This window comes from Lithobates pipiens, unplaced genomic scaffold (genome assembly GCF_037356315.1).
Source record: "Lithobates pipiens isolate NorthernLeopardFrog02 unplaced genomic scaffold, aLitPip1_a1.2 Scaffold_16, whole genome shotgun sequence".
Classification (NCBI taxonomy): domain Eukaryota; kingdom Metazoa; phylum Chordata; class Amphibia; order Anura; family Ranidae; genus Lithobates; species Lithobates pipiens.
Genome location: NW_027507748.1, coordinates 48,361,350 through 48,505,528, shown reverse-complemented (window position 1 = coordinate 48,505,528; position 144,179 = coordinate 48,361,350). Strand labels below are relative to the sequence as shown.

The 144,179-nt window shown below is 43.8% G+C and overlaps 2 protein-coding genes across 5 annotated transcripts; one reads left to right on the top strand and one right to left on the bottom strand.

Moving 5' to 3' along the window:
* Positions 1–40,122: 40,122 nt before the first annotated feature.
* On the bottom strand, positions 40,123–121,822 carry GET1 (guided entry of tail-anchored proteins factor 1). Its single transcript, XM_077479866.1, has 5 exons — positions 121,588–121,822; positions 119,668–119,833; positions 78,883–78,950; positions 49,751–49,865; positions 40,123–40,443 (listed from the first exon to the last, which is right to left on the bottom strand). Exons 1-5 carry the CDS (start codon positions 121,675–121,677, stop codon positions 40,370–40,372), a joined length of 513 nt encoding a protein of 170 aa, XP_077335992.1. The 5' UTR covers positions 121,678–121,822; the 3' UTR covers positions 40,123–40,369.
* A 629-nt stretch (positions 121,823–122,451) lies between these two features.
* HMGN1 (high mobility group nucleosome binding domain 1) lies at positions 122,452–132,725 on the top strand. Of its 4 annotated transcripts, none has more exons than XM_077479868.1 (7): positions 122,452–122,694; positions 123,435–123,470; positions 124,862–124,891; positions 126,898–126,933; positions 128,267–128,323; positions 130,112–130,240; positions 131,640–132,725. In XM_077479868.1, the coding sequence occupies exons 1-7, from the start codon at positions 122,680–122,682 to the stop codon at positions 131,682–131,684; spliced, it is 348 nt and encodes a 115-aa protein (XP_077335994.1). In that variant the 5' UTR covers positions 122,452–122,679; the 3' UTR covers positions 131,685–132,725. The 4 variants fall into 4 exon arrangements, with proteins under 4 accessions (XP_077335994.1, XP_077335993.1, XP_077335997.1 ...); XM_077479867.1 differs by having other exon boundaries at positions 122,455–122,694; positions 130,109–130,240; XM_077479871.1 differs by lacking the exon at positions 126,898–126,933 and having other exon boundaries at positions 122,455–122,694.
* The last annotated feature ends 11,454 nt before the right edge of the window (positions 132,726–144,179 follow it).

Genomic DNA, 144,179 nt, shown 5'->3' with positions numbered 1-144,179 from the left:
AATGTTCTTAACCTGAAAATATATTTTTGCTTGGGTTTGGATACCTTTTAAAGAGATATTGTCACTTTGTCGATTCAGGGCAAAGTGACAGCATCCACAGCTAGCCCACCCAGTAAATTGTACTCACCAATGCTTCTGTGCTGCAGATTAGGTCTTCTAGGTATGTGGGAGCATTTGACCTCCGCTATGTGACAATGCTTGGGATAACTGACAGGCCAGAACATTGTCACATATGAAATACTGGAGCAGGGAGATGGTGAGAGAGCATGGATCAGTTGCCTGAATAGGTACACAGTGAGGTTTAGGGGGAGTATTATCATGTGGTATTATCAGTCACTGATCACATTTAAAGTGGTTCTCCACCCTAAAGGGGAAGTTCCACTCATCTGATCCCTCCCCCCCTCCGGTGCAACAATCGGCACCTTTCAAGGGGGAGGGGGGTGCAGTTACCTGGATAATCCAGGTATGTGCACCCACTTCCGGGACAGACCGCTGCAGACGCCCCCCCCCCCGTTGTGTTCTGGGAAATACACAGTTCCCAGGACACAGCGGGGACCAGCAGAGATGCGCAGTGCGACTTGCACATGCGCAGTAGGGAACCGGGCAGTGAAGCCGCAACTTCACTTCCCGATTCCCTGACAGAGGATGGCGGCGGAGGCAGCAGCTCGTCATCTGCCGCCGACATCGCTGGACCCTGGGACATGTAAGTGTCAATTTATTAAAAGTCAGCAGCTGCAATATTTGTAGCTGCTGGCTTTTAATATTTTTAATAAGGTGCAGAACCACTTTAAGCCTACTTTGGCAGTTAGAATCTGACTGGCAATACGCTAAGCAGAGAGATGGCAAGTTAATAAGTACTTACTTCAAGAAAAAGACCGTTACACCTATACAAGCTTGTTGGACCATTCTAAAACCATGGAAATAACTTGGAAAAATCACTCCCTCCTTCCCCTTAAATCAGCCAAAAGAGCGTTTGTGAGGTCAGGTAGTGATTACCAGATGACAAGAAGACCTAGCTTGCAATTGGCTTTTCAGTTCATCTCAAAGAATCACGAAGGTGTTCAGTGGGGTTGTAGTCAGGATTCTATCTAGGCCAACTGAGTTTCTTCACACGAAACCCATCAAACCATGTCTAGCTTCATGCACGGGGAGGGGGCATCATAGTCATGCTGGAACAGAAAGTGGCCTTCCCCAAACTGTTTGTCACAAGGTTGGAAAGCAGAATTTTGAAATATCTTTGTATACTGTAGCATTAACAGTACCCTTTCCTAAAAACACCTGAACTCAATCCTTTAGATGGGTATCCAGATACTTTTGGCCACATAGTGTAAGCTAATTGGCTCAACTGGCCCCAGTGTCTATGTATCTTTATTAGCAAAAGTGATTTGGTCTTTGTATGAAAGTGTCAGAATCTGAAAATTAAACCAGAAAAATGGAGCTTGAGGTTTGAGGTACATTAGTGAATGCAAAAGTGAATTACTAAGGTCCCAAGTTCATGCCATTCATCTTTTGCTTTCAACAGACAAAATAGAGCACATACAAACCCTTGGGTACATTGCCACTGGGACTGAATATGAAGAAACATCCCAAATTTCATGTCATTGGAATATAAATTGAAGTGTTTTTTAGCGAGGACACTTGATGTCACTTTAAGAGGTTTTTCAAAAGCTTTCACTATTGAGAGCTTTAGATACAGATGGTAAAAATTCCATATATACCCTATGTACAGTAGGGAAAATAATTTAATCCCCTGCAGATTTTGTAAATTTGCCCACTTACAAAGAAATGAAGGATCTATATTTTTTTTTATCATAGGTGTATTTTAAATGATATAAACAGAATATCAACCAAACATTCAGAAAAAAACATATGATGCAAATGTGTAAATTGAGTTGCAGTTCAGTGAGTAAAAAGTATTTGATCCCCTGCCAACCAAAATTAATTCTGGCTCCTACAGACTGGCTACAGTATGCGCTCAGGTGGTACACAGATACGTCCTGTCAATTTAAGAAGTTGCTCCTAACGACAACTTGTTATATGTATAAAAGCCATGTCCACAGAATCTCTTTGTTTTATTCAAACCTCACCTTAATGGGCAAGACCAAAGAGCTGTCAAAGGATGTCAGGGACAACATTGTAGACCTGCAGAAGGCTGGAATGGGCTACAAGACCATCAGCAACAAGTTGGTGAGAAGGAAACAACTTTTGGAGTGTTAATTTGCAAATGGAGGAAATACAAACTAACCATCAATCGCCCTCGGTCTGGAGCTCCATGCAAGATATCGCCTCATGGGTTAATAATGATCATAAGAAAAGTGAGGGATCAGCCCAGAATTATACAGGAGGAGCTTGCGAATGATCTCAAGGCAGTTGGGACCACAGTCACCAAACAAACCTTTGGTAACACAATACGCTGCATTGAAATTCTGCAGCACCAGCAAGGTCCCCTTCCTCAAGAAGGCACATGTACAGGGCCATCTGAAGTTTGCCATTGAACATCTAAATGATTCAGAGAAGGTTTGGGAGAAAGTGCAGTGGTTAGATAAGACCAAAACTGAGCTTTTTGGCATTAACTCGACTCGCCATATTTGGAGGAATAAAAAATGCTGACTATAACCCTGAGAACACCATTCCTACAGCCAAGTCAAGCATGGAGGTGGAAACATTATGCTTTGGAGCTGTTTCTCTGCTGAAGGTACAGGCCGACTTTGCCACGTTAGGGGCCAATGAACGGACCCTGTATACTAAAATCTTGGATGAGAACCTTCTTCCCTCAGCCAGAACACTGAAGATGGGCTGTGGATGGATCTTTCGGTATGACAATGACCTAAAACATACCACCAAAGCAACAAAGGAGTGGCTCAAGATGAAGCACATTAAGGTCATGGAGTGGCCTAGCCAGTCTCCAGGCCTTAATCCTATAGAAAATGTATGGAAGGAGCTGAAACTTAGTTGAGTTGCCAAGAGACAGTCAAGAAACCTTAAAGTGGATGTAAACCCACTCTCATCCTTTCTAAACTACTGCCATAGTGGTTATCTATAAGGATATACATGTCTCCTGCATGTAACCTTACCTGACAAATGTCTCCTTTCTGTCTCTTATGAGACCCGAAAAACTGCAGATTCTGTGGATGGGTCCGTTGTCCAGAGCTCAGTGGGTGGAGTCGTGATGTTAGTAGACTCTCCACCCACCTCTACACTCCCCTTGTCAAGATACATTTTCTCCTGTGTATTTCGTACACTGAACTTCTGCTATGATCACTAACATCCAGTCAAAACCCAGAAAAGTCACCACATGACTTCAGCATGCCCAATCATGCTGAGGTGTGGAGCAGCCAATCCTGGGAGACCTAGAGCAGAAAGGAGGAGGGGATCTGAAGTACACTGAATGCCTCTCTCAGGCTAGTGCATGAGATATGTAAATCACCTGTCACTCACAGCAAGGGGGAAGAACTGACTCCTATTTCTCTGTGTGTCAGTTTTTATCTCACTGAAAAAAAGATAAGAGGACTGCTCAGAGCTGGATTAACTCTTTGTGGCAAGACTGGGCACAGATAACATGAAATCCTATACTGTACAAGGTGCAAATCTTAATTTTAAAAAAAAAATGTTTTCCAGTTTATGTCCACTTTAAGGATTTAGAGAAGATCTGTAAAGAAGAGTTAACCAAAATCTTATTATGTAATCCTGGCCACTTTGTTGTCAAACAAAAAGATGGGAAGTCCAGCACTGACACGTGGGACATGTATGTAAAAAAAAACAGTAACAGCTCTGCTGAATAGCCCCAACACACACTGACAATATGGCTGATGTAAGTAAGCCTATCCTATTATGGAAGGGGGCTGGGTTATGCATTATTTCAGATTATTTATCTCCTGACCAGGCGCAAAGGCTATGCACTGCACTTCATCCCAGGTGACAGTAGACAGTCCTTACTTGTCTACAAAGAGATGGAATCACACCTAACCGCGGACGTGTAGTGAGGTAGGCACGCACCTCGGAAACCCAGAAATCGGACCTGTGCCTTTTTAGACAGCACACTGCAATGCACATTAGTACACTGCTGCCCCTCCATCCACAAGGTGCATCAGGGTGCCATTCATCTCTACTTGCAATATGATGTCCTTCAGAATGCAGGGCACAACATCACACAATCACAAGTAGCATGCGGTGCCTCACATTGCAGTAACGCAAACGGGAACGTTCCCACAATGCAATAATGTGAACAAGGTCTTAATGATCTATGAGCACCATTTTGTACAGGTGCACTTTGAACCCGGGCCGGTATGCTGATGCACCCCCAAACTGAGTATCCATGATGGCCTAAGCTCCTAGGAAGTAGGTTAAATGTGACTTGGTGTTGTTAAACTTGGAAGAGATGCAGCACCTAGTTGAGGAACAGAGAGTGTCTGCGAGGGACAGCACTGGATTGAAAGTGAGCACTGCTGTGAAATCTGTCTTTTTTCATTTAAATCGATCTGGGTATTTTTTGGAGCTGGATTTTAAAAAGCAAATACTCTCCTTTTTTTACATATTTTCAGCCCTCCTATGTAGTTTGGCTCTAGGCAATGTAATTTCCCCCAATGTATGTGTCAAGAGTATCATGGGTCAATCTTGTTCAGTTTACATTTGGTTATGTATCCATTTGCAGTAGTGTCCTGACCACACAAAAACAGATTCATGTTGGTCTTAAAAACATATTCCAATAAACATGCTTTTTTTTTTCTTGTGTACGTTGATCCTTAAAATGGTAGTAAAGTCTGTATTTTGATTTTGTATTTTAACCTACAGGTATGCTTATAATAAAGCTTACATTGCATTGAAAAAGCATTCATACCCCTTGAACTGTTACACATCTTGTCATGTTACAACCAAAAATGAAATTTTTTTTGGGGGGATTTTAAGCAATAGACCAACACAAAGTGGCAGATAATTGTGAAGTGGAAAGAGAATGATAAATAGTTTTCCAAACTTTTTACAAATAAATATCTGAAAAGTGTGGCGTGCATTTGTATTTAACCCCCTTTATCCTGATACCCCTAACAAAAATCTAGTGGAACCAACTGCCTTCAGAAGTCTCCTAATTAGTAAATAGAGGCCACTTGTGCTTAATTTAATCTAAATACTGCTGTTCTGTGAAGCCCTCAGAGGTTTGTTAGAGAACCTTAGTGAACAGAGAGGATCATGAAGGCCAAGGAACACACCAGACAGGTCAGGGATAGAGTTGTGGAGAAGTTTAAAGCAGGGTTAGGTGATAAAAAAAATATCCCAAGCTTTGAACATCGCATGCACAACTCCAAACCTACCAAGACATGGCCGTCCACCTAAACTGACAGGCCGGGCAAGGAGAGCATTAATCAAAGAAGCAGCCAAGAGGCCCATGGTAGAGGAGCTGCAGAGATCCACAGCTCAGGTGGGAGAATCTGTCCACAGGAAACTATTATGCCTGTACACATGGTCGCACTTTCCAACGAAAAAAGTTTTTCCGTCTGAATTTCTGACACACAAAGTTTGAGAGCTGGATCTAAAATTTTCTGACAACAAAATCCGATCGTTTAAATTCCAATCGTGTGTAGACAACTCCGAGAGACAAAGTGCCATGCATGCTCAGAATAAATTACGAGACGAAAGCTATTGGCTACTGCCCTCTTTATAGTCTCATCGTACATGGCTTACGTCACCTCGTTCTCAACGATCAAGTTTTCCGAAAACTTTGTGTTTGGAAGGTCCGACCGTGTGTACAGGGCTTTAGTCGTGCACTCCACAAATCTGGTCTTTATGGAAGAGTGACAAGAAGAAAGGCATTATTGAAAGAAAGCCATAAGAAGTCCCTTTGCAGTTTGCGGGAAGCCATGTGGGGGACACAGCAAACATGTGGAAGAAGGTGCTCTGGTCAGATGAGACCAAAATTTAACTTTTTTGCCAAAGAAAAAAGTATGTGTGGCGGAAAACTAACACTGCACATCACCCTGAACACGCGATCCCCACCGTGAAACATGGTGGTGGCAGCATCATGTTGTGGGATGCTTTTCTTAAGCGGGGCCAGGGAAGCTGGTCAGAGTTGATGGGAAGATGGATGGAGCCAAATACAGAGCAATCTTAGAAAAAAACCTGTTATGCCGCATACACATGACCAGACTTTCCGTCAGACTAGGTCCAACGGTCTTCCCAACGGACTTTCGGCGGAGTTCCGACTTTCTGAACGAACGGACTTGGCCATACATGAACGGACTAAGTCTGTTTGTAAGTCCGTTCAATTTGAATGTGATGACATAAACGGGACTAAACAAGGAAGTTCAATAGCCAGTAGCCAATAGCTTCCCTTGCGTCGTATTTGGTCCGTCGGACTAGCACACAGATGAGCGATTCTCGCGATTTTAGTCCGTCGGAATTGAGTCCGCCGGATAGATTTGAAATTTGTTCTATTTCTAGGTCCGTTGGATTTATTTTTTGAAAAACGATCAGACTAGGCCACACATGATCGGATTGTCCAAGGATTAGTCCAATCCCTTCGGACCTAGTCTGCCAGAAAGTCCGGTCGTGTGTATGCGGCATTAGACTTTGCAAAAGGCTTGAGACTGAGGGGAGGGTTCACCTTCCAGCAGGACAACGACCCTAAACATACAGCCAGAGCTACAATGAAATGGTTTAGATCAAAGCATATTCATGTGTTAGAATGGCCCAGTCAAAGTCCAGACCTTAATCCAATTGAGAATCTGTGGCAAGACATGACAATTGCTGTTCACAGACGCTCTCCATCAAATCTGACAGAGCTTGAGATATTTTGAAGAAGAATGGGCAAAAATTTCACTCACTAGATGTGCAAAGCTGGTAGAGACATCCCCAAAAAGACTTGCAGCTGTAATTGCAGGGAAAAGTGGTTCTACAAAGTAATGACTCAGGGGCGCTGAATACAAATGCATGCCACACTTTTCACATATTTATTTGTAAAAAAAATTTGAACAGCATTTATAATTTTCCTTCCACTTCACAATTATGTGCCACTTTGTGTTGGTCTATCACATAAAATGCCAATAAAATACATTTACGTTTTGGTTGTAACATGACAAAATGTGGAAAATTTCAAGGGGTATGAATACTTTTTTCAAGGCACTGTACCTGTAGGTTGAATGAATATCTCCTAAAAGTGCACTATTTTAGGAGATATTCTAGGGAGCAGCAGCCGGTGACGTCACCGGCGCATGCACCCTGAAGGAATGACATACCTATGCGATGTCATCATGGCTCGGCCATTCAAGCGGACACAGCCCACGAACTGTGAAGGAAGACCAGGTGAAGATGGAAGTCTGCAGCAGTGACAGCCGCTGGGGGGGCTTCACTTCAAAGTAAGGAAAGGGATGGTCGGCCCTCAGGCACAAAGGGGTAACAGGTGTGTAGGTGCTACAACCTTGCCACATATCAGCTCCACCCTGTGTTCACACCTCCGACATAACAGAATAAAGCCGGGTATACACAGGCTGAATGTCAGGCGACAACGGCTGGTTCAAAAATATGTCCGACATTCGGTCCTTGTATATGTCGGACTGTCCGACAGAAGCTGGCTGTTCGGATGGTTTCTGTCAGACGTGCATATTGGAAAACCAGCAGCCAATTGACTCCAGATCAGCAATCTCAGCCAATGTCTGAAAGCTTTGATCGGAGTGTTCTGGCAGGGGGGCCATCCCCATCAGAACACAGCTCAGCGGGGGAGGTTGGTGAACTAACATTGCATGGTTAGTACGGCGGCTCCGACCTGAGCTGTCAGTTTTTTGCATCCAACACGCTGGGCTGCACGGAAAAAAACTGTTATGCCGTGCACACACAGTCGGATTTTCCAACGTAAAATGTTTGATGGGAGCTTTTTGTCGGAAATTCTGACCGTGTGTGGGCTCCATCGGACATTTTCCCATCGGAATTTCCCACACAAAATTTGAGATCTGGATCTGGATCTGGATCTCAAATTTTCCGACAACAAAATTAGTTGTCGGAAATTCCGATCGTGTGCACACAATTCCGAAGCACAAAGTTCTACGCATGCTCGGAATCAAGCAGAAGAGCCACATTGGCTATTGAAGTTCAATTTTCTCGGCTCGTCGTACGTCACCGCGTTCTTGATGTTTGGAATTTCCGAAAAACACTGTGTGAGCGTGTGTATGCAAGACAAGGTTGAGCCAACATCCGTCTGAAAAAATCCAATGGATTATGTTGTCGGAATGTCCGATCGCGTGTACGCTGCATTAGTGTGTACCCGGCTTTAGGAAAGGGATGCTCGGCACTCAGGATAACATCCAAAAAAAAAGTATTACTTTATTGAAAAGACATGTACAGCACCGTAAAAACAGTCTACGCGTTTCAGACGTTAGTCCTTACAGCATTGTACATGTCTTTTCAATAAAGGAATACTATTTTTTGGATGTTATCCTGAGTGCCACCGATCCCTTTCCTTATTCTGGTATGTTTAAAGTGTGTGGGCACCCTTGAGGTCTGAGCACCGGGTGGAGCTGTTATGTGGGTTCAGGTTATAGCACTTACACACCTGTTTTCCCTTCGTTTCAAGGTAAGTCTTTTATAATGTGCTAGTATGCAATGCATTTTACCACATTATGCCTTTACCTTGCATGTTTTCTTTTTTTAATCTTTATTACTACTCCAAAAAGAAATTAGAAAAGCGCTGAAATGCGTAGAAAGCCACATACCGACAGCTGTGGTGTGCATCTATCCTTACATAGATCATGAATTACATTCTTCTGCATTCCCGCTGACAATGCCTCTACCCTTTCCTCGGTTTTACAACCAACCATTTTGCTTTGCGGAAAATCAAGCTTTTTCACAAAAAGGCAATCCATTGCACATCCCCTTTTAGAATACATGTACTTCTTTACTTCTGTCACTGCCTCCATTACTGGACTTGGAAGCAGTTAGCAGCAGTTCACAATTAGGTGCAATAACATGGAAAAAAAAACACGGGTTGGCGTAAATTTTAGTGACGCTAATTATACCCCCCCCCCCCCCCCCATTTTAGTACAGAGTAATTTACAGCACTCTTTCTTTTATCCACTTCGTGAAAAAAAACTGTCAACGGACTTCATGAAAATTCCTGATGGCTGATCGCGCACACTCCCAGATAAAATATGGGTCAGTTCGTCAACTGAGAACAACCGATTGGCACTGTCTATTGTTCTGGATCATTCCCCCTCGTTGTCTTCCATGAAGCAGAGGGCAGCAGCTGCCGACATGATGCAAAATGAAATTTTCATTCACCGGCCTGTTTTTTTTTTTTTCCTGTGTTTTATCCACTACAGATGTTCTGCTCTTCAAGCCATACAAGATGAAAGTAAGGGAGTAAAATACAACATAAAAAAAAAAAAAAGAGCAGACTGTAAAAAAAAAAAAAAAAACACATGGACAAACATGAGTACATTGTTCTTGTACATGGCACTTTTTTTTTTTTTTTTACAGTTTGCCAAAAATGATCTTTCCCAGGGACAAAAGCCATGCTGGATTAGAATTAAGTCAAACATTTTCCCTGCAACAGATAAATATTTTACACCAAAGAAAGATGCAGTATTTTGAATAGCATTACACACAGTTACAGTGCTCTTATTTCTTCATTGTTTCAATAAAAAAAAAAACATTTAAATAACATGTAAAAAAAAAGTATAGTACATAACTTTATTTCAATTAAATTTAACGTGTAAAATTTAAAATGTTTGAAATTTACAACATAAAAGGAAAATAGTTGGGTTAACCATGGAGTTGCTAACCTAACATTTCTGCAAATATTATAATATAATAATAATTTCCATTAATATACTTACATGTCCTATTTTCTGACTAACATTATACACAGTCACATTCTTTTTATTTTAATTGAATGCAACATTTCAAAGAAAAAAAATTTCTAAATAAAAAGTTAAAAGGCGCAATTGTGCCTAGTATCTGCATTGATTTCATTTGAACCTAGCCTTTCCACAAATATATTACACTAGCTAAAAAAATAAATATATTACATATATGCAATTACATTATATATTATATTACATACATACGTATATTATTAATGTAAATTATTATTAATGTAAATATACATATTTTACAGTTTTCATTTAATGTAATATTTAAATAGAAATTATAACAAAAAACATCGGTTTAAAGGGCACAGATTTGCCAATCCAACATGTACACAAAGACATGTAATTTGTAATGAATTAATTACTAATGAATGAATTAATCAAAATGTTAAGATGTTGTCTTTTTTCTGTTTTCTTCTTATTTATTTTTATTGTTCATTTTTTTTATATATTTTTTTAAAGCCTAAAATATATATATATATATATATATATATATATATATATATATATATATATATATATATATATATATATATATATATATATATACACACACATAAACACAAACATATGTGTGTGCCTGCCGGCCATGTGTTCACATACCCTCCCTGAGAGGCTCTCAAGCGAGCAGTAAGGGAGGGTACATGTATTTATCTGCACAACTGCTGAACAATTTAGTCTGACAGGCTGAGCACTGCACACCAATCCTCTTTGTGCAGAAGACTCAAATGCTAAAAATAAATAAATAATTTTTTATTTTTTTTTAAATGCGCAAATATTTGCTGGGCTACATTCAAGCATGTCTGTGTTCTCTCTGTGTGTGTGTGTGTCGGTGTGTCTTCCTGAAAGCTCACTTATGAAAGTGTTGAGCGTCTGCCTCCTCCTTCCTGATTGGAGGATCCATTCTGTGTCTATGACAAGAGCGTGGAGCAGGGTTTTTTGGCTCTGAGCCATCTCTGCCTTAAAATGGACGTTTGGAAAAAGAATGAGAGCAGGATGATGATGAGAAATGTCCAGCCAGGCTTGTACGCAACGAAACCAAGCCTGTTCTTGGCAAATTTTATTAAAAAAATAAAAATAAAAACGTAGGAAATTGCAGACTTATTTTTGGTGGAAGGGCTGTCTATTACAGCGATAGGGCGGCTAGGACAGAAATATTTGTGTTGTCTAAATCTACAACCTTAAAGGCACACTCCATTCGAAATTGTAAATAAAGTGGGTGTAAAACCTAATACATAATATTTACTTTAAATAATTATTGTATAGCATGCACAATTGTAATTTTTTTTTTAATGAATATTATTTTTACATCCTTTGCTACAAGTTGGTGTTGCTTTATTTAGTTTACTAAATTATTGTATATCATACACAATTGTAAGTTTTTATTTTTTATTTTAATGAATATTATCTTCACCTGTTTAAATCCTTTGTTACGAGTTGGTGTTGCTTTATTTAGTTTACTAAATGATTGTGTATCATACACAATTGTAGTTTTTGTTATATTTTAATTAATATTATTTACACCTGTTTAAAGCCTTTGTTACAAGTTGGTGTTGTTTTTTTTAGTTTACTAAATTATTGTGTATCATACACAATTGTATTTTTTATTTTCTTTAATGAAATATTATTTTCACCTGTTTAAAGTGATTGTAAACCTAGTTACACCACTTTTCCCTACAGGTAAGCCTATAATTAAGCTTACCTGTAGGTACTGGAAATATCTCCTAAACCTGAACAGTTTAGGAGATATTTACCATATACGCTTGCGCCGACGTCATCGGCGTATGCACACTGAAGAAAGGGCACCAATGTGCAGTTTCTAAAGGGCCCGTGCTGGGATCGGCGGCTCCCGCACACATGCGTGGGAATGACGCCAAGCAACTCTGACCAGTCACAGAGCCGAAGTCCACGACCCCAGAAGGAAGAGGGGTGAAGATGAATGCGGCCACCAGCGGGGACATTGCGGGCTTCGTTTGTAGGTAAGTGTCACATAATGGGCTAGTATTCATTGCATACTATGCCCATTATGCTTTTACTTTGCAGGGAACAAAAGAGGAAGTAAAACCCATCAGAGTTGACTTTCTAGTTAAATCCTTTGTTGCTTCTTGGTGCTGTTTTATTTAGTTTACTTAATTATTGTGTATCATACACAATTATAATTTTTTTTCTAAACAAAATATTATTTTCACTCTTTTTAATTCTTTGTTACAAATCCGTAAAAAAAAAAAAGCCACTTCCTCTTTATATGTAATCCATTCATGGCTGCATCGTATTATTTGGCACAGGTTTCCTGGTGACAATTGTGGATCATGCCTACGTAATGTGTTTTGTAATGACCACTTGTAGCCTCCTTTAACCAGTTGCCGACCGCCGCACGCCGATGTACGTCGGTACAATGGCACGGGCAGGCATAAGGACATACATGTACGTCCCTTGCCTCCCGCGGGTCGGGGGCCCGATCGGGCCCCCGCCCGGTGCCTGCGGCGGTCGGTTTTCGTACGGGAGCGATCCCGGACGAGGGGACGGCCATTCATTCATGGCCACCCCCTCGCGATCGCTCCCGACGAATAGAAATCCCCGGTGACATCACTTCCTCTCCTGTAATGTAAACACAGGAGAGGAAGTGATGTATTCTCTCCTCCGTGTCGGTATTTTTCGTTCCGACACGGAGGAGAGCGGATCAGTAAGTTGCACCAACACTCTACACACACAGTAGAACATGCCAGGCACACTCACACCCCCCCTTTACCCCCCGATCACCCCCCCAATTACCCCTGCCCCCCAGTCACAGTGACACCAATGTCATTTTTTTTTTTTTTTTTTTTTTTTTTGCATTGGTGTCATTTGTGACTGTAATAACTGTTAGGGCAGTTAGAGTTAGCCCCCTTTAGTTCTAATGTACCCCCCTAACCCCCCCAATAAAGGTTTAACCCCGTGATCACCCCCCGTCGCCAGTGTCACTAAGGCTGGGTTCACATTGCAGCGGTTTATGAGAACGAATGTGATTCGCACCGCACTGCAGTGCAAATCACATCCGATCTCTGTGCGATTCGAGTTCAGCCATTCGCCGCACCCGCCGCACCCGCCACACCCGCCGCACCCGCCGCAAATTCGCACGGGACCCTTTTTTTGGCCCGCAGCAGAATCGGATCGCATGGGTGTTCACACCATGCGATCCGAGTTTGCAGATCGCACTGCGATATGCGAACTGATCTGGGGGTGTCAGTAACATTTCACTGACACTCCCAGCAGTTCGCATAGGGCAGTGTGAACTGCCGCCGGGAGGCATGCGATGCGGGAACCCGCCGCAGATTCGCGGCGTTTCCGCATCGCTCCAGTGTGAACCCAGCCTAATAAGCGATCATTTTTCTGATCGCTGTATTAGTGTCACAGGTGACGCTAGTTAGGCAGGTAGGTATTTAGGTTCGCCGCAGCTTTTTATAGCGCCAGGGACCCCCATATACTACCGCATAAAGCCCCCTGATTGCCCCCTAGTTAACCCTTTCACCAGTGATCACCATATAACTGTTACAGGTGACGCTGGTTGGTTAGTTATTTTTTTATAGTTTCAGGGCACCCGCCATTTATTACCTAATAAAGGTTTAACCCCCTGATCACCCGGCGGGTGTCATTTGTGACTAATAACTGTTAGGGCAGTTAGGGTTAGCCCCCTTTAGTTCTAAGGTACCCCCCTAACCCCCCCAATAAAGGTTTAACCCCGTGATCACCCCCCGTCGCCAGTGTCACTAAGGCTGGGTTCACATTGCAGCGGTTTATGAGAACGGATGTGATTCGCACCGCACTGCAGTGCAAATCACATCCGATCTCTGTGCGATTCGAGTTCAGCCATTCGCCGCACCCGCCGCACCCGCCGCAAATTCGCACGGGACCCTTTTTTTGGCCCGCAGCAGAATCGGATCGCATGGGTGTTCACACCATGCGATCCGAGTTTGCAGATCGCACTGCGATATGCGAACTGATCTGGGGGTGTCAGTAACATTTCACTGACACTCCCAGCAGTTCGCATAGGGCAGTGTGAACTGCCGCCGGGAGGCATGCGATGCGGGAACCCGCCGCGCATTCGTGGCGTTCCCTCATCGCTCCAGTGTGAACCCAGCCTAATAAGCGATCGTTTTTCTGATCGCTGTATTAGTGTCACAGGTGACGCTAGTTAGGCAGGTAGGTATTTAGGTTCGCTGCAGCTTTTTATAGCGCCAGGGACCCCCATATACTACCGCATAAAGCCCCCCGATTGCCCCCTAGTTAACCCTTTCACCAGTGATCACCATATAACTGTTACAGGTGACGCTGGTTGGTTAGTTATTTTTTTATAGTTTCAGGGCACCCGCCATTTATTACCTAGTCTCACTAGTGTACCCCTAAATTTAGGGGTGTCTACTTTCCAAAATGGGGTCATTTGGGGGGGGTTTGTGCCATCTTGGCATTTTATGGCCTTCAAAACTGTAACGCCCTTAGAAAGCCTGAAGGCGGTGCTTGGTTTTCGGGGCCCCGTACGCGGCTAGGCTCCCAAAAAGTCCCACATATGTGGTATCCCCATACTCAGGAGAAGCAGCAGAATTTATTTTGGGGTGTCATTTCACATATGCCCATGGCATGCGTGAGCAATATATCATTTAGTGACAACTTTGTGAAAAAAAAAAAAAAAAAAAAAAAGTTTGTAATTTTCCCGCAACTTGTGGCAAAATATAAAATATTCCATGGACTCAACATGCCTCTCAGCAAATATCTTGGGGTGTCTACTTTCTAAAATGGGGTCATTTGTGGGGGTTTTGTGCCATCTTGGCATTTTATGGCCTTCAAAACTGTAATAGGTAGTGAGAAGTGAACTCAAAAATTTACGCCCTTAGAAAGCCTGAAGGCGGTGCTTGGTTTTCGGGGCCCCGTACGCGGCTAGGCTCCCAAAAAGTCCCACATATGTGGTATCCTCGTACTCAGGAGAAGCAGCAGAATTTATTTTGGGGTGTCATTTCACATATGCCCATGGCATGCATGAGCAATATATCATTTAGTGACAACTTTGTTAAAAAAAAAAAAAAAAAAGTTTGTAATTTTCCCGCAACTTGTGGCAAAATATAAAATATTCCATGAACTCAACATGCCTCTCAGCAAATAGCTTGGGGTGTCTACTTTCTAAAATGGGGTCATTTGTGGGGGTTTTGTGCCATCTTGGCATTTTATGGCCTTCAAAACTGTAATAGGTAGTGAGAAGTGAACTCAAAAATTTACGCCCTTAGAAAGCCTGAAGGCGGTGCTTGGTTTTCGGGGCCCCGTACGCGGCTAGGCTCCCAAAAAGTCCCACATATGTGGTATCCCCGTACTCAGGAGAAGCAGCAGAATTTATTTTGGGGTGTCATTTCACATACGCCCATAGCATGTGTGAGCAATATATCATTTAGTGACAACTTTGTGTAAAAAAAAAAAAAATTTTTTTTTTTGTCATTATTCAATCGCTTGAGGCAAAAAAATAAAATATTCAATGGGCTCAACATGCCTCTTATCAATTTCCTTAGGGGGTCTACTTTCCAAAATGGGGTCATTTGGGGGGGTTTTGTACTGCCCTGCCATTTTAGCACCTCAAGAAATGAGATAGGCAGTCGTAAACTAAAAGCTGCGTAAATTCCAGAAAACGTACCTTAGTTTGTAGATGTGACAACTTTTGCGCAAACCAATAAATATACAATTATTGACTTTTTTTTTACCAAAGACATGTGGCTGAATACATTTTGGCCTAAATGTATGACTAAAATTGAGTTTATTGGATTTTTCTAATAACAAAAAGTAGAAAATATCATTTTTTTTCAAAATTTGCGGTCTTTTTACGTTTATATCGCAAAAAATAAAAATCGCAGAGGCAATCAAATACCATCAAAAGAAAGCTCTATTTGTGGGAAGAAAAGGACGCAAATTTTGTTTGGGTACAACATTGCATGACCGCGTAATTACCAGTTAAAGCAGCGCAGTGCCAAAGTGTAAAAAGACCTCTGGTCATTTACCAGCAAAATGGTCCGGTCTGAAAGTGGTTAAAAAGTGTGACAATTCAGTATTAAACTAGACTAGACCCTAAATATTTAATTTTATTATTATTATTATTATACAGGATTTATATAGCAGCAACAGTTTACGCAGTGCTTTACAATAAAAAGGGGACAGTACAATTAAAATATAGTTTAAAACAAAAGGAATAGGAGGGCCCTGCTCATGGAGCTTACAATCTAAATACAATCTAAAGGGAGAGAGAGGTGGTACAACAGGTAATGGCTGCAGGGGATGATCTGATGAGAGGGACTCAAGTACAGTTCTTAGGTAGTGGTGGGGTAGGCTTCCCTGAATAACTGAGTTTTCAAGGATTGCTTAAAGGTGGAAAGGGTAGGAGCTGACTGGACATACTGGGTTAGGGAGTTCCAGAGAATGGGAGAGGCTCTGGAGAAATCCTGTAGGCGAACATGGGAGCAGGTAACAAGGGAGCTAGAGAGCAGGAGGTCCTGGGAGGAGCGGAGAGGACGATTCGGGTGCTATCTCCAGATGAGATTGGTGATGTAGCTGGGGGAAATGTTGTGGATGGCCTTGTATGTTGTGGTTAATATTTTGAATTATATACGGTGGGGTCAGGGAAGCCAGTGGAGAGATTGGCAGAGAGGAGCAGCAGTCATGAATGGGTTAGTGAGGTGTATTAGTCTGGCAGCAGCATTCATAATAGACTGTAGGGGGATAGCCTGTGTAAAGGTAGGCCAGTGAGGAGGAAGCTGAGTAGTCAAGGCGGGAAATAACCAGGAGTGAATAAGTTGTTTTGTGGTGTCATTAGTTAGGAAGGGGAAAATTCTGGATATATTGTGGAAGTTAAAGTGGAGGGCCACCCTGAAAAAAAAATACATTAAAAATTAGAAAAAAATCAGAAAAAAAAATAAATATATATTTTTTTGAACTTACCAGAAATGCCTGTTGCTAGGCACATCGTCCAAATCTGCCTCTTCCTCCTCCGCGGAGATCTTCTATCTTCTCTCCTCCGTGCGGCGTCTTCTGGGTAATGGGTCGCGCTGGGTTCCGGGAACTGTGTGTCCCAGAACACAGCGCGCCCCATTCACAAAGCGCTGCGCGACTCGCGCATGCGCAGTAGGAAACAGGCAGTGAAGCCGCAAGGCTCCACTGCCTGTTTCCCTTAGCCAAAATGGAGGCGCCGGGACCCGAGAGCCGAGGGACGGGTCAGCCTCGGGCGGCCGACATCGCGGGCGCCCTGGACAGGTAAGTGTGCTTATTAAAAGTCAGCAGCTACAGTGTTAGCAGCTGCTGACTTTAAAAAAAAAAATTTTTAAACCGGCCCTCCTCTTTAAGGTGGCAAGATTTAGCCAGTGATTGGATGTGGGGGCTGAAGAAGGGGTCAGAGTTTAGGATTACACCCAGCATCCTGGCATGTGTGGAGGGACCAATGGTTGTGCCATTGCTCTTAATGGTAAAGTCATGGGGAGGGGATAGGAGAGGAGGAAATATTACAAGCTCAGTTTTAGAGAGATTGAGTTGAGGAAGTGGTGTGACATCCATACTGATATGTCGCTTAATAGGTTTGTGATAAGTAAGGAGATTGAAGTGATGAGTTGAGGAGTTAAAAGAAAGATCTGGGTGTCTTCAGCATAGAGATGGTATTTGAAGTCATGGGAAGTTATCAACTGGCAGAGGGAAGAAGTAAAGAGAGAGAATAGAAGAGGCCCAAGGACAGAGTCTTGGGGTACCCCAACAAAGTGGAAGAGGAACGGAGGAGGTGTTGTATGTGACACTGAAAATGCGCTGAGATAGGTAGGAGGAGAACCAGGAGACAGTAGAGTCACGGAGGCCAGGGAAGTGGAGTTTAATGAGGAGGAGTGGGTGGTCAACTGTGTCAAAGGCAGCAGAAAGGTCTAAGAGTATGAGTATGGAGTACTGGCCATTGGTTTGGGCAGTTGGAAGGCCGTTGGTGAGTTTTAGTAGGGCAGTTTCAGTGGAATGTTGTAGGCAGAAGCTGGACTGTAGGGGATCAAGAAGGGGATCAAGAAGGGGATCGAGAAGGTTGTCAGTGAGGTAGCAACTCATGCTGTTGTGGACAAGGCGTTCAAGAAGCTTGGAGGCAAACAGGAGCAGGGAAATGGGTCTTAAGTTAAGTAACCAGTACATGTTTGAGTGGAGTGGGAAAGGTGCCGAAAGAGAGGGAGAGGTTGAAGATGTGGGTTAGAGAGTTTAGTATAGAGCAGGAAGGTGGTCACAGTAGTTGCGAGGGGACAGGGTCCAAGGGACAGGTGCTGAGATGGGCTGTGGAAAGGAGTTTGGCAACTTCCTCAGTGCTAACAGGGCGGAAGGAGGAAAGTGTTGAGTGTTGTTTTGGACTTGGTGTGTTGGTTGGTGGAGGAAGTTGGACGATGGATATCTTATCACAAATTGTCTTGATTTTGTTTTTGAAGTGATTGGCAATCTCCTGGGCAGTAATCTCCTGGGCAGTAATCTCCTGGGCAGTAGGGGGTGAAGTAACGAATTAAGCATAGAAAAGAGTTGATGAGGTTTGGATGAGAGGGTTTTGATGAGAGTGGTGTAAAAGGTTTGTTTAGTGGAATGGAGGCAGGAGTTGTATTTGAGAAGGGCATATTTGTAGAGGGTGATGTCTTGTAGGGACTTTAGTTTTACATCACACTTGCTCAAGAGCATAGCTGCGTTTATTGAGACTTCCGGTGTCATGTTTGCCAGGGTTGTAGCAGACAAGGCCTGGTTCTGCGCATAGAAAGAGGAGCAAGTGCGTCCAGGGAGGATTACTGTGTGTTGTTGTAGACAGAAGTGGCCAGGTCTGGGCAGGACAGGGGTGAGATTTTATCATAAAGGCAATCAGTATCAGAATGAAGAAGGGAGGGGTTGAGGTGGTGAAGGTTCCTGCAGGTAACTGTTTGCAGGTTGGCGGCATGGGAGGTAGGGGACAGGGAGAGTATAAAACTGATGAGGTTGTGATCGGAGAGAGTAGAGGGTGTTAGATAGGTTGCAGGATGTGCAGAGGTAGGAGAAAACAAGGTCAGGAGTGTTTCCATTTTATAAAGCAATGAGTATCATAAATATGTGCAATGTTATCTTTTTTAGTAATCTAAACTATTGACACACAGAGCATGACTCTGCCCCGTTCCCGTTCCCTCCTCGCTGGCTGTGATTCACAGCAGAAGGAACCAGTGACTTCCGCTAATGCCTCTCTGTCCAATGAGAAGAGAGAGAACCCAGAGAGCCACTGCTCTCATGCACATTGCTGGATCAAGATTGGGCTCAGGTAAGTATAGGGGGGTAGAGCTTCATGCAGAAAGTTTTTCACCTTAATGCATAGAATGCATTAAGGTAAAAAGAACTCATACCTTTAGAGCCACTTTAAGCCACTTTAAGTGCTTGCTAATCTTCTCCAGCCTCCTTGCAGCTATGCTCTGTCTACATGCAGGGCAGACATCCTGATGGCCATAACAGTTGTACTTGCCTGTGTTAATGAATTTTGGCATGGCTGCTTATGGTCTCAATTGGTTGTGCATGAGATAGGGTGACAAAGCAGAAGAGCAATTAGAAGCCAGAGACAGAGTGTTGTCACCCAAGAACTGCTTGAACAAGGACCTTTATGTCAGAATTTTCAAGCATTTTTTAATTAAAGCTATAGATAAAAAATGAAAATATGAAGAAATGTCATATGTTAAAGTGGTAGTAAACCACTGATTTTATGTTTTGTTTTTTAAATCCTGCAAGGCATTGCCATAAAGTGCTAGTATACATTGCAACTTAAAACCTTAAAACAAAGCCCTCCAGCAACGCGCTGTCACCGCTGAAGGCGCTTTCATCTTCACGCGGTCTTCCTTCCGGGTTCGCGGACTCCGTCTGTGTGAGTGGCCGGAGCCATGATGACGTCACCGCAGAGGACTCTGAAGGAACGGCACAGTATGCCGTTCCTTCAGAGTGCATGCGAAGGTGCCGTCACCAACTGCATCAAAAGTAAATATCTCCTAAACGGTGCAGGTTTAGGAGATATTTACTGTACCTATAGATAAACCTTACTATAGGCTTACCTATAGATAAAAGTCATGCGTGGAAGTTTACTCCCACTTTAAAGGTCCTATGACATTTTAGTGATTGGTTTTACAAAAGGAGCAAAATGTGTGCAAAAATTCAGTAAGTGTAGCAAAATGTATTAAAAAAAAAACATTAAAGCAGACTCTGCAGTCAAATTAACTGCCCCTCCCCCCTTTTTACAAATCATCTACTGTAAGTAGGTGAAAAATAAACCCATAAAAACCAAAAACTTCATTTTACTTTACCCCGTCTTCCGCATCACTAGATGTAACATCATCCCCTTTCCACAAAGATTCCTCAGGAATGCAGAGCAGGAAAAATCTTCAGCCCATTTCAAGAGCATCTTTTCGAGGGTCTTTGCTGTTCTGTTTTCCCCAGCATCAAACTGGAAGGAGTGTGACTTTTATAACTTTTATAACAGTTATATGACATTTAACATTTTATAACACCACAATATAATTCCATCTTAATGCCACTTTTCAGTTTTTACCTCAATTTAATGAAGGAAAGCTAGAGAAGGAATGTTGTTTCCAACTTAAGAACATTTGCAGACTTTTACCACTTGGTCATCGTGTTTTGTACAATCCATCACAGTCACATTTCCCATTTTGTGCATTATAAACAACTGGAAAGAGCCTTGGAAAAAATAATGTAAGCGAGAGGCACAGGGCGAAGAGGAAAAATATAGGAATTATGACTTAATGTAAAATCCTTTTTTGGAACACATTAAAGGATACAGAATGAAGTTTTCAGGTACATTGGGTTATGCTACTGCCTCTTGGAGATTGGGTACTGGCAAATAAAAGAATGGGAGGGACTGGTGTCCCTTAGTATACTCCAAGAAAAGGATTTTATGGTAAACCAAAAATCCTGTTTTCTTAATCGTACATTAACGGATGAAGTATTAAGGTACATTGGGACATCCAAAAGCAGCCCAACTGAAGGGTGGGCAATACAGCAATGAAAGGCCACAATGACCAACAGGTTAACAGAGAAGGCTCAACAAACCACTTGACAGAAGCAGGCATCAACTGAGGCCCGAACATTCACTTGGTGAAATTTAACAAATGTGAACAAATGACTAGGTGGCAGCCTTCCATATCGAGAAACAGATGCCTAATGTTGAAAAGGGATAACCAAATCTCCCAGAATCTAGATTAAAATCTCCAGAATGTTGATTGAAAAACTATCTTCCTCCTATGACCAAGTCCCTTGAACCATGAGGGCATACAGAACTCTTCCTGAGCCCAATAGGCTAGCATCCATTGTGAGAACTTTCCAAACCATTGGAAAGAAGGATTTTCTAATTCCAGCACCAAACCAGTGGCCCACCATGCCAGGGCTAGCCTGGTTCTGATGGTCAGGCATATTGCATGATCCAGAGACTGTATCCTCCTGACCTACCCAGCCAGAATTTGAAGTTGTAACAATTTCGAATGATACTGGGCATACGGGTCTGCCTGGAAGGGCCACTATAAGACCCGAAACCCAATGCAAAAGTAGAGGGTTGGTTGCGGAAAGACTGGAGTTTCTCCAGAAGAAGGTTGTCTATATATCCCACAATGGGGATGCCCTGAGAATGAAACAGAGTATAACAGGGCATAGCACCTTGTTGAAAACCCGAGGTACAGTGGTCAGGCCACAGAGAGGGGCAAAAAATTGGTTTGATGTTTTATGTTGAGCACCCACAGCAAAATGCAGGTAACGTTGATGCGCCAGGAAGATGGGGACATGTAATTAGGCATACTTGATGTCCACAAAGGCCAGAAGGTCTCCCAAATGGATGGAAGCAAAGACTGACCTGGTGTATACAATACTGAATTTTTGTACCCAGAAGAACATTTTTGAAGGCCTTCAGCTCTAGCATGTTGTGGTTCCCCCCTTTGGCTTTAGAGACAGTGAACAAGTTTTGAAAAGAAACCTTGAAACCTTTCCTTTTACTTGGCAGTGTCTTGGAAGAAGAGTTGTGCCAGAGACAACAGTCTTTGCAGATATATTGGCAGGCCAGCCAACATGAATGCGGGTGGAGGTACAGACCAAAATTCCAGTTTCTATCCACTGAATACAGCGTTCTGAATCCAAATGTCTGAAATGCCCTGGGACTAGATGGCCACAAAGGCCACCAGACATGTTCCATCTTTGTGAAGTTGGGGCGCCCCTCATTTCAAGAAGGACTTGTTCATCGACTTAGAGGACTTGAGTGTCTACAACCTACGACAGAACGGAGTTGCCAGCTTTGCCTTGGAGGCTTATGAGGAATTAAAAGGACTCTTTGTAGCCTCTGACATAGAAGGTTTACCAGTCTGAGGCATAGCCTTCTTTAGTGGGGCAAAAGGATTCTCTTTCCCCAGTGGCTTTCCTGATAAATCTGTTCAGGCATCTGACAAAGAAGAGTTCCCCTTCCAGGGGCATACAAAAAAAGGTGTTTCTTGCACTGATGCTTCGCAGACCAACATTTGAACCAAAAGGTCCTCTGCCTGTGCACTGAAAGGAGACTCATTCTGAATTATTAACTGAAAAATATCCATCAATCCATCAATACAGTAGAGTAGGGCCACAGGATGAGCTCCAGTTGTTGGTGGACAGAAGACTCAGTGAGGATAGACCCGGGATCCTGAGATATATCCTTGGACTCAAGGTCTGGTAGACAGACATGGCCACAATGACAGGCTGTAGGACAGGGCCTGTGAGGGAATATTAGATCTTGGAAAATACTTCAAGATCTTTACAAAACTGGTAGGAACAGCCAGTGAGCAGGAAACATTTTAAAGGCTTGTGACTTTTAAGAGCTCAGGCAAGTAATCTAAGGTGTGGCTGCCACAGGTCAGGGTCAAGGCACAGCCCTCAGGAGGGGTGAGCAACAAACTGACAAATGTGTTGAGGCACTCCATAGGAGTGTCTGTGACACAATTTAAAGTGTTGAACCACACAACATAACCCCTGAAGGGGGAGAGGGAATACAAAAGGGTGTTCTGGAAAATACAAAGGCAGGGAAATGATGGTGACCATGTGGGCCATCAAACCCATACCAGCCAGACTTCACCCCTCTGGTGGGCATAACCCACAAATTTTCAGGGGCAGGAAGTTGCTGCATGAATCTGGACCTGTAAAGCACTCTGCAGCTAACTCACATGTTGCACCTAGAGTGTCTAGAAGACCACATAATGCAGAGCCCAGTGCTCAGAGACACAATAGAGGCCAGCCATGTGTCTTCTTCTCAGTAGGGTCTGGGTATTGCCTCCAAGGTTATGCCAAATATCAGCTTATCCAGAAAGCTGCAAAATGAGCCCAAGTGGCTTTGCAACACCCGAAGAATCTATATATGTCATAGTAGAAAAAAAATGACTGTATCTTGCAAAAAAAAGTAAGACGTAGCTGGCTTCCCCCAGAGGAGAGATGTCTGTTCTCCTAGGACACTTGTAAAAACTGAGGCAGACTGGAAGTGGGAGGGGTCATGCTGGGCTGTCCTTACAGCTTTGTGTCCAATCACCTGAAGGCAGCAGCATATCCCAACGTACCTGAAAACGTCATCCTGTGTCCTTTCATGTGAGATTAAGAAATTATCTGTTTTATATACACAAATACACCTTTTGTAACATTCAAGACCGTATGTCTGTTCTTAAACAGGATCTAAACATGAACTGGATGTCATATAGTTTGCCAAAGAAGTATGTGTCATAAACAATTGGCATGTCTTTTTTGCTGTTTAAAAGGAATGACAATCCCTTTAAAATCTTACCCCACCCAACAAAGTGACTGCCACCTTGAAAAATACTTGCCTTCAGCACCACTAATAAGTTCCTGTGTGGCCCTGCCCCAGTGCTGCATAGTCTTTGCAGAAAAAAGTCCAATTCCTCCTGCACACATATGGTTTCCAATGACTGGTCCTTACATGTGATGACCCTCAGCCATCTAGGGAAGTATGTAGAATGAATGGAGCAAGCAGGTTGGATGCAAAAAAGGAGATGGATACCACCTGGACCTCTTACTGAAAAGAGTGTTATGCCCCATACACACGGTCGGACATTCCGATCACAAAATCCATCAGATTTTTTTTCCAAAGGATTTTGACCAAAACTTGTCTTGCATACACACGGTCGCACAAAGTTGTCGGAAAATCCGATCGTTTGGAAGGAGGTGAAGTACAAAACGTACGACGGGACTACGTAGAGGCCAGTAGCCAATAGCTTTCGTCTCCAGATTTTTTCTGAGCATGCATGGCACTTTGTGCGTCTGAATTCTCTACACACAATCGGAAAAAGTCAGATCGGATTTTGTTGTCGGAAAACTTTAGATCCAGCTCTCAAACAAGGCTCTAAGGCATGAGAGGGTGAGGGGGAAGCTAGTGGAAGAGTTTTTCTTTTTACCTTAATGCAGGTAATGCATCAATTTAAAAGTGCTGAAAATTACAGGTTACATTTGGACATTTTAGTGATTGGCTTTGCATTTATCTTAAGAAACATTTGAAAAACCGTACAAACCATGTTGCCTTGTTCTTTTCTGGCTGGCAGCTGTCTAAGATTCTTAAAGGAAAGCATGCTGTTAATTACACCCATCTCTCTCCTCCATGTGTTCTGGTCTTTAATTGTGACCCTATAACCCTCCCCTCTTTGCTTATCTGATTTGGATATTCTGGATATTCGTTAGACAATCTAATTATATGACTATTCCTCTTTCTGTGGGCCTTGCATGAAGAATCTGCTCTGTACATTTACAGTTTATAAACCATCAGTACGGAGGTTGCAGATCGTAACTCAGTTACATCATAAAGTCTTTTGTTTGCGCCGATGCTAAACCGTGGATTTTTATGTAAGCAAAGAATTCATATCCTTAATAAAGAAAACTAAGCAAGATTTATACTCCTGACTTGGGCAACAGGGCTTTTGGGGACTATTATGATACAAAACAGATGTCATCACTGACGGTATCCTAAAAAAAAAAAAACCTTGACATTAATGATTTCTCTGATGTCTTCAGTCTTTTTAAAATAAATATTCTAAGAAAAATCTAGACAGCCATTAATGATCTTTTAAAAATGCATGTGTGGTATCCTTAACAGTGTATTCCAGGTTAATATTCGTGATGCTCCTAAACCTTGTCTTCTGGGTGTCTTGGACTATCTTCAAGTGGAATGTGCATCTAAACAAGCAATAAACAGTGCCCTCTTTTAGGTTCGTAAATTGATTCTAATGCCCTGTACACACGGTCGGACATTCCAGCCACAAAATCCGTTGGATTTTTCAGATGGATTTTGCCCGTTATTTTGTATACACACGGTCGCACAAAGTTGTTGGAAAATCCGATCGTTCTGAACGAGGTTACATCAAACACGTACGTCGGGGACTATGAACAGGCCAGTAGCCAATCGCTTTCTTGTCTTAGTTTATTCTGTGCATGCGTGGCACTTTGTCCATCGGAATTGTATACACATGATCAGAATTTATGCGATCGGATTTTGTTGTCGGAAAATTTTAGATCATGCTCTCAAACTTTGTGCGTCGGAAAATCCGACAGAAAAAGTCCGATAGAGCCCACACACGATCTGATTTTCCGGCAACATAATCCGATCTGACTTTTTCCATCGGAATTTCTTTACCGTGTGTACAGGGCATTAGACATTGGAAATCCACCCTCGTGGAAGGAGTGGATTACTTAAATGGGTGATACCCTACACCTTGAAAAAGACATCTTCCAATATAGAGGGTGCCCAAGCAAATATAAATTGTGGTTCCCCTGGCTGAAACAACTTATGCCTCGTACACGCAATCGGACTTTCCGCCAACAAAACCATGGAATTTTGTCCAAAGGGCGCTGGCTCAAACTTGTCTTGCATACACACGGTCACACAAATGTTGACCAACAATTACGAACGTAGTGACGTACTAGACGTACTACTTGTTTTTTCAGATCATTTGCACCACCCTTTGGGCTCCTTCTGCTAATTTTGTGTTAGTAGAAGTTTAGTGAGTGTTGATTTGCGCTTTTCTTTTCGTGTTTTTCATTGGCCTTGGAGTTATTGCTTTGACATAATTTTTTTGGTTGAATAATTATTTGATTTGGTATATTTTCTATATTTTTGGATGCATAGAATGCACTTTTTGATTAAGTTCTATTGGCAGATAGCTTGTCTAATTTCATTTTTTAATTAAAAAAATTGTGGAGAATAATACTTGGCTAGGTGTTTTACTTCAGATGACAGTTTGGAGTAGGCAGTTACATTTAAAAAATACAATGTAAAATTGACAAGGGACACCAACATAGTTGTATCTTTGTTCTTAAAAACTACGGGATAATGGTGTTGTGGTAACTTGCACAAATAAAAAATAAAAAAACATAATAATATTATTCTTGATATCACTAGAAAAAAAAAGCCTTTGAAAATTAATTTGCAAAAACTCCATCAGTATCACCAGCAAAGCAGCTTCATTATTATCCCATAAAGAAGAAGAGAATTGTACGCTGTATTTGGAAATGTCATAATTTGCCGCGTCACGAATGTTAATTCTCCATTACGAACGCTAGTTTACAAGCCCGGCCGCTTCTGCTTCCGAGCATGCGTGTTTTTACTTCGGACTTTTGTCCGATGGAATTGTGTACAAGACTTGTGTCCGACAACACACATTTGTTGGCGGAAAATTTGAAAACATGCTAGTCAACATTTGTTGGCGGAAAGTCCGACAACAATTGTCTGAAAGTCTGACAACAATTGTCCGATGGAGCATACACACGGTCGGACTGACTGCCAACAGCCTGACATCCAACATTTCTCATCATAAAGTCCGATTGTGTGTACGGGGCTTTACCCTGTGTATGTTGGTGTGGTTATATTGACTTGGGTTTCCATTACAGATTTGGGCTACATCATCAGAATGATACATCTACTATTGTATGTTGCTATGACATTGTTGGGATATCAATCAAATCAATGACCTGCTACAAGTATGCAGATCAGGGGCTGTGGCTTCACTTCTGTGATTAAGTTACTCATGCCAAAAAGACAGCCTGGTAACTAGTTTGTTTCATAAATTGTGCACAATGGCAGCCCACAAAAAACCTTGAGGTGACAGAACCTACCCACAACAATCCTGCCCCACCCTGTTGAAATGCCGATCTGATTAGAAAAAGCTTCCACCCTTTCCGATACTGTCAAAGCTTGCTCAGTGATAAATGTGAAAGGGGAAGAAATCCAACTCGTATAGAAAGTGTTAGAACTTTGCCCAATCAGAACAGCCTTGCATTTTTTTTAAGTGCAGGAACTGAAATGTGTAGGCACCACTAGGTGCCAGACTGATATTTTTCAAAAGATTTATTCTAGCTTGGGCTTGTCTACATTGGCTGCCAAACCAAGACTTTTCTTTCAATATATTCTTATTTAAAACGTTTCACTTTAACATGACATTTGTCTTGGAAACATTGCAGAATACAGAAAAAAAAGCAAATGATAGAGGAAGAGGTCGACATCCCAAGTGTTCTCTAATAGGCAAATTATCAATGCTGTGCAATGGCAGAGTGGTGTATAACATGGGTATAAACAGACACACAAAGCTAAGGTGATTTATAACAGGGGTTTTCATGCTTTCTAAGCAAGGGGCCAGTTTACTGTTCTTCAGAATTTAGGGGTGCCAGGCTGTGGCCATTGGTAGTAGAAAAGGTCCCGACATTAGCAGGAAAAAAAATTGACCCATTTTTGGTGTCAGTGTGAGAAATTGTCCCCATCATTTGTGTCATTAGGACAATTCATGCCCCATTGTTGGTGTCATTGGGAAGAATTGTGCCCCATTGTTGGTATCAGTGGGAGGAATTTTTCCCCATCGTTGGTATCAGTGGGAGGAATTTTGCCCCATCGTTGGTATCATGGGAGGAACTGTGCTCCATTAGGCTGGGGAGGGGGGGGGAACCTAATGCCTTATGCACACTGGACATTTCTACAGCAGCTGTTTTTGGCCTCAGATGTTTTCTTCTGCAGTCAAACTCCCCAGCATGTTATCCTATGTGTCCATGCACACGTAGGCTGTTATCAGCAGTTTTTGGCATGGGCGTTTTCTAGCTGCAAAGAAACCCCAGAACTAGTGGGTTCAAGAGGAGTTTTTCCAACTTAAAAATGCCAAAAAACTTGGCTATTCAGAGTTTATCAGCATTTTTTGAACCATAAGCTTTTATGGGAGTATAGTTTTGCTTAAAAAAGCTGAAAAACGCTACAGCTAAAAAATGCCAAAAAATGCTTACTGCCTTTTTTAATAATGTCCAGTGTGCATGAGGCCTTATAGTTAAACAGCATGTTCATCCTAAATAAATAGTGAGTCATGGTTGAAACAGAGAAGCAGATATTTATCCAAGGAGTGAAAATTTGGTAAAACATCTTTTTGGGGTAAGGTAAGCTTTTCAAAGAATAGTTTGAGAAACTCTATTCTGTAACTCTGTGTAAGACAATGTTGGTGCTTTCCATGCATTTGCAATTGTCCTCAGATTGTAGAAAACCAAAGTAGACATGGGCTTATCAAGGAACCACATATAGATTTCTAGCTGGGATTTGCCTACATTCAGAATATTGGTGCCAAAGTGGGATGAGATTGCATAATAAATAATAAAAGACATTTTTATGGCTAATAGCAGAAGAAGCCTTTAACCACTTCAGCCCCGGAAGGATTTATCCCCTTAAAGGAGTTGTAAAAGCAGGTTTTTTTTTTTATCTTAATGCATTCTATACATTAAGATAAAAAAAACATTCTGTATGTAGCAGCTCCCCCCAATTACCTACCTGACCTCCTTCTCTCTCCAGCGATGTCCACAATCCCCTCAGCCACCCAGTACACACCTCCTGATTGGCTGACACAGAGCAGCGGTGCTATTGACTCCCATGGCTGTCAATCAAAGTCAGTCAGCCAATTAGGGGAGATAGGGGGTGGGGCCAGGTCGGGACTCTGTGTCTGAATGGATACACTGAGTTCTGACTCGGCTTAGGTGACCCCTGTAGCAAGCTGCTGGCTGAGAGGCACTCAAAGGAGGGAGGGGCTAGGAGAAGCAAAGAGGGACCCGAGAAGAGGAGGATGCAGACTGCTCTGTGCAAAACCAACTGCACAGAGGAGGTAAGTATAACATGTTTGTTATTTAAAAAAAAAAAAAAAAAAAAAACGAGCCTTTGCAATCACTTTAACGACCAGGCCATTTTTTGTGATACAACACTGTGTCGCTTTAACTGATAATTGCGCGGTCGTGTGACACCGTACCCAGACAAAATCAACGTCCTTTTTTTCCACAAATATAGCTTTCTTTTGGTGGTGACAACTTTGAAAAAAAAAAATATTTTTTTTTACTTTTTGCTATAATAAATATCCAAATAAAATAAATAAAAAAACTAATTTATTCACCAGTTCATATATATTCTTCTACATATTTTTGGTTAAAAAAAAAAAAAAAAATCACAATAGGCATATATTGATTGGTTTGCGCAAAAGTTATTGCGTCTACAAACTATGGGATAGATTTAGGAACTTTTATTTATTTTTTATTGTTTTTACTAGTAATGGCGATTTTTAGTGGGACTGCAAATTACACTTTTTGGGGACCACGGACATAATTACATTGAAAAATGCACTGATCAATGTAAAAATTACACTGGCAGGGAAGAGGTTAACATTAGGAAGTGATCAAGGGGTTAACTGTGTTCCCTAGGTGTGTTCTAACTGTAGGGGGGATGGGCTGCCAGGGACATGACAGAGATTGCTGTTCCTGATGACTGGGAACAGAAGATCTCTGAGATGTCATCTGTCAGAACGGGGATCCTCCTTGTTTTTAATGGCAGATCTATAAAAGCACCTTTGTAATAGGCGATCATGAGTCGCCAGCAGACATCGAGTCCGCTCGACCCATGGGCACGCTCCCGCAGTTATGACTAAGCAGTGCTAAGTGTGAAACGCCTCAGCTCGTTTGTCACATTTTTTGCTGTGACTTGTATCTGTTGGATTTTTTTACAAATAAAGGCAATATTCCGGAGTGCGGCTGTCCACAACTTCCTTTTTGCCTCAGCGTGCCGCCGCGCAGCAACGGCATTTCGCGCAGGAAAGCCAACCTGCTGCCATATAACGATGGCGTCTGATCGGCAAGCAGTTAATGCCTTAAAGGAGTTGAAAGACCCTCAGGCAGGAACCAGCCAACTTTCGGTCCCTGTCTGTTCAAAAGACATCGGTTTAACCACTTTCCTACCGGGCACCTTCACACGCTTCCAGCCCAGGCCAATTTTCAGCTTTCAGTGCTGTCACACTTTGAATGACAATTGCGTGGTCATGCTAGCACCCATATAAAATGTTTATCATTTGAGAAATTCTGCCAGCAAAAGTCGGATGTGAGCTTTTGGTCAGAAAATCCGACCGTGTGTACGCTCCATCGGACTTTTGCTGGCAGAATTCCAGCCAGCAAAAGATCGAGGGCAGGTTCTCTATTTTTCAGTCAGAAAAAGTTCCGATTGTCTGTTCAAATTTTCCGACGTGCAAAATTCCTACGCATGCTCGGAAACAATTCGACGTATGCTCGGAATCACTGAACTTCATTTTTTCGGCTCATCGTAGTATTGTACGTCACCACGTTCATGATGGTCGAAAGTTCAGAGAACTTTTGTGTGACCGTGTGTATGCAAGCCAAGCTTGAGCAGAATCCGCTCGTGTGTACGGGGCATAACACTCCCATTGGTTGTGCTCTCAACCAAACTGTCAAACCATCCAATGGCTGGTGTCATAACTGATCACATGTGCAGCATCATGGCATTTGTAGATTAAACAGAGGCAAAGATGGCAGCTTCCTTGGCTGAAAACAATGTGGGGGGGGGGGGGGGTTACTTACACTTTAATAACCCACTGGGTTTTTGATTTTTTTCTCCCCAAACAAATGAAAAAAAAAAACTTTTCCTAATTTCTGTTATTAAATTTTGCAAACAAGTAATTTTTCTCCTTCACTGATGTGCGCTGATTGGCAGTACTGATGAGCACTGTTGGGGGCTGCACTGATCATCAGGACGATAATGATCAATGTAGATGTCCCCTTTCACACTATACGTTTACCGGCCCTCTCCTCTGTTCACGCTGTGACAGCGTGAGGAAAGGAATGCCGATAACTGGCAAGTGTGCTTACATCATGATTGGACACCGCTGATCACGTGGTAAAGAGCTGCTGATTGGCTCTTTACCCCCCGATCTGTGAGCTCAGCGATCATGGGAGGATGTTATACGACGCCCTCCCAGAACTGGGCGACCACGCTATGGCGCGGCTGGCAAGTGGTTAACACCAGCGTTTGGTCAGCCCTTGCACCCAATGAAGGAAGGAAGTCCCCCTGCCAGAATACAATCAAAAAGGGATTACCACTGCAGCCTCTCAGACACACCACCAACGTATATCCCTAATGAGACACTTAGGTGCTGGCTCTGCGCAGTGTAGAAAATAAAAAGAAGTTCCTGGATGGCCGCACGTCAGGGAAATGGTATCTTTATTGGTCGATAAAATCCAAATGCAGTCACATATCAAATATGGAAAAACAGGATAGAAAATCTGACGTGTTTCACGCCTTGTTCTGGCGCTTATTCATAGCTCAGGCTGGTTGAACAGAAAAAAAAAAACTGTGTGTATACCCAGATCCGCCATCCACACTGCATCATTGAGGTAAATGGGAATCTGCTGACCTGTAGTGGAAGTACGTTTTAACAATGTCCATGTACACAAGACTTTAAGGCGGGCCGTCTTTAATATGGTTTGGGCCCTGGACAAACATGTTCCCCCCGTGCAATTTTGCTCTTCACCCCAACATCTTTTCTCAAAACAGGCACACACGGAATTACTGTATCTAAAAAAAAAAAAACTTTACAGACCCCCTTCACATCGGTCCCGCAATGTCCTCAGTTCCCTTTCACGTCACAGCACTCCATTACATTGCAGACATTTTCACTTTATAGTGCCCCTTTATACATCACAGTGCCCCCATTACATTAGAGTCCCCTTCGTGTCATAGTGTCCCTTTACGCATCACAGTGCCCCCATTACATTAGAATCCCCTTCATGTCACAGTGCCCCTATTACATTAGAATCCCCTTCATGTCATAGTGTCCCTTTACGCATCACAGTGCCCCATTACATTAGAATCCCCTTCATGTCACAGTGCCCCTATTACATTAGAATCCCCTTCATGTCATAGTGTCCCTTTACGCATCACAGTGCCCCCATTACATTAGAATCCCCTTCATGTCACAGTGCCCCTATTACATTAGAATCCCCTTCATGTCATAGTGCCCCATTACTTTAGAATCCCCTTCATGTCACAGTGCCCCTATTACATTAGAATCCCCTTCATGTCATAGTGTCCCTTTACGCATCACAGTGCACCCATTACATTGGAGTCCCCTTCGTGTCATAGTGTCCCTTTATACAACACAGTGCCCCCATTATATTAGAATCCCCTTCATGTCATAGTGTCCCTTTACACATCACAGTGCCCCCATTACATTAGAGTCCCCTTCATGTCATAGTGCCCCTTTACACATCACAGTGCCCCCATTACATTGCAGCCATTGTACATCACACATTCACATGTATGTGTTTTGGCGGCCCACATTTGTGCAGGCACAGCAGTTCATTAATTTGATTGGGCTGCCATGCCTGCATTTCCTGCAGAAAAAAAACATGCATGCAGCATTTATAAAATTGCAGTGGCCTTGAAATCCATTCTGCCAGAATTACATTGGGCAGACAGGTCAGTTAGGGGTCAGACTTTAATGGAGGGTGGAATGGGGATAGATGGGGGGTGGGATATGGCAGGTGACAAGAAATTTCCCATGTTGCAAACAGCCATTGAAAACTATAGGGCAATTTGTACTACTAAAAATAATATGAAAAACACCAGAGTAAAATGTAATAATGCATTAAAGTGTTTGTACACCAATGCCAGAAGTCTGCCAAGCAAAATAGGTGAGTTGGAAGCTGTGGTGCATGAGGAGAGCTATGATGTAATCGGTATTGCTGAAACTTGGCTTCAATCCTCACATGACTGGGCTATTAATATTCCTGGCTATGCACTCTTTCGGAGAGACAGGGTAAAAAGGAAAGGTGGCGGGGTCTGTCTCTATGTGAGAAGTGATCTCAAAGCAAGTGTAAAAGAGGACCTGGTGGATGGAGAATGTGATGAGTCTGAAGCATTATGGGTGGAACTGCATTTAGATGGGTGTAGTTCAAAGTCAATCGTTGGAGTTTGTTATAGACCACCCAATGTTAATGAGGAGGTGGAGACTCAGCTCCTTGCACAGATGGAAAGGGCTGCAAGGGCTGGGACAGTGATAATAATGGGGGATTTTAACTACCCAGAAATTGACTGGAATAATGGCACTGCTGGGACAGTTAAAGGGCAAAAAATGATAAACCTATTACAGGACAATTTTATGGTCCAGTTTATTGAGGCCCCAACTAGGAATGAAGCTCTGTTGGACCTGGTAATCTCAAACCATGCAGAGCTTATTACTAATGTCCAGATAAAGGAACGCCTGGGTAGCAGTGATCATAACATGATTTCCTTTGATGTTAGCGCTAAACAAGAAATACATACGGGTAAGATAAAAACACTTAACTTCAAGAGAGCAAATTTTCCAAGGATGAGGGCTGCTCTCCAGGACTTAGACTGGGAGAGAATATTTGCTTCAATGGGCACAGAACAGAAATGGGAATTCTTCAAAAAGACTGTTTCGGACCTCACTGCAAAGTATATTCCCATGGGCAATAAGTTTAAAAGGCTAAAAACAAAACCTATGTGGCTCACAGCCAAAGTTAAAAAAAGCTATAAACTATAAGAGAAGAGCTTTTAAAAAATATAAAAATGAAGGATCACTAGTGTCATTTAAATGTTACAAAGAATTTAACAGAATATGTAAAAAGGAAATCAAGAATGCAAAAATTCTAAACGAACGACAGATTGCAAAAGATAGTAGGACAAACCCCAAAAAATTCTTCAAATATATTAATAGTAAAAAGGTCAAGTCTGAGCATGTAGGCCCTTTACAAAATAATCTAGAGTGGGTGACTGGGGACAAAGAGAAGGCTAATTTATTAAATACTTTCTTCAGCTCTGTGTACACAAAAGAGCATGGGGAAGCTCATGTCCATAATGGGGGTGATAGTGACACAGCCCCAAATGATCCACAATGGCTCAGTAGTGATATGGTCCAGAAATAATAATAATAAAGGTGGATAAAGCACCTGGCCCTGATGGCATCCACCCACGGATCCTAAAAGAATTGAGCTCTGTAATTTCAGAGCCATTGTATCTAATTTTTAGGGACTCATTAATGACGGGAATAGTCCCACTGGATTGGCGCAGGGCGAATGTGGTGCCTATATTTAAAAAGGGATCAAAGTCTTTACCAAGTAACTATAGACCTGTTAGCTTAACTTCTATAGCTGGGAAGATACTGGAACGTTTAATAAAAGACCACATCGACGAGTTCTTGCTGAACAAAAACACTTTAAGCAACAGACAAAATGGATTCATGAAAGACAGAAGTTGTCAGACAAATCTGATTTCTTTTTATGAGGAGGTAAGTAAAACCTTGGACAGAGGGGTGGCGGTGGACGTGGTATACTTGGATTTTGCAAAAGCGTTCGATACAGTTCCGCACACACGGCTCATGTGTAAGGTAAAGTCTACAGGTTTGGAAATATCAATTTGTAAATGGATAGAAAATTGGCTAGAAGACAGAATTCAGAGAGTAGTGGTTAATGACTCTTACTCTGAATGGTCTAAGGTTATCAGTGGTGTACCCCAAGGTTCAGTGCTGGGACCCTTACTTTTTAACATCTTTAGAAATGATATTGGGTCTGGGATCAAAAGTAACATTTCTGTCTTTGCAGATGACACCAAGATATGCAGTGGAATAACCAAGATATGCAGTGGAATAACCTCCTTACACGATGTCTCCGATTTACAAGCCGACCTCAATACACTGTCTAATTGGGCGACTATGTGGCAAATGAGGTTTAATGTTGATAAAGTTATGCACTTGGGGGCTAAGAATATGCATGCATCATACATGCTAGGGGGAGTACAACTGGGGGGATCCATAGTGGAGAAGGATCTGGGGGTTTTGGTAGATCATAAGCTCAATAATAGCATGCAATGCCAAGCTGTGGTTTCCAAAGCAAGCAAAGTCCTTTCTTGTATTAAGAGAGGTATGGACTCCAGAGAGAGGGAGATATCATTTTGCCCCTGTTTAAATCATTAGTAAGACCTCACCTGGAATATGCAGTTCAGTTTTGGGCACCAGTTCTCAAAAAGGGTTTGGAATCATGTGTCTGGGTTTCAAACTGCCTGAAACCCGGACACGTTATTCAGACAGGTCTATGGCCTCCCAGCAGGGTTGCTGGCTGCAGTTGTCTAAGCTGAGAGTGTCTGTTAGACTCTCTTTCACACTGCCCAAAGCCAGCACTAACAATCCCTTCCACAAACAGATGGGAGAGGAAGAGAGGGGTCGATCTGCTCTTCTTCCTCCCGCCCCTACCCCTCTGTATCTGCCCACACTCCTATCCCCAGGGACTTGCCTCAGAAAAGGGAAGTGGGGGCCAGAAATTTGAAGCCCAGCAGCCTCAGATACATCTGGATGAGAGGTGCTGACTGCCAAGGGGTGAGTGAGCTCACCATCCATCCCTGTCTGTAACTGAAGTCTCCCCCCTGCTCTCTCCTGCTTCTGCGTGAGTACACTAAGGCAAATCAGGGTTCTCAGAGCACCCCTTATATCACAGTTCCCCTTTACACCAGAGGCCACAGTGTTCTCCCTACATCAGAGTTTTCACTGTGCATCAGAGTACTCAGTGTACCCCCTTAAATCAGGGTTCCCAGAGCATCCCTTATGTTAGAGTTCCCAGAGTTCTCCCTTACATCAGAGTCTGCAGAGTCCTGCCTTACAGTGAAAGGGAATTCTGCAGATTCATTTGTAAAAGGGCAACTCTGCGGATTCAGATGTAAAAGGGCAACTCTGCGGATTCAGATGTAAAAGGGCAACTCTGCGGATTCAGATGTAAAAGGGCAACTCTGCGGATTCAGATGTAAAAGGGCAACTCTGCGGATTCAGATGTAAAAGGGCAACTCTGCGGATTCAGATGTAAAAGGGGAACTCTGCGGATTCAGATGTAAAAGGGGAACTCTGCGGATTCAGATGTAAAAGGGGAACTCTGTGGACTCAGATGTAAAAGGGGACTCTTGTTATTAACTTCATATTAGAAATGTTATTGAATTGCAAAATATATGTATAATTTATACTATAAAAAAAAATTCTGTGCACCGCTAAAGTGTTCGGGTTTGATTTGAAGAAAAGGTGGCAACCCTACTGCAGCCTCACTCAGCCTGGACTGCAGGTCAGCGTTTTTAAACTTTCTACTATTTTACACATGGCGCGAGAAGCGGGAGCCAGGGGAGGAGAAAGAAGACCTACCTTGTCCTGGCAAGCTCAGCTCGGATCAATTCTCCACACTGCTAGTTTCACTTGACCAGGCACCACTCCACTCAGCGCCGCGGTCTGACACCTCCTACCGAGGGAACTCTCCTCTGATCAGGGACAGGCAGCAGTGACTGTGCATGCATAGCAAGGGGTGGGGCCAGAGTGTCAGTGGAACTCAAGGCCCCGCCCACCTGTAGCCCACTGCTCAATCAAGAAAACGCAGCTGCCCCATTTGCCCTGCGGTAAAGATGGCCCGGCTTTAAGGGGTAGATTTACTAAAGGCAAATACAGACACACCCCACTTTTTAGTACACAATGGGGTTTATTTACTAAAGCTCAAACGTGCAAAATCAGGCTCACTTCTGCATAGAAACCAATGAGCTTCTAACCCCAACGTGTTCAATTAAGCTTTGGTAATAAAACCTGGAAGCTCATTGGTTTCTATGCAGAAGTGAGCCTGATTTTGCACTTTCCAGCTTTAGTACATAAACCCCATTGTGTACTTAAAAGTGGGGTATGCCTGTAGACTGTGCACTTTGCAAGTGCAGAGCTTAGTAAATGAGATTAAGTGTTACTTTGCAAAGAATACCCAATCACAGGACAGGAAATAAAAACAGCATTTTTGCTTGCACATGATTGGATGATGGATGTCAGCAGAGCTTCCCCTCATTTTCTAAGCTCTGGGGCAACTGCAATTGCAAAATGCACATTCTATTTGCCTTTAGGAAATCCATCTCTTAATTGGAAAATTCACTTTTTTCAATCCCAAAGGTGACTGTCCACCATGAATTATTAATATTATAAGGAGGACGGCATTATTGTAAATCTCCTTCACACCACACCCTTTTATTCAGCCACACTAGGCAGTCTGTGCCAATCGTCAGAGATCTCTAATTGTCACATTTAAATAAAACAAGTTACAACTAATCATGCAATTTAGGAAATAGAAATAAATAAAACATTAAAAAAATTATGTTATAAAATAGCATAAGATTCTAAGGGTCCCTTTGTACTTGTAAGGGTCCCCTACGTAATTATTTGTATTTCATACAGTTACAAAAATATGTGTACACTATATTAGCAAAAGTATTGTGATGCCTGTCTTTACACACACATGAACTTTAATGGCATCCCAGTCGTAGTCTGTAGGGTTCAATATTGAGTTGGCCCCCCCTTTATAACAGCTTCAACTCTTCTGGGAAGGCCGTCCACAAGGTTTAGGAGTGTGTCTATGGGAATGTTTGACCATTCTTCCAGAAGCGCATTTGTGAGGTCAGGCACTTATGTTGGATGAGAAGGCCTGGATCACAGTCTCCACTCTTAATTCATCTCAAAGGGGTTCTATCGGGTTGCGTTCAGGACTCTGTGCAGGCCATTCAAGTTCCTCCACCCCAAACTCGCTCATCCATGTCTTTAAGGACCTTGCTTTGTATACTGGTGTGCAGTCATGTTAGAACAGGAAGGGGCCATCCCCAAACTGTTCCCACAAAGTTGGGAGCATGAAATTGTCCAAAATGTCTTGGTATGCTGACGCCTTCGCTTGAACTAAGGGGCCGAGCCCAACCCCTTAGAAACAACCCCTCACCGAAACCCCCCATCCACTAGGGATGAGCTCAGGCGTGTTCGTATGGTTCACGTGCAGAGCCTCCCAGGAATTTGGCGCAGCACTGCGCTAATCACAGGCAGTGAGACATTGCCCCGATGGGCTCAGCACGTGGCCCATGCGAACACGCCTGAGCTCATCCCTACCCTCCACCAAATGATTTGGACCAGTGCACAAAGCAAGGACCAGGCATGTGGGTTGATCACGATCATATGGTAGCGATCTTTCCCAAGCCTGGATCAGCTCTGTGACATCAGCCGACAGCGGGCTTCAATGGGTGGCGGAACAAACTGTACTCCTGTGAGCCACAGGAGAAGTATAGCCAAAATGAGCTTTGGCTGTACTTTTCCTTTAATGAGAAATGTCCCTTTGTGCTGGTGCCAAATGTCGAATGTCCTAGTTGAAATCATCTGTCCTCTGAACCCCCCACCACACTGACCAGCCTGTCCCTCATTCATTGAATGCTTTTCATTCATGGAAGTTACAGTATAGTACAGCATTTATGAATGGAGGAAGAGCGGAAAGAATGAGAAGTCCAGTCGTTTTTTTTTTAACCCCCACAGCACCAGAAGATTACTGCTGTGGGGGGTGTATGTGTGTGTCTGTTGGGGGGCACTCAGAGGATGGAAGTTTTCAACTAGGACAGCTGGCACCAGCACAAGGGACACTTCCCATCATTTATTAAGTATTACAGAGCGCCATCAATTTACACAGCGCTGTACATATATATATTGTACATTCGCATCAGTCCCCGCCCCCGAGGAGCTTACAATCTAAGGTCCCTAACTGACATTCATACACACACATACTAGGGCCAATTAACCTACCAGCATGTCTTTGGGAGCAAATCGGATAACCTGGAGGAATTCCACACAGGCACAGGGAGAACATGCAAACTCCAGGCAGGTAGTGCTGTGGTTGGGATTCAAACTGACGACCCTAGTGCTGCCAGGTGGAAGTGCTAACCACTTAGCCACTGTGCTGTCCATGCAAGTCCCTTGTGCTGTTTTTTAAAAAATAACAAAGCTTAGGCTTGATTTTTATTTTTCAGGCTTTATTTGATTTTTCTTCTTCTTTAGGGAGGTCCCAGATAAGTGTATCTTGCTTTTTGAGAAGATGCGAGCAAGGAAATGGCATCTCCTGCTCACTTGCTGTGGCAGCAGATGGTTCTCCATCCAGCATAAGCCTCCTTTTCTGGTTTATTTCCATGTAATGGACTGGCCCATACCCACACCACTGGCAGGCTGAGGGAATAAACCCTGGCACAGGAGTGATTCAGCGTGCCTATGAGATAAACAAGGGGCAAGAGTAATTCTAATCATTGACAACAACGTACAAGATACTGAGAAAAACATTGCTGCTGGTAGCATGTCCCAATGATTCAGGATCCCAATGATTTTTTTTTCAGGTTTTTCCCTGTCAAGACTTCCAGAACAACACTGGTCAGTGTAGGGCCGCGTACACACGGGCGGATTGTCTGCCCAACTAAGTTCGTCAGACAATCCGACAGACAGTCCGTTCAAAATTTGAATGAACGGACTTGACCACACACGATGAGCAGACAGTCCGCTGAAAGCTTGCGTGATGACGTGTACAGCACGTACGACGGGACTAGAAAAACGATGTCCTATACACTGCAATGCAACCTTCGGCCGTGTAAATCCTTTCTGAGCATGCGCCATACTTAGTCCGTCCAACTTGCCTACACACGAGCGGACTGTCCGCTGAAACCAAGTTTGGACGGACAAAACCAAGTTTGAACGGACAAAATTACGGAAATTCCGTAAGACTTTGTTCGTCAGACAGTCCGCTGAAAAAGTCAGCTGAAGCCCACACATGAGCGGATTGTCCGCTGAAACACGGTTCAGCGGACTAAGTTGGACAGACAATCCGCCCGTGTGTACGCGGCCTAGGTCTTCAAAATGAGTAAACCAAAAAGGTACATAACGGCATGTGACTATGGAAGCTGTTGGTGGACCTCCATTGATCTCTATGGTGATCACAGGTCCACTGAGAGTTGCAATAGTCTCTGGAAGATGTGGGCTTGAAGATCTCACCCTTATTGTAACAACCAACAAACTTGCGTGGTAAGTGCGCAATATTGAAATTAGTAGAATTTTTAAAAAAAATCAGTCTGGGGAATTATCAGGCATTGCTTTATTCCAGATGCTTAATACGCAATTGTATGTCAAAAAATAACATAAAGTGACCTCATGGCATGACTTGACAGGCATGGATTTACCTGTCAGTAAATGAAACACAGACACATGAATACATCACATTTTGAAGGTACAAATGAATAAATAGATTGTAGACTGGAAGCTGCAGACAATACATCGCTTTCAGTGCACATGACTGGGAAGTCGCTTCTCTGCATTCTCACCTTCTCAGCTGATAGGGTGCAGCAAAATGGCCACCACTTTGTTGCACACCACCAGCCAACATGTAATGCCAACTCCACCTGAAACACAGAGAGTTTATAATTAATAGAAGTCATGTCAAACCCCAGGCAAAATAATAGCCCCCGCCCCCCCCCCAACCATCCTCACCTCCTACCATGGACTCTGTCCTCCACCCCCATTTACCCAACCTCATCCATATTGACTAACTCATAATAAAGGACTCTGGTCTAGTCCCGACTACTACCTCAATCTCACTTTTTTCCTTTCCCCCACTTAACAACCCATGGAGATCGAACCTTTGGATCTGGCATGACAAGACCTTATGCTTAAAGTAGTTGTAAACCTCAGAAATATGAAAAAAGTACATGCCTCGGTAGTGTGCACTTGTCTCAATTAAAAGCACTAATGCCGCGTACACACGACCGGACTTTTTGACAGCAAAGGTCCGACGAAACGAGTCCGTCGGATAATTCGATCGTGTGTGGGCTTCATCGGACCTTTGCTTGCCAAAAATCTGGCGGACTTTAGAAATAGAACATGTTTTACATTTTTCCACCGGAACTCCGCTGGACTGAGAAATCCGTTCGTGTGTATGTTAGTCCAACGGACAAAAACCGACGCTAGGGCAGTATTGGCTACTGGCTATGAACTTCCTTATTCTAGTCCAGTCGTACGTCATCACATTCGAATCCGTCGGTCTTTGGTGTGATTGTGTGTGGCCAAGTCCGTTCATTCGGAAAGTCCGTTGGAACTCCACCGAAACTCAGTCGGAAAGACCGCCAGACCTAGTCCCTCGAAAAGTCCGGTCGTGTGTATGCGGCACAAGTGTCAGTTCTGTCTGCTGCTTTGTTCCTCTGCTATCAGAATGAGTCAAGTTTGACAAGTTTTCCTGACACCATGAGAAAAAAATGTGACAGGGGAGGGAGCTCCAGCACATAGCCTGTGATTGACAGCCTCAGTTCTGTTCTGGGGGGATGTATCCCTCCTCTCCAATCAGCTCTCAGAGCTCTCCAGTGTGTAATTTCAGCTCTCCAACCCCTGTTTTTTTTGAAAGCTCAGACAGGCTTTGTAAATTCTGGGCTTTGAACTGATGCAAAGAAGAGACAACTGCAGATAAACAGGGACACAACTTATGTAGGAGGATTTGTTTGATCTTTGTGTATCACCTGAAGTCAGTCACATCATTGGGTATATGTACAGTGCCTTGAAAAAGTATTTATACCCCTTGAAATTTTCCACATTTTGTCATGTTACAACCAAAAACATAAATGTATTTTATTGGGATTTTATGTGATAGACCAACACAAAGTGGCACATAATTGTGAAGTGGAAAGAAAATCATAAATGGTTTTCAACATTTTTACAAAATTAAAATCTGAAAAGTGTGGGGTACATTTGTATGGCGCCCCCCCTGAGTCAATACTTTGTAGAACCTCCTTTCACTGCAATTACAGCAGTCTTTTTGGGGATGTCTCTACCATCTTTGCACATCTAGAGAGGGACATTTTTGCCCATTCTTTGTAAAATATCTCAAGCTCTGTCAGGTTGGATGAAGAGCGTCTGTGAACAGCAATTTTCAAGTCTTGACACAGATTCTCAATTAGATGATGAGTTTACTTCCTCTTTCATTCCCTGCAAAGGTAAAGCATAATGGACTACTGTGCATCGCATAGTAGCCCATTATGTGTCACTTACCTGACACAGGAGCCAGCAAAGTCACCGCTGTCCCCTGTAGTCCGGCGCATCCATCTTCTCGGTGGGGTCTCGCTGCTCCGCCGCTGTCATTCGGCGAAGCCGCTTCTCCCGCGCAGGGAGCCGCCACGCGTGGCATATCACCGTTGACGGGTGCCGCGCTCAGTGCGCCTGCGCGCCGCTGTCTACGGCGCATGCGCCGTAGACAGCGGTGCCTGTCTTTCAGCAAATATCTCCTAAACCGTGTAGGCTTAGGAGATATTTCTTGGACCTACAGGTGAGCCTTAATCTAGGCGTACATGTAGGTCAAAGTGGTTTGTAAGGGTTTACAACCACTTTAATGGCAGTATCTATGCCCGGGGTGCCAATCCTGTTTACTATACAAAAAAATAAAATAAAAATTTAAATGAAAAACTATTTACAAGAAAAACAAGTTTTATTTTTTTTATATCTGCCTGGCATTCGGCTTTATCTACTTTAAAAACCTGTAACGTTTGAAAATGTAACTACCCTGTTTCTCCAAAAATAAGACCTAGCGTGATTGTCGGTGGTGGCTGCAATATAAAGCCTACCCTGTTTCCCCGAAAATAAGCCCTAGTTAAAGTCCTTGTAGGTCTTATTTGGGGGGTAGGGCTTATATTGCAGCCATCACCGATATGAGAAAATAAAAAATGACTCAGCTTAAACACAGCAGTCTGTTTTTCTCCCTTGAAAACGGCTTTATTTCCTGTTGATCCTGCACCTAGATACCGGATTTTCCTACTTCTTGCTAAAAAACCGAGCTGTCCAGCAAAAGTGGCAGTTATAGGGATTGGAACAAACCTTATAACACTGGCAAGAGAGTATTTATAACAGTCAGCTTGTTATGATTGGTTTAAACCTTTTTTTCTTAAATCAAAAAGGGAACAGAAGATGTAATTGCATAAAAAGTGTTTGATTTTGCTTTCGAGCATGTGCCTCATAGGGCTCAATGTACCATATTTGGGGGTGTTGGCCAGGGGTTTGGGGTTTCTGGAATAAGATTTTATCCATGCCCTGGTGAATTACTGACCTACAAATTCCACAGAAACCTCAAACAGCTCTACTCAACGAACCCATTGACGGTATTCTGCGATGCTCATTATTTTCCTAGTGGGCAAAATGACTATTGCAGGAGCATGGAGGAGACTGTGGGTTTGCTCCATGCTCCTGCAATAGTAATTTTGCCCACTAGGAAAATAAAAAATAACAGTCTTTGTGTGCATCACAGAATACCCTCAATGGGTTAGATATGTGGATAATGATCCATGCAAAAATTGCTGGAATTATTAACTACACATCCAAAAAATTTGACTACACTAAAATACACTATACTACCAAAAGTATTGGGATGCCTGCCTTTACATGACCTTTAATGGCATCCCAGTCTTATGCCCTGTACACACGGTCGGACTTTCCGATGGAAAATGTGCGATTGGACTGTGTTGTCGGAAATTCCGGTCGTGTGTGGGCTCCACTGGAATTTTTCCATCAGAATTTCCGACACGCAAAGTTTGAGATCTTGTTCTAAAATTTTCCGACAACCAAAATCCGATCGTTTAAATTCCGATCGTGTGTAGACAATTCCGACGCACAAAGTGCCACGCATGCTCAGAATAAATTACGAGACGAAAGCTATTGGCTACTGCCCTCTTTATAGTCCTGTCGATCGTGTTGTACGTTACCTCGTTCTGAACAATTGGATTTTACGACAACTTTGTGCGACCGTGTGTATGCAAGACAAATTTGGGCCAAAATCTGTCGGCAAAAATCAGACAGATTTTGTCGTTGGAATGTCCGACTGTATGTACAAGGCATTAGCCCGTAGGGTTCAATATGGAGTTGGCCCACCCTCTGGGAAGTCTGTCCACAAGGTTTAGGAGGGTGTCTATGGGAATGCTTGACCATTCTCCCAGAAGAGCATTTGTGAGGTCAGGCACTGATGTTGGATGAGAAGACCTGGCTCGCAGTCTCCGCTCTAATTCATCCCAAAGGTGCGCTATTGGGTTGAGGACTGTGCAGGCCAGTCAAATTCCTCCACCTCAAACTTGCTCATCCATGTCTTTATGGACCTTGCTTTGTGCACTGCTCCAAATCATTTGGTGGAGGGGGGATTATGGTGTTGGGGTTGTTTTTCAGGGGTTGGCCCCTTAGTTCCAGTGAAGGGAACTCTTAAGGCATCAGCATACCAAGACATTTTGGACAATTTCATGCTCCCAACTTTGTGGGAACAGTTTGGGGATGGCCCCTTCCTGTTCCAACATGACTGCGCACCAGTGCACAAAGCAAGGTCCATAAAGACATGGATGAGTGAGTTTGAGGTGGAGGAACTTGACTGGCTTGCACAGAGTCCTGACCTCAACCCGATAGAACACCTTTGGGATGAAATAGAGCAGTGACTGCGAGCCAGGCCTCCTCGCCCAATGTCAGTGCCTGACCTCACAAATATATACGCTTCTGGAAGAATGGTCAAACCTTCCCATAGACACATTCCTAAACCTTGTGGACAGCCTTCCCAGAAGAGTTGAAGCTGTTATAGCTGCAAAGGGTGGACCAACTCAATATTGAGCCCTAAGGGACTAAAGACTGAGATGCAATAAAAGTTCATGTGTGTGTAAAGGCAGGCGTCCAAATACATTTGGTAATACATTTCTGTAAAATTGAGCACATCCTCCAACTCGATCTGGCTTAAGGCCAGGTGAAAATACTCAGACTAAGCACTAAATGTCTTTTGCGTTGGTTGGGAATGGGAGTTAAGTGCTGGAGTTCGGATTTATTGGGATTGGGATGGGATTCATCCTGTTTATTGATTACCTAAAAGATCATATAAAACTAGAAGCCCATCCTGTCCACAGAGTGACACCATTGGTTACATTCATCTTCTATATCCCTCTAGCGTTCTCTAGAACTGTTACATTGAATCTTTTGATACAAAGACGTAAATGTATGTATAGCTCCTCAGCTCCACCAAGTGGCCATTATGTGGTATTTTACTACTGCCTATAATAACAGAACATTTGTTTAGAGGGGAAAATAGCCTAAAGAACATTGGTTTTCGCCCAATTCGCATTGAACAAAAGTACATTCAAATTTACTGGACAAAATCGCTATGTCAATTTTTTTTTTTTTTAACTAGATCACAAACTGTGACACATGAGAACCCTGAATACTGTCTGGTAAGTACATATAGCATGCAAATTGTTGAAACACCTGGCAAAAGAATAACTGGGTGGGACATTGAACTGCAATGGTTCTGGTAGCTTAAGTACTGATCTGGAAGAAATCAAAAAGCTGGTTGACTAATTTGTGGTTGGAAGTTATTTTTTTTACTGCAGCCACAAGCCATTACAGAACAATATCCAGAGCCAGAAAAAACCCGCAAGAACTGTTTTATGATCACAGAGAAAGCTAGAAGGATAAATGCCATAAAAGCCAGTAAATATTAACATGTATTGTAACACAAAAGAGCAGATCATTTAATATGACACCAACCTCTGGTTTAAAAAAAAATCTATTCACGTTTATATTTCTAAATAAGAAAGTACCTTCTTATTCTTCTCAGCCTCCTCTAAATCTCTACATTTCTTTTTTTATTTGATCTCCTGCTGGTTTTGTACACATTTGCCAACTGACAAAGAAATGACCAGTCTATAATTTTAATGGTAGGTTTATTTTAACATTGAGAGACAGAATATCAACAAAAATATCCAGAAAAACACATTTAAAAAAAAATTATAAATTGATTTGCATTTTAATGAGTGAAATAATAGGATTTTTATAACAGCTTACCTGTAAAATCCTTTTCTTGGAGTACATCATGGGACACAGAGCCTTAAAGGGATTGTAAAGTAATTATTTTTTTTTAAATAACAAACATGTTATACTTACCTCCACTGTGCAGCTCGTTTTGCACAGAGTGGCCCCGAACCTGCTCTTCTGGGGTCCCTCGGCGGCTGTCTCTGCTTCTTCCCGCAGGTACTTCTCACGTTGATGCGAGCTCCCTCACATGGTGAGAAGCACCTGCGGGCGCGCTCCCGTTATACAGCCGGCGGCTATAGCCGCTCGCTGTATCACGCGGCCCCGCCCCCGGCGCGCCACGTCATTGGATGTGACTGACAGCAGCGTGAGCCAATAGCTGCGCTGCCTTCAATCCATCCACTCCAGCCAATCAGCGGCCAGGCTGAGCGGCGAAGAGGACGGCGGGGACGAGCGCGGGACTTTCGAGGGGTGAGGTAAGTAAAACGGGGGGCTGGGGGTGCCAGCACTGTGAGATGTTTTTTCACCTTAATGCATAGAATGAAACATTTACCTTTACAACCATTTTAAGTAATTACTTAACCACTTGACTACTTGGCACTTAAACCCCCTTCCTAACCAGACCAATTTTCAGCTTTCGGTGCTCTCACATTTTGAATGACAATTACTCAGTCATGCAACACTGTACCCATATGACATTTTTGTCTTTTTTTTTATACAAATAAAGCTTTCTTTTGGTGGTCTCTTTTTTTAATCACCGCTGTTTTTTTTATTTTTTGCGATATAAATCAAAAAATATACGGAAAATTCTGTAAAAAAAAAAATCTTTGTTTCTGCTAAAATTTATGCAGACGCCGACAACCAACGGCCCGGGTTGTCGGGAAGAGGCCCTTGTCCTCATCAACATGGTTATATTGAGGGCACGCGACCTGGTATGGCTCAGGGGGGGGGGGCGCTCGCTCGTCCCCAACCCATTTCCTGACCGGCCGGGTAGCGTGCTCAGATAAGGTTCTGATATGGACCTGGAGGGGAACCCCATGCCGTTTTTTTGCGGCGTAGGGCTTCCCCTTTAAGTCCATACCAGGTGACAGGGCCAGCGACGTGTCAATCTCGCCGTGTCAATCTTCGATGGTCCCGGCTACCTGGAGCTGCGCTCAAAATGAATGGACTTTTCTCCGTGCGGGAAAAGTCCATTCATTTCAAAAGTACGGCGGACTAGCACACACACGGCTGGATTGTCCGGCGGACAAATTTTGATGCAAAACTACTTTCTAAGTCCGCCGGACTTTTGGGTAAAAAAAAAGTCCTCCGGAGCCCACACACAAGGGGATTGTCCGGCGGACTCAAGTCCAGAGAATTGTCTTTCTTTCCTGATCACCTAAGGGTAACCCTTCATCCTCTACCCACTGTTCCCTTGATAAGGGATCTAGGTGGGAGAGGGGGATCTAACACGCTTCCTATCCTTGGATAGCGGATGCGGTTAAAGTTGCTAATTTTCCTTCTAGGCCCTGCAGGACTGAGGGAAGGAGGTTCTCATCCAAGATTTGACAGTACATGGCCTCGTCCATCGTCCCTTTGATGCGGCAAAGTTTTCCTGTCCCCTTAGCAGAAAACACCCACAAAGCATAATGTTTCCTCTCCATTTTTGATGGTGGGGATGGTGTTCTTGGGGGTCATAGGCAGCATTCCTCTTCCTCCAAACACGACGAGTTGAGTTGATGCCAAAGAGCTTGATTTTGGTCCCATCTGACCACAACACTTTCACCCAGTTCTCCTCTGAATCATTCAAATGTTCATTAGCAAACTTCAGACGGGCCTGTACATGTGCTTTCTTGAGCCGGGGGACCTTGCGAGCACTGCAGGATTTCAGTCCTTCACGGTGTAGTGTGTTACCAATTGTTTTCTTGGTGACTATGGTCCCAGCTGCCTTGAGATCATTGAGAAGATTCCCCTGTGTAGTTCTGGGCTGATTCCTCACCATTCTCATGACCGTTGAAACTCCATGAGGTGAGATCTTGCATGGAGCCTCAGACAGGGAGATTGACAGTTATTTTGTGTTTGTTCCATTTGTGAATAATCGCACCAACTGCTGTCACCTTCTCACCAAGCTGCTTGGCGATGTTCTTGTAGTCCATTCCAGCCTAGTGTAGGTCAACAATCTTGTCTCTGACATCCTTGGACAGCTCTTTGGTCTTGGCCATGGTGGAGAGATTGGAATCTGATTGATTGCTTCTGTGGACAGGTGTCTTTTATACAGGTAACAAGCTGAGATTAGGAGCACTCCCTTGCTCCTAATTTCAGATCATTACCTGAATAGAAGACACCAGGGAGCCAGAAATCTTGCTGATTCATAGGGGATCAAATACTTATTTCACTCATTAAAATGCAAATCAATTTATAACTTTTTTGAAATGTGTTTTTTTTCTGGATATTTTTGTTGTTATTCTGTCTCTCACTGTTAAAATAAACCTGTCATTAAAATGATAGACTGATTATTTCTATCAGAGGGGAAATGTACAAAATCACCAGGGGATCAAATACTTTTTTCTCTTACTGTATGTAGGAACATAACCACATTCTCTTGCTCCCTGCTTATGCATTCATGTGGACTTAAAGTGCAAGTAAAGGCAAAACACTTTTTATAACCCCTATCAGGTTTTTTTTTTCGTCCCATTGGGGGAGATTTTCCTTCACATCATGTCCCATATCCATAACAGGAAATGAGAGGAAATCCCTCCAGAGTGAGATAATTCCTGATTGTCACCATAACTAGTGTTCCCATTGGAAGATATACCCTCTATTACTGTTCCTGAGACAACCCAAAATACAGGTACTTATATAGCACCGTCAATTTACACAGCGCTTTTACATAAACACTCACCGCCTACTTTATTAGGTACACCGGTTCAATTGCTTCATAACACAAATTGATATTTAGCCAATCACATGGAAGCAACTCAATGCATTTGGGCATCTAGACGTGTTGAAGACGATTTGCTGAAGTTCAAACTGAGCATCAGAATGGGGAAGAAAAGGGATTTAAGTGACGTTGAACGTGGTATGTTTGTTGGTGCCAGACGAGCTGGTCTGTGTATTTGAAAAAGCTGATCTACTGGGATTTTCACGCACAACCATCTCTACCGTTTACAGAGAATGGTCCAAAAAAGAAAAAATATCCAGCGAGTGGCAGTTGTCTGGACGAAAATGCCTTTTTGATGTCAGAGGACAGAGGAGAATGGGCAGACTCATTCAAGATGATAGAAAGGCAACAGTAACTCAAAAAAACACTCGTTACAACCAAGGTATGCAGAATACCATCTCTGCACACACAACACATCGAACCTTGAAGCAGATGGGCTACAGCAGCAGAAGAGCACATCGGATAACACTCCTGTCAGCTAAGAACAGGACACTGAGGCTACAATTCACACAGGCTCACCAAAATTGGACAATAGAAGATTGGAAAAAAAACTTTTCCTGGTCTGATCAGTCTTCAGCTTCAGATTTCAGCTGCGACATTCAGATGGGTAGGATGAGTATTTGACTTAAACAACATGAAAGCATGGATCCATTCTGCCTTGTATCAATGGTTCAGGCTGGTGGTGGTGGTGTAATGGTGTGGGGGGATATTTTCTTGGCACACTTTGGGCCCCTTGGTACCAATTGAGCATCGTTTAAACGCCACGGCCTACCTGAGTATTGTTGCTGACCATGTCCATCCCTTTATGACTACAGTGTCCCCATCTTCTGATGGCTGCTTCCAGCAGGATAATATGCCATGTCATAAAGCTTAAATTATCTCCACCTAAAATTCCTGCTCTCATCCCACCCTAGCACACCAGGGGAAAAAAAACAAAAAACGAAATGTAATTCTAGTTTCAAAGTTGGTGTTATTGTTACCTGCAATTCCTGTGGGAAAGGCAACCAGGCGTTCCAGAGGTGCAATCCATTTACTGGGAAGCACAGTGACAGGTTCAGAGTAATACTTCCATATAAGACAGATCATCAGAGCAGCCTGGGGGAAAAAAAGGACAAAGGCCAACATGTTATAAAAACAAAACAGGATTTACATTATAGGAACACATATTGTTTTTTTGGTGAGTAGAAGTTTAAAGTAGGCCAATCTCAAGCAGGGTTCCATGGAACTCCAAGCCCTTGTACACACGGTCGGAGATTCTGACAACCAAATCCGTCGGAGTAATGCCGACGGATTAATTCCGGAAGAGGTCCGGAAGTGATGTTGCATACACACGGTTGGACTAAGTTGTCGGAAAATCAGATTATACATAACGTGATGACGTTATTTCGTTAGGATGGGACTACGTTCAGGCTAGTAGCCAATAGCTTTGGCCTATGAATTTGATCTGAGCATGCGTGGCACTTTCTCCGTCGGAGTAGGCTACACATGATCGGAGTATGTCCGATAGGAGCATTTTGTCGGAAAATGTTACCGGCAGGTTGGAAAAGTTGGTCCATCGGATATTCCGACGGAAACAGTCCGATGCAGACCACACACAGTCGGAATATCCGACAAAACGGTCCGATAGGACACATTCCGTCGGAATATCCGACCGTGTGTACAAGGGCTCAGGTTCCTCCAGAGATTACTAGGAGTTCCTTTGAGCTGTAGACGATTGACCTTCCATTTGATGGTCTGTGTTTTAGTTCCATGGCCAACACCACTTGGCAGAGTTAGCTGCACGGCATCAATGATCTTTTTAGCTGTTTGTAATGGTGGCATTCTGCCCACAATAGTACCCTGTTTCCCCTAAAATAAGACCTAGCGTGATTGTCGGTGTTGGCTGCAATATAAGCCCTACCACCCAAATAAGCCCTACTCTGTTTCCTCAAAAATAAGCCCTACCCTGAAAAGAAGACCTACAAGGACTTTAACTAGGGCTTATTTGGGGGGTAGGGCTTTTATTGCAGCTATCACCGACAATCACACTAGGTCTTATTTTAGGGGAAACAGGGTACTAAGGACATATGTTTTCTTACTGGCCATCAATGTAAGCAGCTTTTTCTCAAGGTAACATTATAAGACCCCTTGAACAGGGGTGCCTGAGTTAAACATAAATTCTGTTACTTCCCCCCAACCTGGAAAAGCCCCTCACAGATGAATGTCTGTACACAGATATACTCTAGAGCACTGGTCATCAACCCTGTCCTCAGGGCCCACTAACAGGCCAGGTTTGCAGGATAACTGAAATACATCACAGGTGATATCATTTGCTGCTCAGTGATTGCAGTATTCTAGTCTGCATCTCCCCAAGGTAATACATAAAACCTGGCCTGTTAGTGGGCCCTGAGGACGGGGTTGATGACCACTGCTCTATAGGACAATACTCACGTAAACACAAGCATAGAGTATGGGTGTACGCAAAAAATAAAACATTTTCTACTTTTTTCTTATGCCTGTACACTATACTCATGTTTAGGAAAGCGTCGCCGTATACCTGGAGTACATCCACGCACAGTCATTCGTGTCTATGGGAGGTTGCATGCATCACCTGGGCTTTCTGGTTTGGGGGAAAAAAAAATAACAATGAATGTTCAATGGGCTCAAGCAGCTGTATGCAAGAGGCATATGGCCAAGAATGGTAGGTGTCACAGATTCAAATGTTATTTGTTTGTTGTAATTTCCAGTATTTTACTTTATCTTGGAATGTATCTGCCTCTACAGGCACTAATCTTGTCCCCGCTGGGATGCTCCTGGCTCCTCTCCCCTGCCAAGTTCTCCCCATAGGAATCCGCTTCCTATGAGTTCCCTCGTAAGCGCTCGATCTCGCAAGTCAACAGACGCACACAAGGCGTGCCTCAACCCTGCCCCCGCTCCCTCCTCACTGGCTGTGATTGACAGCAGCAGGAGCCAATGGCTGCCTCTCAGCCCAGTGAGGAGAGAGAGCGCTGCTGCTCTTGTGTACAGCGCTGGATCAAGTTTGGGTTCAGGTAAGTATTTAGGGGGGCTAGGAGGGAACTGCATACAGAGAGTTTAAAAAGGTAAAAATCTTTCAGCCTTTAGAACCACTTTAACAGTTTGACACGGCGCAACCCTGATCTCTGGAAAGAGCCGTGTCCGCGGATCTTTAACCATGTGATTGGCTGTGTCCAATCACAGCCGGTCACATGTAAACAAGGAACTGCTGGTAATCGGCGCTTCTCGTCTGACAGAGTGTTTGGCGAGGAGAGCCGATCAGTGGCATCTCCTCACAGGGGGACAGCTAGGAATGTAATCAGGGCACTGATCATCAGTGCCCTGATTACAATATTGCAAAATAGTGTCACAAATCAGTGCCCACCAATGTCAGCTATCAGTGTCCACCAGTAAAAGCAATCAGTGCCCACCACTGCCCACAAGTGCCACCAATCAGTGTCCATTAGCGATGCCAGTCAGTGCCGCCTATCAGTGCTGACCATCAATGCCCATCACTGCTGTCTATCAATGCCCACCAGTGCCGACTAACAGTGCCCACCAGAGCCGCCTAACAGTGCCCATCAGTGCCACATATCAGTGCAACCTCCCAGTGCCTCCTCATCAGTGCCACCTAATCAGTGCCCATAAGTGCCGCCTCATCAGTGCCACCTCATCAATACCCACCGTTCATCCTATCAGTGTTGCCTCATCAGCGCACATCAGTGAAGGCGAATAATTACTTAGTTACAACATGTACTGACAGAAAAAAAGCAAAAAACTTTTTTGTAAAAAATAAAAAACCCAGCAGATTAAATACCACCAAAAGAAAGCTCTATTTGAGTGAAGAAAATGATAACACATATGTTTGGTTACAGTGAAGCACGACCGCGCAATTGTCATTCAAAGTGTAACAGTGCTGAAAGCTGAAAAATGGCCTGGGCAGGAAGGGGGTGTAAGTGCCAAGTAGGCAAGTGGTTAACCACTTGAGCTCTGGAAGATTTTACCCCTCTTCATGACCAAGCCATTGTTTACTACTTAGCACTGGATTAATTTAACTGATATTTGCACAGTCATGCAACTATGTACCCAAATGAAATTTAGATTTTTTGTTCACACAAATAGAGATTTCTTTTGGTGGTATTTGACCGCCATTGGGTTTTTTGTTTTTTTACGATATAAATGAAAAAAGACCAAAAACTTGGGGGGGAGTTTTTTTATTTTCTACTATAAAACAAGAAATTGAAACTTATTCATAAATTATGACCAAAATGTGGTCTGCTACATGTCTTTGTTGGAAAAAATCGCAATAAGTGTAGATTTATTGGTTTCCGTGAAAGTTAAAGTGTCTACAAACTATGGTATATATCAGTGGTCTCCAAACTGCAGCCCTTTGCTTTCCTTTATCCGGCCCTTGGGGCATTATTCCCCCCACTGTCAGCAATCAATGATGGGGCACTATTCCTCTCACTGACACCAACAATGGGGCATACAGTGACCTAAAAAAAGTATTCATACCCCTTGAAATTTTCCACATTTTGTAATGTTACAACCAAAAACGTAATGTATCTTATTGGGATTTTATGAGATAGACCAACACAAAGTGCCACGTAATTGTAAAGTGGAAGGAAAATGATAAATGGTTTTCCCAAATATTTTACAAATAAATACGTAAACCACAAAATGCATGAAAACTGCATGCAAAAATGCATAAAAAACGCTTGTTTAAAAAACACAGAATGCACTGCAAAAACATGCCTGAAAGTATTGTCGGTCCCCCAAAAAGTGTCAAAAGTGTCAGTTAGGTGTCCGATTTGTCCGCTGCAATATCGAAGTCAAGCTATAAGTCGCTGCTTGCCGCCATTACTAGTGAAAAACAATATATATATATATATATATATATATATATATATATATATATATATATATATATATATATATATATATATATATATATATATCTCCCATAGTTTGTAGACACTATAACATTTGAGCAAACCAATCAACATACGCTTATTGGGATTTTTTGTTTTACCAAAAAGATGTAGCAGAATACATATTGGCCTAAATTGATAAAGAAATTAGATTTTTTACATTTTTGTTTATTGGATGTGGAAGTAAAAAATAATAGGATTTTTTGTACTCACCGTAAAATCCTTTGCTCTGTAGTTCACCGACTGACACAGCTCCTCTCTTAGACCATTGGGTTGTTACGCCACCTTCAGGAGAAGACTAGGCATAACATGTAATATAAAAACTAGAACTTTCTAGTTCCGCCCAAGGGGCGGTCCCTTAGGTAACAACCCCCCAGCCTGCCTTGCAGCTTCAGCGTCAACAATCAGTATAACGTAGAGAAAAATAGGAGGGGCGGGTGCTGTGTGAACTACAGAGAAAAGGATTTTACGGTGAGTACAAAAAATCCTAATTTCTCTTACATTCACCGACTGACCCAGCTCCTCTCTTAGACCATTAGGACGTCCCCAAGCAGTGCCACAACGAGGGGTGGGAAAACAGCATAAAAACTTCACCCACAATGGCATGTGGGAACTAGTATAAAAACTTTACCTACAAAAACATGTGTGTGGAAATAACCAAAACTTTTTTACCCACAAAAAAAACAGGGTGCTCCTCAACTGAGAGGCACTACCTCCAAACCGCACCTGAACTGCGATAACAAATACAACAGTGCATTACTTAAAGGTACTGCGTTTTTTACCAAAAAAAAAAACAGGAAAAATGTAAGTGCAATTGCAATTATACAGTCGCCTGCAAAACATTGCGGCCAAAAAAAAAATCCACGGACCGATGGGCCCACAGAGTTCCTAGGTCCTTCTTCACTAGGCAGAAAAAAACTGAGGCTGCAGTAGCAGGCTGTGGGGTTGTTACCTAAGGGACCACCCCTTGGGCAGAACTAGAAAGTTCTAGTTTTTATATTACATATCAACATGTTATGCCTAGTCCTCTTCTGAAGGTGGCGTAACAACCCAATAGTCTAAGTTCTTGTACACACGGTCGGAGAATCCGTCGGAATGTGTCCGATCGGAGCGGTTTGTCGGATATTCCGACTGTGTGTGGTCTGCATCGGACTGTTTCCGTCGGAGTATCCGACGGACCAACTTTTCCAACTTGCCGGTAAAATTTTCCGACAAAATGCTCCGATCGGACATACTCCGATCATGTGTAGAGAATTCCGATCGGACAAAGTGCCACGCATGCTCAGATCAAATTCCTACACCAAAGCTATTGGCTACTAGCGTTAACGTAGTCCCGTCGTAACAAAATAACGTAATCACGTCGGATTTTCCGACAACTTTGTCCGACCGTGTGTATGCAACAGTTTCGGACAAAATCCGACGGATTTGGTTGTCAGAATCTCCGACCGTGTGTACAGGGGCTTATAGAGGAGCTGTGTCAGTCAGTGAACGTAAGAGAAATATATGTATTTTTCCATATTGTCGGTTAAGCGTTTTTTCTGTTTATAGCGCAAAGAAAAAAAACGCAGAGGTAATCAAATACAACCAAAAGAAAGCTCTATTTGTGGGGGGGGGGGGGGGGGAGGACATAAATCTTATTTGAGTACAGTGTCGCACGACTGCGCAATTGTCTGTTAAAGTAACGCAGTGAACATCGCAAAAAATGGCCCGGTCACAGAGGGGGGGGGGGGAGTAAATCATCCAGAGCTGAAGTGGTTAAAAAAAAAAAAAACACACAAAAAAAAAACAAAAAAAAAACAAACACATTTATCGTTTCATGAATACAAAGCTGCATTCATTTGTGTCCTTTATATCCCCCTGGAGTTCTTACCATACCATAAAAAAAAAAAGGCTGCGAATGAAAGTTACATAACCAGCAAACATTTCAGCTTCAGGACAGGTAGGGGCACATTTATTTAGGATTATTATTAGCAGCTTTTTGTGTAATGTAACCTTTTTTTTTTTGTGTTTGGGCTTACTTGTCCTATCCATGGAAAGGGGTGTAAGGAGCAGAAAACAGGTGTGCGCGCTTCCCCCCAGGAATGTATGGTGATGTGCACAAGCCACCAATAACGAGCCAGCTAGTAGCAGAATTATCATTTGAAATGCTGTTTTGTAAGTCAGATCTTGCCAAGGGCAAAAAAAAAAAAAAATAAAAAAAAAAAAAACATTTCACCCGCCTCAATGCCTTTTATGCTTGAATTCTTTAACATTAGGGAGGGGCAGCTGGCCTGGGCATGAGCTGTGTGCAGCAGAGGGGAATCCATGGCTAGATGTCATTTTCCTAAACTGTGCTCTAGGTGTGGCAGGCTGTACGGAACCCGGGCAGAAATGACACACGTTTATATACTGGCAATGTGTCACTTTTCACTCCAGGGAGCTCATAAATACAGTATATACACAGCCAACACAGACCAAGATAAGAGCCTGTAAAATGTTTACTTATCTTGCTGCTGGAAGGGGTAAAACAAGATAAAAATTCACTTTGCAAAGATAGAAGTCATAAGCAAGGAAAAAAAAAAAAAGGAAAAAAATCCTTGCACATGGCTGGATGATTGAAGTCAACACAGCTTCACCTTATTCACTATGCTAAGTGAAAATTCACTTTGCAAAGGAAAAAAAAAAAATCCACAATACAGTTGAGGCACGGTCCTATCTTTTCTACCATTATTATTATTATTATACAGAATTTATATAGCGCCAACAGTTTGTGCAGCGCTTTACAACCATTACATTCACTTTAACCACCTAAAGTGGTGTTGCCACCAAAAAATAAAAAAGTGATAAAAAATCTGTAAAAAAAAAAAATATTTTTTTACTCTAAATACCTGTTGCTAGGGGGTCGCTCGTAGTCTGCCTTCTTCCTTGCCCGGGCTGGTGACATCACTTCCCCTCGCACCGCACAGTCATCTGGGACCTGTCACATGTCCCAGATGACTGAGCGGCGTATCACCGCGCCCTGCGCCGCTCGCGCATTCGCAGTGGGTGCCTGGCTGTGACCCACAGTACGAATGACGGCGCCGCAAGCGGAGCGGGGAACGGGGGGGGGCTCGTTCCCCCGCATCGCTGGACCCTGGGACAGGTAAGTGTCCAATTATTAAAAGTCAGCAGCTGCAGTATTTGTAGCTGCTGACTTTTATTTTATTTTTTTTAGGGGCACCCCACTTTAAGGACCAGTAGGATTTAATGACTAGGCCATTTTTTGCGATACGGCACTGCGTCGCTTTAACTGGCAATTGCGCGGTCGTGCGACGTTGTACCCAAACAAAATTTATATCTTTTTTTTTTCGCCACACAAATAGAGCTTTCTTTTGGTTGGTATTTGATCACCTTTGCGTTTTTTATTGTTTGCGCTATAAACAAAAAAAGAGCGACAATTTTGGGAAAAAAACTATATTTTTATACTTTTTGCTATGTAGCGCCGGCTCCTGAAGAGCACGCGCTATAAGTTTTGAAAGTTAATGTTACACCTGAACTGCAGTTTGGTTTGGGTATAACTGTTCTAAATTTGGACCTCAGCATCAGTCTGTCTGGACTACAGGGTATTCAGCCTGGCCATAGGGGGCACTGTCTCTTCCGGCAAGCATGGAACCACAGTCTGGTTGGGTGCTTTAAGGTTATTTTCTCTCGGAGCCAGCCCAGTGGAGGGTCACTCTTGCTGTGCTTTCTGGGAGAGGGTACTTAAGATGCGGATGTCACGTGGTTTGGGGTTCCGGTCCAAAAGTATGTTCTGACTCCATGGACCTGGTCCTCCTGACCAGCCTCCAGGAAGGCTATGGCCTGGGGTGCGGATCCACCCGACTTATTATCTCTGGGCTGGCTAGCCCGAGGCAAGGAAACTAAAGAAGGATTCCGAGGTGGTCCGGTGCCATCTCTGGTAGTTGGAGAGGCCCAATAACTTCGTAGCTATCCAGGGGAGGACTCTACAGAAGAAGGCCACGCACTGGTTGGCTTCTTAGCAAGAACCTGGTGGGGCTGAAGTACCTAAGTGAATCCAGGCTCGTGGGTATCGCCAAACTGGCTGAAAGATCCAGGTATCACACGAGTGTTCTACAAGTTTTAGTTTCCAGCATGTTCTACAATGTCTGTGGCAGAGACTTATTCCTGTATGTTCTACAACAACGTCTGTGGCAGAGACTTGTTTCTGAGTTAAGCACCTTGTTGGTTGCTAGGCCTTGTGAGAGAGGGACTATCCAACTTGAGTGAAAATTCGATTGTGAATGGCTATTCTCTGGATTTAGTCAAAGTAAGCGAGTCCTTTATTATTGACTTTGACACTAAGATTACCTGAACTTTATTCCTAACCCTCTGATCCTATTTTAAGAGTCTGTTCGTTGACTACCGTATTTATTGGGGTATAACACGCACCAGCGTATAACACGCACCCCAAGTTTAGGAGGGCATTTTAAGGAAACATTTTTAGGAGGGAAGTTTAAGGGGAAAAAAAATTACATTTAAATGCCCGTCAATGCAGCCTTATCAGTGTGCATCTGCAGCCTTGTCCATCTTTGCAGAATGATCAGTGTCATTTTCAGCTTGCCCAGCGCTGTTTGCAGCCTTGCCCATATTTAAATATCCCGCCGCCGAAACAGACCGAGCGAGCGCCGCCGAAAAAGACCGAGCCGTCTGCTCGGCTCCGCTCGTAGTCCCACCTCCCTGCTGTTTATGGAGCAAGCGCTGCCGAAAAAGACCGAGCCGACTCTACTGTGTATTCGGCTTGGCTCGGCTCGCAGTCCCGCCCAGTATGGGAGGCGGGACTACGAGCGGAGTCGAGCAGACGGCTCTGTCTTTTTCGGCAGCGCTCTGTCTTTTTCGGCGGCGCTCGGTCTTTTAGACTCACAGACAGTGGGGATCGGCGTATATAACATGCACCCACGACTTTCCCCCGATTTTAAGGGGGAAAAAGTGCGTGTTATACGCCGATAAATACGGTACTTTTTTTTGCAAATAAAAATCCCTTTATGCAGATCAGTCGTCAGTCTCTAAATTTAATGGGCATCTACCACGGGACACCTCTAGACATAAATCAAGGAGAAGAAGGTAACGGTAAGCCCAAATAAAACCAGCAGCTCCTTCGGGGGTTAGTGCTACAGCTATAATACATATCACAAATGACATCCCAAAACACATTCTACTACTCTTCCTGAGTATGGCGATACTACATGTGTGAGACTTTTACACAGCGTGGCCACATAGAGAGGCCGAACATGCAGGGAGCACCATCAGGTGTTCTAGGAGCATACATTAAACATATAATTTCTTGACTACCTCTTGCACTTTTGAAGGCCCTGGAGCACCAGGACAATGGCAATGGCCCAAAAATGACCCAATGTTGGAAAGAAAACATCCCAACGTATAATCTATGAGGCAAAATTCGTTTTTTGAACATGTCATTTTTTCTACAGGTTTTTGGAAAATGTGGAAAGAAAATAAAAACGCTTTTTTTTTTTTACACAAAGTTGTCAATTTATACAATATTTCTAACACATAGCTTGTACATATCAAAAATGACACCCCGAAATAGATTTTCCTACTCCTCCTGAGAATGGCGATACCACATGTGTGAGACTTTTCCTCAGCCTGGCCACATACAGAGGCCCAACGTGCAAGGAGCACCATCAGGTGTTCTAGGGGCATAAATGTCAAATCTAATTTGACTATCTATTTTATTTTTATACTTTTGTGAGACACTGATGGGCACTGTAGTGGCATGGATGTGGCATGAATGGGGATGGCTGGGCAAGGCTGAGCATGGCTGAGCATTGCTGGGTATAATAGAAAGGAAGTCACGGGCGAGACAAGCTGCTTATTCAAACTAATTTTAATTGCACAGTTAGTAATAACAAAAATACAAAAAGTAGGTACCCACCACCAACACCTAGACTAATATTAAAATGAGACAACAACGTCTATTTTAAAGCAGCTGTGTCACGTCATACATCAAGCACACACCATATACACCCAAATGAATCTAAATATAGGGTACAAAAAATGACAGTCAAATAGGTACGTTAATTCTGGTGACAAACACCTTCAGAAAACATATATATTCCGCCACTATTGACCATCAAGCCCCCATCCAGAGGATAGACGGGTGTAAAGTTGAAAAATTCACACACTTGGGACTAGCTCTATGAGGCCGGTACCACTGGGGTAACTGAGTTTAACTAATAACCTGCTGGTGATATACACTATAAAATGCGGCTTATAGCCACTGGCAGTCAATGATTCAGATCTGCAGATCAGGCAGCATTAACAGGGATAACCTAATAGGTGAATTACTTGAATAGGACAGTGGGTGAAGGTTTTCTGCAGGTTACGACAGAAAGTACTTGAGCAGTAGTTTAGACAGACAAAGGACCAATGGTCAGATCACCCAACCGTATAGGCAAGAGTCTTTGATGTCTGACAGGTGCCCCAGATGTCTCTGTGAGAGTACGTCTATAGGGGAATCTTGTACTGTACAGATCCAGTCATCCAAAATCCTCAATTGCCACATGGAAATCCAGAGAGCATTACAGTATGAAACCACTAACAGCGCTGTAGCATTGAAAAAGCCATCTAGGCACACTGTCCTGATGCCTCACATAAAGATGGCTCCCACTGTCCTCACGGTCTGTAGTGAGATTGCACTGATATAACGCAGTGCGTCATCCGTGACATATAAAACGTCACTGCCATGGTGTCGTTGACAACATGTTTCACCCAATCCAGTGAGTTTTATCAAGGATCAAGTATGGCTGGGTAATTCTAGGTATGGCTGAGTATTGCTGAGTATGGCGCTGGGTATGGCTGAATATTGCTGATTATGGCTGGGCATGGCTGAGTATGTATGGAATGGCTGAGTATGGATGGATGGCTGAGTATGCATGGATGGATGGCTGAGCATGGATGGATGAGTATGGATGGATGGCATGGCTGAGCATGGATGGCATGGCTGAGCATGGATGAGCATGGATGAGCATGGATGAGTATGGATGGCATGGCTGAGTATGGATGGCTGTGAGTATGGATGGGCCTGAGCATGGATGGATGGGACGAGGCTGCAATGGGCACAGAGCAGTGCTTTGGGCACTACAGATCCAGTCTACAGCGCTTCTGCACATAATCTCTCCCCTCTCCGCTCACACTGTACCAATCGATACAGAGAGGGGAGAGAGGAACCGGACATGACGCCAGTTTGTTTACAAGTGATCGCTCCATCATTTCACATAAGCTCTAATAGCCTTCAAAAAAGGGTGGGCTCGGGGCCCACCCTTTTTTGAATTCTATTCTACCTCCTTCCAGCACACTTCTAGTTTAGAAATGATCCATAACTGACCCGATTTGAATGTGTGGATGGAGGAATCCTCCCAACTGCATCTTTGTATTTCAACAATGGGGAGCCTTCCCCACTGTCATAATACACTAAATCAGTGCTGAAGACTGCAACTCTGATGGGGAAGAAAATTGTCCAGCAGGGTGATTGTACAAAAGCCAATCAGTAGATTAACTTCTGTACAACCACAGTGCCCATACATGGACTGAGATTTAGCCGGTTGCTGCTGAACCGGCCGCATTTTGATCCATCTATGGGCAACTTTAGGTTATCTTGCATGTTTTGCACCTAACTAGAAATATTCAGGAAAAGATAATTACGTTTTGCAAATATACAGGTCCATTGGGGTCCGAAAACATTCCAAGTGCACCCCTGCATATTATGTGAGCTATCTGGCAAATTTTATCATAAATGCAATAAGAATATACACCTGGAAAAGTAACAATGATATAAAAGGTACAGGTGGCCACATACTGCCGCCTGGGCACCTCCTGATCCAGACGGTGCAGACCGGGTTGTTATATTTCAGATGAATGCTTAGATAATGGATGAGTAAACACATCAAAAGCAAATATTTACTTTGCTTATTAAACGATACCGAAAGGAGAGAAAGCGTGACTGGTTATAAATACTGTCACATGGGTCAACAGCAAATAGTGACTGTTTCTTATTGTCACTCCAGGAACGCACCAGGCATGCAGCATGAGGACATTAACAAGGAACAAAGGGCATGCATAAATACAACAATAAATTATCCGTGAGTGAGTCAATCATTTCAAAGTGCCTTCACGTTAAACTGATTTTAAATGTATTTTTTTTTTCTTTCAAATAACAAATGTCCTACTTATCTGTGGGGCCCCAGGCAATCCAGGCTCCTCCCCCCAGGGCTTTCTTTAAGCATGGGCACCCTTGGACCCTGTCCAGGGGCCCCAGGATAATTTTGCATTACATTATACTTGCCAACTGTCCCAGATTTTCCGGGACAGTCCCATTTTTTACAAAACTGTTCTGGGATGGCTGTGCCCTGGTCAGCATCCCGGAAGCCTGTACTGTGCCCTCCTGATCCCGGTATTGTGCCCTACTGACTCCCCCTGTACTGTGCCCTTCTGACCCACCCTCCCCCCATTCTTTGCCCTTTGTGTTGATTAGACTTCAATTTATGGCATGTTTTCTTATTGTTTAAAATTGATTTTATTGAAAGTACTAATTATATATATGTTTAATACTATCAACTATTAATACAGTACTTTAATTCTTGAGAGTAGGGGCATCAATTGGGACAGGCTGGTAGGGGCCCCAGTGCATTACTTTGCCCAGAGGTCCATAGTGACCCTGCTCCCCCCACCTAGTGTCCACATAGCAAACCACTTGCTATGAGGGCCAATGGTTCCCGCTGCTGTCTCTGAATCAGTGAGGAGAGAGAGAGCTGAGAGAGCCTCTGCTCTCGGGCACATCACTGGATCGAGATTGGGCTAATAGGGCTCTAGGAGCACGATCGCGTGCACAAGAGAAGGAACAGGGATTTCCCTGTTCTTACAGGGGAGGAGAAACACACTGTCTGTTCCTACTAAGTAGGAACAACGATCTGTCTCCTCCCCCAGTCAGTCCCATCCCCTCACAGAACACACACTTAACCCCTTGATCGCCCCCTAGTGTTAACCCTATCCCTGCCAGAGACATTTATACAGTAACCAGTGGCTATTTTTAGCACTGATCACTGTATAAATGTCAATGGTCCCAAAAGAGTGTCAAAAGTGTCCAATCTGTCCGATTGCCACCAATACTAGTAAAAAAAAAAAATAGGATTTTTTGTACTCACCATAAAATCCTTTTCTCTGTAATTCACCGACCGACACAGCTCCTCTCTTAGCCATTGGGTTGTCTTGCACATTACTTGTTATGCAACACACAGAACTCTTTAGTTCCGCCCCCTGGGCAATAACCCTCCAGCCTACCATGCAGTGATCAGTACGTCAACAAGCAGTATAACGTAAAGAGAAAAAGGAGGGGTGGGTGCTGTGTCGGTCGGTGAATTACAGAGAAAAGGATTTTACGGTGAGTACAAAAAAATCCTATTTTCTCTTATATTCACTGACCGACACAGCTCCTCTCTTAGCCATTGGGACGTCCCCAAGCAGTGCAAAATGAGGGCTGGGAAAATAGCATAGAAAACTTCATCCACCATGGCAAGTGGGAACTAGTGAAACTTTACCCACAAAAAAAGCGCGTGGAGAAATCCACCACAAAACCAGGGTACCCTCAACAGGAGTGACTACCCACAACCGCACCAAAAACTGCAGAATGTAATGCAACAGCGCATTAACTTAACGGTACTGCGTTTTTATCAAAAAAACAGGAAAAAATAAAATATATTGCTTATTCAATTGCATCTATACGGCCACCTGCAAAACTTTGCGGCCAAAACAGGCATCAGCCGATGCACTGACGTCTACCTTGTAGAACTTGGTAAACGTGTGGACAGATGACTAGGTCCCTGCTTTACACACCTGAGCGACAGACGCTTGGTGTCGGAAGGCCCAAGACATTCCGATTGCCCTTGTGGAGTGGGCTGTGACCAGAAAGGGGGGCACCTGCCCCTTCAAGGTGTAGGCATGCACTACAATCTGTCTGATCCACCTGGAAATGGTGGCCGACGAGACCGCCATGCCTTTGTTTGGACCAGCCACCGAAACAAACAGTGAGTCTGACATCCGAAAGGAAGCAGTGGCAGACAAATACACCTTCAGAGCCCGAACCACATCCAGAGGGCGAAGGGCCACTTCCTTAGGGTGTTTCGGCTTAGGACACAGAGATGGTAACACAATGTCCTCATTGATATGAAAGGCCGAGACCACCTTCGGTAGAAAAGATGGTTGCGGACGCAACACCACCTTATCCTTGTGGATAACCAGATAAGGCGACTTGCAGGACAAGGCCGCCAGTTCCGAAACCCTCCTGGCCGATGTGATGGCCACTAGAAATACCACTTTCTGGGAAAGAGTCAACAGGGGAATCTCCCTGATATTTTCAAACGGCGGTTTTTGAAGCGCCGATAACACCAGGTTCAAATCCCACGGGGGTAACGGTGGACGCACCGGAGGGACTACATGTCGCACCCCCTGAACAAAGGTACTCACTAATGAGTGAGACACCAGGGGTCACTGAAAAAAGACAGCCAAGGCTGATATTTGCCCCTTAATGGTGCTTAACGACAATTTCTGGTCTACTCCTTGCTGAAGAAACAGCAGGATCCTGGATATAGAAAAGGAGCGCGGATGCCATCCTTTCTCCTCACACATCCAGGTACGATGATATATCTTCCGAGAAGATTTCCGTGCCTTCAACATAATTGGGATCACCGAGTCCTACAGACCCCGTTTCCTCAACACCTGGCTCTCAATAGCCATGCTGTTAAAGCCAGCGATGGTAAAGCAGGGTGGGGAATTGGACCTTGAGAAAGAAGGTCCTCTCGTAACGGCAGTCGTCATGGGGCATCGGCCACCAGGTGCACTAGGTCTGCGTACCAAGGACGCTGAGGCCAATCTGGGGCAACCAGAATCACTGGCATCCCCCCCTGAATTTCCACTCTACGGAGCAGACATGGTAACAGTTTCAGTGGAGGAAAGGCATAGATCAGCTGGTACTGATCCCACGGAGCCACCAGCGTGTCTGACGTGCCTGCCCATGGATCTCTTGTCCTGGACACGAATCTCGGCACCTTCCGATTGAGACGGGAGGCCAGAAGATCCACGTCTGGTGTGCCCCACCTCAGGCACAGTAGCCCGAATACCTCTGGATGCAACGCCCATTCTCCTGGGTCCAGCATCTGGCGACTCAGATAGTCCGCCTGCCAGTTCTCCACTCCCGGGATGTAAATGGCCGACAGGGCCGGTACGTGTCGCTCTGCCCACCGAAGTATGTGAGTGACCTCCCAATGCGGCGGCTGAGCTTCTTGTTCCCTCTTGGTGATTGACGTATGCCACAGCCGTGGTGTTGTCTGACTGGATCCTGATCGGATGCCCCTGAAGTCTCATCGACCATGTGGAGAGGCACAGCCTGATCGCTCTTAGCTCGAGCAGATTGATAGGCAACTTGGATTCTTCCGCCGACCAGAGGCCCTGAGCCGACTGAACCCCCATCACTCCACCCAAGGCAGGTAGGTCGGCATCCGTTGTGATCACTGTCCACTTCAGAGGTAGGAACGACTTCCCTGACTGAATCACCGGGGACCTCAGCCACCAGTTCAGGGAATCCCTGACTGACTGGCTCACCTGGATCTGTCGATCCAGGGACAACTGAGATTTGTCCCACTTTGTCAAAATCTCCTTCTGCAGGACTCTGGTGTGGAACTGGGCATATGGTACTGCCTCGAAGGAGGCTACCATGAGTCCCAGGACTCGCATGCAGAAGCGGAGCTTCTGCGGTTCATCAGCAGTTTTACCGCGGATCTGAGAGTCTGCAGTTTGTCTGAAGGGAGAAAAACTCTTGCTTCCCTGGAGTCCACTAGCAAGCCCAAGTACTCCAGACTCTGGGTCGGTACAATCACCAACTTCTTTAGGTTCAACAGCCACCCAAATTCTTGCAGGGTCTGCATGGTGATCGCCACATCTTCCTCTAATTCTGAGGTGGAAGATGCCCTCAGGAGGAGATCGTCAAGGTATCCCACGATCGCGACCCCACGTTGCCGCAGCAACGCCAAAACTGCAGCCAATAGCTTGGTAAAGACTCGGGGGGCTGATGCCAGACCGAGCAGACTCAGTAAGTCAACAAGCAGTATAATGTAAAGAGAAAAAGGAGGGGCGGGTGCTGTGTTGGTCGATGAATTAGAGAAAAGGATTTTACGGTGAGTACAAAAAAATCCTATTTTCTCTTATATTCACTGACGACACAGCTCCTCTCTGTAACAAAATGGGACGTCCCCAAGCAGTGCCAAACGAGGGGTGGGAAAAACAGCATAAAAACTTCATCCACCATAGCAAGTGGGAACTAGTGAAACAAAACCCACAAAAAAACAGCAGTTTGTGGAAAAACACCACCATATAACCGGGTATCCTCAACAGGAGGGATCCCCAACACCGCAACATTGCAGAAGTAATGCAACAGTGCATAAACATAACAGTACAAAAACAACAACTTCTCCTGCGCTCTGGTGCCTTGGTCTTTGAAGTGTGATACCGACAGTTTAGGATGGTAGTGTCAAAAGGTCTTGCAGCCCTCCTTTAGAACATTGGGTGTTCAGATACTGGAGAAAAACAAAACAAAAAAGGAAGGCGCACTGACCTAGTGCATTACCATAAAAAGAGCTCGTGTCGTACCCCCTGAACGAAGGTACCCACTAAGGAGTGCGATGCCAGGGGTCGTTGAAAAAAGACAGCCAGGCCTGAGATCTGCCCCTTGATGGTGCTCAATGACAATCTCTGGTCTACTCCTTGCTGGAGAAACAGCAGGATCCTTGCTATGGAAAAGGAACGCGGATGCCAACCATTCTCCTCACACATGGAGATGTAAGCCTTCCAGGTACGATGGTATATCTTCCTAGAAGAAGATTTCCGTGCCCTCAACATAGTTGGAATCACCGAGTCCGACAGAACCCGATTCCTCAACACCTGGTTCTCAACAGCCATGCCGTTAAAGCCAGCGATGGTAAAGCAGGATGAAAAATCGGACTTTGAGACAGGAGGTCCTCTCACAACGGCAGTCGTCAGGGAGCCACCAGACGCACCAGATCTGCGTACCAGGGACGCTGAGGCCAATCTGGGGCCACCAGTATCACTGGGATCCCCTCGGGTTCCACTCTGTGACGCAGACATGGCAACAATTTCAGTGGAGGAAAGGCCAATACTGGAGCCAATACATTGGTAAAGACTAGGGGGGCTGATGCCATACCAAAAAGAAAGAGCCAGAAACGCAGAAACTTTTGATGCTGAAGGCATATAGGTATGTGCAGGTACGCATCCTGGATGCCCAAGGACGCCAGGGAGTCCCCTTGATGGAGTGCAGTGACTACTGAGCGAACTGATTCCACTGATTCGATCCTGAACCTCTGCACTTTTACAAAGTGATTGAGGGCTTTCATTTCCAAGATTGGACGTACCCCTTCCTTCTTGGGAACCACAAACAGATTTGAGTAGAATCCCTGGAAGCTCCGGAACAGGTACAATTACCCCTGGATTCAGCATGACCCTTACAGCCCCCAACATGGCCTCCCGGCGACCCAGGGAAACGGATACGCTGGAGGGGAAGAATCTGTTTTGCGTCCAAGAGAGTAACTATCTTGTAGCCTGTGAAAATCCGATCGCAGACCCATTGGTCGGATAACCGAGAGGAACACCGGGCTGCAAACTCCCGAAGGCGACCCCCTACCCTAGATCCGGGTGGGGGCAAACCTTCATGTGGTAGCACTTTTATTCGCAGGCTTGTTAGGCTTGCGGTTCCAGGGACGTTTTTAACCATCCGTGGGCATCCTGTCGGGCTGGGGACGTTTCGTCAAAGCACTGGGTGGATGAAAAAGCCGCTTGTGAGCGGAAAAAGAGGGCCCTTGCCTGCGGCGTGGCTCCTTAGCCTTCCTGGCCTGTGGGAGTAGAGTACTCTTACCCCCAGTGATATTTTTAATAATGTCATCTAACGAGGCTCCAAAGAGCCGGTCGCCAAGGAAGGCAAAATCCGTCAGGGCTTTCTTGGATCCTGGTCAGCAGACCAGCATTTTAGCCAAATCAGGCGCCTCAGCACCACAGCTGACACTGAAGCCCTGGATAACAGAGGGAGAGTATCCAGAGCCGCATCACAGACGTACTTAAGGCCTTGCACTAGTTGGTCTGCTAGTTCCACGCAGACAGGGGAGGCCTGTTTCTCTCCCAATTCGCGGTGCAAAAGTTTTGCCCACTCAGTCAGTGTCTGCAACACCAGTGCGGATGCCAGTGCAGGTCGCACGGCTGACCCCACAACCGTAAACAAGGAACGAGCCACTGCCTCGGCCTTCCTGTCTGTGGGATCCTTGAATGCAGGAGTCCCCTCAACCGGGATCGTGGTTACTTTATTTAACCTGGATATTGGGGGGTCCACGACCGGAGGAGCCGACCACTTTTTTAGAAGCCTTTCCTCAAAGGGGTAATGCACCACCATGTATTTGGGGACCGCAAAGGTCCGTTGCGGGGCGACCCCATTCCTTGTAACTAAACTTACCAAAATAAGTCAGATACAGGAACACCTTTAGATGAACGTGCTGGCTTGTGGGACCCAAAAGGGACTGGTACATCAGCAGAGGGATCCGCTGGCTCCTGAATCTTCAGGGTATCACGCACAGCTGTGATAAGTGCTCCAGCTAGAGCTTTGTCACTCACGGACCCGGACTAATCTTCACTGTCCGAACGGTCCTGGTCAGCGTCATCTGACAAGACAAAGCAGGGGTCACCGGCCTCAGCAGGACCCGAGTCTGAGTCAGAGCTCTCCCCAGAGGACAGGGGGGGCAGGGACCGCTTTTTAGCACCTTTCTTCCCACGTACCGCCTCTATCTTGGCAACTAACAAATTGAGGACCGCCGCAAGGGTGTCCATAGGGACCGCACAGTCCGCAGGTGACCCGGTTGCAATTGCCTGGATTTTAGGGGAAGAAACACCAGTTTCTGAAGCCATGCTGACCCTACCCTGTCTGCCACCCGAAGGGGACTTAGGACAGTGACAGTCCCACCCTCCTGCTGCCGCTGACTGAGGGGCTCTAACCTGCTGGACTCACCACCCTGGGCAGTTCCACGCTGTATTACTGCAGTGCCTGATGATCCCCAGCGCTCCCAGATGCAGAGATAGCAAAACTGTGTCGGTGGCCGGCCGGTCGTAGGATCGGTGAACGATCAGTGAGCGATCTGACACACGTGTCCAGAATCACAGGATAGACCTCCCAGCGCTCTGTGATGACCAAACAGGAGGCTGAGGGCACAGGGGCTGCTGCTAGAGCACAAAAAACACGGGCCGGCTACAAGAAAATGGCCGCCAGTGTTCTAATAGAGAATCACTAGGAAAATGGCCGCTTGAAGCCAGAAGCATGTCTGACCCTTGCCCATACTTAAAATGGACGCCGATCAACACTATGAGAGGCTAGAGAGAACATGTGGCAGACACACCACTGCACCAACACAGGGGCAGACTACACAGGCATCCAGCGGGACTAAGCTGCAGGACCCAGGCACCCAGCACAGCTAAACCCCCAGGTGAGAGCCCAGGGCACAAACACACCACTCAGCACATGTACAGCCCCCCCAGGGAATGCCCAGCTGCTCCACCCTGCCGAGACAGGGAGAGCTGGACTTATCAGTCCTGAAGAGCTGGGAGACATTCCATGGTAGTCAGCTCCTGATCAGTACAGGGAAGACTACTGGCCCGGCATACTGTGATGCAGACATCAGTAGCCCGGTCATATGTATGCCTCGGAGCATAAAGCTCACCGACCACCTCTGGAGCTGAGGTATGTCGTGGCCTGCCGAGCCATAGCTGCGACCTGCACATGCTCGACGGCCGGACTGGGGAGACTACAAGGATAAGTGGACCAGCCTGCCACCCAGCCGGCTATTGATAGAAGATCACAGGATCATTCATCTTGCGCAAAAAGCCAAGCTTGTGCATCAAAAAAACACGGACCTATGGGCCCGCAGGGTTCCTAGGTCTATCTCCTTCGCTAGGCAAGAAAAAACTGAGTCTGCTAGGGCAGGCTGTGGGGGTTGTAGCCTAGAGACCGCCCCCTGGGCGGAACTGAAAGTTCTGAAGTGTTGTGTTACAACTTTGCCTAGTATCTCCAGTGATAGGGCTGACAACCCAATTGGTTACAGAGAGGAGCTGTGTCGGTCGGTGAATATAAGAGAAACAATGGCGGTGAGCACAGCGCTGTGCAGTACACCAGCATGGCCTCACAGACACCTTCCAGGGGCATGAAGAATAGGACCCGGGACACAGCTAGCCAGCGCAACCCTCCCCCCCAGGTGAGAGCCGACCTGGAGAGCCCCTGCATAGACACACACACACCGCTCAGCAGCATCCCCAGATGGAAGGGGGGACAGGGAGAGAAGAGAGGGAGGTGAGGGACCCTCGAATCGACCTCCCAGGGAATTCCCAGCTGCTCAACCCCATCGAGGCAGGGAGAGCTGTACTTACCAGTCCTGAAGAGCTGGGAGACATTCCATCACAGACCCACTCACTGATCAGTACAGGGTGGCTGCTGGCCTGGCACACTGTGACGCAGACATCAGTAGCCCGGTCATATGTATGCCCTGGAGCATAAAAGCTCACCACCACCTCTGGAGTTGAGGTTTCATCGTGGCCTGCCTAGCGCCTAGCTGTGGCCTGCACACGCTCGATGGCCGGACTGGGGAGACTACAAGGATAAGAGTATCCAGCCTGTCACCCAGCCGGCTGTTGATAGCAGATCACAGGATCAATCACCTTAAAGTCACGCTTCTGCAAAAAATAACATGGACTGATGGGCCCGCAGGGTTCCTAGGTCCTTCTCCTTCACTAGGCAAAATAAAACTGATGACTGCATGGCAGGCTGGAGGATTGTTGCCCAAGGGACCGCCCCCTGGGTGGAACTAAAGAGTTCTGTGTGTTACATAACAAGTAATGCCTAGTATTCTCCTAGTGGTGGGCAAGAAAACCCTATACGCCCACATGTGTGATGTCAATATCATGTGATCTGGCTAGCGCTAATCAACAATTAAATGTGCTTTCCAGCATAAAAGACACAACTGAGGATGTGCAGATCGGCTACTTTGCCTGTGTTACTATTTTTAACGCTATAGCGCCTGCAAAACACCCTCAGTGTGAAAGGGGTCTAACCCTCATTTGCCATATAGTCACCCAATTAAACAGTGCATTGAGGTTGGCTTGTAAGTTGGAGACATCCTGTGAGGATGTTATTCCACTGCATAGCTTAGTGTCATCTGCAAAGACAGAAATCGTACTTTTAATCCCAGACCCGATATCATTTATAAAGATATTAAAAAATAGGGTCCCAACACTGAACCTTGGGGTACACCACTGATAACCTTAGACCATTCAGAGTAAGAATCATTAACCACTACTCTCTGAAGTCAGTCTTTTAGCAACTTTTCTATCCATTTACAAACTGATCTTTCCAAGTAGACTTTACCTTACACGTGAGCCGTATGGGGGAAACTGTGTCAAACGCTTTTGCAAAATCCAGGTATACCACGTCCACCACTACCCCTCTGTCACAGGTTTTACTTACCTCTTCATAAAAAGAAATCAGATTTATCTGACGTCTGTCTTTCATGAACCCATGCTGACCTTTGCTTAAAATGTTTTTTTTCCTAGCAAGAACTCATCTATATGGTCTTTTATTAAACTCTCCAGTATCTTCCGGACTATAGAAGTTAAACTAACAGGTCTATAGACTTTGATCCCTTTTTAAATATAGGCATCACATTGGCCCTACGCCAATCCAGTTGTACCATTCAAGTCCTCAAAAATGAGAAACAATGGCTTTGAAAGGACAGAACTCAATTCTTTTAGGATCCGTGGGTGGATGCCATCTGGTCCTAGTGTTTTATTTACCTTTATTCTGTACCATATCACTTTTCAGCCATTGTGAATCATTTCGGGCTGTGTCAATACCATCCCTATTATGAACATGAGCTCCCCATGCTCGTTTGTATACACAGAGCTGAAGAAAGTATTTAATAAATTTGCATTCTCTTTGTCCCCAATCACCCACTCTATATTATTTTGTAAAGGGCCTACATGTTCAGACCTGACCTTTTTACTATCAATATATTTGAAGAGTTTTTTGGGGGTTTGTCCTACTATCTTTTGCAATCTGTCATTCGTTTTGAATTGTTGCGTCCTTGATTTCCTTTTTACATATTCTGTTATAGTCTTTGTAACATTTAAACGATGATAGTGTTCCTTCATTTTAATACTTTTTAAAAGCTCTTTTCTTATCATTTATAGCTTTTTTAACTTTGGCCGTGAGCCACATAGGTTTTATTTTTAGCCTTTTAAACTTATTGCCCATGGGAAAATACTTTGCAGTGAGTTTGCATACAGTCTTTTTCAAGAATTCCCATTTCTGTTCTGTGTTTAACAATACCAATATTCCCTGCCAATCGAAGTCTTGGAGAGCAGCTCTCATCCTTGGAAAATTTGTTCTCTTAAAGTTAAGTGTTTTTATATTTCCCGTATGTGTTTGTTGCTTACAACTAACATTAAATAAAATCATGTTATGGTCACTGCTACCCAGATGTTCTTGTATATGAACATTAATAATAAGCTCTGCATGGTTTAAGATTGCCAGGTCCAGCAGAGCATCATTCCGAGTCAGGGCCTCTACGAATTCTAACAACCCAATTCTAGGTTGACCTCAGCCTGTGCTGTGTCCCATCTCTATTTTACTGCTACTGCATGAATTGTTATTATGATCTGATGTATACTGACATCTAGTGGTAGTTCAGCACCACTACAACTTGATTATCTTCTTTATTTGGTGTCTCCCTCTGTTCTCTACTATGGTTTAGAGCTAGTTAGTTTAGTTCTAGCCGGACGCTCCAACTTCTTCTCTTTTCTCTCAGCCAGCATTGGTCATTGCAGGGAAAAAGTATAGAATGCTATTGTCTTCTTATACTTCAAAAACTGGAAAACATCCTCTATACTCCATTTATTGAAAATAAAACTGCACTGGATTAAAATTTGTCTTACTGAAGAGTTAAAGGATAGGTTCACCTCCGAGAGCATGTTACATGTTCCACCTGTATTTAGGGTAGAAAATATAACATGTTCCTGCTTCTGCATAAACCCACCCCCACCGATTACCCCAGCCCCTTCTTTGTGACAGTGGGCCAGGTATCTTTTCCCCACATCTGCTGTCAAAATTCTGTGAATGAGTAGACTAAAAGTGCCAACAGCCTTAGTAGCTGACTACTTGCATTGTAGTTCATTGAATCTTCCTGGACTGATGTAACTGCCTGCCCGTATCAGATGTATAGGCAAACAGCTACATTGACAGTCTGCAGGTGTCTGCATCCGCGATCTGCTGATCAAAAAAGCAGTCAAAGACTGGAAAAAAAATCCTCTGCAGTACACTTGTCTGAATTTACATTGTGCTGCATTCAACTTCTGTGACTTTTTGAGTTAAGCTACTCATAAATTCTGCAAACTCAGCAAGTGATCATACAGTGTGCGCAGACTGGGTTTAATGCAATATGTCACTGCATACTATCCACCGACTGAAAGATGGTCATTTGAACAGGATTCTTGTTAGTACTGGGGGAATTCTTAATGCCCCAGTAACCTAGAGATGGTATGGTCAAGACTTGATCTCAGAATATCACATAATCACAGTGATTTTATTACATATTGTGTCTAAAAAAAAAATAACCAAAAGCTTATGACGGTCTAAACAAGTATCAAATACAAATACTATGCAATGCTTAAGCCTCATAAAATAAACAAAAAATGTGCTTTACCTTGCCCTGACTTTGCTAAATCCTTCTTTATTTGCTTTTCACACACACCCTCCCAGACACTGCAGCTTATAGTGGGAGGGTTTAAGCAACATTGGCAGTGCTGTCAATCCAGAGGGCAGGACCAAGTGTGGCCAAGCTATAGGCTTGTGATAGCCTTGCCCTATGGAACATTCTCTTCATCCCACTGTAATGCAAGCAGGTAGAGTACCTTGAAAAAGTATTCATGCCCCTTGAAATTTTCCACGTTTTGTCATGTAACAACCAAAAATGTAAATGTATTTTATTGGGATTTTATGTGATAGACCAACACAAAGTGGCACATACGGTAATTGTGAAGTGGAAGGAAAATGATAAATGTTTTTCACATTTTTTTACAAATAAATATCTGAAAAGTGTGGTGTGCATTTGTATTCAGCCCCCCGGAGTCAATACTTTGTAGAACCTCCTTTCTCTGCAATTACAGCTGCAAGTCTTTTTGGGGGTGTCTCTACCAGATTTGCACATCTAGAGAGTGAAATATTTACCCATTCTTCTTTGCAAAATAGCTCAAGCTCTGTCAGATTAGATGGAGAGAATCTGTGAACAGCAATTTGTCAAGTCTTGAGTCCACAGATTCTCAATTGGATTTAGGTCTGGACTTTGACGGGCCATTCTAACACATGAATATACTTTGATCTAAACCATTCCATCGTAGCTCTGGCTGTAGATATTTATTCGCAAAGAATTTTGAAAACCGTTTATCGTTTTCATTCCATTTCACAATTGTGTTGGTCTAGCACATAAAATCCCAATAAAATACATTTACATTTTTGGATGTAACATGACAAAATGTGGGAAATTTCAAGAGGTGGGAATACTTTTTCAAGGCACTGTAAGTCCTATGTGAGAGTGGCAGCTCAACATGAATTCAAGAGCATTGCAGCACCATTGACACATCATCACAGGAAGCCACATTAGATGGAGCCCACTGATCGCATTAACCGGAATTTGTGAGACATTGTAGATGGACTAAGAGAAAATGGTAAGGGCAGATGCACATATAAATATGTATCACTTTTTTTTTTTTTTTTTTTTAACGGGAGTCCATAGTTAAATTTTAATTTACAAAATATGAATGCGCAATACATATTACACTGTTAGAACAGAATTATTGGTGCAAGGTTGGCTTTAAGAAGAGAGCTGTTTAACACAACTTGACTCTCAGATTTCTAGGTTTGAATTGCTGAAATTAACAATTTGTTTTTTTTCAGTAAAAGGTTTTCACCACCTTCGTGGATAAAGAATGATAAAAGCTGAATTCTGCCTAACTTGTGTTGTTGCCGGTGTAAAAATCTAGCAGCCTGAGGGTCCTTGCTGTTTGTTTCTCTGTAAAGTTAATTAGCACTCGTGTAATCACAGGGATTTCCCCCGGAGTATTCCCACCACAGACTGCCAAATCCTTTTAAAGATTTTTACCTTTACAGATAATGCTATAATGTATGCATCAGAAACACATTCTGGGGTATTAACTAAGCTTTCTGCCCCATTATAAAAGGCACTGCAAACTGTCGTTTGTGGCATGCACCACATTTCCAGGACAGAGAGACCTGTTTCGGGTCGGTCTATGCTACCAATTTCAGTGTCTCTTTCGGAATGAAATAATACGTGGTGCAAGGCCTGCACCTAAATAGAGGGAATATAGCAGTTCTGTGCTGCTTTCTGTGCTATGTTCGCTCCCAACGTGTCAGAACACAATCGAAAAAATGGAAAAAAACACGCGCTATGAAAAATATACTTAACTTGAGTACAAAGTACCCAAGATAGCTGCAATTCACCTGCATAACACCAACACAGTGAAAATAAATTAAAAGAAAAATAGAATTGCGCTAAACCTAATAGATCATGAATGATAACTTAATCAATACATATTATACCAGTATTCAAACTTAAAGCGAGAGTAAACCCGCTGAAGTTTTTTTTGACCTGCAAAGGAAAAGGCATAATGAGCTTGTATGCACCGCATACTAGCTCATTATGAAATACTTACCTTAGAACGAGGCCCCGACATCTGGCCCGATCCACGATCCACTTTCAGCCTAGAATCCCCTGTGCGCATGCGCCGCTGCAGTCAGCAGCTCATTGCGAGGGGAATATCTCCTAAACCGTACAGGTTTAGGAGATTTTTTTTTTTTTTTACCTACAGGTAAGCCTTATTATAGGCTTACCTGTAGGTAAAAGTAAAAAAAAAAATGACCATACAACCACTTTAATATATGAATCTTAATTGATAATTATATTATTGTGAAAAAATAATTGATCAAATAAATACCACTAGTGAACAAAAATAAAAATAAATATAAATTAAATGCGAATTCCACCTAAAGAAAGACAAAGAATATTATGTCCCTCCCTATCCTTCTCACTAGAAATATGGGAAGGCTTACTAGAACTCATAAATTTAAATCACCTCATACTCCATTGGCACCCATACTTAAAAATAGTGCGTTCACTCCATTAGCCTTTGAATGGTGGACCAATAAGGGCCTATTAAGAATAGCAGATCTTTGCGACAACAGAGGTTTGCTGACAGAACACGCTATGATTGAGGAATATCAAATGCCATCAGTAGAACGCTACAGATACACTCAACTTCACCACTACCTTCAATCTCTGGCTTGTGGGGGTGACCTGGTGGCCCTGACCCCTATGGAGCACTTATGTAATAGCTATGATAAACATGGAGGCCATATATACATTATTGATGAATGCACTGACAAAAGTTATATGCTCCAGTGGGAGAAGGATCTCCTGGAAACCCTTGACCTAGAAAAATGGCATGCTATGTCAGAATCAGCGTCCAGATCACTTATAAATACCTTGATAATAGAAGCTAATTACAAGGTGTTATTACGATGGTATATGGTGCCGGTCAGACTGGCCACCTTTGTACATGGAGCTACCCCCAAGTGTTTTAGCGGTTGTGGTCAGGATGGAACTACCTATCATATATGGTGGACATGCCCCAAGGTCAGAAGATTCTGGATCAGGGTCTACAATTTTGTGAATACCCTTACCCAGATAAATTTAACCAAATCTGCCAAACAAGCACTTCTGGGCGATAGGGTAATGGAAGCTTCAAATTCCCAAAGGCGATTACTTACCTTCATATTTATTGCAGCAAAAATTACGATTTCTACCTTACTCTGTTAAAATTCATATGCTCATTAAAGTACCAATTCTATGCAGAGTTATAGACTATAAGGGCCCATATAGGGAGAACTGAAGTTGGTTGGGGCCCCGCCCGCATGTGGGAGATGCTTGACCCCCCCCCCCATTAGTGTAATGGGGGTGGGCTCTTCCCTGTGGGGGAGGGGCCGGGCCAACTGAAAATAGCATGAGGTTAAAGGGCCCCTATTTCAGGAGTCACATATACGGACTACCTTGTTATAATAACTAGAAGGTTCACCTCCCATGGACTTAAAGTACACTGTCCAGGCAGGTGAATAGATCTCTTTTTCTTATGCTCTGTTTGTTGTTATGTTAAGAGACCAAACTATGATTCTCTTGTGACTATACATACTGTACAAAATGTATAATGAGCATATTGTTCTGTACCGTAAACTTTAATAAATGCCATTGAAACATAAATGAAATACGAAGAAAAACAATAAAGTCCATCTGCGAATAATCCACCGATGCTTAAATCTTAATCAATAAAGTCCATCTTTATGTGCAGTGATGACTCCAACTGCTAATAAAAACGTGCTGAATCCACCACCAAGTTTAGAGGGAATTACTTCTTACCAGATGCCCGTGATCCCCCGTTATGGGGATCACGCGTTTCGTAATCGATTACGTCGTCCAGGGGCTCCTTTACCAGGACCTCCTGGTCGGTTTCACTGTGAGTGTAACCTGGGCCCTTCACCTTCCCCACATTCCACCCTAGGGTGCAGGAGGTGGGAGAACATCTCCGAAACATTTTTGACTAAAAAAAGAGATGGTGACTAGAGGAAAGGGGGAAAAAATCTTAGGGGCCATGCCCACTTTCCCATGCTATCCTCTGCCCTGGACAACCTGCAGCAGACCACCTAGCCTGCCCAACACAGGTGGAAAGAGAGAGATTCAAATACGCCTGCCCCAAATATATGAAAAAATTTAACAAACTGGTGATGATTATCTTCCTCTGCTGATGTTTGCAGGATGCAGGAAACACAAGAACTGAGGGGCAGCCTGTGTGCGACCTTTTTAAATATATCTGTGCTTATGTTTCCTGTAGGAGGTGGAGCCTATCTCTCATGTCTTGGATGACTTGGGAAAGTGCTTCTTTATGTAGCAAGGTCCCAGGCCTCCTTTAATCTAAAGAGAACCGACAGGGCCAGGGATAGCTGACATCCTTCTGTATGTAGTGGGTTGTGAGGCATGGTGGATGTAGAGTAGTTAAGTTATCGGGCACCAGACACTTCTTGGATGGAAAGGAACATTTATTTCTCTTAATAACCCTTTTTGGGGGATCTAGGGTCAGGACACCTTTAGGTAGTTGCAGGATTAATTGGCAGAAGCCGAGACTTCAATAGGAGGACAGCCATGCAGGGAAAGGCATCCAGCAAGACGCCACATCTGCATGTGTAGGAATGCTGTCTCCTATGGTAACAGTCTTTAACAGTTCCTTCAATTTCACTACAACAACTCCTTGTAGTTCTTCAGCCCACTGATTCACTGTCACTGAATCTGTTGAGCTCCTTCAAGCTTCATAGTGGTATCCTCCTCAAGCGTCACCCGCGCATCTCTGCTGGGTCCCTAGCTTGGCACTCCAGATACTTCTCAAGCTTCACCCCACTGGCCTGCTCGGTCCCTGGCTTGACAGACAAGTTGGACCCGTTGGCTGGGTCCCTGGCTCTATTCCCACTGAAGTTTCTCGATTCTTCACCGTCCCCTACTGCATTTCACCAGCACTGGAACTATACCAACGCCATCTGGTGAGAAATCAATCCACTCCTAACAATCTTTGGAGAAACCTCTGGGTTCCATGGAACCCTTGTTGAGAAAAGCTGGTACAGAGAATGACCTAAACTAATATAGAGACATACTAGTGGGGGAGATTTACTTAAACTGGAGAGTGCAAAACCTGGTGCAGCTCTGCAAAGAAACCAATCGGCTTCCAGGTTCTAATGTCAAAGATTAACTGAGCAAGCTGAAATTAGTAGCTGATTGGCTACCAATGCACAGCTACACCAGATTCTGACTACTCCAGTTTTATCATTTTATTTGTGCTCCAAACACATTTGATATTTTCTAATGACTGTACATAGCTGGAGTATGGACTTTTTGTATAACTTGCATCAATTTCTGCTTAATAAAAATTATTAAAAACAAACTGTAACTTACCTGTAGCACGTAAAAAACAATACTGACAACCCACTTGACCTTGGCTAGCTGGCCAGTTCTGGCTTTTACTGTTGGGAAAAACATACAAAAAAAGCACAAATAAGTAAAACATAAGACAATAAGGCTTCATAAAGTAATTCTCTAAATGTTTGAAGTAAAACGAAGGGCAAAACAGAAAATGTAGGAGGATGCCAACACATTATTATTATTATTATACACGATTTATATAGCGCCAACAGTTTACGCAGAGCTTTACAATGTATACGGGGGGGCAACACAATTACAGTACAATACAAAAGGTACAGATGGGCCCTGCTCGTAGAGCTTACATTCTAAAGGAGGGGGTGGTGGTACAAAAGGTAATAGCTGCAGAGAGTGATTTGATGAGGGTGGCTCGGGGACAGTTGTTAGGTGGGTGTGGGATAGGCTTCCCTGAATAAATGAGTTTTCAGGTGGACAGGGTAGGGGCCGATCGGACAGACTGGGGCAGGGAGTTCTAGAGGATGGGAGAGGCTCTGGAGAAGTCTTGAAGGCGAGCATGAGAGGAGGTAACAAGGGAGCTAGAAAGCAGGAGGTCCTGGGAGGAACGGAGAGGACGATTTGGGTGATATCTGCCAATGAGGTTGGTGATGTAGATGGGGGCGATGTTGTGGATGGTTTTGTATGTTATGGTTAGCATTTTGAATTTTACACGGTGGGGTAGGGGAAACCAGTGAAGGGATTGGCAGAGAGGGGCAGCAGTCAGGAATCGATTAGTGAGGTGTATTAGTCTAGCAGCAGCATTCATAATAGACTGAAGGGGGATAGCCTACTTAAGGGTAGGCCATTAAGGAGAGAGTTGCAGTAGTCAAGGTAGGAAATAATCAAGGAGTGAACGAGTTGCTTTGTGGTGTCATTAGTCAGGAAGGGTCCAATTCTGGAGATATTGCGGAGGTGAAGGCGGCAGAATTTAGCCAGTGATTGGATATGGGGGCTGAAGGAGAGGTCAGAGTCAAGGATTACACCCAGGACCCTGGCATGTGTGGAGGGATCAATGGTTATGTTGTTGATATTAATGGTGAAGTCACTGGGGGGATCGTGAAGGAGGAAATATAACAAGCTCCGTTTTAGAAAGATTGAGTTTGAGGAAGTGGTGTGACATCCATACTGATATGTCATTCAATAAGTTTAAGATCTGTAAGGAGATCGAGGGGGTGAGTTGAAGAGTGGAGAGATAGATCTGGGTGTCGTTGGCATAGAGGTGGTATTAGAAACCATGGGAGGTTATCAACTGGCCCAGGGAAGAGGTATAGAGCGAGAATAGGAGGGGCCCAAGGACAGAACCTTGGGGTACCCCAACCGAGAGAGGAAGGGGAGAGGAGGAGATGGAGTTGAAGTGACACTGAAAGTGCGTTGAGATAGGTAGGAGGAAAACCAGGATAAAGCAGAATTGCGGAGGCCAAGGAAGCGTAATTTGCTGAGGAGGAGCAGGTGGCCAACTGTGTCAAAGGCAGCAGAGAGGTCTAAAAGTATGAGTATGGAGTAGTGCCCATTGGTTTTAGCAGTTAGTAGGTCATTGCTGAGTTTTAGCAGGGCAGATTCAGTAGAATGCTGTGGGCAGAAGCCAGACTGTAGGGGGGGTTGTTGTTTTTTCATTCTGCCAGTGGGATGAGTAGAAAAAAAAAAAAAATGGATTCCTCCATCCTCCACAAACCAGGCAGATGGAGGAATCCCCCTGCCAGGAAATTTTATTCAAAGTAGCCCATAGATTATGCAATTTCCTGTGGTGGAAGGAAAAACATTTGCTCAGTTTCCCCATTAACGCCGTTGGTGTTGATGGGAGAATCCCTCCCGCAGCGCTATTGTGTTCTGCCAGCAGGGAGTCTTCTATGCCAGCAGGACATAAGGATCACTGCTGGCGGCTAAAACTGCAGACAGTGATCACATGGAATAAAATCCAACAGCCTGGTTGTCCTGAAGTCCATCCATGGATTGACTTCAGGACAACCAGCCTGCCCATAGATGGATCGAATTATGGCAAGTCCCTGCCAAACCGGCTGAGATTCGATCCATCTATGGCAGGCTTAAGGAAAAACTCCATCTTTTAACACACATTACAAACTGGTCGAAACAAACTATATCCCTCACTAATTCTATTGGTGAATACATAGAGGAATACAACCTCTGACTCAGCCAATAGGAGGAAGCTTTGTATTCATTGATAGAATACGCCGCTTGCTCTGAGTGGCTGACACTTCTGTGTTCCGGGTATGAGACAGGAAATGTCGGCTCACACCCGGAACAGAGTGCGGTGTGCTGTATGAAGCCGCAGCTGCATACAGTTTATTCCACACATCCAGCGGCCTCACAGGTTAGCGAGGGACATACAGTAGTTCATTGGGGCCAACTTGGCCCAAATGAACTATGTAAAGTGTGTGGAAAGATGGAGTTCTTCTTTAACAGCGGGACTCCTCACTGTCAAGTACACTGGTCAGTGGCTGCAGTTCGACAAAGGTTTTCCCAACATTCCCATTCTACAGAAGTCGATCCAATTCGACAAACGTTGATCTAATGATTGACTTCTGTTTTACCTGGGACAGCCACACATGAATTGATATTTGGCAAACTTTAGAACCACAGAGAGACTTGATGATGCAAGCAGTAAGCACAGCTAAGCTCGTTGTCGCAGCTGATTGGTCAGCCTCCACACCAAGTAAATCAGCAGTTGATTCTATGACCTGTTGCACCATACATGTGCAGTGGTGTGCACTGCATACAAAATCCATCATGTGTGCATTTTTACACAGCACAACACACGACACCACATCTCATGCATACAGTTAAATGAAATGTAATTTTGTGACCTTCCAATAGTGTTAAGGGCCGGTTCACACCATGAATCGCACAGGAATGCACCATGCGTTTCACATGCAATGCGGGTGCAGCTCGATTGCAGCCCGTTCATTTGAATTGGCTAATATCGTGCCAAACCGCAGCAAAAGTAGTACATGCACTACTTTTAGAAATACGCTGCAACTGGATTGCATGGTAATTCTGTAAAGGCACTGCTATTACGACCTGCATTTGGGATATCAGTAACTTTGCACTGACACTTGCTGCAGATTGCAAGGGCAGTGCGTTTTTAAATGCAGTGCAGGAAACATGCAACAGAACGCAGGGTTCCCACACTGCATTCTGGTGTAAACCAGCCCTTAAAAAATAAGGCAATCCATAGACAGAGCGAATTTCTTTCTCTTGTTAACAGGGGAATCCCTCCTGCAGAGCCATTGTGTTCTCGTGGCGCAGGGGTTGGGAGGGGGGGGGTCTCTGGCAAGGAGAGCACAATGATTATTGCTAGCGGCTATACCAGCCACTAGTGATAATTGCATGTAAAATCCAGCAGGGTGGTTGAACCCAAGTTGATCGATCAACTTGAGAACATTTAGCCTGCCCATATCTGGTTAGAATCTCGATCAGTTCTTTGATAAACTGGCCAAGATTCAAATCATCTATGGCTGGTTTAATAAGCAGTGTGATGCTTTGTAACAACAAAATGCACACCCGTACATTACTCACATGCGTTTACCACAGCTTAGTGCACAGCCACTAGTGTCAATGAGCCCTTAACTGGAGAACAGACTGTAATAAAAACTTGATTAGGGTCCTGAAACGGATTCCATACTTGACTTTGAAAAAATATAATTTTTATTTCCAGACATAGTAATAAAAAACAATGCAAACAGCTACATTTACATCAAAATCAAGCATTTTAGCACGCCAGTTAGGCTCGGTTCACACCAGACACGGCACGACTTGCCGCGCCGCGACCTGCCGCGACCTCAGCGGCGACTTGCAAAACGACTTCTGTATAGAAGTCAATGCAAGTCGCCCGAGGTCGCCGCAAAAGTAGTATAGGAACCTTTTTTCTAAGTCGGAGCGACTCGAGTCGCTCCTATTAGAATGGTTCTGTAGTACAGAACGGGGGCGACTTGTCAGGTCACGGCGTGGCAAGTCGTGCCGCGTCTGGTGTGAACCGAGCCTTACGCTCTTACACGTCTTTTGAATGAGACCAGTTAGCGGATTTAAATAGGAAATGAAGATCAGTGCAGCGTGCAGTTTTTATGATTTAGCACTTTGGTGTCCACACAACAACCAGTGACTTTCGATAAATGCACACATTTGACTAATGCTGGAGAATGCCACAAAATGTGCAAAAAAAAAAAAAAAAAACAAGAACAAGGGCTTTAAAAGAACACCATAGGATAGGGAATGCATTAAAGTTCTGATTCTGTAAAGCCAACAACGATAACAAAAGAAAGTTCCAAACAGTCACAATAGACAACAAAAAATCACTTTGTCTACAGCAAATATTACACTATTTGCTCTTTCAAGTTCTTCATAAAAAAAAAATTCCTGAGGCTCCTTGCGGGAATGTTCACATGACAATTCCTGCTGTTCTTCTCACCTTCTTCATACAGGATGACAAAGCTTAGTTTACATGTAGATTGCAGGGAACAAGCGATATTTGCACAGTATTCCGATTCTATAGATTAGACACTTAACACAACAAAAGGCTCTCCGTGGTTCAACCCACAAAGGTGTTCTTTATGTAGAATAATCAAAACAGAAACAGTTTCAGGGCCAGCACAGTAGAACGACTTCGGGGATACAATCAATATTACAGGTATAAACTGTATCATAAAGACCAAAACTGCCCATAGGCTTACATATTGAGTCACCTGAAGCCAATTTCTGAGAAAGTTTTTTTGCTTCTTCCTAAACTTCCTCCCAACTCCTCTAGAAAACCCACCATTTATCGTTTTACTCATCTTGCTCCTCCAAAGAAAAATTCTTCTTCAAAGTGTGAGTGCTTATTTTAGATGATTGCAAAATGAACAAACACTGCAGCCTGCCAGTTGGCTAAGCACTTCTGGGGTGCATGAATATAGGGGTCACCACCAGGAGGGAGGTCCTGTTTCTCTTAAGCCCCATACACACTATCCATTTTTCTGCTGAGTTTTTCCTTCAGATTTACCAAAACCATGTAGTGAAGGGCCTGCCTGATTGCATACAAATTGAAACTCCTAAGGTTTGACCTCATATTATATAATTTTGGTAAATCTGAAGACAAAAATCAGCAGAAAATCTGATAGTGTGTATGGGGCTTTATATAGATCTGTGGTTATCACTAGAGGGATCACCAGGAAGAGGTCCTGGTGCCTCTACAGAGATCTTTAGTTATCACTACTGGTAGAAAAATTCACCAGCGGGAGGAAGGAGATGCTGAATCTTCTAAATGGATCTTTAGTTACCACAAGAGGGTCACCAGCAGGACGAAAGAGGTCCTGATTCCCTAAAGCCAGCCATAGACAGTTCAAATCTCAATCAGATCAGCAGGGACCGGCTGAAATTCGAACCGTGTTTGTACCCCAGATCATTAATCGATCAACTTGGGTACAACCAGCCTGACGGATTTTTCATGTGATAATTGCCGGCGGCTTTAGCCAAGATGGCCCCCCCCCCACCAGGAGAGTACAATAGCTCCACAGGAGGGATTCCTTTATCGACACTTACTGTGTTGATGGGGGAATCAAGCGATTTTCTTTCCTACAACCTAAGGTTGCAAGAAAGAAAATCGCACTGTCTATGGCCGGCTTTACATAGATCTTTTGTTATCAACAGAGGGATCACCAGCGGGAGGACAATCCTATATATACACACACTGCTCAAAAAAATTAAAGGAACACCTTTTAATCAGAGTATAGCATCAAGTCTATTAAACTCCTGGATATTGATCTGGTCAGTTAAGTAGCAGAGTGGGGTTGTCAATCAGTTTCAGCTGCTTTGGTGTTAATGAAATTAACAACAGGTGCTCTAGATGGGCAACAATGAGACGACCACCAAAACAGGAATGGTTTTACAGGTGGAGGCCACTGACATTTTTTTTCCCTGCTCATCTTTTCTGAGGCCGCGTACACACGGGCGGATTGTCTGTCCAACTTAGTCCGCTGAACCGTGTTTCAGCGGACAATCCGTTCGTGTGTGGGCTTCAGCGGACTTTTTCAGCGGACAATCTGACGAACAAAGTCTTACGGAATTTCCGTAAGACAGTCCGTTCAAACTTGGTTTTGTCCGTCCAAACTTGGTTTCAGCAGACAGTCCGCTCGTGAGTAGGCAAGTTGAACGGACTAAGTATGGCGCATGCTCAGAAAGGATTTACACGGCCGAAGGTTGCATTGCAGTGTATTGGACGTTGTTTTTCTAGTCCCGTCGTGCGTGCTGTACACGTCATCGCGCACGCTTTCAGCGGACTGTCTGCTCATCGTGTGTGGTCAAGTCCGTTCATGCAAATTTTGAACGGACTGTCTGTCGGATTGTCTGACGAACTTAGTTGGCCAGACAATCCGCCCGTGTGTACGCGGCCTGACAGTTTGTCACTAGTTTTGCATTTGGCTAGAAAAGATGAGCAGGGAAAATAAATTTCAGTGTCACTACTGGTAGCATGAGGCGATACCTGGACACTATAGAGGTTGCACAGGCAGTCCAACTCCTCCAGAATGGCACATGAATACGTGCCATTGCCAGAAGGTTTGCTGTGTCTCCCAGCACAGTCTCAAGAGCATGGAGGAGATTTCAGGAGACAGGCAGTTGCTCTAGGAGGGCTGGACAGGGCCATAGAAGGTCCTTAAGGCTGCTTTCACACTGGGGCGGTATTCAGGCGTTACAGCGCTAAAAATAGCGCCTGTGTAACGCCTGAAAAAAACCGGCCCCTTTAACTCCAGTGTGAAAGCCGGAGGGCTTTCACACTGGAGCGATGCGCTGGCAGGACGGTGAAAAAAGTCCTGCTAGCCGCATCTTTGCAGCGGTGAAGGAGCGGTGTATTCACCGCTCCTAAACCGCTCCTACCCATTGAAATCAATGGGACACCGCGGCAATACCGCCGGCAAAGCGCCGCTGCAGCGGCGCTTTGCGGGCGGGTTTAACCCCTTTTCGGCCGCTAGCGGGGGTTAAAACCACCCCGCTAGCGCCCGCACACCGCCGCTAAAGCGCCGCTAAAAATAGCGGCACTTTACCGCCGACGCTGCTCCCGCTGCAGTGTGAAAGCAGCCTAACCCATCAGCAGGATCAGTATCTGCTCCTTTGTGCAAGGAGGAACAGGATGAGCACCGCCAGAGCCCTACAATATGACCTCCAGCGGGGCACTGGTGTGAATGTCTTAATCAGAACAGACTTCATGAGGGTGGCCTGAGGGCCCAATGTCCTCTAGTGGGCCCTGTGCTAACTGCCCGTCACTGCAGTGTATATAAAAGAGTTCCCTATATAAATAAGTTATCATGAGAGGGGTCACCAGCAAGAGAAAGGTGGTCCTGGTTCCACCATATCGATAGCTGGTTTGACCTCATTTAGAATACGGTGTCCAGTTCTGGAGATTTCACTTTCAAAAAGATATATCTAGTCCGGAAACAGGCAACAAAAATGGTGAAAGGTCTGGGGGATAAAACATATTAGGAGAGAGTGTAGGAACGTAATAGGACAACCTCTTTGATTGCATGAAGGGTGTGAATAAGGTTCAGGAGGGCAGTATTTTCAATATGAAGCCAAGATCAAGAACATAGGAGCATGACCTCAAACTAGTGAGAGGAAAGTTCAAAACTAAAGAAAGTATTATTTTACCATAGCTGATGCTTGGAAAAAACCTCTAGTAGAGGTAGTCAAACAACACTAATGCTGCGTACACACGGTCGGAATTCCGGACAGAAAAAGACAGAAGAGAGCTTTTCATCGGAAAAAATGCGACCGTGTGTATGCTCCATCGGAATTTAGCTGTCCGAATTTACCCCAGCCAAAAACTGATAGCATGTTCTGAATTTTCCTGACGGAAAAACTTTCTATCGGAAATTCTGATCGTGTGTATGCAATTCTGACATGTCAAAAATCACGCATGCTCAGATTCAGCTACGAGACAGAAGCTATTGGCTACTGGCTATTGAACTTCCTGTTTCTAGTCCCATCGTACATGTTGTATGTCACCACGTTATAAACGATCGGAATTTGGTGTAGGCAGGAAAGCTTGAGCCGAATTCCGTCGGGAAAACCATCAGAGCTTTTTCTGACGAGAATTCCGATCGTGTGTACGTGGCATAAGTAAATTCAAACAAACTTGGGAAAGACAAACAGATCTATACTCAATCGAAATGGCTACTGGTCACCCTGTGCACCGATAGCCCGCTAAGGTGACCAGTCATCTACACAAAATGCTGCCTCAAGCACAGCATTCCCTGATGAACTAGGCAGAAAATAGTAGGGGGAGGACTAAAGAAAAGGACCATTAGAAAAGGACCATTAGAAAAGGACCATTAGAAAAGGACCATTAGAAAAGGACCATTAGTGAAGCTCTAATTCAGTAAATCCCATCATTCCACTCTGTGCAGCCCACCTAGAGTAAAGCCTAGTACACATCATCAGAAAATTGGACGAAAAATACAGCTTACGAAGCGATCGTATAATTATCTGATTGTTAGTACGCAGCTTTTGAGATCACAACAGTTCATCTGAAATTATACGAAGTGACAAACACAACGATTTTCTTGTACGATTTTCGTTTTAATCAGTACAATATTCATCTAAATTGTAAAAGCAAGTCCACGCATGCTTGGAAATGAAAGAATGCATCACAATACAATACTGTACATCACACTTGAAGTTGTATTCTTTAGTATGAGAATTTTTCGTAAGTTTAGTAACCTCATCATTTTTCATATTAGACTAGCATGCCAAAAAAAAAAAAAAAAAAAGGACGATCATTCAACCAATATTCTCATTGTGTATACAAGGCTTAATGCTTACCTTTCTCCTGAATCCAGCAATCTTTCCACTGGCAAACCCCTGTGGCTCAATTCATTCCAATAAGTAAGCTGTACTCATGGAGGGCTCTAGCAGTCCCTCAAAGTATGGCTTATACCCATAGAAATAAATGTGACACGTGTGCTGTATGAACAGGAGCCAGCAGGGACGTTGTCAGAGGGAACATCACCATAATGGGGAGGAAGGTTTTATACCATGCGGGCTAAACTTTGTGAGGTGGGGATATTTATTAAAGGACAGCTACTCTAATTAGTGAAATTTAAGATATCTTTTTCTTATCTATAGGTGTCCTGGTGATGAAGGTCAAGTCCAAAGATATTACACTGTAAGCTCCATGAGGGCAGGGACTGTTGTGAATGTACAATACATATGTAAAGTGCTCCGTAAATTGACGGCGCTATAGAAGTACCTGTAATAAATAAATAAAGATATGGGTGATCAACCTAGGCTGCAATGCAAGCAGTCGTTCTAGAGCTGCAAATAGGAAAATGTGTACACTCATATCTTCCATCCCAACCGATATCAGCGCAAACATTTCTCAGCTGAGAAAACCAACAAGGGTCTAAAAAAATTACTTTTTCTACCTATCTTACCCTGATTGGTGATGGATCTGTCCACTGCAGTGAGATGGCTACACTTCCTTAACCTTTTCAGCCCCGGAAGATTTTACCCCCTCACTGACCAGAGCACTTTTGCAATTCGGCACTGCGTTGCTTTAACTGAGAATTGTGCGGTCATCCAACGTTGCACCCAAACAAAATTACATCTTTCCCCCCCCCCCCCCCCCCCACAAATAGAGCTTTGTTTTGGTGGTATTTTTTTTTTGTTTGTTTGTTTAATATATGTTTATTAAAAAGGAAGAAAAAGAATACAGGACAAAGAAATACAAACAATGAGCTTGGCGTACATATGGCAAAACGTTAGTAGTTACTAGAATTATAAACATCATTTTAGTGGTATTTGATCACCTCTGTAGTTTTTATTTTTGCGCTATAAACAAAAAAAGTGCGACAATTTTGAAAAAAACTGCAATTTTTTAAAACTTTTTGCTATAATAAATATCCCCCAAAAATATATATAAAAAAAAAAAAAAAAAAAAAATATTTTCATCCTCAGTTTAGGCTGATATGTATTCTACATATTTTTGGTCAAAAAAATTAATAAATAAATCGCAATAAGTGTATATTGATTGGTTGGTGCAAAAGTTATAGCGTCTACAAAATAGGGGATAGATTTATGGAATTTTTAGTATACATTTGTTTTTACTGGTATTGGCATCGATCAACATTGTGGTGGACACGTCGGACAATTCTGACACATTTTTGGGACCATTGGCATTTTTACAGCGATCAGTGCTATAAAAATGCATTGATTACTGTAAAAATGTCACGGCCAGCGAAGGTTTTAACCACTAGGGGACGATCAAGAGGTTAATGTGTTCCCTATTGTGTGTTCTAACTGAAGGGGGAGGGGACTATGTAGGGGAGATGACAGATCGCTGTTTATACTCTGTATGAACAGAAGATCAATCTCTTCTCCCCTCAGAGAACCGGGTTTACACACACAGATCCCAGTTCCCGTGTGCCCCGCGCAATTGCGGGAGCCCGGCAGTGATCACGACCCCTGGGCACTCACATTGGCTCCGTGGGCGAGCAGAGGGCATGCACCAAATCTAGAAGCGACTTAACATGATGGCGATTCGCGCAGCCGAGCCATATTGTGCCAGCTGGTCGGCAAGCAGTTAAAGTAGAACTTCACTCTCTCAATCAACATTGATTATTTTGAATTCTTATGCTGCTAGCATTAGTAAATAGATAGGAAAGTATGTCATATTTACTTGTTTTAAATATTTTTTGAACATATCTTCAGTTACTTCCTGGTTTGCATGCCTAAGCAAAGGATAAAATACATCCCAGTAGTCTTTAGGAGGGGAGGAGAGGAGGGGTTTTCTCAGCTAAGCACACCCTCATGCCTGAGCTAAAGGCAGATAAATTCCAGATAAATGCTACATGAATCATTTGCTCGGCCAGAAATGCTAGGGGTTGTTTTTCAAAGTGATTTCTCAGCAAAATAAAGCATGGAGACATGGATGGATGGAGGAGTTTGCTTTGGATATTACAAAATAATTAAACAGCGTTTTTGGCTTGTGGTGCTCAGATACAGTATAATTCCAGTCTAACATTTTTCCTGATTCATGTAATGAGATTTTTTTAACAAAAAGAGACTGAATTAATAGCTGAAAGATGGGAGATATTTTGAATATGATTACAAGCACTTCCAAAAACCCAATACACCCCAATGTGGTAATTTGTGCTGGAATTTGTCACAGTGCTGGCTTTTATCAGGCCAAATATGACAATTTAAGTCGAATCATCTGATAATCTGATTATTTCTACAGCCTGAATAAATCCATGAAAAACTAAAACATATGCTGTTATTTTTCTACATCACATTCAAACTGTGTTTTATCAAATCAAAGAGGAGCAGAATAGATTAAATTGTTTTCTTTTGTTTTTGGTGTGGTTGTAATGTCTGTGGCGTGATCAAACATACTTTATCTTTCTTCAATCAATTGTACTACTGCATGAGAAAATGTATCAAATGAACATTTCAATGGAATTTTCATTGATCACTGGTAATGTGCATCAATTAAAACGAAACTCCACACACGGGGCACCACTATAAAAAAAAAAAAAAAATACTTGCAATTACAATTGAAAAATCTAAATATATATATATATATATATATATATACATACATATACACACATACACACATATACAGTGCATCTGGAAAGTAGTCACAGCACTTCACTTTTTCCACATTTTGCTATGTTACAGCCTTATTCCAAAATTGATTCAATGTATTAATGTTCTCAAAATTCTACAAACAATACCCCATAATGACAATGTAAAAGAAGGTTGTTTGAAATCTTTAGAAAATGTATTAAAAATAAAAAAAATCCCATGTACATAAAAGCATTAGCCTTTGCGCAATACTTTGTTGAAGCACCTTTGGCACCAATTACAGCCTCAAGTCTTTGAGAATGATGCTACAAGCTTGGCTTGGCTATTTTTGGGCAGTTTCCCCATTCTTCTTTGCAGGACCTTTCGAGCTCCATCAGCTTGGATAGGGAGCGTCGGTGCACAGCCATTTTCAGATCTCTCCAGAGATGTTCAATCGGGTTCAAGTCTGGGCTCTGGCTGGGCCACTCAAGGACATTCACAGAGTTGTCCCATAGCCACTGTTTTTTTATCTTGGCTGTTTGCTTAGGGTCGTTGTCCTGTTTGGAAGATGAACCTTTGCCCCAGTCTGAGGTCCAGAGCAGGTTTTCATCAAGGATGTCTCTGTACATTGCTGCATTCATCTTTCCCTTGATTCTGACTAGTCTCCCAGTTCCTGCCGCTGACAAACATCCCCACAGCATGATGCTGCCACCACCATGCTTCACTGTAGGGATGGTATTGGCTAGGTGATGAGTGGTGCCTGGTTTCCTCCATACATGATGACACTTGCCATTCAGGCCAAAAAGTTCAATCTCTGTTTCATCAGACCAGAGAATTTTGATTGTCATGGTCTGAGAGTCCTTCAGGTGCCTTTTGGCAAACTCTAGGTGGGCTGTCATGTGCCTTTTACTGAGGAGTGGCTTCCATCTGGTCACTCAACCACACAGGCCTAATTGGTGAAGTGCTGCAGAGATGGTTGTTCTTCTGGAAGGTTCTCCTCTCTCCATATAGAAATGCTGGAGCTCTGTCAGAGTGACCCTTCTCCCCCGGTCACTCAGTTTGGCCGGGTGGCCCACTCTAGGAAGAGTCCTGGTGGTTCCAAACTTCTTCCATCTATGGATGACGGAGGCCACTGCGCTCATTGGGATCTTCAATGCTTCAGAAATGTTACTGTGCCCTTCCCCAGATCTGTGCCTCCATGCAATCCTTTCTTGGAGCTCTACAGACAATTCCTTGCACTTCATGGCTTGGTTTGTGCTCTTACATGCACTGTTAACTGTGGGACCTTATATAGACAGGTGTGTGACTTTCCAAATCATGTCCAATCAACTGAATTTACCACAAGTGGACTCCAATCAAGTTGTAGAAACATCTCAAAGATGATTAGTGGAAACAGGATGGGCCTGAGCTCAAATTTGAGTGTCATGGCAAAGGCTGTGAATACTTATGTACATGGGATTTTGTTTTTCATTTTTTTTTTTATTTGCAAAGATTAACAAAAAATGTCTTTCACATATTCATTACGGGGTATCACACACACACACAAACACATACTTACTTATACATACATACATACACACAGCACTTTTTATGGTTTAACGACTTGCTGCCCGCCCACCATCATATGACGTCTGAGACCACTTCATGTGTTGGTTTCTGTAAAGAGAGGATGGCGCGGCTCTTTAACCATGTGATTGGCTGTGTCCAATCACAGCCAGTCACATGTAAACACGGAATGGCCGGTAATCGGCTCTCATCATCTAACACTGACAGAGTGTGTGGAGAGGAGAGCCGATCAACAGCATCACCTCGAAGGGGATGGCAAGACAGGTAATCAGGGCAATAATCATCAGTGCCCTGATTACAATAAAGTGCCACCAGTGCCAGCAATCAGTGCCCATTAGTGATGCCAGTCATTGCTGGCTTTCAGTGCTGCTTATCAGGGCTTCCCATCAATGTCAATCAGTGCTGCCTATCCGTAACGCCTATCAGTGCCCACCAGTGCTGCCCATCATTGTGGCATATTAGTGCCTCCTCATCAGTTCCCATAAGTGCTGCCTCTCAGTGCCACCTCATCAGTGCAGCCTCATCAGCTGCACTGTATATATTACACACACACATATATACTTATACATGCATACACACACACACAGACAGAGCACTTTTTATGGTTTAACCACTTGCTGCTGTCCCACTGTCATATGACGCCTGGGACGACGTCATATGACGGTCTCTGTAAAGAGAGGATGATGCAGCTCTTTAACCATGTCATCGGCTGTGTCCAATCACAGCCAGTCACATGTTAACATGGAAGTGTCGGTAATCGGCTCTCATCGCCTCACACTGACAGTGTGTGCGCACCTAAATGAGGAAGGTGCAAATCTGCTGGGCATGAATGAGGGTGAAAAGTTAGAGGAGCTTTAAAACTAGGCGACGGGGGAGGGTCCAGAGGTAGAGATAGTCAGCGTGGAACATATTCCAGAGGGTAGTATTGGGGGCATTCGTGGTAGGTTGACTAAAGAACCTAAACCAGAGGTAAGTATAGTGACAAGTCCTATTTGCAACCCCAGAGCACCCAATCAGGAGATAGTATGCGACCAGTCCAAACTACGTGGCATGTTCACCAGTGCTAGGAGTCTGGCGGACAAGATGGGAAAACTAAAGCTACTGTTGTACGAGGAGGATTTTGATTTTGTAGGAATTACAGAGACTTGGGGTTCAACAGCTCTCATGATTGGCTGGAAACCATTTAAGGGTATTCCCTATATTGTAGGGATAGAGTGGGTAAAAAAAGGGGAGGGGGTATGCCTGTATATCAAAAATGGATGTGCAAGTGAATGTGAGAGATGACATCACTACAGAGGAAGGGAGGAGGTTGAATCCTTATGGGTAGAGCTACAAAGGGAGGAAACTAAGGGGAAAGTAATACTGGGAGCATGCTATAGGCCCCCTAACCAGAGGGAGGAAGCGGACCTCCTATCACAATTTGGATTAGCGGCAAGATTGGGAAGTGTCATTATAATGGGGGATTTTAATTATCTGGTACTGGCACTGCTGGCTGCTGCCTGATATCACAGGAAGCATGCGGATGCAGTAGTGAGCAGAGCCGATGCTTCCTGTCACAGAGGGAGTACATTTGGTATCACTCCACCTGTGAAGGAGCCAGAGCTATACAGGAAGCATTGGCTCTGCTTCCTTTAGCGGCGGTTCCGTTGTTCGCACTGATTCTCGGAGATGGCGGGTCGGGAACCCATGATCTGGGCTTGCCAACCCGCCATCTCAGAGCAAGTCAGGGTGGGCCATATCGGAAGGGGCCGCAGGCACCCCTGCTCTAGGGGAATCTAGGATGGAAAAGGACCTGGGGGTCCTAGCAGATGATAGGCTCAGCAATGGCATGCAATGTCAAGCTGCTGCAAGCAAACCAAACAGAATATTGGCATGCATTAAAAGGGGGATTAACTCCAGAGATAAAACAATAATTCTCCCACTCTACAAGTATGCTGTCCAGTTCTGGGCACCAGTCCTCAGGAAAGATGTGCTGGAACAGGAGAGAGTCCAGAGAAGGGCAAGAAAACAAATAAAGGGTCTGGTGGATATTAGTTATGAGGAAAGTTACACTGAACTTATTCCCTCCGGAGAAGAGGGGATAGGATTTCAATGTACAAATAATATACTAGTGAACCATTAGGGATAAAGCTTTTCTGTGAAAGGGAATTTAATGACACACGGCCATCCACTAAAATTAGAAGAAAAGCAGTTTTACCTTAAACTGCGTAGATGGTTCTTTACTGTAAGAGCAGCAAGGATGTGGAATTTTCTTCCACAGGTGGTGGTATCAGCGAAGAGCATTGACAATTTCACAAAACTATTAGATAAATACCTGAATAACCACAACATACAGGGATATACAATGTAATACCTTTATAAAATAACACACATACGTTGGACTTGATGAACTTGTGTCTTTTTTCAACCTACTATGTAACTATGTAAGAAACGATTGAAAAACGTATATTTTATTTTTTTTAATTTTCAGTCTTTTTTTTTTTGTAAAAAATAAAAACCCAGCAGTGAATACCACCAAAAGAAAGCTCTATTTTTGTGAAGAAAATGAAAGAAAATTCATATGGGTACAGTGTAGCATGACCACACAATTGTCATTCAAAGTGTGACAGCGCTGAAAGCTGAAAAATGGCCTGGGCAGGATACAGGTGAATGTGCCCTGTATTTAGGTGGTTAAACATAAGCTGCACAGTACTGGCTAAAGGTTTTGAGAATGACACAAATATTAATTTTCACAAAGTCTGTTGCCTCAGTTTTTATGATGGCAATTTGCATATACTCCAGAATGTTATGAAGAGTGATCAGATGAATTGCAAATAAATGCAAAGTCCCTCTTTGCCATGAAAATAAACTTAATCTCACATAAAAAATTTCCAATGCATTTGTGAAGAAGGCTTCAGGGCGCCCAAGAATGTCCAGCAAGTACCAGGACCGCAGTTGATTCAGCTGTGGGATCGGGGCACCACCAGTGCAGAACTTGCTCAGGAATGGCAGCAGGCAGGTGTGAGTACATCGGTACACACAGTGAGGCGACAACTTTTGAAGGATGGCCTGGTGCCAAGAAGGGCAGCAAAGAAGCCACTTCTCTCCAGGAAAAACATCAGGGACAGACTGATATGCAGCAAAAGGTACAGGGATTGGACAGCTGAGGACTGGGGTAAAGTAATTTTCTCTGATGAATCCCCTTTCCGATTGTTCAGGGAATCCGGATAAAACCTTGTCCAGAGAAGAAAAGGTGATCGCTACCATCAGTCCTGTGTCATGCCAACAGTAAAGCATCCTGAGACCATTCATGTGTGGGGTTGCGTCTTGGCCAAGGGAGTGGGCTCACTCACAATTTTGCCTGAGAACACCGCCATGAATAAAGAATGGTACAAAATCATCCTCCGAGAGCAACTTCTCCCAACCATCCAAGAACAGTTTGGTGATGAGCAATGCCTTTTCCAGCATGATGGAGCACCTTGCCATAAGGCAAAAGTGATAATCAAGTGGCTTGGGGAACAAAACATCTAAAATTTTGGGTCCATGGCCAGGAAACTCCCCACAACTTAATCCCGTTAAGAACTTGTGGTCAATCCTCAAGAGGCGTGTGAACAAAAAACTCCATCAATTCTGACAAACTCCAAACATTGATTATGTGCTGCCATCAATTAGGATGCGGCCCAGAAGTTGATTGACAGCATGCCAGGGAGAATTGTAGAGGTCTTGAAAAAGAAGAGTCAACACTGCAAATACAGCATTTACTTTTTGCATAATGTTAATGTTATTGTCAACATAAAGCCTTTGACACTTATGAAATGCTTGTAATTATACTTCAGTATACCATAGTAACATCTGACAAAAAGATTAAAAAACACTGAAGCAGCAGACTTTGTGAAAATGAATGTGTGCCACCATTCGCAAAACTTTTGGCCACGGGTGTATAACAGACTATTTACCACATTTTAGGTTTGACAAAGGAATATGAAAACATTCTAAATGATCAGATGCAAAAAAAAAAAAGAAAAAAAGAAAAAAAAAGTGACACCTTTACCCCGGAGTCATTTCATGTTCACTGTAGGCCAGAAAAGCAGGCTAGAGTTGACATACCTGAGCTACATCACACCCATGTGCATGAGATCGCAAATTCTGATGCTTTTTCATGATGCTCAATGGATCATTTCAGTGTGTTGACATTAATTCTAAATGGCTTCCAAACACACAAATGTAAAGCATATAATAATGCACCCTCCCTTCAACTCCAAACTACAAAAGTATGCTCTGCATTGTGGTGGGCTGCTTTGCTCAAATAGTGCAAGAAAATAGTTTTCATGCATTGAAGCTCATTAAGAGTCCATTTATTGATGCAATGAGAGTTAACACAAATGGGATTAAAATGCCATTTTAGTCAAAAGACTAATGCCGGCGTACACACGATCGGAATTCTCGTCGGAAAAAGCTCTGATGGTTTTCCCGACGGAATTCGGCTCAAGCTGTCTTGCCTACACATGGTCACACCAAATTCCGAGGTGACAAGGTGACGTACTACACGTACGACAGGACTAGAAAAAGGAAGTTCAATAGCCAGTAGCCAATAGCTTCTGTCTCATAGTTGAATCTGAGCATGCGTGATTTTTGGCGTGTCGGAATTGCATACACACGATCGGAAAGTTTTTCCGTCTGGAAAATTGAGAACATGCTATCAATTTTTGGCTGGCGGAAATTCAGACAGCTAAATTCCGATGGAGCATACACACGGTCGCATTTTCCGATGAAAAGCTCTCATCGGTCTTTTTCTGGCCGGAATTCCGACCGTGTGTACGCGGCATAAGACTAAATAGAAATTTGACTTCAAAATTAACACTGGTCTGTAGTGCATGATCATACCTCAATACCATAAATAATAACATATTCGATTTTTCACTCCAGCAGTATATAATGAGCTTGGAAATTGTAGAGAAATGTTAACTAATGCATTACAATTTAATTGCACCCATTAGATTTTAGACAACTAAAATGTACTAGAGATTTTAGTCGACTAAAACGTAGGACATTTTAGACTACTAAAATTTACTAGAGATTTAGTCAACTAAATACGACTATTTAGGCACATGACAACGTAAGGAGCCATTTGGCTATGTCTTTTAAACACTTTTTTTTAATAAATACAGTATTATGCTATGGATGTCTTCTGCTCTTTCCTATATACCGCTTGAGACTGTGAAGGGGGATATGTTGTCCTATGCACCCATGTCAGCATTCATGTGAACAGGCATTTACCTGTACAAGCGTTGGTTGACTTACTTTTTAACCACTTGCCGCCCGCCCTATTGCAAATAGACGGCGGCAAAGTGGTTTCATAATCCTGACCGGACGTCATATGACGTGATCAGGATTATGAGCCGCTGCGCGCCCCCGGGGGCGCGCATCGCGGCGATCGTTGTTGCAGGGTGTCAGTCTGACACCCGGCAACTACGATCTCGGTAAAGAGTCTCCGACGGAGACTCTTTACCACGTGATCAGCCGTGTCCAGTGTCCGGTGATCGGCTTTTCCTCACTTGCGTCTGTCAGACGCGAGTAGAGGAGAGCCGATCGGCTGCTCCTCTGACAGGGGGGGGTCTGTGCTGATCGATTATCAGCACAGCCCCCCCGAGGATGCCCACACTGGACCACCAGGGACACCACCAGACCACCAGGGATGCCAAGGACAAGGTATGCCACCCTAGACCACCAGGGATTGCAGTCAGTGCCACAATGGATGCCAATCAGTGCCCATAATGGATGCCAATCAGTGCCCACAATGGGCATCACTGATTGGCATGCATTATTGATTGGCACTGATTGGCATCCATTAGTACAATATATTATAATACAATGCCGCCTATCAGTTCCCATCTGTGCCACCTATCAGTGCCTACCCATGCCCACCTGTGCCGCCTACCCATGCCCACCTGTGCTGCCTACCCATGCCCACCTGTGCTGCCTACCCATGCCCACCTGTGCCGCCTAACCCATGCCCACCTGTGCCACCTATCCGTGCCCATCCGTGCCACCTATCAGTGCCCATCTGTGTCGCCCATCAGTGCCACCCATCAGTGCCGCCTATCAGTGCCACATATCGGTGTCCATCAATGCCACCTCATCAGTGCCACTTCATTGGTGCCACCTCATCGGTGCCCATCAGTGCCGCCTTATCATTGCCCATCAGTGTAACCCCATCAGTGCCCATCAGTGAAGGAGAAAACTTACTTATTTGCAAAGTTTTGAAACTGAAACAAAAAAAAAAACATTTTTTTTTTCAAAATTTTCGGTAGTTTTTTATTTGTTTAGCAAAAAATAAAAACCGCAGAGGTGATCAAATACCACCAAAAGAAAGCTCTATTTGTGGGAAAAAAATGATAAAAATTTCATTTGGGTACAGTGTAGCATGACCGCGCAATTGTCATTCAAAGTGCGACAGCGCTGAAAGCTCAAAATTGGTCTGGGCAGGAAGGTGTTTAAGTGCCCGGAATTGAAGTGGTTAATTAAAGTGGTCAAACGAATCTGGTAAGCAGATTGTATATTCATCTCACGATTGGGTGTCGTTGCATTGAGTTCTTTGGTGGAGGTATATGCAATCTCTCTGGAATCATCTTTATCACATGCTGCAAGATCTCTTGTACTGGTGGATTTGGGATCACTGATTAAAGAAGCTGTATTGGCATATTGATGGGACTTTGTGTGATTGGAAAATTATAAGTAACCTTTGAAGGAATTATTTATATGTCACTTGATCACTTAGTGGGAACATTTGATTATTGTTTTCACATATTTTTATATATTTTGGATGATTGTTTATTTTTTCTTTATGGTTGAGTAGATAAGATTTACACTATTATATTTATTAACTAATTAGAGCGCCCCAAAATTATTTTCATTTAAATACGACTAATGCCACGTACACACGAGTGGAATGTCCAACAGAAAAAGTCAGACAGAATCTTTTCATCGTATATTCCAATCTTGTGTATGCCACATCTGACTTTTTTTTTTTTTTACGAAAATTCTGACAGACCTAGAAAGAGAACATGTTTTAAATATTTCTGACGGGACCAATTCCTATCGGTAAAACTTCTCATCTGTATGCTGTTGCGACGGACCAAAAACAACGCATGCTCTGAAGCAAGTATGAGATGGAGGCTATTGGCTGCTGGCTATTGAATTTTCTTTTTCTAGTCCCGTCGTACATGTTGTACGTCACCGCGTTCTTCACGATCGGACATTAGGTGTGATCGTGTGTACGCAAGACAGTTTCAGCGGAACTCCGTCGGAAAAACCTTGGGAGTTTATTCCGTTGGGAAAACCTTGGGAGTTTATTCCGTTGGGAAAACCTTGGGAGTTTATTCCGTTGGGAAAACCTTGGGAGTTTATTCCGACGGGAAAACCGGTCGTGTGTACATGGCATTAAACTAAGACAATTGCAGAAGACTAAAATGGGACTAAAACTAAAATGCCCCATACACACCATCAGATTTTCTGCTGATTTTTTCCTTCAGATTTACCAAAACCATGTAGTAGAAGGGCCTGCCTGATTGCATACAAATTGAAACTCCTAAGGTTTAACCTCATATTATATGGTTTTGGTAAATCTGAAGGAAAAAATCATCAGAAAATCTGATAGTGTGTATGGGGCTTAAGACTAAAACTAAATCGAAATTCGCTGCCAAAATTAACACTAAAAAACAGGAAGCGAGCGGAAATCCATGCAAATTGAGGGAATCCCTTGAGGCCCCCCCACTGTTCTAGGGACAACCCAAAATGTAGTATTTTCTTTTACTTTCAATGATAATGGCAAACAGGACAAACTGAGATGATGACTCTCCCTAACGGGGACACAGGCAGCAATAAAAATGTTATAGATGTTCTAATCCATCTCCACAATATCCAAAACTGGAAAAAAACGTTTTGTCTTTAATTATACCTGAAACTGTGTATACACAGAGCTGGGTTTTTTTTTCGTTCAACCAGCGGGTTGAACGATAGATGCAGGAGTCTCCCCTGCTGCGCTATTGTATTCTGACAGCAGGGACTCACCCTCAGCAGAATACACACATATAGCGCTGCAGCAGCTGATCAAATGCTGCTTTTCCAGCAGCACCATTCAACTGAACGGACCGGCTTCTGTTGAACAGAGAGGGCTACATGCACATCGAAATTCATCTGGTTCCTGCTGAACTGGACGAATTACGATACGTGTATACCCAGCTTTAGGTTCACTTTTGATGCAAATATAATATGATTTAATACAACCCTGCACCACATTAAGGACTGAGCCTCTTTCTGAGATTTGTTGTTTACAAGTTAAAGACAGTTTTTTTTTTTTTTTTTTGCTAGAAAATAACTTAGAAACCCCAAACATTATACATTTTTTTCTATCACCCTAGAGAATAAAATGGCTGTCGTTGCAATACTTTCTGTCACACCGTATTTGCGCAGCGGTCTTACAAGCACACTTTTTTTGGAAAAAATACACTTTTTTTAATTAAAAAATAAGACAACAGTAAAGTTAGCCCAATTTTTTTCTATATTGTGAAAGATAATGTTACACTGAGTAAATTGATACCCTGACATGTCACGCTTCAAAATTGCGCCCGCTCGTGGAATGGCGACAAACTTTTACCCTTAAAAAAATCTCCATAGGCGACATTCTACAGGTTGCATGTTTTGAGTTACAGAGGAGCTCTAGTGCTAGAATTATTGCTCTACCGATTGCAGCGATACCTCACCTGTGTGGTTTGAACACTGCTTTCATATGTGGCTGCTACTCACTTCTGCACGCGAGCTCGGCGGGATGGGACGTGTTTAAAAAATGTTTTTTCTTATTTATTTTACCTTTTATTTTTTATTTTTAAACTGTTCTTTTAAAAAACAAATCGTGTCACTTTTATTCCTGTTACAAGGAATGTAAACATCCCTTGTAATAGAAAAAAAGCATGACAGGACCTCTTAAATATGAGCTGTGGGGTCAAAAAGACCTCAGATCTCATATTTACACTAAAATGCAATAAAAAAAAAATGGGGTCATTTGAAAAAATGAAAAAAAAAAACGGCCCTTTAAGAGCCATGGGCAGAAGAGACGTTTTGACGTCACTTCCGCCCTGCAATGGTATGGAGACGGGTGGGGGCCATCTTCCCCTCACTCGTCTCCATACCTAGGAAAGACAAGCATCCAATTGCCTCCGCCACTACCGACGGCTCCGGTAGGCAGCGGAGGGGGCACTGGTGTGCGGCAGGAGGTTGGCCCGCCACCAATAAAAGTGATCTCGCTGCGAATCCGCTGAAGAAACCGTATTATCGGAAACCGGACCGCCGGCCAAAGGACAGGATGCCAGGGTTATGGCAGCTAGCTGCTGCCATAACAAAGATATCCCTCTTCAAAGTTAGAACGTATATCGGCGTGCGGCGGTCCAGAAGTGGTTAAAACCTCAAATCAAAAAAAGTCCAACATAAAGAGCACAGCAGTTGTGCAGTCCTGTGAACTCAAGGCAGGGGTCTCACCAATACATGATACGCTCTAGGACCTACCAAAAATGATCATTTTCATTTTGGGTGGTCTGGTTCTTTCAAAATCACTTAGCTTTATTGGTCAAGTGCAAAACAGATGTAACAGCACAAAGTTCCTATGAAAATGGCAATTTAATTTGATGAAAGTACATTTTCAGTCTTGTGACTCTGTATGTTATCTTGTGTATTTTTTGTGTTTTCTTTGTAAAGCACTTTGAGAAGCCACCTTTAAAGGCACTATATAAAATAAAGTTTATTATTATTAACCAAGCTTTACCGCTTTTTTTCATTTTAGCCAAACCTCAGGATAACTCCCCAGGAGAATCTGAACTTGTTTGTGCTATGATGCCTTCTGTCCAATATCAATGCATAAGACTACATGTGTATTTCACGTGCTAGACGAAGCGAATAAGAGTATACTTCAAAACGTAAGCATGGTGCCGAAAGTAATCATGGTAACATTTGCTGAGAACAGAGTTGAGCCTCAGCTCAATTATTGTGCTAATAGTCCCTGCTGCCCCTTTGTTTCTAAAAACACTGGGAGAAGTCCAGAGTACTTGGCCTTAATTACCGCTCTATAGGGAGGTGAGAAAGAAAAAAAAAAAAAGCAAAAGCACAGTAATCACATGGCTGATAAAGGCCATTTGTCAACCCAGGCTTGGCCATCACTCAGACTTTAGTTGCTGGCACACAATAAAATGAAAGTGCACACTTGTGGGAACAGATTCATGAAGCCCAAAAACTAACTTGCCAAACAAAAATGTCTGCAAAAATATCACTGAGCATCATTTTTTCACTTGCAACAATTATTAAGCGTACACACGGCCGGAATTTCCGATGGAAACAGTCCGATGGGAGCTTTTCATCGGATTTTCCGACCGTGTGTATGCCCATCAGTCTTTTTCTGTCTGCATTTCCGACGGTCTTTAGATTAAGAGCCTGTTCTTAATTTTTCAGATGGTAAACCTTTCTATCGGATTTTTCAATTGTGTGTATGCAATTTCGACACGCAAAATTCCGATGCTCGGAAACAATTCGACACATGCTCGGAAGCATTAAACTTCCCTTTTATAGTACCGTTGAATATGTTGTATGTCGCTATATTATTGACCGTCGGAATTTGGTGTGATCGTGTGTAGGCAAGACAGTTTGAGTGAAATTCCGTCGGAATTCAGACGGGAAAACCATCAGAGCTTTTTCCGATGTGAATTCCAAACGTGTGTACGCGGCATTAGGCTGATTAGAGTTGAAGTAACCAACTATTCTGGTCATCAGAAGCAAATGTGACTACACCAAGGGCTTTTTTCAACACAATTGAAAATCTCTTTGCAATTTATGACTAAAAATCTCTTTGCAACTTATAACTAAAATGGTTCCCTTTTCTACAGAACATAGATATGAAGAGAATAAAGATTCCAGTGCATGAGACACATTTGTTGGTTGCTTGAATCAGGGAATGAGATCTCCTTGGGTCCCAATGGCACCAAAAGTTTGAAGGGTGCCTTTTTTTTCACCACAACTCGTTCATGGTAAGACATCTGAACATCTGTGTCTGGGCACAGATGAAGCTAAGAGGTTATGAAACCATTGCTGCATCATCTTGTTCTTTTATCAGTCCACGATTGAGTTCTTTTGACTGGAACTCATTTTTATGAAGCAGCCCAGACAGGCTTTGCATGATTCTGCATCACAATAAAGCTTTATGGCTTGATCAATTTCCACATTGTTTTTTATTTTTTTGAAAAGCCAGTGGCATGTGAAACACACCCAAAAACTCCACCCGGTGCCAAAAGAAGTGCGCACACATAAAGAGTGAGACACAAACCATACGACGGGTGTTACACTGTCCTCCACTAGGGAAGGACCTTACCCTGATCCCCTGGGGCATTAGGCTCCAGACGGGGACTGAGGTACATCACATGGGTCCATCTGGCCGAAACCAGACCCACCCAAGTACTAGGTGGGGCTCCCCCAAAGGGAGACCCCATGAGAGAGGACGAAACAAGCCAAAAGGCCTATGTCCCCCTCCAAGACTTTCATGGTTGGGCCGAGGACCCACACCCTACTCATCACAGTGACAAACGTGTATACACCAAACAAAAAAATACAAAAAAGTGACAAACACTGGGGTAAATAAATAGAAACTGGGGAGAGGGAAGTGGGATAGAGTGAAAAGTGACCATTGTGCAATACAATGGCCAGCCCTCCGACCAGGAATAAAAAATTCCTCTGGCCCTAGTCAAAAGGCTTGGCCCTAGAGGCAGGTGTGAAAAAAGTGTGTATGGTGAAGTGACCTTAGTGCCAAACTCAAAGTGCCCCTTAACACTAGTGAGATTTTGGCACCCCTGACCTGCCGCTTCAGGGGCACATTAACCATGAGCTTTTCTCTCTACCCTGTCCAACAGCCCAGACCAATGCAGCCCCACCCCAGCCAGGAAGGTATCAGAACATCATGAGATTCATTTAGGGAGACCAAATTGAAAAAATCTCCCCATAGGTCCCAATGCTCCCACCTAATTATATTTGGCGGTAATGGCCAATTCCGCTCAATAACACCAAAAAGGGGCAGGCTTTCCCATCCAAAAAACTCAAAGGGGCAGAAACCGCACAAATCTTGGCCAGAAGGCCAGGTACCTGACCCTTCAGCCAGACCCAGTGGTTCTCCATCCCAATCAGAAGGCTTCCCTTTTGGCTACGAATCGCTCCAGGTTACCTTTGCACCAGCAGGTTTTGCATAGCCACCGCTACCCCTGGTCCACTTCGCCGTGAGCACAGGGACGGAAGCAAGCACCACCTCCTGGTAACTGATAAGAACAGATTCTACACTTGATCTTAGCCACAAGGCAGAGAAGCATAACTTTGTGGATGAAATGAAATGTGGGGTCAGCATGAGCTGAGGAGAAGCTTGCACCTAGAACTGGGAGGTTCGGGCATGCTAATGGGTAATATTACAATGTTAGCAGGTCTTGGCTGAGATGAGGGTATGAAACAAAAGTGGTGAACTGCTTCTTCCTTAAGTTGGCCATAGGCGGATAGAATTTCAAACGAAAATTCTTAGGAAAATTTGTATGAAAATTCTCAGAGCATTCTTAGCACACTTGTGTGCTGTTTGAAAAATGTAATTTTATTCTAAGATTTGATTTTGGAATGAATGGACTTAACTGAACGAAAACCATATACTGTACACTGTTAGAAATTTGTTCACTGCAAAACAAAAATTCCATCCTGCTCCTTATTAATTTTTTCCATCACTGCAGTCAGAAATTAACATTGGTTGGCCCACTAATGATTAGAAAAACAATCAAAGTTTGTTAGAACATTCCATTCCTAAGCCCTTGTACACGCGGTCGGACATTCTGATGGACAATGTCCGACAGGACCGTGTTGTCGGATAATCTGACAGTGTGTGGGCTCCATCGGACTGTTTGTGTCGGAAGAATCTGACGGACCAAGTTTTCCAGCTGGGCTATAAAATTTTCCGACAACATGATCCGATCGGACTTTGTCCGATCATGTGTAGAGAATTACGATCGGACAAAGTGCCACGCATGCTCAGATCAAATTCCTAGACCAAAGCTATTGGCTACTAGCCTGAACGTAGTCCCGCCCTAACGAAATAACGTCATCACATTAAGTACGATCGGATTTTTTGACAACTTTGTCCAACTGTGTGTATGCAACAGTTTTGGACAAAATCCATCAAACAAAATCTGTCGGATTTGGTTGTCGGAATGTCCGACCATGTGTACAAGGGCTAAGAATTTGAGTTCAAAATTCTACCCATCTATGGCCAGCTTTACACTCTCTATAGAAAAAGCAATTATACAGTCTTAAAAAGTGACACAAAATCAAGTACCTCCAAAAAAGCTAGTTATTGTCCCCAAGTCAGGAAAATCCAATAAAAGATGACCGACATAGGCCTGGCAGGGCAAATTATGATTGACCCAAATACTGAGGTCTGTCATCCTGTAAAGCCCCTACTCTTCATATATAAAACTACCAAATTATATTTTCACTTATAGATAAGAATGAACAAATTGTCAAGTTGTAGCCATTTTGGATATTCCTAACTTGTCTAACCCAAGAGTAATTTCAGATAATTCATGAACAAAATACTTATTAGCAAAATTCATGATCTCAAATCCACATATTTCACGAATTGCGTGAATTTAAAGTGGACCTTCAGTCATCTTTTCAATTTTCCATCTATTAAATCCTCTGCCGGTGTCATGTCAAATAGTGTCCCCCGTCTGACAGTGTCCGCTATGTACTTCGCAGGTGCGTTCATCTTCAGAGATTTTCGGGAATCTCCTTGTGCTCCGTACTGCGCAAGCGCTGCGCCTAAAAAGGGCCAATGAGAATTGTAGGGCTGCTGAGCTGGAGGTGTGTCTGTGTAAATCCAGGAAGTGAACAGGCAGCAGCTCCAGCTGCCTACTGTTAACCCTTTCATGACTAAGCCTATCTTTGACATTTGGTGTTTACAAGTTAAAATCCATATTTTTTGCTAGAAAATTACTTGGAACCCCCAAACATTATATATATATATATATATATATATATATATATATATTTTAGCAGAGACTCTAGAGAATAAAACAGCGATTTTTGCAATATTTTATGTCACACGGTATTTGCGCAGCGGTGTTTTAAACGCAACTTTTTGGGAAAAGGGACACTTTCATGAATTTAAAAAAAACGAAACAATAAAATTTTAGCATAATGTGAAAGATGATGTTACGCTGAGTAAATAGATACCAAACATGTCACACTTTATAATTGCATGCACTTGTGGAATGACAACAAACTACGGTACCTAAAAATCTCAATATCAATTTACGGTTACCTGGTTAGAGTTACAGAGGAGGTCTAGTGCTAGAATTATCGCTCTCGCTCTGACAATCGCGGCGATACCTCACATGTGTAATTTGAACACCGTTTACATATGCGGGCGCAACTTCCGTATGCGTTTTCTTTGCTGCGCGAGCTTGCAGGGACGGGGGCGCTTTAAAAAAAAAAATTTCTTCTTATTTTAAAATTAATAAATTGTTTTTTTTTTTAAAATAATAATAATTTTGATCACTTTTATTGCTGTCACAAGGAATGTAAACATCTCTTGTGACAGTAATAGGTGGTGACAGGTACTCTTTATGGAGGGATCGGGGGTCTAAAAGACCTCCGATCCCTCCTCTACACTTCAAAGTATTCAGATTGCCGGTTTCGGGGGTTCTGAATACTGTATATATTTTTAAATCCGGCACCATTGGCAGCCGAGTAAACAGGAAGCGACAATGACGTCACTCCTGTGTTTACAATTAGGAGACTGGAATGAAGCCACATACGACTTCATTCCAGTCCCTCCCTAGCCGCCAGAAGCGCCGGATTGTGCATCGGTGCTCCCGATTGAACGGGAGCCCCGGTAAGGACGGCGGGAGGGGGGGACGTCCCCTCCCGCATAACAGCCGAGCGGCTTTTAGCCGCATCGGTTGTTATGGCTGGAAAGCCAATCGCCCACTCTAAAAATCAGTACCAGGATGATGGCTGCAGGTGCGGGCATCATCCCGGTATAATCTTCAACTGCTATGGTGCTGCACATGTGATTCGTTATGACACCAGCCATTGGATGGTTTGATCGTTTAGCTGAGAGCACAGCCAATGTGCAGTTCCCGGCATGCTTTTTTTTTTTTTAACTGTTTAAATCCATGGGTTTACTTACATTTTAAATGTGGCATAGGCCTGTAAATCGCTTAGGTGGAAACAAACGTAACTGCCTACAAAATCTCTGTGGTTCACCAGGGTAAACAAAATATTAGACGTGGAAGATCTCAATTCCACCCTACATAACATGGAGGAAGCTTTTATGTGAACTTGGAAACCCTGTCTATATCGATGCCTACCTGAACCTATTTACACAATATGGGCGACCATTCCGGTCCCCACCATGCCCCCCCCAGGGAGTACTCATATGCCTTTCTCTGTTTCTGTTTTCGCCTCCTACTCCCCCCCTCCCCTTCCCAGTCTCACATCTGATAACATAACACCAGTCCAAAGCCTTAATATGGACATGTGACGCCCTACATCTGTTTTTGAAGCGTTCCTTCTATCCGGCAATCAATTCAGAATCAGAGTGTAGTACTGGTTTTCTAGATACCCAATTAGGATATAAGGTTTCACCTGCCATGACGTTACAGTGGCCTACAACTTCTGTATACTTACCTTTTTTGATGGATAAGATTTCAATATCTCCTGGTGTGTTGTTGAAATTTGCATATCTTTGCAATGCGACTCAACCATATAAATAAAAGAGTTAGGAAAAGAAACTGGAATCCCCAAATTTTAGGGTAAGAGTAAACCTTGAGCCAAATGATGTAACATAAAAAAAATAAACACAGGAACATGGATAATAGATGTCCCTGCAACCAATTCAGAACTGTTCGACAATATCGTTATTATTATACAGGTTTTATATAGCGCCAACAGTTTGCTCAGCACTTTACAACATGAGGGCAGACATTACAGTTACATTACAATTTGGTACAAGAGGAATCAGAGGGCCCTGCTCGTTGGAGCTTACAATCTAAAAAAGGAAATAACTTTAGTCTTATGTGTCAAAAACTAAAACAGGAACTTAGTGACCAATGGTACATGTTACTAATGTTCTCATGTACCGGTACGTTTTTATAATGTATTGTAGGGTTTTATACCTGTATGGTTTATGACCATAATGATTGGGAAAGAAAAACTAAACATGAAATTTTGGCTGGGGTTCCAAATGGTGGTGAATGAAACCTCAGTCAGTAGATGTCTTCTCTATTATTAAAGCCAACCCAAGATTTATCCATTCAGAGGCCAGACTGGCATATATTTGCATTTTCACCAGATGTCAACTATACAATACCTGTAATTTTGGAGATGCTAAATGACAACTGAATAACTTTAGGGCACAGCGCAGGGCAGATATATTCGGGTGGTTATTATCAAAAGCAATATTGGCTGTATTTGAAACATTCAACCAATTGCTTTTTGTTCAACTATAGTCTGCAAAGATGGACACCATCGCAGGTCCTTTACCTGTAACATACACATGGATGCTTATAAGATTCAAAAATGTACGTAGGCGCAGACATCAGCTGGAAGAAAGATCTTTTGGTAGTCCTATAGTGTCCAAAAATATCTACTATTAAGTCTCAAAACGAACAAATTTATGCTACACATTCTTGTAACTGATTGGATGGAAATGTAAAGTAGAACTGAAGACAAAACTTTTTTTTTCCATTTAAGATGAAATTAAAAAAATATTTTTTTGCCATCTGTGTCTCATTGGGGAGATCACCCTTCACTTTCTGTACCAAGGCCAAAAGGGTAGTGAGAGGAAACGCCTTCAAAGTGACGGAAAGTGAAGGAAGTGAAGTGAAAATGAAGTCAAGTAAAATGAAGGAAGGTAGTCACCAGAACTAGTGTCCCCATTGGGGTATTTCCCCTCTATTCCCGTTCCACAGCTATCTTCTAGATCAGGGGTCTCCAAACTTTCTAAACAAAGGGCCAGTTTACGGTCCTTCAAACTTAAAGTGTATGTAAACTCCTTTCATGAAATCTGACTCGGGCACATATAGCTGTAGTGTTTACTTATCTCTCTCCAAAGCCCTAAATCCTGTGTCTTTGTGCTGCTCCGTTCCTCTGATATCAGTATGATAACTTCTGACAAGCTCTCCGACACAGGAGATAAAAGCAGCTGAAAATTTGTGTCAAGGATGGAACTTAGAGACAGATAAGCAGAGAGCTTGTCTATTCACAGCACAGCTCTGCATCTTTCTTCGTTCCTCTGCCTATGTGGAAGGGGGGGTGTGCTTTTCCTCCGATCAGCTCACACAGTGTATGCCTAGACTCCGCTCCCACAGCTGAAACCAGGAGAAACATTTGTAACACCATGTGCACTTTCTAAAGAATATAGAAAGGGAAAGACAGCAGATATGTATGTAAAACTTTGTTTAAACTCTGTGCATCATCCGCGGCTATTGACTTCACTAGGTATATGTGAGGGTTTACATCAACTTTAAGGGGGGCCAGATTGTGGCCATTGGTAGTAGAAGAGCCCCAACGTCAGTGGGAAAAAACAATGCCCCATATTTGGTGTCAGTGGGAGGAATTGCGCCCTATCATTAATGCCATTGGACCCAATTGTTGGTGCCATTTGGAGGGATTCTGCCCCAGTATTGGTGTCAGTGGGGGGAACTATGCCCCATTGTTGGTATCGGTGGATGAAAATTTTCCCCCAAGGACTGGATAAAAACAACCAAAGAGCTGCATCTGGCCCCCGGGCCGTAGTTTGGATACCAGTGTTCTAGAATGTAAGCATATCAAAATGTTCACTCTCCTGTGCTGTGTGGTCAGTCCCAACGTTATCAGACTCTTATCTTGACATGTTAGTATATGTGGCTAGTGTACACCTCGCTGCCTTCCAAAGACTGGGGGAGTCCAAATGAACTAAAGGCACAGAAGAACACAGAGGGCGCATAGGCCTAGTGTCATTGCATTATCATAAAATCATCCTCTTAAATACATATGCAAAAATCCCCAAAAACTTGTAGTCACATCGGCTAACGGACCAAGGAACAAGAAAGCTATATACAGCAGAACTAAAGAGAGAAGCACTGATCCTATCTGAACAATTCCTTGTCAAGCCACGTACACATGACTGGACTTTTTGACAGCAAAGGTCAGACGGAATGAGTCCGTCGGACAGTTCGATCGTGTGTGGGCTCCATCGGACCTTTGCTTGCCAAAAATCCGGCGGACTTTAGAAATAGAACATGTTTTAAATTTTCCCACCGAGAAATCCGTTTGTGTGTATGCTAGTCCGACGGACAAAAACCGACCCTAGGGCAGCTATTGGCTATGAACTTCCTTATTCTAGTCCAGTCGTACGTCATCACATTCGAATCTGGTGTGATTGTGTGTGGCCAAGTCCGTTCATTCGGAAAGTCCGTCGGACCTAGTCCCTCGAAAAGTCCGGTCGTGTGTACGCGGCATAAGAGACTTCTACACAAGGCTCTGAAGAAGAGGTAGACCTTGAAACACGTTAGTCGATGTGACTACAAGTGTTGTGGATTTTTGCATATGAATTTAAGAGAATGATTTTACGATAATGCTATGACACAACTACTGGTTTGTGAGTATATTCACCTATATTTTATTAAATAAAAACATGTATTGAGGAAAATGCGCTAAGCCTATGCTCCCTCTGTGTTCTTCTATGCTTCTAGATTGTAAGCTCTGCAGGGCCCTCTGATTCCTCTTTTATTGAATTTTATTGTACCTGTACTGTCTACCCTCATGTTGTAAAGCGATACGCAAACTGTTGGTGCTATATAAATCCTGTATAATAATAATGCAGCTGTGCTCCTACCTGGTAATAGGAAAAAAACTTGCTTTTGGCAGCCCCTAAGAAATTAAGCTTAGCACAACTTATACATTACATCCCCCCGACACCCCCCCCCCCCCCCCCCCCAGATATTTGGCAATATTGGGCATACAGTACTTATTCCCAGTACGGCACTGACACATAGGCAGCAATGGTGGACTAATGTTAAGACATTTTTCTTAGACTCATCAACTACACTACAGCCTAATGTGTACCAACATTCGTTTGTCACCTTCCCTTAGGAATGTTACAGCAAAAGGTTCACAAAGCACTTATTTAAATACGTATTTTGCATTTCTTTTACTACTTGTATACTAGTCACACGTACCCGTTTTGGCAACAAATCTCTGTGATTCAATCTAGATTTTATGAATATTTTCTTAACAGCTAGTGCTGCTTGTATAAATTCCATCAAAGCTACAATCAGAACAACAACTGAAAAAACAATCATTTTTGGTGATGTTTCTGTCCATTACATTTTTTGCACAATCTAAAAAAAATAAAAAATAATTGCGTAGTTACATGCTAAAACCACATTGCAACGTAAGAAACATTTTCCAATCTGCCATTTCCTTTTTGATTGGACTTCAAATGCTTTGATTATATAAAGATATGATCAAAATTTTGAAATTACAACTGAAAGTACAATCAAGTCTTTGTTAAGCTGTCCATTAGATTTCATTGAAGATCTAAAAGAACAAAATTGTTCAGTTACACCACACACTACAACCGTATTAAAACCAAACAACATGGACTGTTGGGAGTACCACTACAAAAAACATATATAACTTTATTGTATATGTAATCAATACACTGATGATTGTATGATATGATGACTATGTGTGTTTTTTCTTTTGATTTAAAGTTTGACATTGTTAATCGCTCTATAGCATTATCTATACATACATCTCACAAAAGTGAGTACACCCCTCACATTTTTTAAAATATTTTGGTATATCTTTTTATGTGACAACACTGAAGAAATGACACTTTGCTACAATGTAAAGTAGTGAGTGTACAGCTTGTATAACAGTGTAAATTTGCTGTCCCCTCAAAATAACTCAACACACAGCCATTAATGTCTAAACCGCTGGCAACAAAAGTGAGTACACCCCTAAGTGAAAATGTCCAAATTGGACCCAAAGTGTCAATATTTTGTGTGGCCACCATTATTTTCCAGCATTGTCCTGGTCATGGAGTTCACCAGAGCTTCACAGGTTGCCACTGGAGTCCTCTTCCACTCCTCCATGATGACATCACAGAGCTGGTGGATGTTAGAGACCTTGCGCTCCTCCACCTTCCGTTTGAGGATGCCCCACAGATGCTTAATAGGGTTTAGATCTGGAGACATGCTTGGCCAGTCCATCCCCTTTACCCTCAAGTTCTTTAGCAAGGCAGTGCTCGTCTTGGAGGTGCGTTTGGGGTTGTCATGTTGGAATGCTGCCCTGCAGCCCGGTCTCCGAAGGGAGAGGATCATGCTCTGCTTCAGTTTGTCACAGTACATGTTGACATTCATGGTTCCCTCAATGAACTGTAGCTTCCCAGTGCCGGCAGCACTAATGGAACCCCAGGCCATGACACTCCCACCACCAATGCTTGACTGTAGGCAAGACACACTTGTCTTTGTGCTCCTCATCTGGTTGCCGCCACACACACTTCACGCCATCTGAACCAAAAAAGTTTATCTTGGTCTCATCAGACCACAAGACATGGTTTCAGTAATCCATGTCCTTAGTCTGCTTGTCTTCAGCAAACTGTTTGCAGGCTTTTTTGTACATCATCTTTAGAAGAGGCTTCCTTCTAGGAAGACAGACATGCAGACCAATTTGATGCAGTGTGTGGCGTATGGTCTGAGCACTGACAGGCTGACCCCCCCACCCCTTCAACCTCTGCAGCAATGCTGGCAGCACTCATACGTCTATTTCACAAAGACAATCTCTGGATTGAATGCTGAGCACATGCACTCAACTTCTTTGGTCGACCATGGCGAGGCCTGTTCTGAGTGGAATATGTCATGTTAAACTGCTGTATGGTCTTGGCCACTGTGCTGCAGATCAGTTTCAGGATCTTGGCAATCTTCTTATACCCTAGGCCATCTTTAGGTAGAGTAACAATTCTTTTTTTCAGATCCCAAGAGAGTTCTTTGCAATGAGGTGCCATGTTGAACTTCCAGTGACCAGTAAGAGAGTAAGAGCGATAACACCAAATTTAACACACCTGCTCCCCATTCACACCTGAGACCTTGTAACACTAACTAATCACATGACACCAGGGAGGGAAAATGGCTAATTGGGCCCAATTTTACATTTTTTTCTTAGGGGCGTACTCGCTTTTGTTGCCAGTGGTTTAGACATTAATGGCTGTGTGTTGAGTTATTTTGAGAGGACGGCAAATTTACACTGTTATACAAGCTGTACACTCACTACTTTACATTGTAGCAAAGTGTCATTTCTTCAGTGTTGTCACATGAAAAGATAGAATAAAATATTTACAAAAATGTGAGGGGTGTACTCACCTTTGTAAGATACTGTATATACAAAAACAAGCTCCTGAAGAAGTGGTAAACCTTTCCTGCGAAACATGTTGAGCGAACAGTTTTTACATAGTATAATCATCCCAGTGTCACATCATTTGTGCCTGTATAGAGCCATTTGTTTTGTCTTTTCCTTTTTAAAACTATGTATTTTTAAATTGTGATTGTAATAAAAATTTTAACTTGGAATAACCAATTCTGTTATCCCAAGTTTTTGAACGATACCATTAAAGTCCATTCAGCCTCCCAAAAAAACCTTCTTCAAAATCAAACATTTTCTAAACCTTTCCTTTTCATCCTTGAGTTACCTTTTTCTTTTTTTTTCTGTATCTATGATTAGAATAACTGAAATAATCAGACTGAAATATGCGTGGGCACTTAAAAGTAGAAATTAATTTAGAGAAGATAAAATTGCTGGAAGGTAGAGTTGTTTAGTAGTTGTTTTGTATGTCTCTTCTGTCAGAAACAAGTCACAAAGATGACAGGTGCCATGTTTGTATTTACTGACTCTACAAAGGAAGACAAAAGCCACAACTCTACCTCACCAACACTTTGGGAGGGGGGTCTACTAAAAGTGGAGCACACAGAACCTGAAGTACCTGTGCATAGTAACCAATGAGCATCCAGCTTAATTGAACAAGCTGAAGTTAGAAGGTGATTGGTTATTATTCCATGTAGACCAGTTTTAGTAAATCTCCCACTTTATGTTTGAAGGTATGGGGGAGAAAAGGTAAACAGTACTAATAAGGCCTTGTTTACAGAGGGCGTACTTTAGCATACAAAGGAAAAACAAGCAAAAATTCTCAGCGCTACCCTAAATAGTCCAGAAAAAATGCTTAATGCCCTGTACACACGGTCGGACATTCCGACTACAAAATCCGTCTGATTTTTTCAGACGGATTTTGGCCCAAACTTGTCTTGCATACACACGGTCGCACAAAGTTGTCGGAAAATGCGATCGTTCCGAACGCGGTGAAGTAGAACGCGTACAACGGGACTATAAAGAGGCCAGTAGCCAATAGCTTTCGTCTCGTAATTTATTCTGAGCATGCGTGGCACTTTGTCCGTTGGAATTGTCTATGCATGATCGGAATTTAAACGATCGGATTTTATTGTCGGAAAATTTTAGATTCTGCTCTCAAACTTTGTGTGCCGGAAATTCCGACAGAAAAAGTCCGATGGAGCCCACACACGATCGGATTTTCCGACAACAAGATCCGATCGCACATTTTCCATCGGAAAGTCCGACCGTGTGTACAGGGCATAAGAGTCCCAATACATAGTAAGGTTTCATGTACACGGGACATTTTAAAACCTCTCCTGAACGATTTAACTTGACAGATAGTAAGTGATGTTTAAAAAAACATCAGTTTTGCCACGTTTTCAATGCAGCGTTTGCATTTAGAAGCGTTTTTTTTTTTTTTGCAAATTGACAAAAATGAAAAATACCTGTAAACCAAACACGGCTAAATGCGAGTTACTGCGTTTGCACGCATTTACAAGCGGTTACAGGCATATGCCATTTAAAATGCCTCTAAACATTCGTCCTGAACACTTTTTTTGCTTTACAAAAATGCTTCTAAACTTAACTGCCTAGAAACCCCTATAAATGACCCTGTGTACATGTACAGATATGATAACATACAGCAGAGTTCAGGGGCAGCTGAAAAAAATGTTGAACTGCTCCTAAACGTGCGTGTACATGAAGCCTAGGGGTGTCAAGATAAATAAAGTCAATAACGATGATGAGGCTGACTATGGTCTCCAGTGGGAGAGAGGCTGCCTGTCCTAGGGTCTGGGAACCCATGCTGAAAAAGAAAAGGAAAGGGGGAGAGAGGCGCCAGGCAACCACTGGTTTAGCATAGTTTAAATTAAAAACACAAATTAAAAACCAGTAACAAGTTCCACTCACAGAGGGTGTCAAGTGTGGGGGTCTGGAACCGGAGGAAGCTCAGGGTTTGATCCCTCCCGGGATCGGGTAGTCAGTCCTCGCCGCGGGGGGGCAGCTCTGGTGAATAGATGGGAGAGGACACCGATGAGCGAGCTGTCATGAGCCAGTAACCACTGGTCAGCCCAAGGAATGAAATAGCCAATCGGAACGTGTTTCCGTGGCTAGCCACGCCTCCTTACTTGCTCATCAGTGTCCTCTCCCATTCATCAGAGCTGCCGCCCTGGCAAGGACTGACTACCTGATCCCAGGTGGGATCATCTTCTGAGCTTCCTCCGGTCCCAGACCTCCACACTTGACACCCTGTGTGAGTGGAACTTGTTACCGGTTTTTAAAGCGGTTGTAAACCTCAGGACAATTTTTTATGGTACCTGCAGGTAAAGGAATAATGTGCTAGTATGCATCGTATACTAGCACATTATGTTAAACTTACCTTAAAACAAAGCTCTCATCTTCACCCGTCTTACTTCCAGTTTTGCGGACCCTGGCTCTGTGTGATTGGCTGGAGCCGCAATGACGTTACTCCCGCGGGAGCCACCGTTTATGGCACAGGGCTCTGAAGGAACGGCACGGGTGGCCTTCCCTTCAGAGCGCATGCGCCAGTGATGCCACTGGCTGCATGTAAACGAAATATCTCCTAAATGGTGCACATTTAGGAAAAATTTACACTACTTATAGGTAAGCCTTATTATAGGGTTATCTACAGATAATAGCAAAAGATGGAAGTTTACTTTGTCTCCAATAAACTTTGTTACACCAGTGGTCGCCTGGCGCCTCTCTCTCCCTTCCGTGGTTTAGCATACACCCATGCAGGGCCACGTTTACCCACACAGCCATCCCATTGATGTCAACTGAGATGCAGCGGCTGCATGGACACAACCACTGCTCTTAATATGACATCTGTGTGCATGAGTGGGTGTGTCCCTGAACTCACACTGTCCTTATTCAGGGACAAGCACCCGCACTGATGTCATGTTGGGAGCACTGGCTGTGTTCAAACAGCTGCTGCTTCCCAACTGACATCAACTGGACTGTCTGTATTTCTTAATGCATTCTGTGCATTAGGATAAAAAACCTTCTGTGTGAAGCCACCCCCCTCAGCCCCCCTAATACTTACCTGAGCCCAGAGATATTGCATAAGAGGCTCGGCTGTCCAGAACTCTCTCTTCTTATTGGCAGAGACAGTAAAGGGGTGCCAAGGAGAGAGAGGGGGCGGGGACAGATCTCTGTATCTGAATAATCACACAGAGCAACAGGTCAGCTCAAGAGCCCCCATAGCAAGCTGTTTGCTATGGGGGCACTGAGCGGGAGGGAGGAGCCAGGGGCACCAGCAAGAGAACAGAGAAGAGGAGGAGCCGGTCTTCTCTGTGCAAAACCAACTGCACAGAGCAGGTAAGTATAACATCAACACTTTAGTATACGTTTAATGTAGAATTATAAAGTTACGGAAAAGTCCGCTTTAATGTTTTGTCATTTTCAGACACTTCCCTGCTGAGGTTTTTGATTTGCAGATTCCCCAACCTACAAAAACTTCCCTGCTGCATATTCTCATTCCTGCTTTCACATTCACCATAGTATGATTTTTTTAAGGGCCTTTTCATAAGGGAAGGTGGAGCTGGGGACCTCAGAATGGAGCTTCCGTCACTGGATCTCCCAACAGACAAAGAGACATCAAGGGGTTGATTTACTAATGGCAAACAGAATGTGCACTTTGCAAAGTACAGTTGCTCCAGAGCTTAGTAAATGAGCGGAAGCTCTACTGACATCCATCATCCAATCATGTGCAAGCAAAATTGCTGATTCTTTTTTTTATATTTTTTCATTTACCTTGCATGTGATTGGGTAATTCATTGCAAAGTAAAGCATTTACTAAACCCAGGATCTTGAATTTACTTATATCTGATCTCTCACAGTACACAGAACATGGAAATGCAATTATTTTAGTAAATATAAACTGCTATATAGTGCTGAGGAGAAAAGGTATTTAGAAGTCTTGTGACCTCTATTAGTTCCTGGTGACGTTTGTAGGATTTTTCATACTGCACTGAGCTGTCCTATGAGGCTGCACGGCTCCCCACCCTCTGTCTGGACAGTGCTGATTGGCCATGTTTCTCACATGCACTTTCCCAAGAAAAAAAAAACCTCTCTAGCAATGCACACCAAACTGAGCATGTGCAGCCTGACTCCAAAGGCTCCTTTTTATCCTGATTCGTCCAGGGGGACAGTGCATACAGGATCAAGCAGCCTTTTTACACAATGAGGAGGATTAAACCCTTAGGAGGTTCCACAGTGAGTATAACAAGCATGATTTACTGCATATACAGACTGATTTTGCTGTTGTGGGTTTAGTAACACTTTAACTTATTTACTAAGCTCTAGAACAACTGCTTTTGTAGGGCCTAGGCCAGTGATGGCGAACCTTGGCACCCCAGATGTTTTGGAACTACATTTCCCATGATGCTCCACTACACTGCAGAGTGCATGAGCATCATGGGAAATGTAGTTCCAAAACATCTGGGGTGCCAAGGTTCGCCATCACTGGCCTAGGCCAATGCACAATTTGGGCACGGACACTTTTTTATTTATTTTCCCTCACTGTTTGTCACTTTCAAATTTTGTGTTTTTTTACTGGATGAAGGGTGTGAGTCCTTGGCTTACCCTGACGTCTAGTGGAAGGATGTGTGGCCTCCTGGTTCCTTCCTCCCCTGCCTCTGGGGGAGGGGGGGGTCTCTCTTTGGGAGAGCCCCCCTGACCTAGTATTCAGGGATGCCTTTGGCTGTCCTAGAAGAATGGCCTTCTAGCTTAAACAGATCATGTGGAACCTATGCCCCTGGCAGGAACTTTGCCCCCCAGGGTTATGAGTCCTACTCCTTCGGGGGGGGGGGGGAAGCTCCTCCTTAAAGAGGAAGTATACCCTGATAGATTTACTTCCTCTTTGATTCCCTGCAAAAGTAAAGCATAATGGACTACTATGCATCGCATAGTAGTCCATTATGTGTCACTTACCTGACACAGGAGCCAGCGAAGTCACTGCTGTCCCCTGTAGTCCGGAGCCTCCATCTTCTTGGTGGGTCTCGCTGCTCCAGCGCTGTCATTCGTCGAAGCCACGATGACGTCACTCCCGCGCATGTGCACGGGAGCCGCCACTCGCGGCATATCTCCGTTAACTGCGGTGCGCCGCTGTCTACGGCACTAAGCCGTGTAGGTTTAGGAGATATTTCTTGGACCTACAGGTAAGCCTTAATCTAGGCTTACCTGTAGGTCAAAGTGGTTTGCTCACATGCATGTTCTTTTTACACTTACAGGTTTTTCTGTTATAGGATAGCCAGTTAGCTAATCAGGGGAGAGAAGGGGCGAGGCTGAACGGCAGCTCCGTGTCTGAATAGAGACACACACGGAGCTGTGGCTCGGCTCGGGTGCCCCCATAGGAAGCTGCATGTTGTGGGGGCAGTCAACAGGGGCGATGGGCCCAGCAGCACTGTAGAGGGACCCGAGAAGAGGGGGATCCAGGCTGCCCTGTGTAAAACCATTGGTATAATGTGTAATTATTCCTGCACTACCATGTATAAAGAGGATTGCAAGTTTGCAAAACCAACTGCACAGAGCAGGTAAGTATAACATATTTGTTATTTATTTCTTTATTTTTTAAACGAAACTTTACAATCACTTTAAATTGTCTTGGCCACAGCGTGGTGCAATGTGGTGGAAGTTAGAACAAGGAAAAGTCCTCTATGCCGTACATCGCTGCAAGACCCTGTGAAGCTGTGAAGGACAGCCTCAGCCTGCACACCAGCCAAGACAGCCAACGCATTTTGCTCTGCCCTGAAGATTAATCATGGGTTTCCCATGATTAAGCTCTGGAGGCAGAGCGAAACACATTGGGGGTGTGGCATGGCTGGAGCCTGGGCTGAGGCTGTCCTTCACAGTGTCTTGCAGCAAAGTGCAGAACATAGGAATTTTGTTTGTTCTTACTCCTGTTACTGGAGCTGGGGTGAGCTATGTCCTCGCCAGCACTCCCAGCGGTATAGCACAGGAGAGGACCAGGCTGGAGCCTTAAGCGGAACCCGTCATTTGGTTTTTGGTCACAGTGCAATGTGGTGGATTATGTTGCACCATGCTGCCCCTTTAAGTTTGCTCAACTACTTTATGTTCATAGCAATCAATCCTTGACCCGGATAGTAATTATACAAGTAAAAATCATTAAAGTGAAAAATCTTTCATAAAAATTACCATGGGTTTTAAGTTTATCAGTCATCTTGTTGATTTGACGCTCCAGCCTGGCGTATCTTGCAAACTCATCCATCATGCTAATACTGGAGAGCTCCTGTCTCATACTTTGAATGTCAGACCTCATGAGAGACTCCTGCTCGGCATCCTTCTGCAGTAACCTGGATACCTGAACAGAAGAAGACAGGCTGAGAGAGAGCATGCAAAAAAAAAATCCAACCACTTCCACCCTGGAGTTTGTGAACAAATGTCTGCAAACAAATCACACTCCACATTGGTTGCAATGTATAACTGTATGCAAGCTGTGATTCTGAATGAGCTGTCTGTGTGCCACGGTGGTGCCAGAGCTGTCTTCTGTTGTCCTTGTGAGAGGAGCTTCCTCCATATTTGTAGAAAAAAAAAAAGAAAATGGCACTTTGCTATCACAGGCTTAGGAAGTGAGTGATGCTGGGTGGACTTAGTCTGACCTCCCCTGCAGATGGTCAGTATAGAAGGATTGAGGATTAATATTATCATTTGTCACTCATATGATCAGATCATTTGTTTTTTGATAATAATTATTTTACCAGGTCATCCTTAGAAGGATTTATTATCTGTAGATCAGTAAAGGTTAACTAAGGTTACAAAAAAGGAGAATGGAGCAGTGATGACAGTGATGACAGTATGTGGACTACTGACTGCCTCCACTAGAAAGTAGGAAGACATAATCAGCTTAGGTTCTCCTCGCTACATCAGATGTAGTGCTAGACATGCCCCATTTATATATACAGATTCTTTTTTTTGTTTTTTTGGATTTGCATGGCAGCATCTTTTGATCAACCTCTCACTTTTAGTAATATGCCTATATATATTTCTATGGCTGCATCTGTTCTAATTGATCTCTTATTTTTATCATTAATCCCATATATATATATACATATATTTATTTTTTTATTATTAATATTATTTTGGGGAGGATTTTAAGGGCTGCATCTCTTTCAAATTGGTCTCTTATTTTAGAAATATGTCATATATATATATATGTCATATATATATATATATATATATTATTTCTAGGGCTACATTGTTTCTGGTTGATCTTTTATTCTACCATTAACCATATATATATATTTATTTATTTATTGGTGGTGGGGGGGGGGGGTTCCAGAACTGCATCTCTTTCTATTTGACCTCTTATTTTAGAAATATTACCCCTCTCTCTATATATATATATATAGATAGATAGATATCTGTCTATATCTATCTATTTTTTGGGAGGATTTCAAGGCCTGCATCTGTTTCTAAAAGATCTATTTTAGAAATGATATATATATATATATATATAAAATGTGTGTGTGTGTATTATTATTATTTCTAGTGCTGCATCACCTCTAAGCAATCTATTTTTAGAAATGTGCCCCATTTATATCTATAGATATAAATAATTTTTTTTTTTCCATGGTTGCATCTCTTTTCCATCTATGTCTTTATTAAAAATATACTGTATATATTTTATTTTATTATTTCTAGTGCTGCATCATTTCTAATTGGTTTTATTTTTTTTAGAAATGTGTCCCATTTATTTATATACACATATTTTTTTTAATTATTATTCTCGATTCTCAGGGTTGCTTCTTTTTCTAATTGATGTCCCTTTTTTTAAATATACCCTATATATACACACATATACTTCTTTTTCTTAAGGGATTTCCAGGGTTGCCTCTTTTTCGAATCGATCTCTTATTATTATTTTTTTTTAAATCCCCCCACATTGTTTTTATTTGTTCCCTGGGCTGCCTTCTTTATATATATATATATATATATATATATATATATATATATATATATATATATATATATATATATATATATATATATATGATCCTCTTCCTAGGGGTGGATGATGGGGGGAGGGGAATGGGTTTATTTCTCCGGATTACTTACAATCGAGGAAAAAGCAGCAAGCTGGCTTTTTAGGAGGTTGCACACAAACACGGTGCTGAGCACCAGCAGACACGCACAGCTCTCCGCCATGTTTTTTTTTTTTTTTTTCCTCTCTCTCTCAGCCTGCGATCATCACATCACAACACAATAGCAATCATCCAAACCCCGCCCCTCGGGAACCAGGAAGGAGGAGGGGGAGGGGGGGTGATAGACGGGACGAGGAGAACGAGCGATTTTCATTTTCCCCCAATGAAAGGAAGCGATCTCTCCTCTCCTCTCCCGCTTGTGTAGAATGAGGCGCACAGCACTCGCGCGCGCGGCGGATACATTCTTTATTTTATTTTTTAGAAACATTGTATTAGCGAAGCCCCGCCCACTTCAGAACGTTGAGCGCAAAAAAAAAAAAAAAATAATAAAAAAAAAATGGTCAAGCAGCCTCTCCGCTCGCGCGGCCCCTCCCACTTTTATTTTACAACGCCGAAGCTGTATCGTTCAGAGCGGAGGTGGGCGGGGAAGCCTGACCAATCAGAGCGCGCGCTTCTATTTACCACCAGTGATTCAAACAAGAACGTAAAAGGAGAGAGGAGGAGGAGATAAAAAAAAAAAAAAAAACTTCCCAATGGAGGGAAAAAAAAAAATAATAATAGCTAAAGCCGATTTAGTGAGGCGGGGCTTGGGGGAGGAGGAGGGGCTTGAGGGGAGGAGTTTTGAGTGACAGGCCGGCTCACCCAGACAGGTGCCGGTGTTATGGTTTGAAAGGCGCTCTGTAGCCGCGCTCGGCCAATGGGGAGGCGGCAGGGGCGGGGCGTCGTGCCCCGCCCCCCCAGGTCGGAGCGGTGAATAGATAAGAGGGCGGAGGGATCCTATCCGGTTTGAACTAGTTCTCTGGCTGGCATATTAACCGCTTGCAGTTGCCGAGCAGTGAGCTTAGTCTTTGTGAGTGACTCCATCTGCAGGAGGAGAAGAAGGGATTCCTCTGCTCTCCCAGCCGCTCCTCTCTCATTGGCTTCTGACTCTTCTCTCCTCTCCCTCACATCTGCAGGATTTTAGTTTTTATTTTTTTAACCCTTCACGAGGAGCTCATCGCCCACCATGCCGAAGAGAAAGGTAAGCGGAGACTCGGCGCGGTGCCGGGCGATATCCCCCGGATTGTGAGCTTCCCCCCTCAGGACTGCCCGGGCGGGAAGACCCCCCCTCCCCCACCGCACACATTATAATGACTTATATTATGATATACGACGAGGCTGGTGCTGTGGGGGGAGGGGAGTAATGGCGCGCAGTGTGGTGAAGAGCGGCTCCTCTTCCCCCCCCCATCATCAGCATCATCGCTCGGCGGCGGGATCTCCTCACCGCGTCCCCCGCGCCAGGACGTTCTAGAACGTTCGCGGTGAAGGAGGGGGGCGGGGGGATCTGCGTCTCCGGCCAATGCGCGGGAGCGCTGAGCTTTGTGACGTCACGTGTTCGGTGAGGATGACCCTGGTTGGGGGGAGATGAGGCGCTCGTGCCGCCGCCATAGAGAGGGAGTGGGCGGGGCCCTGAGGGCGCCCTCGGCGGCGCGGCTTCTCATTTGTTTATAAGGCCGATTATTGTTACCGCGCGCACACCCCCCTCCGACTCTCCCGCCTTTTCCTTTCCCCCCTCCCCCCCTTCTCTCATCCTGTCTGTGATTATGGCGGCGCGGCCTGGCTCTTTTACTCTAGCGCCCTCTAGTGTCCGCTGTGATATTGGAGGACTGAACTGTGGATTAGTAACTTCTTCTCCCAAGGTCAGCCCTGTGTTTGGCTCTCATCTCATCCACTAAGATCTCTTCTAACGACCACTTCTTTGTTTTTTGTTTTTTTTTCCAGGTGAACGCTGCTGAGGCCGGAGATGCCAAGGATGAGGTATGGAGGACATGATACTACGTGTGCTGCTTTATTACATCTATTGTACTAAATATACATTTTATTAACTATATGCAATATGGCTCTAATATGACATACCCAATAACATTATATCTATATCTCACATGGGGCATGAACTGGGGAGATCTGTTTGTTTAGAGACAAAAAAAAAAATTATATACACGTTTTATTTTATTTTTTGTCTCTAAACCAATATAGATATATCTCCAGTTCATGCCCCATGTGGTCCAGTAACGTGTGGTGGGTTTTATTTTTCTGTATCAAACTCATGAAAAGTAGTTTATATGCATCAGTGTCATCACTCAGGACCGGGGGGAGGGGCTGGCACCTGGAATGCATCAACATGTACCGGACCACGCATGCAACATGGCTCTGGAGTGTTTGTGTATTATATAGATATATCAGATCTTCTCTTCTATATCAGACCTTTCATCTCTATTTCCACTTCTTAGGCCGCCTTCTCCACTACTTCTATATCCAATAGGCCGCCTTCTCCACTACTTCTATATCCAATAGGCCGCCTTCTCCACTACTTCTATATCCAATAGGCCGCCTTCTCCACTACTTCTATATCCAATAGGCGGCCGCCTTCTCCACTACTTCTATATCCAATAGGCGGCCGCCTTCTCCACTACTTCTATATCCAATAGGCGGCCGCCTTCTCCACTACTTCTATATCCAATAGGCGGCCGCCTTCTCCACTACTTCTATATCCAATAGGCTGCCGCCTTCTCCACTACTTCTGTACCTGCTCTTCTATATGGGATATAGAGATTGTGTTTTTAAAGCGGGAGTCCACCGGGACTCCTTGTGTTTTTTTTTTTTTTTTTTTTTTAAGCCAGCAGCTACAAATACTGCAGCTGCTGACTTTTAAAATAGTGACACTTACCTGTCCAGCGCGCCCGCGATGTCGGCACCCGAAGCCGATCTCTAGATCGTCTAAGGTCCTGCCGCCGCCATATTGGGTATGGGAATCAGGAAATTGAGCCTTTCGGCTTCATTTCCCGGTTCCCTACTGCGCATGCGCGCGCTGCGCAATAAGGACGGTCCCCGCTGCCTCTGGGATCTGTGTGTTTTCCCAGCAGGCAGCGGGGCACTTGCGGGAAGGGGCGTAATATACGCCCCTTTCCGCAGAGAGCTATCCCGGAAGTGGGTACAGATACCTGTACTGTACAGGTATCTGCAACCCCCTCCCCCCTGAAAGGTGCCAATTGTGGCGCCGGAGGGGGGAGGGTTCCGATGAGCGGAAGGTCCACTTTAGGGTGGACCTCCGCTTTAAAGCAATTTTTTGTGCATGTTATAGTATTTGAACTTTATTTTTATTTTTTTCTAAAGTGCATGGTCTAATCTTGTACATTTATATCTTGCAGCCCAAGAGGAGGTCGGCACGGTTGTCAGCTGTAAGTATTCAAAGTAGGCCTGAAATGGAGACTATGTCTCTCTAGAATACTTTCTATTTAGTTTTGCACATCAGGGAGAAGGGTTGGATCCTCTGTAGGGTTTTTATTGCAGACGAACATTATCCAAGTGTTTGCAAGCTAAAACTTTTTTTTTTTTTTGCGTGTGATTACATTCATTCACAAATTGTAACAGTCTTTTTACTTAGTTTAAATCTCCCCCCACCCCCTTCCATGGCTTAAAGCAGAAAACAAGTCAAACACTAACTATAGTTAAAGGAGAACCCCCTCCTCCATTTTGGCCAAAATGAACCATGTCATTTGCAGACATTTGAGGCAGCTGGATGTGTGAACCAACACTTCCTGTCTCATACCCAGAACACAAGTTTCCCATGGCAGCGCTCGGAGCAAGCAATGTTTTCTATTAATACAAAGCTTACTCTGGCAGTCAGAGGCATGCTGTTGTCACATCTACTGACTCGGCAGTCAGAGGAAGCTCTGTACTCATTGCTAGAATACACTGTTTGCTCTGAGCGCTGCTACAGTAAACTCTTCTGTGTTCCGGATATGAGGCGGGTAGTATCGGCTCGTACCTGAAACATGGTGCGGTATTGTACATCCTGCCTATCTGGCAGCCTCTCGGGTTAGTGAGGGACATAATCTGGGCCAAGCATGTATTCTATCTACTCTGTAAAGGAAAGATTTTTATACTTGTGCTGAGAATGGTCCGGTCACTTGTATGCCAGCTTCAGTCTAGATGAGGGAACACCAACAGCTGCAGAGCTTGGGCGATGCCATCGCCCATAGGCTTTCTATGGGGCATCTGTCGGCTGTCCCTCCTCTACACTGATTGTGGTCATGTGACCAGACTGGAGCACCCTTACAATAGGTAAGTATAGACCTTTCTTTGCATAGGGTTGAAGAATAAGGCTTAGAGTGAGATTTAGTTATTGCTTGACTGAACTTCTGTTAAGCAATAGAAGAAAACTGGAAACCTCCCAGCTTAAGCGGGAATATCTTAGATCAGGGGTAGGCAACCTCTGCCCTCCAGCTGTTTTGAAACTACGAGAACCCTGACAATCACAGGCATGACTCCTAGAGGCGCAGGCGTGATGAGGATAAGTTTCATCACAGCTGGAGGGCCAAGGTTGCCTACACCTTAGACTGGGGTTGATGCTACTAAAAAAACAATAGGCTAAGAGGTTGCAAGTGAATGCAGTGTTTTTACTTTGACAATAATCATGTCCATGAAACATTAAATGGAGAGTCTTTTGTTTTGTTTTTTTAGCTTGCACATGATTGGATAATGGTAGTTGGCTGTCCCCAGCGTGGACAAAGACCGCAATAAAAATCCACATGTTTGGATAATGGTGTTCAGCAGAGCTTTAACTCATTCATTAAGCTTATTGTCAGCCAAAGAAGCTGCCACCTTGGCTGCTTTTTAATCTTCAACTGCTATGATGCTGCACATGTGATCAATTATGACACCAGCCATTTGAAGGCTTGATAATTGTTTGGTTGATGGCACAAGCAAATGTGATGGATATGTTCGGAGTACATACTGAGACTGTTTTTTAAATTGATGGATTTAATTCTGCTTTAAAGTGGAACTAAACCCACCTTTTTAACAGTGTCTCAAAAAGTTAGTTCAAGGCATACCATGAATAATGGCCAGAGGTGCTTTTGCTGGTGAACTGGCAAGTCATGAACTGTTGGTGAAGTAACAAACCACATGTGTAGCACCGTGCCAATTGCAGGTCATGGGTTAAGATGGTTCATTCCCTGGCTGTAAAGCAGTGGTGTGCAGCCTCGGCCCTCCAGTTGTAGTGAAACTACAAATCCCATTCTGCCTCGAGTAATGTCTGATTGTTAGGGACTTGTTTCAAAACCGCTGGGGGGCCAAGGTTGCCTACCCCTGCTGTTAACGATAGAAGGGTTTAGTTCTGCTTTGTTATACTATGTGAATATGTATAAAGTTAATGGTTTTTATCCTCATTTGGCTGCAAAAGTGGACATCTTCCCCAGTGGTGCACAAACTGCAAAAAGTAAGAGAACGCTTTTCACTGCTCTTCAGGGTTTGTCCACATAGTCAGGTTTAGGAGGCTAACTTGTGGTCTATGACCTAGCAGATAAGTCTTGCATTAAAAGATTGAATTATACAGGTCTCATTCACAGTACTGTTCTATAGTCATTACTCTGGTGTACTGCACTTTCCTGTCAGTGAACCAGCTTCTTCATGGGCCTTACTAAAGGAGTGGTGACTCTTCACAAAGTTGGATGAATGACATCGGTTAAAAAACTGAGAAGAGTTCCTGTTCACTTTGCTTGCCCCGTCGCAATGCTTTCCGCAGGCTTGAATAACAAAATGTAAAGATCGCCACTCATTTAATTGGAATGACTAAGTTTAGGCTGGTTTTCGAAAAGTGTAGCAACCCAGAGTGACACTAGTACAGGTCTGTGTAATTCAATCTTTAAAAGTGAGCCTTTATAGGCGAGGTTGTCCAGAGTGGGTAATGATAAATTTAGCAGCCTCAAATTAGCTTTTAACTAAAACTACAATTGTTTGGGATTGGTTAACCTTTGGTGGCATAAAACCCATGCCTGCCTTTTGTATATGCACAGTGGTGCCATTAATTCATAATGGCTCCTGTATGCATCTTGCCATGTGTTTTTGGCACACAAATGCATTGGTAACACATCTGAGCATAGGGCAGCACATTGCAATAAATGGGCTTCACTAAATGCAGTGCCCGAAAATGTTAAAACATTCTCTGCCATTCCTGCAGGTGTGAACAGAGCCCTAATCTGATATCAAAAAAATGGTTGCAATAGATGAAATGGCTGTTTTTATAATCTTACGCTTGGTAAAAACTGGAGGTTGCAGTCGTGTTCTCAACTTGAGATGTGACTATAAAGTTGGCCCTTTTTCTTGTCAAGAATACGTGGTGCAAAACAAAACTATTTTGCTTCACTCCTTACCTAATTGGGGTTGGTTTTGTGAGCAGAACAGTTGGTGCATTGAGAAGGTATAGCAGGGGAGGTGATCCATTGTGATCAGCTTGTAGAACTTGCACCTCTGTGAGTATGCCGATGCAACCCATTGAAGAGTGCTTTTAGTGTTTGTGAGATAATGTAGTGGTAATAAAAGGAAGCGCTCCTGTATAGCAAACCTTTTTAGATATTCTAGGGAAGAACTTCATTACAACCTCTGATTGGCTTTGTCTTAAAGTTCTAGTCAGCAGCTACAAAAACTGTAAATGCTGGCTTTGAAAAAAGTGGCAATTGTTCAAAAGAGTAATAATGGGATGATGTAATTTTTCATACAGTCCAGATTGCATTAAAATTACTTATTTTTTTTTTATTTTTTTTCTCTTATAGAAACCCGCTCCTCCAAAGGCTGAACCAAAGCCAAAAAAGGAAAAGGCTGCAGTAAAGGTAAATAAAAATTACTGATGGCTACCCAACTAAAACCTTTTTATTTTATTGGCCTAGTGGTGGAACTCTGTAGCTGCCATATACTATTCAAAAAGGCCTAGGCAGAATCCTCTCATCTCCGGGAAGATTGGAGTTGGTCTGATCTACAGTTTGTTATATCATGTGGCTACTTAAAATCTTGGTGAGAGTAGTAATAACCACTTTGAGCAGTAAAGTCACTAATCCCCTGCCTATGGTTTATGGCATTACAGTGTAACAGGGCTCATCTAATTGGTTGCCAAGAGCATGGCTTCATGTCAAAAGGAATTGAATGAAACTATGTATAGCCAAAACTCTGCCAACATACATGGATGTTCTCAAACAAAGAGCATTCTTGGAAAGGATTGAGTTAAACTGACCAATAGGAGATGCTGTTTAACTAGCCGATAGGTTTTTGGGTTAAATGGGTGTTTTTTGATTTTGTGGTGTTTTTTTGTTTTTTTTTGTTTCGGACCAGTTGAATCTCTGCAACTATGAATAGGGCACAACTAAGGGCTGGATACTGTCGGAAACTGATGTCCTGCAACTATTTGAAAACTTCTGGGATTTTTTTTTTTTTAAAGGTTATTGGGACAAACTAGACTGCAAACCAGCTAACATAAGCAAGTAGCACTTAAAATTGTGAGATCCTGGTGGTGCTACAGCATTTGGAGTAGTAAAATTAATTTTGAGATTGCTGGAATTTATCCAGATCCAACCAGTAAGGGGCAGAACAAATGCCCCAATGATATAATACAGAAAGGTGAAGTTTATCAGACTTGCCTACCAGTGGTGTATCATTAAAGAAGTTTTGGAAGCCTGTAAAGCATTGCACCAGTGATCAGCAGACTGCTGATGCCATGCTGGGCCTCCTGCAGATCTCTCAGTATATCTTCTCGCATATGAGAAAGCCGATACATTCTAACAGGAAGAATCGAACTACTACAGTGCTGTGGTAATTGAGAACTACAAGCCAACAACCACTAACCGAAGACTGTCGGACTTTTTTCCATTCACAAAATGCTGAGTGGTGTGGGGGAGCCCCACACAGCTGTGTATTTTAAACTGACAGCTGGCTGTCAAAGCGGACAAGCGTGGTCCATTCCTTTTATGAAAGGTGAACTTATCCTTTAACTCTGACTATCTTCATGCTGTCTTGACAGCAAAATACCAGGGCATAAAAGGTGCAAAGCTGCTTCTTATAAAAGCGTTAAAACCAGATCTGATCTTAAGCATTGTGCATCATTGCTCTTTGAATAGAATAACATTGCTTCAAACTGGCAAATTTTTACATGGTTCCACAAGTGTCCAGTTCATGTGACTAGTGTACTCCTACATTGAGGATTGCTTATTCACATCACATCTGAGCTTCAGAACTGCAGTTAATTTCCCCTTGGTTATATAACCTTTTTGTAGTTCAGTGTTGAATATTTTTAGCTGATGTAGAACTTGGGCCCTACCTGTCCTTGCAGGGGTTGATTTGCTGTAACTGGAGAGTGCAAAATCTGGTGCAGCTGTGCATGGTAGCCAATTGGCTTCTAACATCAGCTTGTTCAATTAAGCTTTGATAAACCCAGAAACTGTTTGCTCTCTGAGCTGTACCAGATTTTGCACACTCCAGTTTTAGTAAATCAACCCAACTGAGTCTAGTAGTTCTCTGGCTGTTGCTGATGTACAACACACAGGGAATGTAGGCTCAGCTAAAGTGAGAGCAGGGGCCTCTTGTTGCTCATGTAGAACACATGTTTATGTTGATTCTCTTTTCAGGAGAAGTCTGAAGACAAAAAGGTTCCAGCAAAGGGAAAGAAGGGTGCTAAAGGCAAACAGACTGAAGAGGCTAACAAAGACGAGACTAAAGAGGACGTGCCATCTGAAAACGGAGAGACAAAGGACGATGAGGTGGGTTTTCTTTGACACTGACCTGTTTTACAGCACAAGAGCCACATGTAAATCCTTTCTGCTCGATTAACAGAACTAGTGGTGATTCAGGTGCTGTAAGCCCTGGCTCACACAGTGCGGTTTTGAAATCTCACTAGTTCAGTGAAATTCAATTGTGGCTTGCTACTTCATTTTAACAGTCCAAGGCGCAGTGAAATGAGCAGGAACCTTTTCAACTTGAGTTGTAACAATTGTTACAAACTGTTCCAATGCCACAAATAAGCAACTTGTTATGTGATTTGACAGCTCAATCTCATGAAAAGTTGCACTGGTGTGAAACGGGGTTAATGGCGTTAGTCTAATTATACTGACTTGTAAGGAATCCTAATGCGTTTGTCACAACACAGCATGAACTTTAGTGTTGACACACTGACGCAATGCTTGAAGTGGTATTGTCACTTATGTCCAAACCACCATCAACTAATGGTACCACCCTCAGAATATTTAGTATAGGAGTGGGGAGAGACTGAATTATAAATGCTTGGAATGCAAGTTTTCAAGAGTATCTCTGATCCTTGGTTGAGCAATAACTCTGGACAAACCACAATCTACAGAATGATTTGTCTGATAAATGAGGGCCTTTTTGCCTAAAGCTTGTAGTTGCAACCTTGGGGTATGCCTTCACAATCCAATGCCTGCATTGGTTTTAAACTGGTGTTTGGGTTACTTCACCCCATATGATTTGTTTCAAAGTGCCCCTGGATTTTCCTACAGTAAACTGCATACATGCAGTTTTATTATTAGCCTCTTAATGCTACTGCAAATTTGCCCTGTCATCCAAGTGTGCACATGCTTGGGGCATGCTGCCACATAAAGACTTGTAATTGAGGTGGTATTTTCTTGATCCCTAGGTGAAAGTAACTGCCAGTGCATTGAAAGCACTTTGCAGATATGACAAGTGACAGGTAGAGTACTATAGACAGTGTAACTGAACAAGCTTTAAGCACTTTTTTTTTTTTTTTTTTTACCACTCAAGTTTCCAGCGGTGGAAGCTCTGCAGAGGACACGGCCGACAACAGCTGGGAAAGTGATGTCACCCATAGTTAATATGGGCTTCTGTTGTCTGCCTCCTCTGTGCCCCCCTCCATGGCAACGCTGACAGTTCAGTGTGGGACCAGACCAGCTTCACTAAAAGTTTAGTGTTGGGGTGGACTTCTGTTAACTTTGACAAAAAACTGGAAGCTGATTAGTTTCTATGCAGAGCTAGGCCAAATTTTGCGCACTCCAGTTTTGGTAACTCAATCTCATAGCGACGGGTACCAGGTCTCGCAAACTATCCTGGTTGTTCTGTTTTAATCTTAATGTAGTTTACTTTTTGTGGTGACTTGAAATTAATGTTTGTTTTTTTTATTTTTTCTAGGCTGCAGCATCCGACAAGGATGAAAAGGAATCGAAGTCTGAATAACCTACATCTTGTTCCAAGTCTTTTATCAGTGGTTCCTGTACCTCCCTTGTACAATTCAGAGGAATATTTTTATCAACTATTTTGTAAATGCAAGTTTTTTAGTAGTTTAATTCTAGAAAACACATTTTTAAAATAGGAGGGAATCCCACCATGTCTTTTTGTTCCAAATTGTTTTTATTTTTAATACACGCTTGGATGGAAAGCCCATTTTTTTAAAAAAGATGTTATCAAGTGTGAAGTATTTACTGTGGAGCACTTAAAGGTTAATTCCATGGCTGGGTTGTGATGAGATGGTTCAAAGTAATTTCACCTCATTTTTTGACCTATGCCCTATTGATCTTGCTTGCAGGCCAAGTCAGAAGGCGAGGCCTGGATTTTGGTCTGATTCACAGTTTTCAAAGGTTTTTTTTTTAAATGTCTTAACAGTTAAATTGTTCTCTGTACCCATATTGTCTTGCGTACAATTTTTACATCTAATAAAAGTCCCCAGGTGATGGATTTCCCTCTGAAAAATTGTGTACTTATCTGTGATGTTACCATTTTTTTCCTATATATTTTTTTTTTTTTTGGGGTAGTGGTATTTTATTTTCAGTATCTGTGTAAAAGTGCTGTGAATCTTTTTGGAAAACTTCGAGTGTGTAGTGAGTGTGATGTACTGGGAAGCTTATAAAAATTAAAATAAAAGCGGTTAAAAAATGTCAACCACTTCACTCCCAGGGCGGCTGCATAATTCTTTTTTGTTTGGTATCTATCCCATCTCATTTTTACAGAGAGTGGGTTAAGCTAACAGCATCAGATACTGGTACGAGGGGTGCTTTGTGTTTAAATATTTTTTTTTACAAAAATGCCAACTTGTCCTTTAAACTTCAAGTTGGGAAGCCGCTAGGGTTTGTTTGGTTTCTGACTTTAATTTTGACTACATGTTTTTATTCCTAGATTTCCAATCTACTAGAGTTTAAGGAAAAACAATGTACAGATTGTTCATAGTGTCTGTGTACTGATCACCAAACCAATAAAACCTGGTTGAAAAAAGTTAAGTAACTTTTTGGGTTGTGAACTCTGATTTCTGAATTTGTTAACCGGGGGTAATGCATATGAGACATAACATACCAGCGTGGTGCTATGTATATGACTGTTATTGGTTTTGCTTGTTATAAACAGACTTCTCCCAAGTGCACACCCCCCTTCTTTGCAAGGGTAAGTCCCTTCAACCTGGGGGGAATCGGTCTGCGGAGCAGGTGGATCATGGGTCTGTTGATGCTTTTTATGGGGCAGTCAGAAATGGGCTAATCTGATCCACTAAACGGATGTGGAACTGATCTCCATCTGTCTGTTTTTTGGCAGCCCAGATTGGATGCAGGTGGGTGTAAATGGACACGTCTATTCACATCTGCCTCCCCATAAAGAACAATGGGTGGTCCGATCGGGTCTGTCTGAAACTAGCAGGTGGACCTAATTGGTCTGGTGTTAAAGGGGCCTGAAATGCTCATCCCCCCCCCCCTCGGGAATTTCCTCAACTGCTTCAATGCTGTTTTGGGGTAGCCCTCTATGTACAGTGCATGGCTTAGTCCTGCATTGTACTTGAGGGCTGTGCAGCTGGCACGTGTTAAAGAGGCTTTCACACAGATTGGAGGGAGCTTGCATGAGGTTACATTCACGGGCAACCTTTTCCAGCAAGAATCTGCTGTTTTCTGTATCTGGAATTTCAGGTGTGTGAAAAGCTGCAACTACTCAGTCCATGCAATAAGCATACTGCAGCCACAGCTATCTGTAACAGTTTGCAAAGCCAGTGATTGCAACCACAGTATCACAGCTAATCGCTGACTGTGCAACTAGTCAAGAACTGGCTGTCAGCCTGTGCAATGACGGGCTAAGAACCAGTTATTTTCTGTTTGCACATTCAGATTACCTGCGGTCTTGTGTCTGTGTTCAGTGGCTTTGCAAACTGTCTCAAAGCTGTGGCTGCAGTGAGCCTGTCATTACAGCGACTGAGCAGTCGCAGCTGTTTGCACACGTGGAGTCATTCCAGATGCAGTTATCTGCATTTTCAGGACATTAGACGTAGCGGGGCTTGTCAATTGCCTGTGTGAATGTTGCCCAAGGATACATCTGTAAAGTGAGCAAATCTGGAGGTTTGCTATTTCTGACCATAAATACTATAGCAGCTGTAGGAGACGTTCCCTCCTGTCGCCTTCTGCGGTTTGCTCAGGGAGAACCAACTGACCCAGTCTGTATTTCTGCCAGCTAGAGTCAAAGCCAGGATTGGCTCTCCGCTTTGGTAACCCGGAACCAATGGTATTGCGTCCAGTTTAGCCAGATGAGGGGTTGAGTGCATCCTGGGGATGGGCTTGTATGATGTGGATGCTGATCGCTGCTCCTGATGATGGAGCAGACTATCGGTGCCCTGTCATCGGGGAGATTCTGTTTACATTGGCATGTCCCCATTCTTGAGCTCCATGACACAATCGTGGGTATCCCCACGGTGATAGTCCGTGGGCACAGAGCTCATGGCAGGGATTTTAAAGTAACGTACGGCTACGTTACTTTGCCCTGCCATTCTGCTGACGGTTGGCAAGTGGTTAACATGTTTGCCATCTATTTACTTGTAACATCTTTTCAATTTTACAAAATATGGATTATATATTTACACTAGAATTAAAGGTTTGGGTTTTTTTTTTTTTCTTCTTCCCTCAAATGACTTTAAAAAACACTGTGCAAATACCATGACATAAATGATGACCCACAAATTTTATCCTTCAGAGCCTCTGAGAAAAATATAGATATAGCAAATGTGGGTGTTAGAAGTAATCTTCTAGCAAAAAATACTGATGGATGTAAACAAAGTGCCAGAAAAGACCTGGAGTGGAACAGCGATAGCAGTAAAGCCTAATGCAATGGCTTGCCTGGTCCAATCGGGTACATAAACTGTCATGAATCTATGCAGCAGGTGTCCACTGTATGAAGCCTCAGCTACATAGCTTAAAGTGATGTGTTGGCAGTGGGACAGGGACTTTGTTCCCAGGGGGAAATTTTTTTTTATTTTGGCCCAAGCGCTGTTTAACCATTAAGAGGCTTTTAACTTTCTGAATGAATACAAGGCTACCTCTTGCTTGTCTGGTAGTTGGATGATACCACAATCGCCACCTCAGCCAATAAGAAGCCTTGTATTCATTCGTGAAATGTGCTTCCTTTTGCTGAGCAGCATTCAACTCAACTTTGTTCTGGGATGGCAAGTCCCCCATGCAATGGGCAAATGGAGCTGCCCACTTGACAAAGACTCTTGTGAACACTCTTATCAAGTACTAGGTAGCACCAGGCGTTGCTCCATTGACCAACTTCTGCAGATCATGCACTATCTGCGACATATGTAACCCAGAAGGTACAGAAGAAGCACCTGGCAAAAGCCCTATACCCCTTCCAGAGGATACAAATTGATCACTCCCAAGTGCCAAGGAGTGGCAGATTCAAATACGCCTTAGTGGAGGTGGACGTGACTGCCAGCACCACGGCTAAGAAACTACTGAGTGAGATAGTATGTCGATTTGAGGTCCCGGAGGTGATGGAGAGCGATCAGGGCCAGCCTTCACAGCAACCCTTACAAAAGAGATTTGGGCACCACTGGGGGTTCAGTTGGCGCTACACACCCCTTACCACCCCCCAAAGTAGCAGGAAGGTAGAAAGGATGAATCGGACACTAAAAAAAACAAGCAAGATGTTAAAGATTGCCCAAAAGACTAACATGAGTTGGCCAGACAGTTTGTCCCATAGCCCTGTTCAGTGTCAGACACACCCGGGGGGAAACATGCCCTATCCCCTTCTGAAATTTTGTTTGATTCAGCCCCCAGACTTGGCTGTTACTTTCCACAACAGTTACAATCTGATGTGTTGACTAATAATGTAACCGCATTATCATGAGATTTAACCCAAATGCATGTCCAGGTGTTTTCTTCCATTCCGGATCCTGAATTAGATACAGGAACACACCAACTACTGCCTGGAGATTGGGGGCTGGTAAAGAAATTTGTGAGAAAACATTCTCTTGAACCCAGATATGATGGTCCATTCCAAGTTTTGCTGACCACAGCCACCTCATTCGATTTGCCCGGGAAGAACACCTGAATACATGCTTCCCACTGCAAGAAAACTCCAACCCCGAGGACAAGATCCCGCCCACTTCATGACCATGCGGCATATCCTTTTTCTGTTTGGTCTGGGGGGGAGGCCCAGGAGGCGTCCATCACAAAAAATTATAATTACGTTTTGGTATAACTCTTCAGGTACACATGTGACCACCTTTACCTTTGATTACTGTGACATAGTACCTTGTCCGTTTGACCCTTTCATGGCAATGCCATTGGTACAGTGACATCCCTGATGTTAAGGATATATATGTGTGTTTTACAGACAGTTACTGGGCACAGAATTGTGGTTCCTGGGAGGGACAGTGGGTTGGAACATAGGACCAGATTAGAGGGAATCTGGACCAGTGAATGTGCCCTTGCAAAGGTCGTTATGCCCCTCCATATCCTAACAGAAGATACTCCTGATACATACACTGACCCAGCACCTAGTCAGAGGAGGAAGCGAGCAGCTCTCCCCGGAAGCTTTGAACCTCATTTGTACATGTCATAGGCCAAGGGGGGTCCCTGATGAATTCAAAGCCAGGGATCAGGTAAAAGCTGGTTTTGAATCTTTGATCCCCCTAATAACTGTCAACAAGAATGTAGATTGGATCAATTACATATACTACAACCAACAAAGATTTGTGAATTACACTAAAGATGCCCTCCAGGGAATTTCTGACCAGTTAGCCCCCACTTCCTACATGACATTTCAGAACCGGATGATCTTAGACCTGGTATTAGCTGAGAAAGGAGGTGTCTGTAAAAAAAAAAAAAAACCGAACCTGTTGCACCTACATTGCTGATAATACTGGCCCAAATGGTAAGGTTACTCTAGCTATAAAGAAATGAGAAGATCTGTCATTGAAATTGAAGAACTCAGGTATCACAGACCCATGGGATCAATATTTTAGCTGGATGAGTGGGTTGCAAAAGGTTCTCGCCCAGATAGGGGCAACGATATTAAAAATCCTGGTTCTTTTAGCCCTGATTGTATGCTGTATTCTACCTTTAGTAAAGAAGTTAATGAGCAAGGCTGTAGACAACAGCACACCTACATTTCTCCACCAAGAAGAAAAGGACCCTCTTATGATGGAGGATCACAAACCCTTCACTCCTCTACAGTCACTCCCTGTCCAAAATCTCACAATCCTATAGGGTTATAGGGATAGATAGCACCTGATTGCCCTTCTCCAGCTGTATCGAGGGGAGCAGTGAACTAGTTGCTGCCCAACTCTACATACAGCCTAAAAGAGTTGCTGAGGAGAATTGGCCAGGTGAGTAGGACTTTTAGCCATAGCCATTTTAGGGGGGGCTGTGAAGGAATATAATGTACATACTGATAATCAGAAAATGTCTATTTGCTTTTGTGTATATATGCAACTCCTTACTTATTATGTAGTATACAGATTGACTCTCTGTTTGAAACTAAAGATGGCGTCTACACCCTGCTTCCCACGCATTAGAAGAATGCAGATGTGACGACATAACCAGCTTCTATCAACCTTCAAGCATCAAGTTTCTCAATTTCTCTTGTATTTCAACCAATGAGATGTACCAATTAGACTGACATAGCAATGGCGTATCTTTGTGTATAAAATATTGAGGAATAAATCAGAAGTGTAATGCCGCGTACACACGACCAGACTTTTCAACATCAAAAGTCTGACGGAATGATTCCGGCAGACTATTCGATCGTGTGTGGGCTGCAGCTTGCAAAAGTCTGACAGACTTTAGAAATGGAACATGTTTCAAATTTTTCCGCCAGAACTCCGCCGGACCCAGTTCCTACCGAGAAATCCGCTCGTGTGTGTGCTAGTCCGACGGACAAAAACCGATGCGGGGGCAGCTATTGGCTACTGGCTATGAACTTCCTTATTCTAGTCCGGTCGTACGTCATCACATTCGAATCCGTCGGACTTTGGTGTGATTGTGTGTGGCCAAGTCCGTTCATTTGGAAAGTCTGTCAGAACTCCATCGAAAGTCTGTCGGACCTAAGTCTGGTCGTGTGTACGCGGCATAAGAAGTAACCGATCTGAGCGCTGTGTCAGAGAGTTTTGCTTCTAGAATGCATGCATGTACACACTTTTTAATTAGAAACAGCAGCAGATAACCTTGAACTAGATTGTAGTTCTTATCTATTTCAGGAGAAGCTGTATGGGAGAGTGATGCTAAAGAAGCCTTTTCTGCACACACGCCACAAACTGAGTCGCTTGAGGTATGCAAACGCACATTTGGACAAGTCAGCTTCATTTTGGAATAAGGTGCTGTGGACTGTTGAAACAAAGATTGAGTTATTTGGTCATAACAAGGGGAGTTATGCATGGTGGCAAAACAACACAGCATTCCAAGAAAAACACTTGCTACCCACAGTTAAATTTGGTGGAGGTTCCATCATGCTGTGGGGCTGTGTCGCCAGTGCCGGTACTAGGAATCTTGTTAAAGTTGAGGGTCGCATGGATTCCACTCAATATCAGCAGATTCTTGAGAATAATGTTGAGGAATCAGTCACAAAGTTGAAGTTACGCTGGGGCTGGATATTTCAATAAGAAAACAACCCAAAACACTGCTCAAAATCTACTCGGGCATTTATGCAGAGGAACAAGTACAATGTTCTGGAATGGCCATCCCAGTCCCCAGACCTGAATATCATTGAACATCTGTGGGGTGATTTGAAGAGGGCTGTCCATGCTCGGCAACCATCAAACCTAACTGAACTGGAGATGTTCCAAAATACATTCATCCAAAATCCGGACACTCATTACAGGCTATAGGAAGTGTCTAGAGGCTGTTATTTCTGCTAAAGGAGGCTCTACTAAATATTGATGTGATTTTTCTGTTGGGGTGCCCAAATTTATGCACCTGTCTAGTTTTGTTTTGATGCATATTGGGCATTTTCTGTTAATCCAATAAACCTAATTTCACTAGTAAAATATTACTGTGTCCTTCAGTTATTTGATAGATCAAAATGAAATAGCTGACCAAACACACAAATATTTATAAGTGACAATCATGGAAATTGTCAGGGGTTCCTAAACTTTTGCATACAACTGTAAATTCTGAAAAAAGATCCTAAAAGGAGTTCTGATTGCCTTTTTGAACGACTTGAAGACTGGGCCTTTTCTGCCACTTTTGTTTACATACGACAATCGTTTTTTTTGCTAGAATATTACATAGAACCCCCAAACATTTTATTTATATATATATATATATATGGAAAGGCCAGTATGGTGGCCTGGAATTATGGGTGGAGCCCGGTGGTGTATATAACCAGCCCGTTCGCCTGGCTCCCTCGTCGGTTCCGGTGCGCGATCTCTGATACGTCAGAAATCAAGGGCCGACTATCCACAAGACTTTACAGTGAGCCGGGTTCGTGAGTTCCACGTTTTCGTCCGCCTCGTGTCGACAAAGCCTTGTCGTTCGTCAGCGTCCGTCTGGTTGCCGTCTGAGTCGCTATACTCTAAATCGAATTTTCCGTTGTCGTACAACACGTCTGGGCCGGCTGTCGCAGGTAGGGCTTCGGCACCCTTTTCGTTCATGTGTTATTTAGTCACGTAAACTAGATTCTTGAACTCACGAACCACTCACTTAGGTTACACGAACGTCTTAACTTATATTCGATACCTCATGTCACTACCCCTTCTTCGAAGAAGTCGTTGTCACCTTTTCGGTACTTGTCGTTCGTGCCGACAGGCACTTCGTTTCGTAGCACGTCATTGCTAAACCGAACGACTCATTTCGTCGTGTTCGAATCGATCGAACCGTTTCGAAAGCACAGCTGTCTGCTTGTCACGCTAAATTGAGCAGTCCGGGCAATGTCAATCTCAGGTTGTTCAAAAAAAAAAAAAAAAATCATTTTCATACCGTTTGTACTATGTCCGTCAGGTCATTTCTTTCCATGTCAATCATTGCAGTCATTTCAATCTTGCCAGTCGGTTATGTCGAATCATTTCATTTTCTGCCACTTCTAACCATGTTATCATTTCTGTCACTTACCACACTCCGATTCGAATCCCGTCGCATCTCCAACGCACCGATTCGCTTCGAAGTGCCCCAAGGTTCGCCCTCATTTCTGTACATGCTCCAGAGACTGAGTCACTCGCAGGTTCAAGCATGGTCCTTGATTCTAGTCTTTGTCATGGCATATCATTTCTGTCACTTATTACGCTCCAACTCGAATCCCACCGCATTCCTTATGCATCGATTCGTTCTGGTGCGCCCAGCTGCTACACCTCATTCCAGTACCCCCCCCCTTGCCTGAGCTCCACGTGGCAGGCTCCCCCCCTGCCTGAGCTCCACGCGGCGAGGTTCCCTTCCCCCCCCCCCCCTGCCTGAGCTCCACGCGGCGGGGTTCACCCCCGCCTGAGCTCCACGTGGCGGGGTTCCCCCCCCCCTGCCTGAGCTCCACGTGACGGGGCCACCCCCCGCCTGAGCTCCACGCGGCAGACCCCCCCCCCCTGCCTGAGCTCCACGTGGCGGGCTCCACCTCCGCCTGAGCTCCACGCGGCAGGCCCCCCCCCCCTCTGCCTGAGCTCCACGTGGCGGGCTCCTCCTCCGCCTGAGCTCCACGCGGCAGGCCCCCCCCCCCCCCCTCTCTGCCTGAGCTCCACGTGGCGGGCTCCACCTCCGCCTGAGCTCCACGCGGCAGGCCCCCCCCCCCCCTGCCTGAGCTCCACGTGGCGGGGTTCACCCCCCTGCCTGAGCTCCACGTGGCAGGGTCCACCTTCGCTTGAGCCCCACGTTCTATGTGCAAGTTGCGTTGGAAACAAAAAGGAATAAAAAATGGGGAAAGGGAAGGAAAGGAAATTTTGCATCTGCGGCGCAACCAAGTCACGTCTCTGTCGCCATATGCACGTTATTCTAAATTCAGTTGTCTGCTCGTTTTTTATGTAGCTTGTTTCAGTTATGTCTTCCATCACATTTCAAGTCTTACCTCCACTATTTAGCTAGACATCTCTCTGCAGGTATAGGAGTCTCATACAAACTCACCTTCATCTCCTCAGATCAGTCGAGTTTTCAGTAGGTCCAACCTGCACCGGGTCGGACGGTGCCTCCTTAGGTAAGAGAATCTTCTGGGAAGGGAACGCTCACAAGCGGTAGTATCCTTCTCTAAAAAAAAAAAAAAAAAAAAAAAAAAAAAAAGAAATGTTTGCTTAGGAGTCTCCTACGAGTCTTGTAATCCATGTCACCCTCTTAGGTTCCGTATAGGAGAAAAACCCGGACCCTAGGATTAATAGGCTCACCAAGCCTGGATTTTGCCACCATGTCCCAGGCTGGCAGCGAGGACTTCACGGCTCCGTTGTCCCCGTCTCTCGTCTCAGAGAGCGGCAGCCAAAGGTCCTTCAGATCATGGACCATTCCAAGGCTGACAGCCGAGTTGAGGCGTAGGGGTGTACCCTTCCCAGCTACAGCCAGAAAGGCCGAGCTCTTCAGGCTCCTTTTTCCTCCCCCAGCCGCGGTCGAGGATAGCGTCCAGCAGGCCTCCCTGGGCTCTATCGCTGCTTCCATCACGCAGCTTCACACGCTGGTGTCATCCCTGACGACCTCAATGTCAGAGGTTCAGAGTCGGGTGGCCCTCCTCGAGACCCGCCCAGTTGTTTCTCCTCCTACACCAGCTTTCAAGCAGTGGAGAACACCAGCGCAGGTACCCCCGGGTGTACACCAGTAGTGTACCCTTCTCATTTAATATCAGCCAACATCAGGAAGGACATCCTAGAGGGAAAGGACGTCAATCTGGCTTCACTCCTGATATCCATTCATGAGCTGGCAGAAAATAAAGCTTACACTTGGGGGGACGTGTCGGTGGTCCTCAAAGCCAAAGACCCCAGGCTGGACAGGAAGCTTTCAGTCACCGAGTTCACCTTGGCCTTCGGCATGCTGAGGGATGTCATCTGCTCGGCCTCCCCCGGCAGGAGGGAGGAACTGGATCGTTACCTCCACGTAGTAGTTGACCTGGGGTACAAATACGGCGGTTTTGCATTTTATGACTATCACCGCTCCTTCTCCGCTAAGGCGGCCGCCAGGCTCTCCCAATTTCAGACACCTACGGATTGGAGTGTCTTGGACACCGAGTTGTTCTGTCGACACTTCGCAGGGCTGCGGTCTCCTCTTTGTGCCATTTGCCAGTCGGCTACTCACACCGCGACTTGGTGTGCCAGCTCAGTGGCAACCCCAACCGTAGACGGTCCATCGACCTCAGGCACTGCCCAGGCCCTACCGGCGCTGGTACGCCTGCCGCAGACGGATAAACTGGGGCGCCCGGTCAAGACCTTGGGGGGCGCAGCCATCTGCAACAACTACAACAGTGGGTCGTGCAATTTCAGCCAGTGCAGGCTGCTCCATGTATGCTCACGATGTAATAGAGCGCATCCCAGGCTCATGTGCGAGGTCAAGCAGGCTAGAAAATCTTGACTAAGCCGGGTCAACGTGTCGTGGCTCAGCGTCTACCTCGCCAATCATCCCACCCCCTCACTTGCCACCTACCTAGTCCAGGGCTTTACTCAGGGCTTTCATACAGGACTTATTTCCCTCCCTCACCTTACACACGAGTGCCAGAACCTGCGGTCAGCAGCCACGGACGTGCAAGCCATCGACCAGCTATTACAGGCAGAGCTAGACCGGGATTTCATCGTAGGCCCTTTCACGAAGCCCCCATTTAACACCTGGCGAGTCAGCCCTATTGGGCTTGTCAAGGGCAAGTTCTCCAATAAACTTAGGTTGGTCTACGATTTGTCAGCGCCTTATTCTTCCTCTGTCCCCAGTCTCAACTCTCTTATCCCCTCTGAGGAGTTCTCCCTTAAGTACGCGTCCGTAGACATGGCCATCCAGGCCATTCTCAAGTCAGGCACAGGAACATGGCTCTCCAAGGCCGACATCTCGGACGCCTTCAAGCTCCTTCCTATCCACCCATCTCTCTGGTGCTGGCATGGCATCAAATGGAGGGAGCTCTACTATTTTGCCACTAAGCTAACCTTCGGGTCCAAGAGTAGCCCCTGGCTCTTCGACTCGTTTGCGCAGGCTCTCGAATGGATCTTGCTGCACGTAGCCCAGTGCCAGGGAGTCATACACTATTTGGATGACTTCCTGCTGGTCGAGTCACCTGGCTCCCTTCCAGGGGATTTGGATAAACTAAGGGTGGTCTTCAATAACCTTGACGTCCCGATTGCTGAGCACAAGGTGGAGGGCCCTGCGCAGGCAATCACCTTCCTCGGGGTCAGCTTAAATACCAGCACTATGCAGGCCAGCCTCCCCCCGGATAAACTAAGCCGCATCAGGTCGGTCATGAGGGACTTCACCCACACCAGAACTTGTACCAAGAGGCAGTTACAGTCCCTTCTCGGTATGCTTAATTTTGCCATGTGCATCATCCCTCAAGGTCGCGCTTTTATATCACGCCTGTTAGTCCTACTGTCTCATTCACAAGACCCGGAGCATATCCTCAGCCTGGACCCCGCAGCTATAGCTGATCTTGCCATGTGGGAGGAATTCCTGACGTCCTGGAATGGTGTGTCCCTATTCATTCCCTCCGTGTCCTCCTCGTCACCGCAGGTCGTGACCGACGCAGCGGCCTCTACAGGTTTTGCGGCAATTTTTGGCCACCTCTGGCTCGCAGCCCCTTGGCCTCCTCAGATACTGGCTATTCCGGGCTTCACCGAGACGTCCTCCCTATTCGAGTTGTACCCCATCGTAGCCGCTGCCCATACGTGGGGCCGCAGTTGGTCCGGTCAAACAGTGACCTTTTCAACGGACAATCTCGCCACTGCGGAAATCATTAACAAAGGCAGGTCCAAGTCTCTGGAGATTATGTCCTTCCTGCGGCGGCTGGTCCAGCTCTCGTTATTGTTTCAATTTAATGTTCATTGTGCCTTTATCCCCGGTAAATGTAATCGGGCAGCGGACGCCCTCTCCCGCTTTAACTTAGTTTCCTTTTTCGATCAGGTGCCCGGAGCCGGACCAACGTCAGCAGTTATCCCGGACTGGTCTCAACTGACCCTGGATTAACCCCTCACCTAGTAGCCGCGACGCAACTCATCAATCACTCCCTCGCAGACAATACCCGCAAGGCCTACCAAACAGCCTGGAGGGCCTTTAACCGTTTCTTAACGTCTCGCTCCACAGAGACCTCCCGGGTCAAGCAAGTTCTGGCCTTCATTGCCCATTGCCACTCGGACTTGGCGTTATCCTTCAACACGATCCGACTATATCTGGCCGGGGTACAACATTTTACGTCCCTCCAGGACCCTGCTGAACCCTCCTTGTTCACTTTTCACGCCATTCGGGCCGTCATGCGTGGCATCCAGAAACGCCAGCCTGCGGCTTCCCTCAAACGCCTGCCTATCACAGGAGACGTTTTCAGAAACATGTCCGATATTCT

Excerpts from the sequence above, each read along its gene's own strand:
- HMGN1 (XM_077479867.1), top strand. Across the intron at positions 124,892-126,897 it reads GGTCGGCACGGTTGTCAGCT|TGGACATCTTCCCCAGTGGT; the intron begins GTAAGTATTCAA and ends TGGCTGCAAAAG. Across the intron at positions 128,324-130,108 it reads AGGAAAAGGCTGCAGTAAAG|GAGAAGTCTGAAGACAAAAA; the intron begins GTAAATAAAAAT and ends TTCTCTTTTCAG.
- GET1 (XM_077479866.1), bottom strand. The coding sequence starts at position 121,677 with ATGGCGGAGAGCTGTGCGTGTCTGCTGGTGCTCAGCACCGTGTTTGTG. Across the intron at positions 119,834-121,587 it reads TTGCTGCTTTTTCCTCGATT|GTATCCAGGTTACTGCAGAA; the intron begins GTAAGTAATCCG and ends TCTTCTGTTCAG. Across the intron at positions 78,951-119,667 it reads TGATAAACTTAAAACCCATG|TAAAAGCCAGAACTGGCCAG; the intron begins GTAATTTTTATG and ends TTTTCCCAACAG.